Source organism: Juglans microcarpa x Juglans regia, chromosome 4S (genome assembly GCF_004785595.1).
Source record: "Juglans microcarpa x Juglans regia isolate MS1-56 chromosome 4S, Jm3101_v1.0, whole genome shotgun sequence".
NCBI lineage: Eukaryota > Viridiplantae > Streptophyta > Magnoliopsida > Fagales > Juglandaceae > Juglans > Juglans microcarpa x Juglans regia.
Window position 1 is genome coordinate 3,126,934 of NC_054601.1, and position 144,179 is coordinate 3,271,112.

At 35.8% G+C, this 144,179-nt stretch overlaps 9 protein-coding genes, 1 long non-coding RNA gene and 1 pseudogene across 28 annotated transcripts; 7 read left to right on the forward strand and 4 right to left on the reverse strand.

The window, feature by feature from the left end:
• Positions 1 to 9,562: 9,562 nt before the first annotated feature.
• Positions 9,563 to 28,714, reverse strand: LOC121263251. Its single transcript, XR_005940225.1, has 3 exons — positions 28,587 to 28,714; positions 11,646 to 11,656; positions 9,563 to 9,575 (listed from the first exon to the last, which is right to left on the reverse strand). It is a non-coding gene; the product is annotated as an uncharacterized LOC121263251 (long non-coding RNA).
• On the forward strand, positions 25,163 to 30,297 carry LOC121263101 (transcription factor bHLH35-like). The gene is made up of 5 exons (XM_041165893.1): positions 25,163 to 25,426; positions 25,535 to 25,697; positions 25,903 to 26,136; positions 26,282 to 26,452; positions 29,913 to 30,297. Exons 1-5 carry the CDS (start codon positions 25,344 to 25,346, stop codon positions 30,000 to 30,002), a joined length of 741 nt encoding a protein of 246 aa, XP_041021827.1. The 5' UTR covers positions 25,163 to 25,343; the 3' UTR covers positions 30,003 to 30,297.
• Positions 30,298 to 31,928: 1,631 nt separating this feature from the next.
• On the reverse strand, positions 31,929 to 53,900 carry LOC121262807 (DNA ligase 4). Of its 3 annotated transcripts, XM_041165414.1 has the most exons (28): positions 53,436 to 53,900; positions 53,261 to 53,352; positions 51,533 to 51,618; positions 51,300 to 51,436; positions 50,085 to 50,159; positions 49,773 to 49,864; positions 49,504 to 49,575; positions 48,620 to 48,699; positions 48,492 to 48,529; positions 48,380 to 48,386; positions 48,052 to 48,213; positions 39,054 to 39,129; positions 38,636 to 38,760; positions 38,513 to 38,547; positions 38,357 to 38,415; positions 37,896 to 37,979; positions 37,383 to 37,478; positions 37,235 to 37,283; positions 36,996 to 37,083; positions 36,654 to 36,854; positions 35,493 to 35,618; positions 35,263 to 35,362; positions 35,066 to 35,171; positions 34,706 to 34,836; positions 34,412 to 34,573; positions 33,530 to 33,685; positions 32,110 to 32,797; positions 31,929 to 32,005 (listed from the first exon to the last, which is right to left on the reverse strand). In XM_041165414.1, exons 1-28 carry the CDS (start codon positions 53,778 to 53,780, stop codon positions 31,940 to 31,942), a joined length of 3,534 nt encoding a protein of 1,177 aa, XP_041021348.1. In that variant the 5' UTR covers positions 53,781 to 53,900; the 3' UTR covers positions 31,929 to 31,939. The 3 variants fall into 3 exon arrangements, with proteins under 3 accessions (XP_041021348.1, XP_041021350.1, XP_041021351.1); XM_041165416.1 differs by lacking the exon at positions 36,654 to 36,854; XM_041165417.1 differs by lacking the exons at positions 53,261 to 53,352; positions 53,436 to 53,900 and having other exon boundaries at positions 51,300 to 51,441.
• A 1,710-nt stretch (positions 53,901 to 55,610) lies between these two features.
• LOC121262935 lies at positions 55,611 to 82,813 on the reverse strand (annotated as a pseudogene).
• On the forward strand, positions 69,823 to 77,826 carry LOC121262899. 10 transcript variants are annotated; one of them, XM_041165588.1, is made up of 9 exons: positions 69,825 to 70,022; positions 71,344 to 72,700; positions 72,832 to 72,892; positions 73,013 to 73,131; positions 74,238 to 74,328; positions 74,861 to 74,908; positions 75,603 to 75,714; positions 76,450 to 76,491; positions 77,618 to 77,826. In XM_041165588.1, exons 2-7 carry the CDS (start codon positions 71,499 to 71,501, stop codon positions 75,708 to 75,710), a joined length of 1,629 nt encoding a protein of 542 aa, XP_041021522.1. In that variant the 5' UTR covers positions 69,825 to 70,022; positions 71,344 to 71,498; the 3' UTR covers positions 75,711 to 75,714; positions 76,450 to 76,491; positions 77,618 to 77,826. The 10 variants fall into 10 exon arrangements, with proteins under 10 accessions (XP_041021523.1, XP_041021524.1, XP_041021525.1 ...); XM_041165589.1 differs by lacking the exon at positions 75,603 to 75,714 and having other exon boundaries at positions 69,823 to 70,022; positions 76,357 to 76,491; XM_041165585.1 differs by lacking the exon at positions 76,450 to 76,491 and having other exon boundaries at positions 69,826 to 70,022.
• Positions 79,889 to 88,535, reverse strand: LOC121262855 (pathogenesis-related homeodomain protein-like). 2 transcript variants are annotated; one of them, XM_041165514.1, is made up of 11 exons: positions 88,262 to 88,535; positions 86,601 to 87,148; positions 86,245 to 86,410; positions 85,163 to 85,286; positions 84,952 to 85,064; positions 84,516 to 84,863; positions 83,322 to 83,555; positions 83,121 to 83,210; positions 82,296 to 82,346; positions 81,718 to 81,948; positions 79,889 to 80,220 (listed from the first exon to the last, which is right to left on the reverse strand). In XM_041165514.1, the coding sequence occupies exons 2-11, from the start codon at positions 87,140 to 87,142 to the stop codon at positions 79,948 to 79,950; spliced, it is 2,172 nt and encodes a 723-aa protein (XP_041021448.1). In that variant the 5' UTR covers positions 87,143 to 87,148; positions 88,262 to 88,535; the 3' UTR covers positions 79,889 to 79,947. The 2 variants fall into 2 exon arrangements, with proteins under 2 accessions (XP_041021448.1, XP_041021449.1); XM_041165515.1 differs by lacking the exon at positions 82,296 to 82,346.
• A 6,982-nt stretch (positions 88,536 to 95,517) lies between these two features.
• Positions 95,518 to 98,857, forward strand: LOC121263143. The gene is made up of 3 exons (XM_041165951.1): positions 95,518 to 96,053; positions 98,227 to 98,389; positions 98,581 to 98,857. Exons 1-2 carry the CDS (start codon positions 95,618 to 95,620, stop codon positions 98,355 to 98,357), a joined length of 567 nt encoding a protein of 188 aa, XP_041021885.1. The 5' UTR covers positions 95,518 to 95,617; the 3' UTR covers positions 98,358 to 98,389; positions 98,581 to 98,857.
• Positions 98,858 to 100,957: 2,100 nt separating this feature from the next.
• LOC121263129 lies at positions 100,958 to 105,478 on the forward strand. 2 transcript variants are annotated; one of them, XM_041165931.1, is made up of 5 exons: positions 100,958 to 101,224; positions 102,469 to 102,687; positions 103,752 to 103,985; positions 104,373 to 104,524; positions 105,067 to 105,478. In XM_041165931.1, exons 2-5 carry the CDS (start codon positions 102,626 to 102,628, stop codon positions 105,255 to 105,257), a joined length of 639 nt encoding a protein of 212 aa, XP_041021865.1. In that variant the 5' UTR covers positions 100,958 to 101,224; positions 102,469 to 102,625; the 3' UTR covers positions 105,258 to 105,478. The 2 variants fall into 2 exon arrangements, with proteins under 2 accessions (XP_041021865.1, XP_041021864.1); XM_041165930.1 differs by having other exon boundaries at positions 100,977 to 101,224; positions 103,749 to 103,985.
• A 10,667-nt stretch (positions 105,479 to 116,145) lies between these two features.
• Positions 116,146 to 125,668, forward strand: LOC121262838 (subtilisin-like protease SBT2.6). Its single transcript, XM_041165473.1, is given in 12 exon segments — positions 116,146 to 116,391; positions 117,092 to 117,294; positions 118,938 to 119,082; positions 119,202 to 119,596; positions 120,483 to 120,578; positions 120,671 to 120,743; positions 121,327 to 121,612; positions 122,797 to 123,122; positions 123,689 to 123,890; positions 123,893 to 123,955; positions 124,302 to 124,583; positions 125,019 to 125,668. Coding segments are annotated over 11 exon segments (2,451 nt in total). The 5' UTR covers positions 116,146 to 116,391; positions 117,092 to 117,118; the 3' UTR covers positions 125,426 to 125,668.
• Positions 125,669 to 126,427: 759 nt separating this feature from the next.
• LOC121263160 lies at positions 126,428 to 131,771 on the forward strand. Of its 6 annotated transcripts, none has more exons than XM_041165982.1 (8): positions 126,428 to 126,581; positions 127,248 to 127,354; positions 129,834 to 129,926; positions 130,172 to 130,291; positions 130,372 to 130,450; positions 130,780 to 130,866; positions 131,049 to 131,111; positions 131,479 to 131,771. In XM_041165982.1, the coding sequence occupies exons 3-8, from the start codon at positions 129,871 to 129,873 to the stop codon at positions 131,554 to 131,556; spliced, it is 483 nt and encodes a 160-aa protein (XP_041021916.1). In that variant the 5' UTR covers positions 126,428 to 126,581; positions 127,248 to 127,354; positions 129,834 to 129,870; the 3' UTR covers positions 131,557 to 131,771. The 6 variants fall into 6 exon arrangements, with proteins under 6 accessions (XP_041021916.1, XP_041021913.1, XP_041021914.1 ...); XM_041165979.1 differs by having other exon boundaries at positions 126,429 to 126,581; positions 127,248 to 127,350; XM_041165980.1 differs by having other exon boundaries at positions 126,474 to 126,581; positions 127,229 to 127,350.
• A 3,484-nt stretch (positions 131,772 to 135,255) lies between these two features.
• LOC121263219 (oxysterol-binding protein-related protein 4B-like) lies at positions 135,256 to 139,181 on the forward strand. The gene is made up of 6 exons (XM_041166050.1): positions 135,256 to 136,128; positions 136,255 to 136,499; positions 136,809 to 136,905; positions 137,305 to 137,596; positions 137,930 to 138,032; positions 138,465 to 139,181. Exons 1-6 carry the CDS (start codon positions 135,957 to 135,959, stop codon positions 138,717 to 138,719), a joined length of 1,164 nt encoding a protein of 387 aa, XP_041021984.1. The 5' UTR covers positions 135,256 to 135,956; the 3' UTR covers positions 138,720 to 139,181.
• The last annotated feature ends 4,998 nt before the right edge of the window (positions 139,182 to 144,179 follow it).

Here is a 144,179-nt window from a genome sequence, read left to right on the forward strand (position 1 = left end):
ACGTTTCATTTGGTTTTTGGCTTGATGACAATTAAAATCTATAAAGGTTACTTTTAATAATCATTTTTTTTTTGGGACTTGCAAAAACCAATATTATTATATAGTAGAACCTCGACGATGGCATGATATTGCACCTATCAGATAAATTTTTCACCATGATGATGAAAAACTGAAAAAAGAAGATTTTGATCTATTGATCCTACACTTCTTTTAAGTCTTTAAGATGACCAAAACCAATATTTATTTTTATGCAAATGGGACCCTGAATTCAAAATATTTTCATTCCAGAGCGCGTCCCTCCTTTTCCACATCAACCTTTGAATTAATAGATCACAGACAAGGCCAGCAGAATTTCAAAAAAAAAAGTACTATTAATAAAGGGAAAAGGTAGAAATAAGCCAGAGTAGAGTGTGACAGTATGACGAGAGAAAAAATGTTCATTTTCTTAAATGATAAAAACAGGCGCGCGCACATATACATACATATATATATATATAAAGAAGGAAAATGTCAAAAGAAAATAAACATTTTTTCTCTCGTCATATTGTCACACTATTTTTATCTTTTTTTTTTTTTTTATTTTGATTATAGTAAGTAGTATGTAACTCATTCATCATTATTAAATATATAATAAAAAAATATATAATAAATAATTATTTAATAATAATAAATATGTTACATTATACTTAATGAAATAATAGAATTGTATATAAAATTTTACATATTTATATATTCATGTCCAATATTATTGGCAAAAAAAGAGCCTCTCTCTTCACACCAATCCTCGTAGACAGACAGAATTTTATTCGCAAAGTACCAAAAAGCAACCCTGATCTGTCGGCTATCCTGCATGGCATTATTGGCTCTCTCTCTCTATTTCTTACCTATTGTGACTTTTACATATATATATATATATATATATATATATATTTTATTGATATAATTTGTTAAAATAATTATTTTATATTTAAAGAAAATGATACAATTAATCATATTAATAGAATGCATAAAAAATATACAAAATTGACTGCTCATATATATATATATATATATATTATATATAAGAGATGTGGAGACTATAATATTGACCTAGATTTCCTCTTATAATCCCATCTGAATATCTTATTTCCAACCATCCACTTAATTATAAATATAACTTGTGATCTTTTGTTACGAATAAAGGAATTAAATTAAGCAGAAATCAAGCTAGCTATGACGTTCTAATGGACAAGGATTAATTGCGTTCGCATAACTGTTCCGGCTGTAAGATTTGTGTATCGTGGTTTATTATTTTTGTAGACCAGGAAACATATAATATGGTCGATCTACGTACGTACGTATACATGAGTCGACTAGTAAGGGTATGAGCAAGCTCATGTACGTAACTTTTTTTAACTCCGTGCAACTGGACTACCAAGCTTTAACCATGCACGCCCGTACCTTCATGTCCAGTACTAATTAATTGCCTTTAAATTATTTTGTGTTTTCTTATTGCCGTTTATACCTTCTCAGAATCTCAGCCCCAGTATTGCTATATAAGGACAAATTCAGCCTGTAAAACAGTACGGGTTAACTTCCGTACGTGTGATAAAGATTGATCTCTATGCATGGCATATCTCTGTACTAGCGCTGAAGCATTAATTATCCAAAAGCTATATAGCCACTGTAGACAAACGTCTTCATTATGGCGTCTGAAAAATCCCCAAACCAAACCCACCCTCCACGCCCCTCTTCCTTATTTATCTCATCTAGTCTCTATCGAATTCACCCATAAAAACTTTCTTATATGGCGAGCTCAGATGATCCCATACCTTAAAGGTTAGTGTCTCTTCCACTTTGTTGATGGGTTAGGTATCCCTCCTCCTTGCCTTCTTTTCGATAAAATCACACCAAACCCAGATTTCCTTACATGGATCGAAACTAACCAGCTCATTTTAAGTGCTCTTATCTCATCCTTATCCGATAATCTCATAGCACAGGTTGTTGGTTACACCACAGCCCGTGATGTTTGGCTCTCTCTGGAAAAACTCTTCACCTCTCAATCTCACTCTCGAGTCATTCAACAACGTTAACAGCTTGCCACAGTCTCAAAAGGCTCAAGCTCGGTCACTGACTATTTTCGAAAAGTCAAAACCCTTTCGGACACCATGAGCGCAGCTGGATCCCCTCTATCCTATGAGGAATTTCTATCCTATTTGCTTGCCAGACTTAACAGTGACTTCGATGCTCTTGTCACCTCTGTTACCGCCTGCATCGAGCCTTTTTCCCCTGAAGAGATATAAGGCCTGTTACTCACTCATGAAAGTCGTCTGGCTCACTCAAACCATCTGCCCACCCCCACAAACTTCTCTGCGAACTTCACCTCTTTGTCCTCTTCCCATGGCCGTGGTTTTCAACGAGGCAATTTTCATGGAAGCCACCGTGGTCGTGGCAGGGGTCGCTCAAACTCTTTTCAACCTCAGAACTCTTCTTATAATCCCTCCAAACCATCTCATTCTTCTCTTCCTCACTCAAAACCCACCTGCCAAGTCTATGGAAAAATTGGCCATGTTGCCCTACGTTGCTATCATCGTTTTGCTCATGCATATCAAAGTGACCCACCCAAATCTCTCACTGCAAATTATACAACCTCAGCTTCCAGTCCTGATCTTGCCTGGTACCCCGACACTGCGGCCACAAACCATCTCACCTCCAACCTTGCGAACCTGAACATGAACTCAGCTCCTTAAGGTGGTAATGATCAAATTCGAGTTGGGGATGGCTCGGCACTACAAATCTCTCACACTGGTGACTCTGTCTTTTCTACTCCTTCCCGTTCTTTCATTCTCAAAAATCTACTGCATGTGCCCCATATCACCAAAAACTTAGTCTCTGTAAGACAATTTCGTGTTGACAACTTTGTTTTCTTTGAATTTCACGGTTCTCATTTTATTATGAAGGATTCAAAGACAAGGACTCCCCTCCTTCGTGGTACCACCCGTGACGGGCTCTATTCCTTTTCAGCTTTGCCATCTCCACCTCAAGCTCTTGTCGGCGAGCGCACTTCATCCTCTCAGTGGCACTCACGACTTGGGCATCATTCTCTTCAAATTGTCCAGAAAATTATCTCAACTCACTCTCTACCAGTCTCCCATCGTGACCATTCATCAATCTGTCCAGCTTGTCGCCAAGCCAAAAGCTCCCAGTAACCCTTTTGTGATCTTCATCAACATTCCACCAAGCCTTTACACTTATTTACTCTGATGTATGGGGTCCTGCCCCTGTTAGTTCAAGAGATGGTTTTCGCTATTATGTAGCCTTTTTAGATGATTTCATTCGTTATACTTGGTGGTTTCCTTTAATAAAAAAATCCGATGTCATCTCTGTTTTCATTCAATTCCAAAAGCATGTTGAGTTATTTTTCAATTCCAAAATTTTATCCAATCAAAGTGACTGGGGCGGTGAATATCGTTCTCTTCAAAAATTTCTTCAATCGCAAGGTATCTCTAATCGTCTCTCATGCCCTCACACACACCAACAAAATGATGCTGTAGAACGAAAACATTGACACATAGTCAAAATGGGCCTAGCACTTATGGCCCACGCCTTGTTACCACAACTCTTTTGGGCAGATGCCTTCCATACTACCGTGTACTTAATAAATCATCTCCCCACTCCCACTTTCAATCTTCAATCACCATTTGAAAAACTTTTTTCCAAATCTCCAGATTATACCTTTCTCAAAGTTTTTGACGTTGCTTGTTGGCCTCATCTAAGACCATACAATTGTCATAAACTAGATTTACGTTCCACTTAATGTCTCTTTATCGGCTACAGTGATTCTCACAAAGGATATTGATGCTTACATATACCCACTGGCCGCCTGTATATTTCTCGTGACATCGTTTTTTACGAGCAGGTTTTTCCCTTCAAAAATAAATCCATCTCTTCACAATCGGATCCTAGCCAAAATTCGACACCTCTTCCATCAATTTTGGGCCCACTCCCCACCTCTCCTTCTACTTTTCAAAATCCACCCATCCCTTCTCATTTTCCAAATTTCTCAAGGCCATTAAATTCCCAAAGACCATCAACACTCTCATCTTCTCCCGAAAATATCCCTTCAAGGCCCCCGTCCCCACCAAGCCCACCTACCTCCCCTGCCTCTCTCGAAACTTCCCCTTCTTCATCTTCGTCTTCCTCTGCTTCTCAATCGCAGCAAATTTCTTCTTCTTCCGCACCAATAATCACTCGCTCAAAAACAAATTCCCTTCGACCTCGACAGTTCACCGACAGTACAGTGCTCTGGCCACCTCCCAAAAGTTATCTTACCATCACCAGCTCCATCCCTGATTCTCCCATTTCCTATACTGAGGCAGCAAAACACCATGTCTGGCGCCAAGCCATGTCTAATGAATTCCAAGCTCTTTTGCAGACAAATACGTGGACCTTAGTTCCCTCATCTGACATCAAAATTTTGGTTGGTTGCAAATGGGTCTTCCGCACCAAGAGACTCTCTGATGGCTCGGTTGATCAACACAAGGCCCGCTTGGTGGCCAAAGGTTTCCATCAACAGGCAGGTATTGATTTCTTTGAAACTTTTAGTCCAGTAGTTAAACCCACAACCATCCGCACCATCCTTTCCATAGCTGTCTCTGAACGATGGTCCTTTCGGCAGTTAGACATTAACAATGCCATTCTCCATGGGGATGTTCAAGAAACAGTGTACATGACTCAACCACTTGGCTTCATCAACCCAGATTACCCCTCCCATGTGTGTCGTCTGAACAAGGCCATCTATGGCCTCAAACAGGCACCCCGAGCGTGGTTCTCAAAATTGAGCACCCGACTTCTTGAACTTGGTTTCACCCCTTCCTTTGCTGATCCTTCCCTTTTTATTTACAATCATTCGTCTATTGTTTTATACTTCTTAGTTTACGTAGACGACATCATTCTTACTGGTTCTAGTTCAGATGATATCTCTTCAGTTATCATTACTCTAAATTCATCCTTTCCTATAAAAGACTTGGGGTCTCTACCTTTTTTTCTAGGCCTTGAAATAAATCCCCTCTCAGATGGTCTTCACTTATCTCAGACCAAATACATCTGTGATCTCCTCAAAAGAACCAACATGGAGTTAGCTAAACCTATAAAATCCCCTATGGCTACATCCACCCATCTTTCCCTCACTGATGACCCTGATTTTTTCGGCCCTACCCTATACAGAAGCACTGTGGGCAGCCTTCAATACTTGTCTCTTACACGGCCTGATGTTGCTTTTGCCGTAAATAAAGTTTGTCAGTTCATGCATGCTCCAAAACTCCCTCACTGGCAAGCTGTGAAGAGAATATTAAGATATCTCAAACACACAGCAAATTATGGATTACATATTCAGCCCTCACCATCCTACTCTCTGCATGCCTTTTCGGATGCGGATTGGGCGGGTTGTCCAGACGATCGACGCTCCACATGAGGCTACTGTGTTTTCCTTGGCTCTAACATTATTTCTTGGGGTTCCAAGAAGCAATAAACAGTTGCTCGTTCAAGTACCGAAGCTGAATACAAAGCCCTCTCCAGCACCACTGCTGAAATACTTTGGTTCCAGTCACTAAAGGAACTTGGAATTTTCTTATCACATCCACCTACTCTTTGGTGTGACAAATTGGGTGTCACCTATCTCTCAGCAAATCCAGTACTTCACTCAAGGACTAAACACATGGAAATTGACTTCCATTTTGTGCTTGATAGAGTTGCTTCAAAGACACTGCATGTTGCCTTCATTTCTTCTCTTGATCAACTAGCTTATGTGTTCACAAAACCTCTACTGTCATCTCGGCTTCTTGCTCTTCGAACGAGCCTCACCATAGTCCCCATGCTGGACTCGCGGAAGGGTAATAACGCTCAAACAAATCCCAGTCAAATTTCACCTCAGTCCAGCAATGCAAACGGCTCCAGCTCAGATGCACACAAGGATTCCAATCCTTCTCAGCAACCAAAATCTTCTAGATAATTCTTCTTGTGAAATCTGTTGTATTAAAAGCATCTTTTCTGTTACACACACACGGCACAGCTGGCTCCAGTACCAGCGCACCTTCTGTTTATTGTAATGCCATAACTATTTTCGGCATATTTCCTCTATAAATACTGCACTGTAAAACGATTCTACTCAATGAAGATGATTATTCAGAGCATCTATTTTATCATAAGTTCATAATTTTAAAAAGCAAATTATTTAATAATTATATATACTTATGTTTTAAGACTCTCATCACGTACATATAGTACTACTGCAAATTCAAGATAACTATATATTTCAAAAATTATTTAAGATGACAAGATCATTAAGAGATATTGGATTTAAGGCGCTACATGCAATAATGAACTAGCAGCTTATTGCTTGCATGCATGCCATGGATATCTCGACATAAAAACAAAAGAATTATATAGTTAATTGAGCTCAGCTGATCAACATAGTAATGATCAGAAGCAGTTTTGTAAACTATTATCATGATTGCATGTCTTGCTAGCTAGCTATCGTCCAAGTTAGTGATTAACACCGAAAAGACGTTGATTATTATTATTATTATTATTATTTTATAAAAATGATAATATCATTAATCAATAGAAAATGATTACAGACAATTATTCAAGCCCGGCTTTAGAAATACAGTCTGGAATGCAATTCCACCAAACATCAATATTTTATAGCTTGAATGCATATTTAGCCAACTTGTGTGCTACCATATTGCCTTCCCTATATGCATGTGAAAACAAACAATTCTCAAAACATCTTGCAAGTTTCTTTATCTCATGATATAACACCCCTAAAAAAGAGTTAGTCATGCTATCATCTATTAGAGCTTCAATGCTTAGCAAACTGTCACTCTCCACAATAATGTTTGAAAGACCCATAGTAGGACATTGTTGTAGACCCCTGAAAATGGCAAGCAACTCAGAGCCTTCGATATCTTCCATCGGTACCTCGGTCTTGCTAAGAGCCATTAGAACTCTTCCTGTTGCATCCCTCAGTACTGCTCCAACACCTGCTCTATCCCATTCAAGAAAAACTGAAGCATCCACATTTAATTTGAGCCACCCAGATTGAGGAGGCTGCCACTTGTAGTGTCGCATAAGTTGAGTTCTTGTCTTCTGCCTAACATGGTCATAACTGTGCAACATAATTGAAGCATTCTCTGCTACCATTTTAGGACTTAGTAGCTCTTGGTCATGCACATATTTATTCCTATGAAACCAAAATCCCCAGGCCAACACAAACAATACAGCTAACTACTCATACAATTTCCTATCACAGATCTGCATTGCCATCTCAATCAATGACATATTATTTTCAAGCAGTAAATCAGGTAAGAAAATCCGCCACATACCTCGGGGAGCAGGACAATTGACCACCGCATGAGTGATATCTTCCCTTGCTGCTAAACAGAATCTGCAAGTATCATCAGTAAGCACTTGTGTCTTCATCAAGTTTACAGTAGTAGGTAAACCATCTTTGTATGCACACCATGCAAAAATTCTAATCTTGTTTGGCACTTTCATCTTCCACATGAAATGCTTCTAAAAGACTTGTTGATTCTGCATGTTTGATGATTTAGCACACTGATGACCAGTCTGCATATGTATGAATCTGTAACAGCTTTGCACACTAAAAATTTTATTTCTTTCATGTCCCAAAGCAGGGATGGCGACTATCACATGATGAAGTACTAGGGATGGCGATTATCACAAGAGGGATGGGCATTTTTTTTAAACGTGCCCAATTAATCATTGGAACATTATATTTCAAAAGTTTATAAAGTGTGCAAGAGAATAGGGTTTCTCTACTTAGAAGTAAAGTATATATGATCCCTTTATGAATTGATATCTGCATGATCAGATCGTGCAGATTCATTAATGTGAAGAATGAATGCGTCATGCATCTCTCCGCCGAGTGAATGATTTAGTTTACATTTTGCCTAACAAATTTTCAACAAAGTGGGAAAGTGAAAAATCACGAGCTATATCATATATGTCATGTGTGTGTATACGGGACATGATAGTCACATAGGTACATACCCACAAAAAAAAAAGGCTAACTAGCTAGAGAAGTACTGCATAATGATGGATTTTATACGTACGTTGATAGTAATTATAATTTTGTTTAGCATGATATAATATGTACGTACGCGTTTTGGAAGTACACGAACTTGGTATTCGTGCATGCGTATTTTTTCCGAATCACCAGAGATCAGCTGGTGCATGAGTGACGTATATGACACGGGTAATGATACCTGCATGCAACCGGTTCACTACTCTTTTATTATTTATACTATATTTGAAATTTTTTATTTTTTTATCACTTTTTTAAAATATTTTTTAACATATTTAATCATTAAAAGAAATTAAAAATATATATATAATTTTACTAATAATTACTTCCTAATTAACCATTAAGTGAAATAAAAATTTTAAAAAATCAAATAAAAAAATAGTAAATAAATAATATGAGAGTAGTAATATTATCATTTTCCATATGACATATGGTTTACAGAGTATAGGTAATGACATGATCTAGAAGGCTAGCTTGATGTAAGCAACAATCACGTTTTCAAAGATCATTCCGCAGAGAATGAAATGCATGATTATCAAAAGTTGAAGCTCTTACCTTTTGGCCTTTGGGAGGGTGGGAATGCAAGGAAAAGAAAAATTAACAAAGGTTGCATGGGTCCTACGTTGAGAAGGACAGTGGCAGCTGGGGTCCCAGGCCATGAGTTGCAAAATTCCATCTAAAATCCCTCGATCGATCGTCTGCTCTCTGGTCTTCAAAAATACACAGCCACACCCGACTCAAAAAAAGTGGGATCAGGAACAAACAGATTTATGTTTTGGGGAGGTGAAAAGAAAGCATAGCGTGCAACTTTATACAATAAATGTCCCCAGACACGCATCCTTTCATATGATATGTTTTCTTTTTGGCTGCCTTTTCTTTTCCCAAATCCAATTCCCCAATATTCTTCCACCCCCCCCCCCCCCCCCCCCCCCCCCCCCCTCTCTCGGGGACTGCCGTTTCCTTCTTTTTCTTCTGCAACTTCTTGGTAATATGCTCGGTTTCTTCACCAGGGTTTCCCCTGCGCGTGCAGTACTGCACTTAGTTGAAAGCATGGGATATCTAACTAACTAGTTTTCGTTTTCTTCTGTATAAGCAATACAATATTCAGACTAGTTTGTTCCAAAATGAAGTGCTCATTATATATATAGCAGTATCTTTTAAGTACAACATCGATGATCGATAAGATTACATTGCATAATTGCTTGTGGGGTTGTGCAATATTTATTCTAACCTTTTCCCTTGTCTAAATGATTGGGTTACACTTCTTTATTGTGATGTGGGGGCGTTGCAATAATCAGCCTGGCCGCATGCATGCAAAAGAATCAGACTTCATCCAAATTTGCTTGCCTTCCATGCCTGCAAATTTTACTTTGAGTCATTTCCTCTTCCCAAGCCTAGAAATAAATAAATCGATGTACAAACAAGCTAAAATATAGTAAAAGAATAAGAGGGAATTAACAGTTTCGTGTTTCCATGGCATCCATGCATGCTAAGCCCTCGATGCTAGTCCGGAATTTGGAGGAAATATTTGGACGTACGGTTAAGTAAGTATTTATCTTTTAGAACTCTTAACATACAAACAAAACTCAATACCGAAATACTAATGGAATTAACAAAGCATTAAGCATGCATATTGTGTCAATCCAACTCTCACTATCTGCCATCATTTTGACTATTTATTAGCCTTGAACTTATTTTTGGCAGACACTCAATTAATTTTGGGTTTCCAATGCGTGTAGTTCCTTTTCTTGATTATATATATATATATATATATATGTAATATTCGTCTAGTCCAGTCAAAATCTTAATTCATGCATGCTTGGAATATATGCAGTAACGGTGGTAGACAGATCAAATGACAGTGTAAAGGCGGTAAAGGAAAAAGAGGGCGGAGGGGAGCTTTTGTTACTGAAATCTAAGAGTGTGATTAAAGTGGTCACCGCAAAGCAAAACAAAGTGAAACAAACAGGAAAAAGGAAAAGGTGCGAAAGCATATATGTTCCTTCTTTCGCTCTTTCCTATTACATGCAAAATGGTGACAACCTAACCCATCATTACTGCCACTGACTTTATTCTCTAATCCCCATGAGCATGAATCTCTTTTCCAATTTTATAAGAATATAAAGAAAAATCTCTTCTCGGAAAAATGAAAAAAAGGGTTCCAAAGAAATTAAGAATTCTGTATAATTAAGATCAGCTACTTGGAGGAGGATGAACATCTTTATACCTATGTTTGCGTCTATACATATATATATATATATATACATATACAAATTTTGTTATATATCGATTACTATTCACTCCATACTTTATATTATATATTTTTTTATAAGATATAAAGTATAAAATAATGAATAAGGACTGATAAAAAAAATTATTCATATATACATACATATATTACAATAATTGAATAGCTATATATCCCCTTTGTTTCAATTAGTTAGTGCTTTTTTTCATACTTATGAGACCTTAATTAAGTTAAATTTCCACTTTTAAAAAGTTAAAAAGTTGTCATTAATGTATACAAGTACTGATCAACATGATGAAGCTTCAGCAATAATAAATAACCAGAGACTAGCTAGCCGTTATCAATGATTTGTACGGAGGGGAAAAAGTTCACTGCGATAAAATGTAATTAGGATGGAAGATTTTCCATCTTTAATGGGTAGGGTACAGAGTTTTATTGATGACGTAATGTCTTCTAAAGCAACAATATATATTTACTAGGAATGCTATTGATCATTATTCCACTTTATTTATTTTAAAATTATTATTTTTTATTTTATTTTATTCTTCTTAAACTAATTAAATTGTTATAATTTTAATTTATTATTATTATTTTAAAAGGTCACGCTTGCTGCATTGTACCAATAAGTATAAGTAATTAATTATATGACGTGGGATGCATCTTATAGACTATATACCACATAGCATGTATTGCTCTCTTTACTTTTAACAGGGGAAGATACATTTTGTACTCCAAATTACAATTTTTTTTTTTCAATTTGCATCCCAAACTGCTTGTTTTGATAATTATATGTATTGGATTATATTGGAGCCTTGTTGTTTTGAGTCGAGAAGACGTTAAGCGAGAGTTTGCTAGACTCTCGCTCGACATTGCGCTTGAGCAAAACTTAAACAAAGAGTTCGCTTACACCGCTCGACAGTTAGCTTGAGCAGACCTCAAACAAATTGTACGCTTGCGGCATGCGCAATAGTGGGCTTTAGCAAAACTCAATCCTAAAACTCACTGGAGTGTCGCTCGATTGGCCACTCAAGCCAATGCTAGATAGGATGTTCACTCAAGGCGTGCTCAACACTTCGCTCTAGCAAATAACCCTATTTTACCGCCTTAGGGTTTCTAACGTCATGCACTATATATAGGTTATGTTATTTGTTTGAGATGTATCAGATTGAGAGAACAATGAGAGGCAAATGGTGTAAAGCACTCTTGAGAAAGAAAATGCCCTAAAGAGAGAGTTGAGATTTGTGTCAGTAAAGTGAAGCTCTTGTAACTCATTATGTGTGATTGTAATCTCCTGCAAGCATATTTTTGAACCACGTCAAATTCTATGTGTCGTGTGTGTGCTTGATTCCTGTATTTTTGTATTCCTGTATTTTTGTATTTATTTCATTGTCTATCTAGTTATCGTTGTGCGTAGATGTAGTGTTTTTTCACGACAATTTGTACACTCATCATGATCTGATCTTAAATATTGATGAACATTAATATGGCATATTTATGACACAAATTTTGAAGATGATAAAGATTTGAATCGAGAAGAAAATGATGGTTGTTTTGAGTTATAAATTAATGACTGCTTTTATAGGTAGGGTACATATCAATGAAAAAATAGTTGTAGTCTAATGTACTTTGTCCTGTTTTTTATATCAATTATTGTCCTTCTGATCATGATGTCTGTTTTATTCCTTTTCAGTCAATCGTTTCTTCCTGTTATATTCTGATCATGACGGAAAAGGAAGCATATTATTTATAGCACAAAAATGGTCATGATCATGCATGTTAATTAATTTATCTATGTCCGGATATGCAGCGAGCTGATAATTGATGGACAAAAAGCTCACACTGGGCTAGCTTGGTATTATTGATGACCACAGAAGCTAGGCTTTGCCCTCTATAATGACTCTGGGTTTTTGACAGAGAGAATCAGCATAGCATTTGAGAAACAAACAAAGGCTAATACCAGCTATGTTTAAACAAACAAACAAAGGCTATAACCAGCTATATATGTTGAAAGTCGAAACAAACAAACTAAACCCTGACTGCTGCTGGGTATTGTGTTGGGACCAAAATAGATCCCTCAAACCGTAAGAGTGATTGGTTTCATGAATAGTGTGTGTGTATATATATATATATATATATGTATGTATATAGACTGTTGGACAATATCTTTGAGTGCTGGTTTTGGAATAGACTTCTGCACAAGATTCATTGATCTTCTGATCACATGATGCTGCTTGAGAAACCGCGATCGAAATTGTCGCAGCTGCCGGCCTGTGGCTGTGCTGGTATTGCATGCAATTAATCAGACAGTAGTACTTTTGTGTCTCGCATGCATTACCCAGTCAAAAGATTAAGAACCATAGTATGAAACTTCTAACCAATTAGAGATCACATGAATTGAAGTGTAAGTTGATGCTTTCGTTGCTTCTGCACCACCTTGGATATGGTTTCGAAAATGCACACAGTATGTCTGACCCAAAATAAAGAAACGACATGATTCCGCACGTGAAATGCCAGTTGATTTTGCTCCAACAGCCTTAGGCATATCATGCAAACTTTATTTCTTCTCAATCTAAGAACTTAAAGGATAGGATCAGAAGAATTAAGTCAAGAGGTCGAGAAATTAAGCAATAGAGACAGACAGGAAATGAAATATTTAAGCAAACCTGAAAATATCCTATGGATTTTACATCAACGTCGTAATTTCAATCTCAGTTGGGAATGAAAATATATATGCATTTACAACGTAATTTTAATTGTTTGTAACGAAGAATCGGATCTATTATCTATCCTCGTATCCTATACATGTATATTAATGAAGTCCCCTGTCCCATGCATTTTAATGTACGTACTGATTTTACGAGAGAGAAGGATTAACGTACGATGTGAGACAATAACAGAGGAAAAAGATTATTATTATTCCTTGATCGGGAGTTTAGAACAGAGAGGAGAGACGTCTTTGCATATTGGCCGAGAGCTACCAGTACTTGCACATTTGCAATAACTTTGAGGAAAAAGCTTTGGAAGTCGCATTATTAATGTAGAGTTAAAAAAAGTTGTACCAAGTCATGTACACAGTACCACTATTATGGTCAAAAGTTTTCTTCACCTTTTAGCTTTTGCACCTTTTATGTGTATTCATTTATTCATGAGTGATTAAACTTGTTCATACACACATTTTAAAGACGCAATCGCACTTAAGTATTTTTCTTGGAAAATGCAATCTCTCTCAAGTATTGTTTGGATAGTGAGTTGAGATGAAATGAGTTGAAATTAAAATTAAATAAAATTTTATTATAATTTTATTTTTAATATTATTATTATTTTATAATTTAAAAAAATTGAATTATTTATTATATTTTATGTGAAAATTTAAAAAAAATAAAATGATGAGATCAAATGAATCAAGACGAGACACTTCTTGTATCCAAACTAGGCTAATTTTCAGCATGCATCCCCACTGCAGCTGAGAGCCACTACCACTCGATCCCCTGCTCCCTCTATCAACTGATCTGAAAGATTGATTAATGCTAAATACAAATTTAGGCATGCAAGTTATTATGAAAAACTATGGAGCCCTTTATAAATGAATAAGCAAGACTTGAGAATAGAACGTACGGCACTTGGGAAAACGCCAAAAGGGGAAGGAACCCAATGCCATGAAATTCCTTGGTGTCTGTCTGATATTGCAACAATCAAGTCCCTTGGAAGTTTGAATAACGCATGCCCTTTCAAGCTGACACCCGCATACACAAACAAAAACTCAACCATCTCTTTCATTCTCTTTCTTTTTGTGGCTCACCTTTTTAAGCTCCAACATGGATTCTTTTCGCCAGTCCAAAATCCATAACTTCTGTAAATAGAGATATCTCTAGATTCCATTTATCCATTCGATCATCATCTTTGAATACATACTAGCAGACACATGATTGAGAACGACTTGAAATATATTTATATATATTCACTTGTATATATTTTGCATTAGAATTTCAAGAAGTAGAGAAATTATCTCCTTTTTGGTACTCATTGTGGTTTTAAGCTTTTAAGACCCCACTACCACTCCCACAGGCATCATTGCAGCTGAGGTGGTGGGGATATGAGCTCCTTTTAACTTTGTTTATCCTTTTCTGGTAGGGTTGAAGGAATGTCTGTTCGCTTGAGATTGTGAATTCCACTTTTTTTTTCTTATCCTTTTGTTCCTCCACTGTCTTGGATTTGACTACCTTTTCTGTGTTAAATGAAAGAACATCCAATCACAACCTTTGTTTGTTAATAAATGCTTGCAAGTTCCCATGGCATGTCACTTCATTCCAAACAGACATAGATCTGGCTGATACTTTTACATGTGATACCATTGGCCACAAAAATATATTTTTTTTCAGTAATTAATTGAAATTGTGTTGATTTGAGAGAAGAAAACGAGGATGAATGCAATACAAAATTTAAGGTAATATAGATATTCAACAAAAGATGGAACCAAAACCCATCTAATAACTGCACACCATACGTATAAAGAAAGCAGGGAACGGACTTTTCAACACCATCAAAAGCAGAGTTATGTTCTCTCCAAGCTGTCAACTCAAGTCAAGGCAGAGAGAAGCGGCCTTCCAAATGAATTTCCTTTTAGGCTAACCAAACATCTCTTGCCAACTATAGTATAGATACACTCTCTTTCCCTTCATTGAAACCCAGGCCAAACAACTCACTGACTCAGGACCACCAGCAAATATTACAAAATTCTAAAGAAAACAGGACAATAATCATTTTCATTTCACTTGAAATTGAATACATTTAGTAGAAAACATTTGCAAACAAGAGCCATTCGCCACTGTGACCCAATTAGTTTGGGTGGTTTGGCATTCTCGAATCAGTTCCAGAAACTAAATTTTCAACTGCAATCGGAAATATTGGATCAAATTAGTGCCTATAGCTTATATATGTGAAAGAAACGAACTGATTTGTCTAGGAAGACAGGGTAACGGCTTGTTGATCCAACAAAGAACAGGAATCCGCATTCACACTTTTAGCGCCATTAGATTGAAGGATTTTCTTCTTAAATTATCCAAGTTGTATTGAGGGAAATTCTTTGTTGAGAGCCGGTGCATCCCTCGATTAGGCCGAGATGCAGTGCCAATCAAAAAGGTAAATCGTATTCTGACCAACCCTCTTTCGTACTAAGGAACCAATGTCTAAATTTGTGTTGTCCATCCAAGCTATAACTCTCATCGTGTTAAGTAATATTCTCATATTACCTGTGGATAAAGTCTTGGGTATGTTTATAAATAATAAATAATTTTCTCTTTTGTAAAACCGGTTTTATCAGATGAGTTAAACCTATGAATTTTTTTCATAGTATCAGAGCCTGCTATAGGACTAATGTGGGCTCACACTACTTATTCCGTGAGAATGACTAGGAAAAATACTTGCTTACACGTGAGGGAGGGTATTGAGGAATAATCACACATTATCTGTAGACAAGGTCTTGAGCATGTTTATAAAGAATGAACAATCATCTCTTATAGAACTGATTTTATAAGATGAGTTAACCGCATGAATTTCTTCACTTCGTAAGCATGTATTGTCATCTCTTTTGAGGTGAAAACAAGAGATAAAAGATACTCTAGTGTTTCTGCGGGAAAGAAGCTCTGCATTATATTGTCACTATAACCAGTAAACCAGAACAAAAAGGTTAGAAAATGCAATCTTATCTCAGTTAAAACCGCATAGAAGATATCATCCCATTATCAAAAGACTCTAAAGTTTTTCTATCCCTGCACAACTGCTTTTAATTGTTCCCATCCTCTGCAGTGTTTCATTGTAATGAGATTAGCTGGATACTCAGACCTCAGACTTGGCATCCAGGAATTTTCCAAAAACCATGCACAAAGCTGTTTCTCAACAAAAATAAATAAAAATCTCAAGATACCCGAAATAGCATCATAGGGGAGCATCATTATAATCAATGACACAATAATTCGTGCGGTAGATGAAAGGCATAAGTTCCTCCCGATACAATGTTGACTCTTGGTCATGCTTTCCTAAAACAGTCAGCACCGGATATTGCGTAGTAGGTGATAAAGATAGGTGGTATATGAGATTTATATTATTTAAAAATAAAAAATTTTTATTCTTTAATAGAATTTTAATTATATCATTAACTAATCATTTAAAAATATGTCCGACGCGATATTCGTCTCGAAAATGCAGTTTCACTCAATGACAAGGTTGGATATGGTACAGTTTTCAAGCAAGCATCGATGGACTGCAAAGGGTCTAGAAAAATTGCCACCCTACTATTCAGTGGACAACAAAGGGTTTGGGCCTTGGGGGACTTTTGGACAAAAATTCATAGAATCCCCTGACCATTGCAGACCGAATATTGGCCCGCAACAATATTCTTCTTTTAAGCTAAACAGTCCAAAGCAATGCAAACAAAGAACAATATAAATAAATATATATATATATATATATATAATATGATCAAGATAAATAAATTCCTAATCCCCTACGATAATTTGTCTGACCTTCCAATAAGATCTCATTGTCACAAAAACGTACAAAACAAATCCCAAAAATAAAGCCTCAAATCTTTCTCTGACGTTGACCAATCAGGTATTGCTGTTGAGCTAATTTGGAACGTACCCAGGTGATTAACCCCTGGCTCCCCAAATATTATTTATTAATTGATATTTTATTATTCTACTGATTCTTGCATATCTCTCGGGTTAGTGCATCATGTCATGATTAACCCCCGTTTTAAAGAAGAATGATATTTTTGCTTAAATTATTATGATGATTTAATTAAAGCTAGTTAATTAATTATGGTTTATAGAGTAGGTCAAACGTCACACATTCGTCCGTGTTCCAAATATATATTAATAACCTAATTAATTAATTTAAAGATCAGAAATGGTCATGCATATATATTGAAAAATGATTCTCTCACCAAAAAATAAAAATACAACAAAAAGTATGTACAGATAAATAAGTAGTACGTGAATAATATTGATAGATACGCTTTGGAGTTCTTCTGTTTGGAGGGTTCTTTGCTCTAGCTTAAGGCGAAAAAGTCAAGCTACAATTTATTGTCTATATTTATATGTTTTTATTAGAATAATAGATACAGTCTTAGAGTATTGTGCAAGTCTCGCGTCTGCATATTTTAAAAAAAGGTAGAGTTCATTATTATTTTAGAAAAAAGTAGAGTTCATCATTTAAAAAAAAAAAAAATCATATAGATCTAAGATTTATCTACTTTTTAAAATGAGTGCGTTGAGCTTACACACCCTAATATTGTAGATGCCATTTCTTTGTTCTTTTTAGTCTATAATTAATCACTGCACATAAAATACTATTTTAGCTCCAAACCTTAGTTACAAACTTAATCACAAAGATTAAGTACCGTTAAAGTTATATGTACTTACAATTTTATTTACAATAATCATTTTGTTAGGTTTTTTTTTTAAATTCCAATTTTGAATTTCAATTTTTATGGTTTTCATCGTATCAATAAATAACATGTGAAAAAATATGTTTTTCTTTAAATATATTTAACATTTTCCATTGTTATTATATAGACTCGTGTTGCACTCAATACCCAACGTACACTTCAATATATATATGGGTGGGGTTGGTGGTTTCCCTCCTGGAACCAACCCCCTCAAACGAGGGTTGGGGTACCCATTTTGGGTACAGATCAGGTGCAACGGCGGACACCCCATTTGTCTGCCTGCCCTCCCGCATAAATGGGCAAATGGGTCACAACACGTTTCTAGGTCCAAAATGGCCCAAAAACATATGTAATGGGTCAAAACTGGTCCAAAACTTATTTCTAGGTCATTTTGGACCCATAATTTAACTATAAAATATATAAAAATAAAAATAACAAAAAATAATTTAAAATAATATAAATTATTAATTCTATACTACTAACTTGTAACTAATAACTAATAATCATAACTAAGCTATTACAATGATACATATTAAGAGAAAACTATTACAAAATTACAAATTCATTTAAAAATATTACAAATTGTACTATTGTAACAACATTACAATTAACTAAATTAATAAAAGAATAAAATTTTAACAGAATTTGAGATGGCAATGGCAGTAAAAAAGTCAATGGGTTGTGTTAATTGTTGTGAAACTGTGAGAATCGAGATCGTAAATTAAAAGTTTTGGATTGGAACCGTAAACTAATTTAGAGTTTCAATTTAAAATCCTAAATAATTTCAAATTCACAATTTAAAAATTATAATCATAAAAATATATGCACAATTCAATCTTACACAATACACAATTTACAATCTCATCCTCCGACTACTCAATTTAATCTCATCCTCCATAATTTAAAAAAAAAAAAAAAAAAAACATATGTGCATCGGTGCATGTGAATGAGGAACGGGAAACTTACCTTCAGTGACAGACTAGGCATGCAATAGATTAATGGTGATGGGAAATGATCTGAGTCCTCACAGCGTACGACGTATCGACTACGGAGCGAGAGAGAGTGACGACTGTAAGGGTTAGATAGATAGATAGATAGATAGAGAGAGAGGAGATACTGAAGGGAAAGTGGGGGTCGCGAGAGGGGGGAAAGATGATCCTAACAGCTTTTAGGGACATCAAATGTGCACCAACCGCAACCACTTCCGTACCTGATATATAAACCCAAGTTCCCTCGTGCAGGTTTGCATTAATTAGCAATAAAATGATAAAATTACTCTCCATTTATTATTAATTTACTCTTTTTTTTATATTTGATTTTTTTTAATTTTTAATTTTATTTAATAATTAAGAAAATGACTATTAATAAAATTTTATATTTTTTTAATTTTTTCTTAATAATTAAATATGTTAACAAATACTTAAAAAAATTAAAATATAATATAAGTGGTAAAAGATGAATAAACCGATTGGACGGATATCATTACCTTTTATTGAAGTGGATCGAGAAACATCCAGCACCCAATTGAATCATGTCATTTTAATTATATTAAATGGTATTAGATATATTTGATGTCCCCAAAAGCTGTAAGGATTATCTTCGTACGTAGCATAATCCATGTACTGCTGGTCTGGCGGCCGTGTGTCTAGCTAGGTTTCGGTTCCACATGCATGTTCATATAACAGAAATGCTAAAGCTGCCGAAAGTTTGTCTCGAAAGTCTGTTTCAAAATTTTTTTAAAAAAATATTTTTTAATAATATTATAAATTTTTTATTTTTTTAAAAAATATTTATAATAATTAAAAAAATATATAAAAAAATGTAAAGAAAAATAAAAAAATAAAATGTGCAGTTCGAGACACTTTTCGGGACAAATCTTCAATGACTATAGCACCTCTCTTCATATAATTCTGTATAATTTCGAATGTTATCTTACGTAGATCAAATGATACAATATAAGTAAAAGTTCTTAAATTTATGAAAATATAGAACAGCATATAAGTTATCATGCTTGCATATCCACCATTTGAGTCTTCAATAATTATTTCAAATAAATGATAATTTAATGATGATAAATATGTCACATCATACTAATTAGTGAAATAAAAATTAGATGATAATATGGTGTATATATTTTTTTTGTAAAAATACATTAATAAAGATGTACTACCAAAGTGTATATATATATATATATATACACACACACACTCTATTATAATAAGTGGCTATCTAACTGTGAATAGTAATTTTTATTTTTTTCCATTAACTTTTCTTGTTTTTCTGTTAAGTTTTGTTTTACTAAAAGACCATTAAAACCCTTGACCATTTGACGTGTAACTTTCTTGTAGAATTTAATAAAAGAGCCTGTTTTACTAAAAGGTCCTTAAGACTCTTGACTATTTGATGTATAGCTCCCTTGTAGAATTTAATGAATGATCATGTTTTACCAAAAGGCCATCAATAGCCCCACGATTAGATATTTTGCTGAATTTTAGATTTTTTTTTTAATCTTGATTTTTTTATCTTTCTTTAACTTTGTATTTTCTTTTCCCAGACAAATAAGCTATTAACTTTTTCACTTTTTTTTATTTAAATCATTATGTCAGGTGCATCCAGGAGCTAACACACCCGGACCGTTCTCTAGTGTGTGTGTATATATATATATATTATATAGGTAGCAGTACTACTAGCTACAACAATATCATGTCTGGCCTCTATTTCCTTTTTTTGCTTTCATTTTTTGAAAACCAACGGTACTAATTACTTTCATGATTGTATCATCTTAATCCAATCATTTTTAGTGTTGAGATAAAATATGTAGGACTAAACACGTTATAACGACCCAATAAAGCTGGCATCGGCACTGGATTTTAGTGTTACATGATGTTCATAGGTTGGCTATGATATTAATTATTTATGAGCTCATTTGAATGGTGAGATGAGATGAGAAGATTTTAGATGAGTTAAATAAAATATTGTTAGAATATTATTTTTTAATATTATTATTATTTTAGAATTTGAAAATGTTGAATTATTAATTATTATATTTTGTGTAAAATTTTAAAAAGTTATAATAATAAGATAAGATGAAATGAGATGGGTTGAGAGTATTTCTATATCCAAACGAGGCCTAAAAGAAATATCAACTACTCTCATGTAAGCATGCAACTGATAGACATACTTTAAAATAATTAATCAATAATACCAGCTTTATATATAACTTCTGAAATAATTACAAATTAAAGCTCATTTTCAACCAAAAAAAAAATATATATATATATATATATATCGGTGTGAAACTTGATCTTTAATATATATTACACCTACTTAATTTCTCATTATCATTCATTTCTATCATTCTTAATGTGAAACTTAAACAAAATATCAAATCGGACACAAAAAACATATAAACATGGGGATGCATTCGCACACCATGGCCTCGGTACGTACGTACGTAGGTAGTTTGGTAACATTAATGGTACTTGTCGTTTAATTCCAAGATATTTTTAAAAAGAGTAATGATATACAAATAACACGTTACACAATATTATATTGTATAATAATATTATAAAATGAGGATATTTTTGTAAAATGATATTATTTTTATAAGATATTTTATAAAAATACCTCTTATTTAAAATATAATTATATAAAATATTATGCATAAATTATTTTCTTTTTAGAAATCGACTTGGTTTAATTATTTGTTCGCGAAATTAGTCAAAAATAAGAAGCAGATCAACGTACGCGGTACGGCCAACATCCAAGATTAAGGTTATAAATTACCAGTACGCCGTCATGCATGTTTTTCAAGAACGACTTTGAATATACGCACGGTCGTCGTTTCCGTGTTGTTCACGATTTGAAGTAAAAAAGCGGCAGCAACATGAACAAATTAGTGCACACCAGTACCGTTTAATTGAATTGAATTATTGACGAACACTGCTCATGTCCACTTTTCATGAGTACTAGATATCAAGCATGCATGCATGTTTACCATGATATTTATGCAACACACGACCACAACGCTTGATCCAAAACACGGTTTCTTAAATATATATATATAAGTTTAATCTTGGATTAACTAATATTATTAGGTCGGAAATTGTTCTTGACTTTTTTTAACCTTAAATGAACGCTCGGTCGTTGTAATTAAGCGCCTGCTGTCTGAAATATCATGAATATTAATGGATGGAGCACCTAAATTACATAAAGAATGACATGAATCACACGATGGATGAGATAAAGGATCGTATATATTCTCATCAACAGTACTCATGACATTACATAATAATTTTTTTTGTTAAAAAAAAAAAAGACTTCAGTCTGCTGGCTATACCTTCGACAAAAGAAAAATAAACACATTTTATATATTTAAAGTAATCTTAGATACAATTTTAAGATATGTAAATTTCGAATTGTATTAATGTCGTTTAATTGGCAGCTGTTTAGCAATTTAGTCCTCTAATGCGTGCTAGTTGTGTGATTACATTAGTTTAGTCAGACCAAAAATAATTGGGAAAAGGAAAAGACCAGAAAGGTTACGAGTCCGAGTCTTCCACCCAAAAAGAAAAAGAAAAAACTAAGGAATTCAGCAAATTAAAGATGATGACTCCAAGTAGGGGTCGGGCACCGTTTCTTGCCGCGTGGCAATCTCTTGTTTAGTGTGGACGGTAGACCCAAAAGCCAAGCCGCATTTAAAATATAAAATTAATAAAAAAAATTTATTCATTATTCTAACATCATACATTATATATAATTTTTATTTATTTATTTATTTTATTAAATATATAATATATGAATTATAAGTGGAATAGTTTAATTAATTTAAAAAAATAAATAAATATAATGCATAATATCCAAAAATGATGAATAATAAAACTAGGACCGACTAGATCAACAGCTTGATCTGCATGTTGCTGACTCATTGGTTAGGACGTCATCAGATACGCAACTGCTGACATACCTGAAAATGACAACGTTGTACCATTGGACAGTTGTCCTCATTTTGAATATGCATTCAATTGGGGTTGATGCTCCGTTGCTTCCTTCCCTTTTTCTATATGAGTACGCATTAAATGCCGTTCGTTAAAAATATAAAATGAATAATTAAATTTATTTATTTTTATTTAAATCTTTTAATTAAATAATAATTTTACATGATATTAAATTAGAGATTATGAATTTAAATTTTGACTCTATACTTTATTTATTTAATAAATATTTTATGTGTTGTGTTAGTCTCACTTATTTGGAATAATTTAGCCATATGCGATGTGAGTGTTAAGAATATAATATAAATAAATCTACACATTTTCATCCATTTAACCTCTATTCACAATGGTGATTTTATATTCTCACTATTACAATGAGTTATTCTATTTTTAAGTATGAATAACGATAGGGTTACTACCCTACTACTACTCATTTATTACTCTTTTTGTATTTGATTTTTATTTGATTTTTTTATTTTACTTAATGATTAAGGAAGTGATTATTAATAAATTTCTATATTTTTTTAATTTTTTCTTAGTGATTAAGGATGTTAAAAAAATACTTAAAAAAAATAATAAAAAAAAATTTTTGAAATGAACTTAGGTAATAGATGGATAGTAATAGAGTAGTAACTTGTAAAACATACATCCTCCTTACTGTTTACATAACAATATTTGATTTGCAAGATATTTTATTCTTAAACTTCTCTTACAAATCTTATCATGCCGAGTCAATGGCGGTAAGGGGGGTGCATCCTCCGCACCAATTTATAAATATAATTTTTTTCAACAATAATAGGTAAACGAAGTATTAACTTTTTAAAAAAATACGTATAATTGAGTTATTATATTTTTTTTAAAATAAAATTTCTTTTGTAAAGAGTAATAAACATTGAGTTTAGGAGTATTATTTTTAAGAATGTTTTCATCATGCTATGTTAATATGTTTTGCATGAATGCCTACTTAAGATTTATAAATCAACAAGAAGTATTAGCCGTCAATTAAATAAACTATTCAATAGAGTTCCTTTTTTTCCTCTTGACTTGTTATTGACATCCTTGTTATAACATATATATATATGTATGTATATATATATATATATATATATATATATGCTGCACCAAGTGTCCAGTGCCACATACTATTATTAGATTTAGGTTGATGTCATTTCTAACAATCCAAGAAAAAACTCAAGCCACAATTAATGGATTTATTATTTATATTTGTTGATTACAATCAAGTTCCTTGAAATATTTCTAAAACTCAATTCCACCGAATTATGAAGAACATATAACATATACGTGTGAAACTTGACATTTAATGTGCCTTTATACTATTCATTCTGTTTTACTATATATATATATATATTTTAATTTGGCTTATTTATTCACAATAATCTATCTTGCCTATTCATTTGCTTAGTAAAACACTTCAATTATTTTTTCATGGGATATAAAACAAAATCACACTTTCCTAATTAACCAATAATTAAGAATCTTAAATCAGGTTTGGAAAGTATAAATTTCTCAATTTTTTTAAACTATTAATCCAACCATCTTTTCACCAAAACAATCATAATTATAAAAAATGAGAACTGCTACAACCACAAAAATATCTCAGAAAAATAAATCTAAAACTGATATAATTTCATATGATTTGTTAGATCTAACGTATAACTTCAAACAACATCTTCAATTTATGAGTTTATTTTTGTTAGATGTTTTTGTGGTTAAGTTATTTATTTAAAAACATATATATTAACTTGGTTTTCATAACAAATAAAAATTTAAATAACTTTCACAAAACTCATATATATTAACTTGTTACATGGTCCCATCACTTCTCAAACAATTTCAACATTTATAGGGGAAAAAAAAAAAAAAAACTTAATCTATGCATACTTTCAATGGATCCCAACACTTCAGAAAAATTCAATGAAATCAATTTTTATGAATTTTCGAAAAAAATTTATAAATTTATTACAAATAACAAAAATCCAACATCCGATGGTTCCGATCCAAGCATCTCCTAGCGTTCGTGACAAATATGGAGTTAACCGAAGCCAGGGGGAGAAGAGAGAGAGCGAGTGTGACGCTCCCCTATATACGTGCAATATTACAATACCAGCTCTCTAACAACCAAAACCAATTTGATAGGATCGTAAAACACACGCACCATAATAGAACGTGAATATATATATATATAGCTGCTTCCCTGGTCAATGTATTATGTCCTCATACACGCGGCATCGTAGACCACATCTGGCATTCTCATCGGACGGTATGAAGGAGGATCTTTCTAGGAAGCACAATCAGGCGCAACACAGAACATGGGTCCCTTCTCCACGTGGCCTTAAAATCCCATCTCCATTGTACAATCGTCCATGTTTAAAAGGCCAGCCCCTTGTGAAAATGGAAATTCTCCGCTCTCTCCTCTCCCCTCCCCTTCCCCCTCTACTCTTCACAGTTCACACAAAATCTCCGTGACCGATCGTAGTATTTTAGTTTTCCTATTTAACTCTTTCTCTGTTTGTTTGCAACCACAACGACAAGAGTATATATTTAGCCATGGACAACATCGGCGAGGATTACAAACAGTACAAAAATTATTGGGAAACCAGCATGTTCTACCAAAGTGAAGAGTTTGATAGGTGTGTATATATATTTTTTTTTCTCGCACCGATTCTTCAAAATTTTATGGTTTTCTTTTTCTTTTTTTTTTCTTTATAAAAAAAAATCTGGGGGGCTCGTCATGGCAGTTGGGGATTGGACGAGGCGTTTTCTGGGTACTATGATTCGAGCTCGCCGGACGGGGCAGCATCGTCGGCGGCCTCGAAGAACATTGTCTCGGAGAGGAACAGAAGGAAGAAGCTGAACGATAGGCTGTTTGCACTTAGAGCAGTGGTCCCCAACATCAGCAAGGTGTGATGCACTAGTCTGAACTAACCGTTCGTTGCTCACTAGGAATATATAATTCAAACAGTAGTTAGTGATGATGTTCATCACTTTCGGCCGTTGAATTATACATAGCTAGGCTGGCTTAGTTCCTTGTTTTAAAAAACAAATCTGGGATTCCCTTTTTTTATGTGATAATTTGTTCCAACGTTCTTTTGTTTACGGTTATTAGATGGATAAGGCTTCAATAATCAAAGATGCTATTAAATACATCCAAGAGCTCCAGGAACAAGAAAGAAGAATCCAAGCCGAGATAAAGGAGCTTGAATCCTTGAAATCGAAGAAAAATCTGGGTTATGACTTCGAGGAAGAGCTACCCATCTTGTTGAAATCAAAGAAAAAGATCAGAACTGACCAATTTTATGATTCTGGGGGATCAAGAACTTCCCCTATTGAAGTCCTTGAAGTGAGCTTCTCTCTCTCTCTCTCTCTCTCATACACAGATAAAGATAAATACGATTTAAATAAAATATTCAACATTGCATTTATATGGTTTTGGTATTGAAATTAATATAGTTGAAATAATTGATGGGATGGGGGAGTGAGTGCAGCTTAGGGCGACTTACATGGGGGACAAAACTGTGGTGGTGAGTCTAGCATGCAGTAAAAGAACAGATACAATGGTGAAACTCTGCGAGGTCTTCGAATCTTTGAAGCTTAAAATCATTACGACGAACATCACCGCTTTTTCTGGGAGGCTTGTGAAAACAGTCGTCGTTGAGGTCAGTCCTCCTCCTTTTCCTTGCTTTTTTTTTTTTTTTTTACTCTGATCTTCCTATCAAAATCCCACTTTTCACAATTAATTTCTAAGCACATTATAACGTACACTACTCCGGCTTGATGATCAGTTGCTAATTAAGAACCAGCATGCACGCGCGTGACGTGCATATCTTATGTGTGTGTGTGTGTGTGTGTGTGCATGTATATGAATGTATGGCTAACATCATGTTAAATGTTCTAAAAGAATTAGGATGCAACCAATGGCTAGGGTTGAATTTGGGTTTGATTCTCTTTCGAATTTTTCTTGATCATAAACTATATGGACGGTTGGATATAAACACACACCAGCTTGGGGATCAAGGAATTAATATTATGGTTAAAAATTGAATGGGAGGGAGGGAGAAAAGGAAGAGAAACAGCTGGAATTGTGGGGCATCATGTACTAGGTATGAATATTGATAGATCAACTTTAATTAAAGTGGATCAGCAATAATGTGAGTTTGATATGGCATTTTTACGAGAATGATGAGTGGTCATGTAATCCAGAGTCCACACAGTCTTCGATCGAATATAACAATGAGTAGATGAGCAAAAGTGAGGAAAGCGCGGCGCCTGACCCCATCATCAGATTTCCACTTTGAACATAAATGAGTCTTTTGCGGCCCGCCTTCTTTCTTTGCTTTCTTTTTTTCTTCTTCTTTTTTTCTCAACAAGTTCTAATATTTAGGGTTTTTGCAACTATTCCTATTTTATTTGATTATATATATATATATATATATATGGGTCAATTTCATGTTTTTGAAAAAAATAGTTGAGATAAGGTTGGGAAATTAATTAGGTTTTAGATTCATATATATATATATATATATATATATATATATAAACAAGCGGCATGTTATCAATAGGAAATTTAATGTTTGCAAACTGAGGTATATATAAAGACGTAGTACGTACTCATTGAAAAGACAGATTCTTTTTCCTAATCTTTACAGTGGGATTTTCACAGCTAGCTCTGCAGAATCATGACACATTTTTTCCCCTAACTTCGAGACAAAGTGTATATATATATATTGATTGGTCCCTTTCTTTGAAAGCAATCGTTACATGATATGTTTGTGATCATCTTGTATATATATGTCCATATATACATACGCTCGATCCCATGCATCATGCAATAAGTACTATTGGTCCCGCGGGAGTGGTTACCATACATATTGTACATGCACCATTCTTTCTTAGTTTCTTGGACTGGTTAATTACTTAATTACATATATAAATATTCCATGATTTTTATAGTTCTTTTTTTAAAAAAATATATATATATTTACATTCGGTTTTGGATTAATTTATTGGTTAATTAATTTCTTTTTGGTAGTGAGGATTTTTTAATAAAACCCTTAGATCATCTGTTCATATTTTGGCTACTGGCTTAATGGGAGGTAGTTTTGCCATATAATGACAAATTATATATATCCCGCCATGCATGGATGCAGATCTATCACATCTAATTTAAATTTGATAGGTGACGTTCGTTTTCTTTTTAATTAACATGCAAACAGCCCACATGATGATGATGGCGTTTATATTGTAACTTCATTCCATATGAAATTGTGGCCATGTTGTATACAATCGTTGCATCATTTAAAATAATAAAATTATGAAAATTATTTAAAAGAAAAAAAAAAAAAAAAAACCTGATCTCCCTAATTATAAGTGAGAAATACTCAATGTACTTTCTCTAAGAGGTGGCCGCTTGCGGCCGGGTCTCACCACCATATAAGGGTGGCCGGGTCTCACACCAACCCTTAGCCATAGCGGAGTGAATTCGACCGGCCACCTTGATCGCTAGGGTGACTTCCATTAAGCACTACCTTTTAATTGGTGGTTCTGACAAATTTTATAGGGCTGGTGTGAAATCCAACCCTTTTTATGTGTATCAGGGCACCCGCCGACCAGCCCCTTGAGAGGTGACCTATTTTTAAGAGTGTTACTGATAATATTTCCTTCACATGATTTCTCATATGATGAGTGATAAATTATTTTCAAATTGTTTTGTTCTTTGATGAGTATTATTAATTTGCATGTGTTTTAAATGACATGGCGATTCTAAATCTATACATGTTAGAATGTCATGACTTGTAGATTTTAGATACTATTTTTGCAATTAATATTCCACTCGATCGATGGTGAATCTGAATAATTAAGCAAGCAAGAAACACACGCTTAATTCCCTTATGACTCATGAGACTTTTTGAAGAGAAGGCCAATTTGCCATTTTGCATTATTTAAGGAATGGAATAAATATTGGTCTGAATTAATTATATATATATATATATATATATTCAATTTGAGTATGAGTTCTAAAATGACATGATGAACTGGTAATTTTGTCATTCTCAAAAGGATGTGATCGATGTTTTCTTAGGTCTTATTTTTCAACGGCCAAATTTCTTTGACTTTTAATTTCTTGTTGCTGTCGTTTAAACGTTTAAAGCAATATTTTCCAGTGCATGGGGTCCAATTCAGGTAAAATAGTTCTTCTTCGACATTAATGGACGCTACCAAGAAGAAAAAATACTTTTCGATAGTTCGATACACGACACACAAGATTTAGATGGTCAAATGTTTGAAAAAAGTGTCGATGCATATGGGTAATTGTTAACGATTTTGGTCAGCATCTTGTTGCTATCCGATTTATCTTTGAAAATCTCCAATATTTTACTTAAAAAGATATCACAATATATAGAATATTATTGTTTCTTCATATAGAAATTAATTTCCAGTATAATTTATTTAAATCTGCGTTCAACTGGCTAGCTAGCTTGAGGGTGACTAGCTCCACAGCTATCCACCATTGATTGAAAAATCTAATCTCCAGTACTAGTACTCCTCCTCTATTTGTGGTTGAATTGGGAATTTTCCAAATAAGCTGAGATATCTTAAGAATTTTGTCAAAACTCCGATATTCAAAGTAATAAAAAGATGATAGACATACATAAAATAATAATAATAATAATAATAATTTTGTTCTCACTTGTGAATTTGCTCAAACAAATAGATGAAACGTTTTACTTCGTATTTCTGTCTTTTTTATACTTTATGATCTTAAAACTCAGATTGAAACTCTTAAATATTTTTGTTCTATAAAATGAAAGCATCACCAGATCATCAAAGAGAATATGAATTGAATGGACTAGGAAAAATAAAAAAAGAGGAAGAAAAGAGAGGAGATTGGCATTCTAATACTTACACTATAGTTCTTATGTAACAGTAACACTATACAGTGCTAGAAGATCAGAATTGAGAGCAAAGAAATATATATTCTCATAATTTGTACATTGCTGAAGGCACATAGATAGATCATTAGGGGAAGTTATTTAATAATGTTTTTTCTTTACATGATTTAACAGTAGAGAAGATAGGAGATCTGGTTTCAGAAACTCAGTTCTGTTTGTTGTGCAGGCAGAGGAAGAGGAGAAAGATCAGTTGAAGATAAATATAGAAACAGCCATTGCAGCTCTCAATGACCCACAAAGCCCTATGAGCATCTAATCAGAAGTAACATGAGATGAGACCCCAAGTTCGAGTCAGTCCTCTTTAATAAAGGGTGAGGATGTTTGGTCACTATATATGGCTTTTCATGTCTTGATCTGAGAGAAGTTCCTTTTCACTCTTTTGTTGGGGTTTTAATCAATGGTTTCCACGCAAGAGGGTCTCAATCTGGTGTTGCTTATTGGGAGGAGAGAGTCGCAGTTCTTTAGTACCCATCATGATATGTCATAGTTCAGTTTATAGTTTTATGCTGTTACCTGAACAACCTTCGTCTAATAAAACTTGCGTTTCATCGTATCTCTCTCTCTCTCTCTATCTAAGCTGTTTCATCATTCATGTAATAGTTTCAATCGACTTCTTTAATATAAATAAAAATAAAAAAACCTGGACAATGTAATCGGATGAAATCTTATTTCAAGCTCAATGAGACTGAAAATGTAATTTTTAATATGATTAGTTTACCATTTAGTATAAAAGAAGTTCTTTACCTTGATCGAGCACCATTAATTTAATTTAAAACATGATTTATTTCCCTTGATGGGGTTGAAGCAAATCTTTGTTTTTCCATTTCATCCAGTCTTCTCTGCAACTTCAATGGCGCAAGTGTCGGTTATGATTTAGGTATCGTTTGGATTCGAAGATGAGTTGTGAATAGTAATGAGATAGGTTGTAAATAGTAGTGAGATTTATGAGTTAAAGTTGTTGAATAATAGTGAATAGAAGTGAGATGAGTTGAGATGAATTGTGAATACAAACCGGGCCTTAAGCTCTTTCTCTGATTCTCTCTAATGCCTCTTCAAACGAAGGAGAAGAAGATGATACACGTGCGAATAATCAATCGGCTATTGATAAAAAAAATTAAAGCTACTGTGGAGGGTCAATCGCAAGATGCTACGAGTTGTGGAGAGAAATTGAGCTACGGGGATTATCAAAATTTTGGTAGGTATGGAGATTATAGGCAGTATGAGAGTAATTGGGGGATGGGTCCGTGCCGGAGATGCAGTAGAGGGATGAAAGTGGGGTTAGATGGACAGGAAAGAGTGGGAGAAATGAGATTCCGGCGGAAATAGTTTAGGTGAAGCAGGAGGGTTAATAAAGAATAGGCCGAGAGAGAGGACCAGGTCAAGTTAACGGGAATAGCTGCGCTTACAAGTTCGAGTAAAATTCGCGGTTGATACCTTAGACCTATTATTTTTACTACCTACTTTTTCTTTTCTTTTCTTTTTACTGTTTAAATCTGAATTAAAATTCTCAGAATGACTTTTTTGTATAATCTAAAAAAATTAACTAATGTAATCATATAATTTAATTAAAAATAAATTTATTTTTATAAAATTAAATTTATTTTTAATTAAATTATATGATTACATTGATTGAATTTATTCTTTTCTAAATTATGCAAGAAGGTCATGTTTTAGAAATTTTAATCCAAATGGCAGATTCAAATAGCAAAAAGAAAAAAAAAATAATTAAATAATAAAGCAGTAATAAAAGAGATATTAACAGAATAATACCCTACCAACTGATCTACAATTCCTTTACCAATGAACTGATATATAATAATAAAAAATAAAAAAAAAATGACAAAACTGTATTATAAAAATTATTTTATAATTTTAAAATGTATTTTTTATTTGCAAGTAGTAAACTGATGGTAAACCAGTTGACTGCTATCATTGAAGCAAACTCTACCTTGTTTTTTGTGATAATTTGTTTCTTGAGAAGCATTTCTATTTCGATGCAATCTTTTCCAAGCTCGTTATGACAAAATTGCTAGCGGGATCCCATACTTTGTTTTTTTGCCACTTTGGTTCTAAATCAATTGGATGGGAATGACGTGGGGTTGTTTTCTGCTGCCACGTAAGCAGAGATACGGGGAAAGAGAATGTCAAGCCACTGCAGAATACCGTGGACACAGCGAGGTTTCCCCATTCCGTTCACTTCTTATACCGTATCCAGCAAAACTTCAGGTACAATATACAGACTGCCAGTTCTTTCAGATACTATACAACGGGCAATAAAATTTAAATTATATAACTTAAAAGCCAACGCAGCTATCATATTACCAATCCTTGAGCAACTCACCAGCAACATCCTTGTAGCTTACCTTCTTTTTCTTCTTAGGCTCTGCATTGGGATCCAAGGGCTGTGTCTCACCATCAGTGACAGTAATCGTATCTTTAGCCCTGACTGCCGTCACTCCGAGACTTTGAATCATGTCCAATAACATGGCTTGAACCGGATCAGTCATAACTTCCAACTTCTCGGGCCTCTCACTGTGTTGGCTACTTAGGGTTGTAGTCAATCCCACTTCAGGAACATCCTTTTCAACCTCTTGCTCAGCCACCTTGCCCCTAGGTGATGATTCAAATGCTTCTACCATTTCAGTCTCTTCGATTTCTGAGCTTCCATTGCCTGCCATTTCATGATTTCCTTCCATCATTTCATGATTTCCTTCCATCATTTTGATCTCTTTCCCGTGCGTCTTCTCATCATGAGATCCACTTTCGTCTGATTCATTATCAGATATTTTAGCAGGCCTCTTTCCAATACGTGCCCGTGTTCTCCGAGCTTGAACCATGGTTGTTTTTCCTTTAAATTTCCTGCTTGTACCAGCAGGTCTTCCTCGTTTCCTTTTCCCCACCCCCTCGTATGAGGCCAAAATTTTAGGTTTCGCTAAAGGAGCTTCCTCTCTTCCCTGTTTCCTTGCATCAGGAGAAGAGTGCATATTCTGTTTTTCTTCATTATCCGATCCAGAAAGAGCTCCTAAATCCAGGTCATGTTTATCATGTTTGCTGGGAAAATAGTAACAGAGCAAAAACAGCTATATCAATTGGAACATCTAGCAAAGAAGAAAAAGAACATGGTAGACAGCATCTGTATCGAGCAATAAATATGGCTGTACATTCCGGCTAAAATTTTAGTAGTTAAATTTGATTATGATGTCTTGTCTCTTAATATTCCAAATACGGATGTTTAGACACTCCCAATCTTCTTCAGTAAAAACTCGGTCCTTCCAAATGGAAAGTTAGAACAAATTTATACGGCAACCAAGATGAAAATCAATGTTGCAATGGACTAGAAAGAAGTTACATGCTGGAGTATAGGGGCCATAATCTGATTAGAGTCATTGGACCAGTGTATTCAAAGTTAGATTATGCTGCAGGGCAAAACAGATTGTCTATTGTCCAAGGCCAAGGCTGGCTACACCAAAGGATGCTCAAACGCTATAGAATTACATAATGAGTCTAACATGACCCTATAACCTACTTCCTTATGACGCAGGATTTTTGCATATAAATTTGTGACTGATTATTTAATTATTTATTTTCACTTTCTAGAAGAACATTGTTGATTAGATCCACAATCTCCACAAGTTATCAATCTCCCAAAGTCAAAAAATAATATGGCAAAGTCGGGGGATTCTCCCTGCTGACTATTTGAATGAGTCCGACTGCTAAACTTACAACTATTACAACCATGCAACGAGATGCCTTATTCTATAAGCTAAAGACATTGGAACTCACCACTCTACAGTGTTTGAATTGTGCACCCCAATCACCTTCAAGCTATATGTTTCTTCTGGCAATCTTTGGTCCCTCTCCAAGCAGTCTTCCAACCATTGAGATTTCACAACATGCAACACCTTGTTCCATAATAGATGCTTCTCCGACAGAGATAAACTATCAAAAAAGGGAAAGAAGAAACAAGGATACTCATTTTAAGCTCTTCACATACGGAGACAGCAGTTGCAATGAATAAAAGAAAGCCCTTGGGCCTTGGGTCTTGTGGACAAGGGGTCAGTACGTCTTATAGGTCAAATGTTAGTAAGTGGAGGAAAAATAATAGATACAAATAGAAAAGGCAGAACAATGGAAAGAAAAAAAAAAAAAAAACACAATTTTAACATGCATAGTAATAGTTGTGGTAGTCATGTTACTGCCAGTTAATTTAGACTGTACATTTCACTTTTAACAAATCCGTGATTCACTTGTCCTTTCTAACTACTCAATTATAACAAAAACCACGTATTAGAATATCGTCAAAGCTCAGAGACAAATCACAAACTTAGGTTATCACAACAGCCTTATCTTGATAAGCAAGCAGCAATGCATTCTTAAAACCACTTCCTTGAATGGAAATCAAAGAATTATCCTGAATAACTAAGTTCTCAGCAAAATGTTGCAAATCAAGCCACATCAGATAACATAGGCACACGACTGTCAATTTCATTCAACTGGTGAAATAGATGAATTGACTCAATATCTTGTCAAGTTTATTTAAGTGCAGCTAATGCCATGCCCTATGCTATGATTTAGCGCATGTCGTCGTCATCTGACTATAACGGAAGTGACTACAACCTAAATAAGTAAATATCCTTGATCGATCACAGAGGACCATAAACATACCCTTTTGATATGGTTCCAAAGTCCACATCAAGACCTGGTACAGAAAAGACTACCAAATGGGTAGCAAGAGCAAGACTGCTGCTGACTTTTCCACCAGCCATGGAAACCTCAAGCTTCAACCTCCTTAATGCAAGTCTCCACAGAACTTCCCAATCTGGATTCCTTCAAACAAAAAGTTCAAAACAATTGAACAACTGTTTGGGTGAACAAACTATCCAGAACACCAAGTATATAAGTTTATTATTTGAGAACTAGAAAAGCATAACATATATAGTAATTGTCGACAACTCTTACAAGGATGATATTGAAGAGTGGAAGTAAACACAGCAGCCATGAAAGAGAGACCATTTCTTCTTTGGACAGTACTTCTTCTTATAGTAGTCGATAGTTTTCATATCCTCAGATCTGTTCACATTACTTAATAGCTGGAAAGAATGAAACTATATAAATCATATCATTTTTTTCAAAATATTGATCGGTGTTTCTTCATGAGCACTCGTAAGTATTCCAAAGGCAAAATGGATGCACCAGAATTTCATACCAATGCTTCTTCTCCTCTTTTCCATATTTTTTTTATTGTTTCCATTCATGGTATAGCCATTTCATGCACAAAATAGTACGAACTTAAAAGTATGAAGAAATGTTCAGATCTACCTGTTTGATGTCCAGAAGATCAAGATCCTGATAGTATGAGTCAGAAAATTCATCAATGTCTTCTTGTAACTTCTTCTTTGATGATTCAGAAAGGAAAAGGAAGTACCTGCAAGAGAAAGAGTAAGAAAATTGTAGTACTGTAATATGTGGGTATAAGGGCTTCCATAAATAAGTTAAGATTAAAAAGCATGACTAACTTTGGCTGTAAATGGAGAAGCTTCTTTTCTGAGCAGCAATCCAATACCCAAGAACAATGAATAATATCACCACGAAGTTTTGCTGCCTGATACTTAATCCCTGCCAGATTTTCCTTTTCTTTATGCATTCCAACCAGTAAAAGATTTGCATTTGTAAATGCATATATGTGCGTGCTTGTGTGAGTGGTTGGCAGAGAGAGAGAGAGAGAGAGAGAGAGAGAGAGAGAGACCCTTGCTATCAGCTGCAACACAATGGGTAACTGATTTATTCAAATTCATCGAGAAAGTCCCTCCATTCTCAGCAACCATTTTGTGCAAAGAATCAAGAGAGACGGTTGATGGAACATTAACAAAGTCTAGATGTCAAGGAAGATTAAAACACCATCAAAAGGATTAACAACTGGGCAGATACCAACCACAATGAAAGCAGAACAGTGCATTTTAATTGCAGTTAAATTGTCTCCATCATTATCAAGCTAGAAAAAAGAAGACATGCCAACCAGATACGAAATCAGAATTTGCCTAAAAGTATTTACATTTCTTCGCCTTCTCTTTTCTCCCTCTTATTGGACCAAACAAAATGTGTTTCCCGGACATTAGTATTCAAACACAATATGCAGCATGTCATAGTCACAACTATATACTTATTTATGTGAGCACAGATAATCACATGGCTTGTGCATGACCAGATTTTGTGAGGGGAGTGTGGATTAAGACAACTTCAGATCCAGCTGGGACTGATTCACTTAGAAGAACTGAGTCTTCCCTATCTTTTGTTTTCTTAGCCTCAAAGCTATATTAACAGGCAAGAAAAATTATATTTGCTTACCAATGAGAAGAACAGACACTCCACACTACTGACATGGCACGATTTAATTTTTAGCTGTGTTAGCTGTGTGTGAGAGAATTTATTTTTAACCTTCTCTTGCAAATAATCTTGCCATGTTAGCTGTGTGTTAGCTGTGTGGAGGGTATGTCCACGTCGGCTTGGAAGTAGGGCTCAAAAGGCAATGTGTTGGAGCAGAGAGAGGGAGAGAGAGATCACCAGGAAGGTCTTGAGGAAACATGTAAAATGAAAAGACTTCTTTGGCCTTGCCCCAATCTTTGAAGGGGTTTATGAACAAGCAAATTCAAAATGCTTCAACTTTTTCTAAGCAGTTATGGCATCCATTCCCCTCCCACCCCCCCACCCCCCCCCCCCCCCCAAAAAAAAAAAAAAGTATTTGTTAGAATATATATTAAATAATAAAATTTAAATATTTCCATAAGCTTAAGCTCTTGGGGATATTTAACAGTATTCTATGCAAAAAATAAAGCATCAAAGGTCAGATCTTTTGTCAATCCCGTGAAGGACATGAAGTTGTAAGTCTGAAAAATTCTCAAGAGGATACAAAACATCATATTCGAAAATATTGAGGAGCCCCCTTTAATGTCAGAAACATCAGTCTTTAGCAAATGAGAAGGTACAACAGAGACATTCTTTTTCGCTCCCTTAGAGGATTTCAAGCGTTTTGGTTTGCTTTCCTGGAGGCCACCATAATTTGTCCCCATTTGTGTAGTACCATTGCTTGAATGTACGAGTTCTACAAAAGCTGCAATCAAACAACATTTTATGGCACACTAATGCCTACCTCTGTTAAAGCTGAAGTCAAAGAAATATATTAGGAACGAAAATGAACGCCGAGTGAAATTGAAAACCTAGAGAAGCATTAGAACATGCGTAATCCACCTACATTGCAAATCGAGGCATTCGTGCCAAGGTTTGTCATATCTGACTCGGTCAATACGTGGAAATCTCAGGCTATATGGTGCAGCAAATACCTGCAAGAATGAACAGACCAATTATATAGTGACAGGTCATAGATAAGGTATGAGGCAATTAACTTTAGTAACAAACAGCCACCTTCCAAGTACAAAGTTGTAATAATGTTTCCTGTAAACCGAAAGAAATATTACAGTTTTGAGGACGCACCTCAGACCTTATAGTTCGGATATCACTAGTAATGGAAAGAATTATTGATCTGAAACAAGGAAGAACAAAAGCTCGTAACTAATAAGTTCATGTAAGAAAAAAAGAAAAGGAAAGCATCTTTCATCAGACATAATATAATAATACTAACTTCTCAGGGCTGTCAATCCACACATCCGGTCTTTCTTTTGAGTTATTCGTTACTTGATAAAAAGTTGGTGGCCCATTCCTTGGGTATTCATATTTCCTGAGAAATCAGAGTGAATAAAACACAATATCCCCAGCAGATAGTATATCAAAAAACCTAAAATCTTCTTGATGCCTATTAGCTTTGGCGGGCCAGCCTAGGCAGGCATATCTTGCCTACTCCTAATATTTACCATAAACAGCAACCCTGAATGTCAGAATAAACTACCATCTCAATCGCACTTATCTCAGTGATCTAATAATGAAACTAAAGTTGGACCTGATCTGGCCCAAACCACTGAAAATCACAAATGAGGTTAATTTTAAGTCAAAAATCACAAGCCGAGCGATCGGAAGGCAAACAACACAACCAAAGCTGTTTTGGTTACTTTGCCACTAGTTCATGTAGCTTGTGTACATTTTAACCAATAAAGTGGATCAAACACATTTGTCTAACATCATGTTATCCAAGCCGTACCTAAAATGAGGCTTCAATTTGGTTGCAACAGCATCCAGCTCCTCATCAGAAAGTCCAGTACCCACTCTACAGAAAGAAATAAATCTGCAGAACAAAATCTAATTAGAACCATTCATGGAATTACTGTGCATGAACTTTTTTTAAATATGCCGTAGGAATTTATTAGAAAAAGGGGAAACCTCATCTACACAGAATGAGTACATAGATCTCTTAAATAATTACAATTGAAAAGGATTGGAATCTATCTTTTCCTTTTCTAAAAATGCCGTGTTAACATGTTGATGAGGCATCTCTCATGAAGATTACTATTTTCTTTCGAAGAGAAGGGAGTTGTAAAAATAATGATAACGGTAAATCTGCCACAGTAAGATCATATACCATTACCAAGTTGTTGCTTTAGTATTTTACTGGTAAAAAGCTAATCAACATTCAGAGTAAAGCTAATTGTTAGAAAGTATTACCGCCTAGGGTATGTATTTGGTGCAGGACGCTCTGCAAGGCCCACCAAGAATTGAGCTACCTACACTATTTAGTAGGTCCATAAATAGTTTTTCTCATGAAACCCATATCAGGGCTGGGAAAATATTATAATAGATCAGAAAGGATGGCAAACTGACCTCCCCACCATGACGTCCAGAGCCATAGTATCCTCCTATCAAAATTGTACGGAAGAAAAGGTAGCTACAATACTGATTTGAAGTAAAAAATATGAAAAAGAAATAAATAAATAAATTACAGACCTATAATAAGAACATCCAGATCAGAGCCAGCACGAATATAGTCAGGCTTCAATTTCAACCACTTTCCACTCCGATCACTAGGTTCCCATTTGGAACCAAGGTCCTTTAACACAATCCCTTCATCTCTGAAAATTAAAGCTAATTAATGCTTAGAATCACTCAAAAGTAATAGTATGGTGTACATCATTGTTTCCTTGTTCTTTTACTATTCAATGGATGCTCAAACCCATATGAAGGGTGTATGTCACTTATATAAGTACAAACCCAAAAGAGGGAACATCAGGCATAATGCAGCTGAATAGGCAAGATAAGGCATTTTTCATGTTCGTTATTGCAAGTTAACAACACAAAGTATAAGTCCCCTAAGCCCAAGATAGGCTATACCATGAAGAAAACCTGATAAAAGAATAAAGCCGACCTATTCTCAATGGTTTCTTTGAAGAACCTCTCAACATCATCCACATTATGAGCAATAAGTGACCAACAAGGTTCCCCTGCACGAGCACAAATAAGACACCACAAATGCATTATCATACAAAATCTGAGAAAATTCAAGATTAGAGTAACAAATTTCTTTCTTTGACTGAATACCTCCTCCTATTCCTTCTCATTCATTAAGTAGTCAAAAATAGATTACACCAAATCAGCCATTCGAAATCTGACTTTCCATCCTATAGGGATTCAAATCTTCAATAAGATATGTTTCCCATACTTATCTACTTGATCTAAATATTCAACTTACAAATCATATAAATCCTATACAGCTGTACAAATATATCTATACCCGAAATACATAGATAACATAGGAATTAATTCAAATAAATATAATCCACTAATATCCCCCCTCAAATTGATGTCGGTGTATCTACTAGCATCAATTTGCTAACTAGGAATTGATGCCGCTGTCTTGTCATCGCTTTTGTGAATATATCAGCTACTTGAAGATCCGTAGAGATATGAGGAAGAATAATAGACATAGCCTCATAGGCTTGACAAATATGATGACAATCTACTTCAATATGTTTGGTACACTCGTGAAATACTGGATTGGCAGCAATTTGAATGGCACTAGTATTGTCACCATGAAGAGGAGTTGGCTTGTCTTGCGAAAAACCAATCTCTTGAAGAATGCCCCACAACCACATCACCTCAGAGCACGCTGCTGACATAGCTCTATATTCAGCTTCAGTAGAGGATTTAGAAACACACTCTTGCTTCTTGCATTTCCAGGAGATGAGTGAATCTCCAAGAAAGATGCACCACCCAGTTGTAGAACGCCTAGAATCTGGGCAACCAGCCCAATCGGCATCACTATAAGCCATAAGTTGTAGAGAAGTGCCAGCAGGAAAAAATAACCCGCGGTTAGGAGTCCCAATCAAGTATCTGATAATACAACGAACATCCACTAAATGCAAGTGTATAGGAGTGTCCATAAATTTACTGACAATATAGACAACATATGAGATATCCAGACGTGTGATAGTGAGGTAGATTAGACTCCCAACAAGCTTCCTATATAATGTAGGATCAGAAATTAAATCACCTTCATCCTTCTGATACTTCACATTGACTTCCATAGGAGTATCAACTGAAGTAGTCTCCCCCAACCCAGCCAACTGAACAAGGTCCTGGGTGTATTTATGTTGATTAATAAATAACCCATGTGGCTGATTGTGAACTTCCAGCCCCAAGAAATAAGTCAATAGTCCCAAATCTTTCATATGAAAGACCCTATGAAGATGTATCTAAACCCTTTGAATAAATTCAATATCGGATCCAATAATAATGATATCGTCCACATAGACCAACAGAAAAACAAAACCAAAATCACTCTTATGAAGGAACAAAGAAGCATCATACGCACTCTGAGTGAATTGAAACTCAAGTAAGATATTGCGGAACTTCTCAAACCAAGCTCTGGGAGCTTGTTTTAGACCATACAATGACCTTTTCAGCTTACAAACATCATTAGCTGAGGAAAGGGGCATACCAGAAGGAAGTTTCATGTAAATATCTTCTTTTAAATCACCATGAAGGAAAGCATTCTTCACATCCATCTGATGCAATTGCCAAGACTGAGTAGCGGCAATGGCAAGAAGGAGACGAACAGTCTCGTCATAATCAATCCCATATTCTTGTCTATTTCCCAAAGCTACCAAACGAGATTTATATCTGTCAAGGGACCCCATCTGATCTAAGCTTCATAGAATACACCCACTAACTACCAATAGGTGTCACAGAAAAAGGACAAGACACAATATCCAAGTGTCATTGACTGCTAGTGCATCCATTTCTACTTGCATGGCATGCCTCCAACACTCATGTTCCATAGCCTGCTTATAAGAGGAGGGAATAGCAATAGAAGAAAGTGTAGCAGACATAGAAGAATTAGATGAAAAACCATACCGATCCGGGGGTTTGGAGACTCTAGAAGTATGCCAACAAGGTGGTGGATCATCCGGGGGTTTGGAGACTCTAGAAGTATGCCAACAAGGTGGTGGATCATAAGATGTGTCAAGGGATTGATCAGGAGGCACGGGCGGATGCTTAGGAGGGGCAAAAAGAGCGGTCAGATCTTCTGGATGAGATGGTTTACACCTAGTGTAAACACGACCAGGTTTAAACCGAGCGGACGATGGTGTAGAAGTTGTATCTTCATCTGAAAAATTTGGCAAAACACAAACTAGGAGGAATAGGGTCTAGATGAGTATGAAAAAATTGTTGTTTGTCAAAGAACACCACATTGCGAGAAACTCGAATGCGTTTAGCCTGAGGATCATAACAAACAAAACCCTTCTAAAAAGAATTATACCCTAAAAAGGCACATTTGACTAATTGAGCAGAAAGTTTGTGTCTTTCGTGTGATGGAAGATGTACAAAACAAACACAACCAAATGAGTGCAATTGAGAATAGTCTGGGGAGTGCCCAAATAGCAAAGAATAAGGAGGAACATTGTCTAATACTGGAGTAGGTAATCTATTAATTAAATACACAGTAGTAGACAAAGTTTCACACCAAAAACGAGAGGGCACACCCGAATCAATTAGGAGAGCCCGGACCATATCAAGAAGATGACGATTCTTTCTTTCAGCTACTCCATTTTGTTGTGGAGTATATGGACAAGAACGTTGAGAAATAATTCCTTGATCTTGAAGGAACATTTGAAACTCAGTAGATATATATTCTCCTCCTGAATCGGAGCAAAAAAACCTTAATAGAGGTAGATAATTGATTAGTGAGATAAGCCAAGAAACACTTGAATACCGGAAATACGTCATTCTTAGTGCGAAGAAAGTAAATTCACGTAAAACGAGTATAATCATCAATAAAAGTCACAAAATATTTATAACGATCATGAGATTCTATCAGGGCAATACCCCACACATCACTATGAATAACATCAAAGGCACGAGTGGCATGAGATCCTTTTGAAGGAAAAAGCAAAACTTTACTTTTAGCTAACTTGCATGTATCACAATCAAAATTTAATTGATCAAGAGAATAGAAATCTTTATTGCCTATTAAACCTGAAGATGACAACTTATGAAGTATGTGAGAATTGGGATGGCCAACCGCCTATTTCAATCCTTCACACTCAAAGTACCAACATTACAAGAAAACGAAAATAAAGACTTTGACTCAACAGATTTTGAATCTAAACATAAAGGAAACAGCCGACCCTCTTTAGGACCCCTCGATCATCTTCCCGGACACCTGATCCTGTACAAGACAACCAGAAGAAGTGAATGACACTCTACAATTGCTGTCAACTAATTGTCCAATAGAAATCAGATTGGTATTTAATGAAGAAGACACCAAAACATTATTTAAGGAAGGAGAAATGTCACCTACGACAATGATAGGTAGGGAACTACCATCTGCCGTGCGAATTTTAAGTGGACCAGCATACTGTGAGACATTAACAAGAGAGTGAGAGGTACTTGCCATATGATTGGTGGCACTGGAATCAAAATACCAAGGTTTAGAGGCAGATTTGGTTTTACCAGAAATACCAAAAGCTGAAAGAGCTAAGATGAACATTTGTTGGACCATTTTTGGTGTAATAGGAGTGGAATTTTGAGAAGTGGAAGCTGGAACATGAGAGGAAGTGGCCAAGGTAGAACTGGCAGCACTAGTAGCCTCAGCAGCAGCTGAATAGGCAGTTGCTTGGCGACGTGGAGGACATATTGGACAATCCTTGATAATATGTCCTTGCTTCTTGCAATAGTTGCAAGTTTTCTTAGAACAATTTGCAGCAAGATGCCCATAACCTTTGCAACTATAGCATTGAGTAGTGCTCAAATCCCTCCCTTTGGTTTTTCCTTGAGCTGCATATGCCACAGGAGCTGGAGTAGCTTGTTCCATGGTTGTTTGAGTCATCAATCTTTGCTCCTCTCGAAATATCTCTCCCAAACACATATCAAGTGGAGGCACAGGATCTCGGTTCATCAGATTAGCACGAATAAATTCAATTCCGGCCTTAGTTTCATAAGAAACTGTGCCCACATACTTGCTTCATGAACAGCTTGAATATCGGCCAAACTTGTTGCTGGAATTGAAGTGTATACAATATCTGTATACTCAGCCCACAAATTACAAAAACTAGAATAAAACTCCTCCACAGAGAGAGCTCCTTGAGAGAAATTCGACATCTCTAGTTCAAGTTGAAATCTCCTAGCTGCATTATTCTGAGTATACAGCCGCTTGAGATGATTCCACATATCACGAGCATTCTTGAATGAGCATAAATTCAAGATAATATGGGGATCAACAGATCCAAGAATCCAAGACATGACTCGGGCATCCTTGCTTTCCCAAGAAGCCCGCTGATCTTTGTCTTCTAGTGCCCACTACTCCCATCAATATGACCCCAAAGTTCCTTTCCTTTCACCAAAAGTTGAAACTGAAAAGACCATGCAGCATAATTCTTTCCATTGAATCGAACTAGAAGAGAATCTCTAATTTCAGAAGACATAATAGACAAGAAACCCTAGCCACAACAAACCTCGCCAAGGAGCACCAAGCTGCTCCAGACAATGCCGATAGTCTAAGAAATTATCACCCACACGCAATACAACATATCGCAGCCCAAAAATCACTCACAGAATGTGCCGATAACCTCAGAAATCCACAATACACTCTCTGAAACAAAGTGCCGATAATCACCTCTACAGACAAAAAAAAAAATTCGAAACAGACGCCAAAAATCGACGCAGACAGCGCCGATAATGCACAAGAAACACTCAAGAGGTTGCCGAAAGTCACAAGGAACCCCAGCCTTCAACTCAGACAACGCCAATAGTCACACGAGAGGCCAAGAACAAACAATGAAGGCACCGAGAAGCACACGGAAGGCCAAACATGAACTCAGCCAGCGCCGAGAATGAAGAACCCACAAAGAAGCCCCGAGAAAGGAAAAAAAATTCGTAGAAATAGAAAAAAAAAAATTATGAACCTGCTCTTGATACCATAACAAATTTCTTTCTTTGACTGAATACCTCCTCCTATTCCTTCTCATTCATTAAGTAGTCAAAAATAGATTACACCAAATCAGCCATTCGAAATCTGACTTCCTATCCTATAGGGATTCAAATCTTGGATAAGATATGTTTCCCATACTTATCTACTTAATCTAAATATTCAACTTACAAATCATATAAATCCTATACAGCTGTACAAATATATCTATACCCGAAATACATAGATAACATAGGAATTAATTCAAATAAATATAATCCACTAATATAGAGATCCAATGGGGCAGGTTATGGGGAAGGATGTTGATTTTTGTGAAAAAAAAACATTAAAAACAAAACAACTTTTAGAAAAGGGATGGATGCTGGGCAAGGTGATGACAAGGATGACTTGAGCAATCTGGGAAAACCTCCCGGCTCTCACAAAACCCAAAACAAAACACATTAAAATATTTTTATCTAAAGAATTATTCATTCTAACTACCCAATTTCACAATTAGAAACAATCGTGCTTCTTTTTCTTTCCCTTTAGTAAGTTACATAGACACCCTGTAACACCCCCTTCCCGTAGGCTAGGAGTGTCACGTACTTTTCATAAAAATAAAATCCGGCAAGAGATCTCAAATTTCATAAATGAAATCAGCAATTTATTTTGTAGAAAATGTCTAATAAAAAGTCTTTCAAAAACATTAAATGAAATAAACTGAACAAAACTCATGTCATAAAAACATGTTTTATTTTAGAAAGTCTGAACAAAAATTTAATGCTCCTTCTACTCCTAGCCTGTCTGCTCGTAATCATCATCATCACCTGGGTGGTTTAAAACATGAAAATAAACAAAAATGAGTCGAAGACTCAGCAAGGAATCCATCACAACGTAAATATACTAAATATAAGGTTTTCATAAAAACTTTCATGCTGAGAGTTTAAAATCATGACTATTCATACTGATGCTTGTGCTATGCATGACTGTTTAACTGAATTAACTGACTGATCTGATTTTATTTAACTGATCTGATTTATCTGACTGGCCAACACACTTAACCTTATGTGCGAAGTTGTGCACCAGCCCCACATCCTGCGGCCACAAGGGGAGCCGCTGATAGTATTCTGGCATACTATGGTGGACTAAGATTGAGTTCGTGGCTTGCACATCCACCCTGAAACTGAACTGCATTGGTACCATGCATCTGAATGGTCATCTTATTAACTGATCTGATCTTATCTTTCACTTGGATTTAAGATGGCTTACGTGTCTTATACACATGAGATGCATGACATACTACATACATAATCATAATTTCTGAATTTAAACATGATGCGGAATGACAAAATAGTATGCTATGCTGGATGACATGTTTGCATATGACATGAGTGGTGCATAAATAATTGGCTCTAAATGAACTGGATTGAATACTTAATTATCTATAAACTGAACTGTGATAATCCTAAACTTGTGATCAAATTACTTACCTCGCTGCGTGTCTTCTTGAATAACACTTCGTAACTTGAGACCTATATGAAATAATAACTATCACTAAATTGGTTTGGAAACACATAAGTACTAATATCTTACTTAATTAAATCCACAATCTAAAAGATAGTGTTAAACATATCAATAAATCCTAGTGTCTAAATTACTTAAAATACTTATTCATAATTTAGATGAATACTCGAACTATTTTAAAATAATTCATAAACTTAAATTCTTAAACTAAGTTTTATTTAATTAAATTCAAATCGTAGAACATAATCAAATAAATATTCTGTTTATCACTAAATCAATGAATATTGATATCTTAAATTATTTACAATACCAATAGAATATTCTTACTTTCAAAATATAACTTAGTATAATACTTGAGATATAATCAATTCTATTAAAAATAAGTCATAAAAACTTAAATTCTTAAAATAGGTTTCCTTTCTTATAATTAACATAATTAAACAAGAAATCAAATAAATAATAATATCATTAAATATTCTTAACATATTTCTTTATTTCTATTTAAAATATAACTTAATAATTTTATTAAAATCTGGCTAAATAGACAAAGGAGAATATTAACTAAAATAATAGGCTCAATAGTACACTTTAAAATACATTTCAAATTCTTTAAGCATTTTCTAATAAAAATGAACTTGTGACTAATATATTTATTTAATAAAATTAAACTCAACTTAAAATATAAGTCCATTTAAACATAACTAAAATAGTTTCTGTAAAAGTGTAACCTGACCCGTAATACTATTTAAAACATAAAATCCACTTAAAAATAAGCCTAGCATACTAGTCTCAGGAAAAGCACTGGCCGAATGGGCTTAGGGCCCAAGGCCCGTTATGAAACAAACAATCTAGAGATTTAGGACCCATGGAAACCAAACAAAAGAAACAGGCTGTGCGATAATAGAGGAGCTCACCGAGAGAGGGAGAAGGCCACTGCGATGGTGGTCTGGGTGGCTAGCGGCGTGACTGGGTTCCTGGGCAGGGGCTTACCGTGATCAACAACTAGCGACGGCTCGTGGCTGGGTGCGGTGGCAACTCCGGCCAATGGGCCACTATGCAATTGAGAGAGAGAGAGAGAGAGAGAGGGTAAACCGAAAACTACCGAAAATAACCGAGAAGGAGAGGAGACTGGCAGCGGTCGTGGGCTTACCGGAAGGGAGTGGGCTCGACGGGGCTGCGCTAGTCGGTGGTTTATGAGTCATCGGAGAGGTGGTTCGGCGCCTCTTGAAGTGGCTACCGTGGAGGAGAGCGACGGCCCTGTTTTCAAACGTGGAAACAGAGGTTCACTAATACGGTTCCGTGAAGAAGGTGGCGCATGGCGAGGCTCACTGTGTTTGGGGGCTCTTGGCCTTGCACGGTGGTTGAGAGAGGGGAAGGGCGGCTATTCTGGTGGCTAGTTACGTCTCACGGAGGCTGCGTCGAGGGGCTCATCTAAGGGTACTGCAAGAGGCCGCAGTGTGGTGTACGTGACAGCGCTCAGAGGTCCTTCATGGTCATGCATGGTCTACGCAGTGGGGTTGCCGCGGTGGTTCCGTCGTCGAGTCGTGGCCCTAACGGTGCTCTGTTCAATGGGTGCAAGACAGGGCTGTGTTGGTCATCCCTGAGGTGGTCAAAGGTGGCGTCAGCATACTCTGGGCAGGGGCTGAGTGCGGCTGGGCAGAGGCTAGAAATAGTTCTCAGTTTGCGGCATGAGGTTTTCTTCATGCAAAAGATCTAGCATATAAACATATATATATATATAGGTGGTAGATAACACCATAAAAATAAACCCTAGGGAAAGAGACTTGCGGAGTGGAGAAACTGCTCGTCGACTGAGTAAGCGGCTATTGCACAAAATCGGGTGATACATAAAATATCATAACAATATAATAATAATCATATTAAAATTAATAAATGTAAAACCTAATAATAATAATAATAATAATAATAATAATAATAATATTTATAGCTATATAAAAAAATTACAAAAAACTTACTTATAGCCTAAACTTAGGATCGGGTTGTTACACACTCACTGAATCTAGAACCCACAACCTCATCTTCCTTCTTTTTCTCACAATTAGAGAAGGAGTACCATATGAGCTAAAGCTCTCCAAAATTACGAAAAACATTATAAATAGTAGCCTAAAACCAACTGAAAATAAGCTCCTAAAAACGGTTCACTTCTTAAAGTAGAGATGGGTTTCACCTACAACACAACCCATCGAAACCTAACTTGTACTAGATAACATTGGATCATATAAATATTATTTACTAAGAACACAAAAACAATAAATCTACCTAATTAGAAAAATATAATTATCAATAATAAATAAATATTCATGTGTGAGAAAGAAAAAAGCTTTCTACTATATTTAGTGTGATCTAAACTCATACATCAATTTTTACCAACTTTCTAATTTAGTGTGATCTAATCTCATGTACCAATTTTTACCAGAAGGGCGGAGAATATTAAGACCAAGTCCAACATTAGGTACTAAGATTTCCAAACGACCCTTCAGAGGCTTCACAACTTTCTGCAGGAGCTCGTGCCGTTCCTTCAAGCTTTGGTGAATTACACTGGTATCCCCAACATAAAGAATGTCAAATGCAACATCTAGCCAATTTCATGTTAAGATACAACAAAGCAACTTTAACTAATGGCAATTTTCATCTCCAAATAAACAGAACCGCTCATAAAAAGATTTTTTTCCTAAAAAGAAAATCGTATCAGAGTGCTAAACTAAATGCTGGACCTTGAAAGCACAGCACATAAAGGATACAGCACAACTGCACAAAATGGGGGGGAAAAGAAAGAAGAAAGAAAAAGCAAACATCAGCATCCTTGTCTAAAGATCCACATAGAAACATAATATGTGTTAAAAAAAAAAGGACCTGTCTATCACTGTCCAGTCCATCCTTCGCGGCCTTGGCTGTACAAAAAAGGATAAAATTATTTTCAATGCAAATGCTACAAGAAATGAGGAGAAAAATGAAGCTATTGAGTCAAAAGGTCAAAAAACCTATTTCCTGATTTGAACCAAACTCAGCAAAACGATTCAAAGATGTGTCCCAGACCAACATTTCACCATCAAGTATACATCTAAAAACATTACAAGGAGAAAAATTAGCCATTGTAAGAGATTCAAAATATTCAATGCATCACATTCTGTATTAAGAGAAGAGAAAGTTCAGGTAGATCAATTGGCCAACATTCACTCAACCTTCCCTAAGAACCATATCCTTGATTCCTTTTAGTGGTTTCGCCATGTTAATTAAAAGAATAGTAAAGAATATAGATTGACAAATGTAAGGACCTACAGCCATTTTCCATTCAATCATAAAACGAATTGAAAGTTGCAAAACATGCATGTCATGGACAAAGAAGACCACCACCAGAGTTTCTTTTTCTGAATGGAGGGAGGTTGGCCGTTTTAAAGTCCATCCATTGAGAAAATCTCATGAAAGCTGGTCATAGTAAATCATCTTTCAAAAAAAGAATCCCTGTGGCTATTTGGAGTAAGGTATGACTAGACACAAGACAGAAGTAGGCATGATACTTAGAATGGCTCTTTCATTTCTCTACAAGGCATTCATTCCCCAATCAGACAACTTGAAAGATACAAAGGTGTTCATTCCCAAATCAGACAAGTTTAGCGATACCAGGAAGCTCAGTTCCATATCTCAAGGTGGCTAGCCTCTTATCTAAGAACCTACATTGCCGGTGGGACAGATCGTGCCTCTTCTCCGGTTCAATTATAAGAGGTGAAACAACAAATAAGATAACTAGAGCTCACCCAGTGCAGGTTGTATGTAAGACTTAGATCACAAACATGCGAAAATGCAGAAAAATCAGCCAGAAATAACATAAAAGAATTTCAAATAACAACTTGACATGAATGCGTACCTATCGACCAGAACATTTTGTATAATAACATCCAACATCCCATGCACGTATTCAGAGTGATCAAGAAAGTTCCTGCCGAAGAGAAAAAAAACTTATGGATCATGCAAGACCACGTAAGCAAAGTTTACAAAAATTCAGAAACTTCAAAATTGTGAAACCACTTGTATAATAATCGCCCAGGCATTACATAATTGCATGTTCAAAAGATTGAAAGCATAAAACTTAATCAACTATGAAAAATGGGTGATAAGGAATAAGTGTGGACCTACCTTGAGAAGAAGTGTATCTCAGTTCCATTCTTATGAATTTGAATGCGATCACCATCAAATTTGCATTCAGCAACCACTTCCTTCCCATTAAGCTAAATAGAGGGGACAAGGATGTCAAACTATAGTGCAGGGTTAAGACATATGATTGATGAAGAAAACCATGTAATAATGTGCTTTTGTTTGGGGTTGGGAAACAAAATTTCAAATGGACAATATTGACAATGAGCTCAGTAAGATATAATCCAGCCTTTTCAAATGTCAAGGTCCTGAAAATATGTGATCAAGATAGTTAAGTCTTTGCTGACCCAACACCTTTTTCCATGCAGCTGTAGCATCAGCAACTCTCATAGCTAGTTGTGGGCGCACAGCTTTTCCAACTTCAATATCCTGAAAATATACACAAATGTCATAATTATCAGCAACACCATGTAGTAAGCACATAGAAGGCTATTAAAGAAGTTCAACAATAGGGGACAAATTATTAATGGTTTAAACCACCTATGAACAGAGGGCTACAAGCAATAGTTCTTGTTATGCACCGACTGCACTGAATCTAAATGCAACTCTTTCTGCCTAAACAAAAAATGTATAATCCAATAACCTTTTTACCAGTTCCAGCTTGTAACTTAAATTCAATCCAACTCCTACTTGAGTTTTGATCTTAAAAAATCTTGCCACGAGTCTCACTTGGCATATTACCCTAATTTTTCTCAACCCAGAATAATCATAAAGAGCAGCATTTATTATTGGACCTTTTCCTTTGCATCTGTAAGCGGTTGAGTACAGAAGTAGGTGAAAACGTGGGTTGGGGGAGCAGGGGGGATACTTTAAAATAACAAGCAAATCATTTCCACAGAAAGCCATATCTTGTGTGAAAATTAGGAGCTTAGAAAACACCTTACATAACAGTAGTTCTTTTGCAGGTGGTGCAATTAAATTGGCTTTGAACACAATACATAGCATGGCTTTGAGCTTACCGTCATATTACAACTCAAACAACTGCACATCCCACATATGAGTGCGAGGGCCTATGTGTGATTCTCCTAGTTCTCAGTTATTTATTTTTTAAAAAAAAAAAGCAACATAAATCCCACTCATGGAATCAGAGCTCCTGCCATTTTGTCACATACATCCTCCATGCCTGTTGTCATCCGGTGTACTTGGGTTGCACCTTTTCACGCTTTCTAATAAATTTTTAGTTATCAAAAAAATGTCTGTTGTACTTCCTTAGGAAGAGACATTTATGGCTCTTCATATATACAATAAAAACTTACAACCTACATAAGCAAGAAGCTTACCAAATTTTATCAACTAGAGAACTCCTTATACTAGCTTTTCTACATGCACTTTTTAAGTCAAACCCTAAATACTAGCTTCATTAGATAACTTGTTACATTTCAACAATGTGGTATAAATTCATGTCCCAAATAACAAACCCCAAAAAGCACTAGCAAAAATAAACAAGATTTAGGTTTCTATAACATAACATACGAAAAAGAGATTAAAGGGCATTGAAATGCAATGGACCTGGCGTTTATGCCTTTGTCTTCGACTCCTTAGCCTTTCACAAACCAATTTTAGGTCACATGTCACATTAAACAAGTCTTCAGCATCAGGATGGAACTCATGAAAAATGCTCTTTTCACTAACCCCCAGCTTCAAATCTGTTCTAAAAAAAAAAAGATAGATAACCATCGTAGTTTAAGCCCACAGAGATGAAGAAGATAATTCCACAAACTATAGATGTCAATAAAAAACACCTTTAAGAATAATCATGATAATCCACTTCATTTCCTGAGCATTTGTCTTGTTTATCAGAGTAGAAAGAACCGATGTCTTCTCAGCCCTGTTGCCATGTTTGTGAAAATAAAAAACCAAAATGAAAACAGAAAGATCAATATCACATAATGAGACAAAGAATAGACAATGATGAAGAAGGAACTGAGTCAAGTAATACATATCACATAATGGCACAAAGAATACACAATGATCAAGCAGGAACTGAGCCAAACAATCTACTACAACAGATTTGCCATTAAATGAGCATGAAGAAAAATAAATGAAAGGTAGCGGTCTCTGAACAAAATGTTTGCTAAATAAACATAGATAAAACAGGGGTGACCAACTATAGATCTAATAAATGATGTAGAAGTGAGGATGAGGACACTTAACGACAAACCTAATCAAGGTAAAGTTTTCTTCTCTCTACTTTTGACAAACATTTTTAAATAAAAGTAAATACATTGTAGACCTGACATGTGTAGGGGTGGGCTGTGGGCACCGCCCCCGCCACCCTGTGTCCACCGCCCCAGCCCCGCCTAGGCGGTGCTGGCAAACTCGCAGCCTGCCCCCCTCTGCACCCCAGGCTGGGCTTAAGCCCAACCCAAAATATATATATATATATATTTATACATACATATATTTTTAAACAAATATTCGTCGTTTTGGTAACAAATATTTATAAACAAAAAAAAATGCCAAAACAGTCTCTTTCCCTCTCGTAGTCGCTGCGGTGGCGCAGCCTGCATCCTCTTCTTCTCATCTTCCTCATCTCCTCATCTTCTCAGTCTCTCAGAACCTTTCGCAATCAATGTTTATTGTGTTTAGGTTTTTGTTTTTGCTAGTTTAGGTTTTTTTTTTTCTTGTTGTTTCCGTCGTTCTGATTCAATGAGTATTGTTGTGGATTTTATTTGTATTTTGTAAATTTGCTCATTGTTGTGTTGTGGTATTTTGTAACTTTGTTGGTTTGTTCATTGTTTCCGATTTGATGGTATTTGTTGTGGTATTTTGTAACTTTGTTCATTTCCACAGTGTTCGAATTTTTTTTGTATTTTTTCTCGGGACAGCCCTAGGTGGGTGGTAGGCAGTGGACAGACAGACTATGGGTCCACCCCCACACCCCGGCCCACTGACAGGGGACCCTACCCCGAGATGAGGTGGCCGATTCCGAGGGGCAAAACTCCCCAACCCCCAGCCCATGCGGAGGTGGGGTGCGGGCAACCCCGCCGGTAGAGTGCGGGCAACCCCGCCCGGTAGAGTGCGGGTAGCACCTGTAGACATGTGCGCCATTTCCACATAAATATCAGGATTGCACATCTTTTAGGTTTTTTTCCTTTCTATGTTAATAACGAAATTTGTTTAAGGTGATGATATTGTTCTAAGGTTGCGTTTGGACGTTGAACTGAGTTAAATTGAGTTGAGTTTAGTTGAGATGATAAAATATTGTTAGAATATTATTTTTTAATATTATTATTATTTTGAGATTTAAAAAAGTTAAATTGTTTATTATATTTTGTGTTGAAATTTGAAAAAGTTACAATGATGAGTTGAAATGGGTTGATGAACCAAACGTATCCAATTTTAGGCAATAACGAACGGCGCACCTTATTTTCCTCATGAAGATCCAGGCATGCACATTACACATATCTGAACAATGCACATTTGCCCTGTAAGAGCTATAAAGTAGAAACGGAAATCAAATGGTGTACCTATTTTCAGAAGAAGCCAAGCGATCAAGCAAATCGTTCACGTCCTGGATTGTTAGTCCACCGGAAGCCATCCCTTGCCTTCGCTGCAATACCTGTTTCCACGAAGAAAATTCCAAAGACTTAGTACCAAACGCCAGTAAAAATAACAGTATTAATAAATCTAAGAGGGGGGAACCTCAGCTGCGACGAGGGAGAAGTTGCCGGCATTGGAGCCGGAGCGGGCACCGCCTTTGCGCCAATTGAAGAGGCGGAGGGCATCGTGGGAGTCGCGGGACATGCCGAGGGCGTCGATGAGGCAGGTGGCGAGGACGGACTCCTTAAGACCATAGTTGCCGCGCTCTCGGTCGAGGTTTGGAAGGATCAGGCGGATGGGACAGAAGTAGTTGCCAGGATCGCAGAAGGCGTCGAGGAACTTGCGGAACTTGGAACGCTTCTTGGCGGACGACTTGCTCCGCTGCATCCAAGTGAAGAGACTGCAGAGCACGCTGAACTTGGTGTTGGTCCCTGTCCGGTCTGTCATTCCACCAGAAGGATCTTCGGAACTCTCCGGCTCGTGAGTGCAGTGCTGTCTGTCTCCTTTGAAGTGAGAGTCAAACACATAAAAGTGCGACTTTGATGCGATTCAACTTCAAGCGGAAGGAGAAATTGGTACTTTTCAGCACGCTGAGTCAAACCGCCCCACCGTTTTGTGCTTTTCCCGAAGCTTGCTCGCCAAGGAAGGGGGAGGTTAAATTGGTACTTTTCTGTACGAAGTAAATCACATTATTTTCTTTTTGTTTTTAATAAGAACCGAAATTTTTAAATATCTTTTGGTGACACGTGAGATGATGGATAAAAATTTAAAATTAAATAAAATATTTTTAAAATATTTTTCTAATATTATATTTATTTTAAAATTTAAAAAAATTAAATTATTTATTATATTTTATATAAAATTTTAAAAAATTTATAATAATTAAATTAAATGAGATGAAATAATTTGTATAAGCAAACAAAGTTGAATAATATACACATTTTGTTTATAGTTTTATTTTAAATAGAGAGCAATATGTGAGATTAAAAACGCATGTCAAATGTTTTTAAATATTTTTTATAAAATGACACCATCACATTAAGAAGATTGTAAAATAAATTGTAAAAAATATTAATGAATACCAAGAATAATGATTTTTATACGTGTGTGGCCCTGCGTGTTTCAGACAGGGGATGCAAAACTTCAGTCTTAAAAACCATGTACATGCAAGACAAAAAATGGCATCAATGTGACAATCGATATACTTATAGCATAGGTATATATAAGGAACCTCTCTCTCTCTCTCTAGAAAAAAAGCTCTCCCTTCTCCCTAAACCTTCACTAAAGATCTGGCTAGAGGGCATGGGAGCTTCGGCTCCCTTCCCCCTCCCTCCCCCTCCGTGTAGTGTTCCGTTTAGTTTTTTTGTCTTCTTTTTGTGTTTTTTAGGCCAGATAAAGAAGAATCGCATATTTGGAACTTCCGGCATTCATTGATCTGCACGCGCCCCTCCACGGTGTAACCCAGCCGCCAATCTTCAAGTCCACCCAATGCGGTGCCAAACGGAGCGACGAGTAGCCCGCACGTGTGGGACAAAATTCCTGGAGACGTTCGATGCATGGCTCTCACACGCCACCAAGAAGCCCTCTGCTGACTATACACATGGCATTTCTGGAGCATTTGAGTCTAGGACTTCCAAGATCGACAGTCGATTTTCCTTCCAAAGTGGCACGTGTATTGCATGGGCCACAACAGCCTCTTGGAGCACTGTTTTTCCTTTTTCACAGTGTTTTCCCATTGTATTTTATTTTGTGTCCTGTATTTTCTTTTTAAAAAAATAAAAATCCAAAAAATAATGCCTTAGACCTTAATCCGAAAGGAGTGGTCCCCCCCTCCGCTTAGGCCGTGCTTAAGGTGGGATTGGTGCACCTTACTCCGCTTAGGCGGGATATGGGGTTTTGTCACCCGGTTACTGTTAATTCTATCATAGACAGAGTTATGCTATCTCTTAAACTTATATATTTAGAGATCTACCGTCTAGATTGGACCATGTCAATCACATAAGTGTGTTGGAAAGTTATTAATGTTTGTAACTGGCTTGCTTTTAAGTCAATTTTGTATATCTCTTTTATGAATGAAAATTGGTCCGTTATTATTAAAAAAAAAAAATCCATTTACAAAATTAATGACCCAATAGAAAATTAATACTACCCATTACATTTAGGACTCGTTTGATAGTGAGATGAGATGAGATGAGATGATTTTATATGAGTAAAATAAAATATTATTAGAATATTAATTTTTAATATTATTATTGTTTTGAAATTTGAAAAAAAATGAATTATTTATTATATTTTATGTGAAAATTTGATAAAGTTATAATGATAAGATGAGATGAGATGATTTTTCTATCCAAACAAGCCCTTATTGTCACTCTTTACAAGCTTAGCCACCACAGAATATGGTGTACGACATAACCAACGTAGGAACCATTTTCAGTGGCTTTACTGTTGATTCATTTGGAATGAAGCCTTCTCTAAGCTTACACAATTCCAATGAAATCAATCCACATGTAGAAATTAGCCAATAGTCCCTCAACATCCCCCTTCAAAGCTTGAAAGTATTGTAGTCTCCTAAACTTGAAGATTCATACCCTCTGAATGATTGCAAGGAGAATGAAGATGCCGGGAAAGATGTAGCGCCTGAGTAGGGATACCTCAAACCATCACCCATCTCACCGTAGCTTCTTGTAATTGGTTCGTTGTCATTGTGAGTATTTATAGCTTCATGCATAGATAGAAATAGCATCAAGTTTTTGAATTATCATTCCCCTCCATAACCAAATCCATCAATGCTATTGCTATACCACTCTAAAATCAATCATTTCAAATATTGCCCAAAAGAAATCAGAATAATAGCACTCATCAATTTTCATTGCCACCAACATCCCCAAATATAAATCAACTTTCACACTTAAATAACAATGAAGAAGTTCCCACTTGAACCATGTGCTGAGCTAACTGAACCTGTGATGAGGTGCCTTTAATTTCCACAATGAATTCATCGGGTTGTCCTCTGCTCTCTTGCATGATTAAGATTGCTCCACTACTTCGACGAATGAGAGCGATATTAGACCCTTTAGGTCCAAGGATAGCCTCAGCATAAGACAGTGGGATTTGCATTGTTTGTGTAATCTGATTAGACGAAGCAATACACAATTATGGTAACAGAATTAGTAACCACAAAGTATCAAAGAGTGCAAGACCAAATAAGTCTATGAGCCATAAATTAAACAAATACATAAAATGCATAGCCCTATTATCCACCTTGTAAGGGGATTTTCCCCCACCAAGCCTAATAAGCCTGTGCATAAAAAAGAAGCAAGATAAAAAGCCTAGCCCAGGATAAATAGTCCCTAACCCGGCCCACGGAAAAGCTCCTCTGAACACAACCTCTAGGAAGAGTGGTGCTGCAAGGGATGAGACTCGTTGGTCTGAGGACCTCTCGAGCAGTGTCCAGCCCTCAAGTACCTACCCGCACAGCAGGCAGAATATACGAGGAACCATTGATCTACTGACAGAGAAGACATGAATGGACTAGAGGTGAGACAGACTGAGAGAATGAGGTCAAAGAACCACGCCGCATTTAGAACTCCACCACTCGGGCAATCATGCCACATTAATGGCGTCATCGTAGAGTCACGCTGCATTTAAAGGTTCTGACACAAGGAACAGTATGGGAAATGTGAACTTCATGGAAACAGGCACGATCTGCTCCCCAGATATATAGTATAAATAGCAGATCTCAAGTACGAGAATATCTCTTTGATCCCTAAACTCTCTTACTTATTTACAAGCTTCTAATAATATTTACTAACTTTGGCATCGGAGGTTACCCGGCCCCAAGGCCGCCCTCTCCAAGTTGTCTTTCTCTCCATCTTTTGCAGGCCTATTTTTTAAGACTTGAGTTGTCGGAGCTTGGCCCAAAGGTGTGCGAAACACGACATTAACACACCTTTTATACCCAGCATTCAGTGCAAACAATTTTTTTTTTTTATAAGAAAATTGATAAGTGAGCAAACATTAGAAGACAAGGTACAATAGTGCTGCATTCTGGTTGGAATATAAAGCAAATTATTTATGTAATTGCAGAAGGCTTGGCACAAGTTCATTTGGTATAAACTTTATACTTTTTCAAGTAACAGTAAATTGTGTTCCCACATCAATGCATTAAGTCTTTCAGGCTTATGACCCAGACTTTGAAGCTTGAGCTTGAAGGTGCAACGTCCATGAATCAATGTTTATTGGTGTCCACAAAAGATAAAAGTTAGGGACTAGCCAAAACAATTATAAAACCCCCACCCAGTTGGCCTACCGTGGCCTAAAGTACACACCAAAGCAATTGTTTGGACATAAATGAGCTGGCTTATCGCAGAAAACTTAAGACTCAAATAATATCAAGAAAAAAAAATCTATTCATCATCCCAACTCTCATCATCCTCCCATCATCCCATGATGTGGCATTAGATAATTGTACTTGTAAATCTATCATCTAATGCCACATCATGGGATGATGGGAGGATGATGAGAGTTGGGATGATAAATAGCATTATTCTATCAAGAATAATCAGCATATCGACCTGTGTGACAATAGGAGCACCAGCACGATCACTTCCTGAAGAATGTATTCCAGAAAATCTAGGATCTTGTCCGTAGAGTGACCTGGCTGAGGATGGGAGTTGAGACTCCAAGAGAGGTTCAAGGTCATAGAATACAGAATCCCTATTTGCATAGACAGAGAGAGGATAATCAGTGGTAATTGCAGTTTGAGAAGCAGCATGAAGTGATGACTGGTCAAACCAGACATCTACTCCACAATCTTGTGAGATAGGCGCGACATACTGAAAACAAATATTGCAATATAATTACCGCACCAAACTGCAAAAAACGATATATCACTATAGGAAACAAGCTTACATTCTTTTCAAAAAGAGGAAGAACACTGTGATCAACCACAAACTTCCTCAGGTGACCCACTACCGCTTCTAGACCTTTGAGAACCTTAAAAGTTTCTCCCTGCAATTCCACAATCCTCTCATCTACGGCAACATAGAGCGGCTCCTCATCTGCCAACAAACAAATTAGCATAACGTGCCTTGTTTAGAGATGCAAGAATAATTATTAGCATGTGGAAATTAGAAAGAAGAAAAAAAAAAAAAAAAAAAAGGGGCCAGAAACAAATAAACTCTTGGGGGTCCATAGAAGATAACAAAACTCCATGATTCTTGAAAGGTTAGTAGAGGATAGAAAGATGCTTATAAAAAACGGATGATAGAAAGATCAGGCAACTAAAGTTTATGCTTGTTTTCTAGAATTTACACAGACAGACATTTCTTATAGGTCCCTCCATATAATTGTAAAGAAATGGAAATAGTTAGTTATATATAACTGTAACACCTCGTTCCCATAGGATAGAGATGTTACTAACATTCATAACATAATGCCTGGTAAAGAGATTCATATCTTGAATATACCTCATTTATTGAAAAGTGATAAAATATTAAAAACTGATTTGAACATAATCGTCTCAAAAACTGAACGTAAAGTAAAAGAACATAAATTAATCCTAGGAATGACGTAAAAGACGTCTTATTCTTGTGTGAAGTATCATATATTCCTTCCTAATCCTTTGTACTAAATCTACTCCTGGCCATCCAGCTCTGCATCGTCATAAACATCATCTGTAACAATTAGACATGAAAGAAACAAGAAGACAAACAAGAATGAGTCGAATACTCAGTAAATAACACATTATACTGTAAAACATAATCTGGCCTAGCATGGATTTAGTTTCTGAAGACTCTTAACAACATATATACACATATCATCATATATTCACATAGCACATATCTATCCATCATCATGAGCGATAGCATACATAATATGTAACGTGAATGTATAATAACTTGTTTATCTTGTTTAACATGGAGTGAAACACGCTTGAGTCCGTGTTTCACTTAATTGGCATAACATGGAGTGAAACACGCTTGGGTCCGTGTTTTACTTAACTGAGTAACATGGAGTGAAACACGCTTGGGTCCGTGTTTCACTTAACTGAGTCATGGAGTGAAACACGCTTGGGTCCGTGTTTCACTTAACTGAGTAACATGAAGTAAAACACGCTTGGGTCCGTATTTCACTTAACTGAGTAACATGAAGTGAACCACGCTTGGGTCCGTGTTTCACTTAACTGAGTCATGGAGTGAAACACGCTTAGGTCCGTCTTAACTGAGTAACATGGAGTAAAACACGCTTGGGTCCGTATTTCACTTAACTAAATATCATGGAGTGAAACACGCTTGGGTCCGTATTTCACTTTACTTGAGTAACATGGAGTGAAACACGCTTGAGTCCGTGTTTCACTTAACTGAATAACATGGAGTGAAACACGCTTGGGTCCGTGTTTCACTTTACTTGTGGTTAACCGCGCTTGAGTCCGTGGTACTGTATTAAAATTTCTTATCTTTCTTAATGCATGAGAATTCATTAGGCTTCATGAACTTTCTTAACATGGCATATTCTTGTACATGGCATAACATAACATGACATAGCATAACATAACTAGAACTGAACATTTTATGACATTCCATGGCATACATGATCTAAGTATTACATGAGCATGGCATACATGATTACGTGCTACATGAACATGGCATACATGATCTAATTATCATATGAACATGGCTTGCATAATTTGACTATTCTATTACATGGCATATTTGACTTGAATTACTACATGAACATCTCATGGCTTTCATATGATTTTAGTAACATTCAATCAATCAAATAACAAATTCATTCATTCAAGCATAATCTCATATTTCATCAAAGATCGTGAAAGGAATCTAACGTTGACTTGTCTTATAGCGTAGCATAGATAATCATCATAAGGACATCATATTTTCATACATAACAATAATATTCACAGTACGCATGCATTCATATGATCATACTATTTACCTCTTAGCGTTGCTTCCTGACTTCCAACTTGTAGCGCGTTACCTATAGGAGGTACTAGACGTTACTAATTTCCTAGAAAAATGTGTCGTACTATTCCATGTAATTAAATACATATAAAGGAACTTAACTAAAATAATAGGCTTCATAGCATACTTTTTTTTTTAAAACATATTTTAAAATCCCTTCAGACTTTCTGCTGTAAAATGGTTTATAACTTCTCCCTGATTAACGAAATGTGGACTCTTAGAGCAATTACTCCTACAACACAGCCCACACTTAGAGCAAATTCAATTTAAAATCACATGTTTAAATTGAATTCACCCAGCCCATATAGGAAATCAGTCCACATAATGCACAGATTTAAAACATGAAATTTCCCATAGACACTGTAAGCTACACTGTAATTAAAAGGAAAATCTCATCAATGAGATTTACGGAGGCCTAGAACAAGAGTTATAAAGGGTATTTTGGGAATTCATCTTAAAGGTCATGGTTATTATGGGGAAAACTGATTATTAGGAAGAAAAACTATAGGCTTACGGGGGAAAAACTTTCATCGTGTACAGAGGGCTGAACTAAAACAAAGAAGTGGTTGTGCGATGCTCACCGAGAGAAAAAGGCTGAGGCGACGGCGGCTCTGGGGTGGTTGGAAGTGACCGGCGACGCGACTGGATCCTCTGGGCAGTGGTGCGATGCAAGAGAGAGAGAGAGAGAAGGGGAGAGAGAGAGAGTTAGACCGAGATGGAGGAAAATCACGGGAAGTGAAAAATCTCGTCGGGAACTTACCGGAAATGATTAGGTTCAACGGGGTTGAGTTGGCCGGAGTTTTCTGGCACCGTGGGTGGTGCTCCGACGTCCTAGGGTGGTCGGCGGTGGCTAGGCAGAAATAAGGCTTGTGCGAAATTGTTGGTTCTCTGGGTATTTCGATGTTTAAAACAGAGGATTTGCGGTTTCTTATAGGCGATGGGAGGGAAACCTTCAGGAGATTGGCTGAAATTCGAAAATGCCTAGTCTTTAGGAACCTGTTCTTACGAGGATATAGATTTTGAGAGGATTTGAAAAGTTTGAGTTGGAGTTAAACTCAAACTGGAAACCGAAACTAGTACGGGAACTTAATGGATAAGAATACGAAGATTTTGGATAGGGAAAATCACTAATTTAAATCTATCTATTAGCACACTTTCTAAAATGAAAAAAAAAAAACAATATAATATAAATAAAATCTAAAATAAATAACAAATAAATAAAATACTAGTGTTTAAGCCCTAAATTTGGATCCGTATGCTACAATAACTGTATAAGAAATAGCTAATTCTTTTTGAACTGAAAAAGGCTACTTTGCTCAACTCTGGAGACATCTCTCCACTAACCTTCATTGCAAAACTCCCTTCTTCTAGGTTATACTGGATATCCTAAACCACATATAAGCTAATACTCTAAAAGGATTAGTCAAGTTACAATTAAAGCATCCTTGACATCATTATAAATGCCAATAACTTTTTAATTTAACATCTCATTCACCAAGCTTGAATTCATCACCCTCCCATATATATGGGGTTTTACAATATCTCCCACTCATAGGTCCAATGTACTAGTCACACCATTCTATTGTGGCAAAGCTCAAGACTTGAAACAAATCAAATTGCAAACTTCTAGCTAAGTTAGACTTTAATACCATTTACAACAAATCAAGGAAAGCCCAAGCCACGCCTGAGTTTATATTCCAAAAAGATTAGTCAAGGTTAGTAGGTTACAATTGGAGCTTCCTTAGAATCATTATAAATGAAAAAACTTCTACCTCTCTAGTAATGTAGGATCTCATATAAATGCGGAGTGTTACAATGGGACAGTTCATGTGGAATGGAAAACAAAACATGATAAAGAAGTTAGTTAGCATAAACAAATCACTCCTTCAACAAATAATCACTAAATGTGTGAAAGTAATGTCAATGCCATGGAAAATACACGTGGGACATCAAAAGCATACCTCCTGACAATACTCTGATAGAGGCACCAGTATGCTCCAATAGATTTGATTAATGAGCCTTGTTTTCCAATTAAATTAAGGCTTGTGTAGATGCCACTAACATCCGGAATGAGGAAAATGCAACACCAGGGGCTCCAGATATTTTATCTTGGCCCTCAGATAGTCCAGAGACGCGTTTGAAAACTCGTATTACAGCATCCATTGCAGGGGATAGAGGTGACTCTGGCTCTTCCTTTCCTGATATCAGAACCTAAGAAAGGTACAGTCGGATATCACCATGAAATATGTGGTTGAAGATACATTTGTGTGTGTATCAAGAAGACACTATGACATTAAAATCCAATTTTGTTTACCTTGCATAAAAGCTTCCGAGTACACTACCAACAAAATTGCTACGAATTTATGGTATAAAACATATTCACACAAATAGTCAATTGTCAAGCTCGCATTTGAAGCGCTCATCTTCAGCGAAAAAATTTAATCCTAAAAGGGAAGCTAGAATAAGCTGTTTAGTTTTACTTTCGCATTCCCTTCTAACATTTTCTCAGCAACAAAACAGAATTCAAATGAAGATATGAGAATCATATACTTTTTAATTATTAGACCCAAGTACTTGTTGGGTTTGCTCCTTTAGAGTCCCATATCGGTGGGAGAGAATTGAGGAGCATGCCTCAAGGCCTATAAATAGGGTGCTTGGCCTCTTAGTTAATTACATCAAGTCATAAGCTTAATTAGTAACTTGTGACTCTAAGAAAAGTCCTCTATTAGCCTTTTCTTGAAAAAAAGAAAGAGGTGAGAGTTAAAGTTTTACTAGTGGAAAAGCTTTGTGGGTGTCATTTGGGTGAGGAGAAAAATTGTGTGATTGTAATAATTTTTCACATAGTGTATTTTCTTCTCTGGGTCTGGTGGTTTTTCTCCTGTTTTTGGAAGTTTCCACATAAATTCTTGTGTTGTTATTATTTCTCTGGTTTTCTTCATATTTCACCAAAAAGTGGATCCTGAGAGTGAATTTGATAGGTCCAAATTCCTAACAAGTGGTATCAGAGCTACTAGGTTCTTTTTGGTGGGTGGAGCTTTGGTGTGGTAGTGCGAATACGTACAGTCTAAGGAGGTTCTGTCTAGGAGATTGGTATTTAAGTGGTCCAGTGTGACCCTCCAATCTTTCCTGAGAACCTTGAAGTTCTGTCTAGGAAAGAATAATCTTTCCTGGGAACTTACTTAGTGAGTACTATTCATTTCTACGGTAAAAATTCATCGAAGCAATGTCAGGAAGTAAGGCTTCAAATTCTATTAGATATGAGGTGGAGAAATTTGATGGAAGAATCAATTTTGGCTTGTGGCAAGTTCAAGTCAAGGATATTTTGATTCAATCAGGATTACACAAGGCGTTGAAGGGCAGACCAATCCCTGAAGTCAGCAGTGATACTAGCGTGACTGATGAAACAAAGAGCAGATCTGTAATGAGCGATGAAGATTGGGAGGATCTGGATTTGAGAGCAGCAAGTGCGATACGTCTGTGTCTGGCCAAGAATGTTCTTACAAATGTGCATGGAATATCTACGGCAAAAGAACTCTGGGAAAAGCTCGAAGAGTTGTATCAGACGAAGGGCGTCTCAAATCGGGTGTACCTGAAGGAGCAGTTTCATACACTGCATATGAGTGAAGGTACAACTATTTCAGATCATTTAAGTGTTCTCAATGGCATTGTTTCTGAGCTAGAATCTATTGGAGTTAAAATTGATGATGAGGATCAAGCCTTGAGACTCATCTGGTCTCTTCCACCTTCCTATGAGCATATGAAGCCTATTTTGATACATGGGAAGGAGAAAATAATTTTTTTCAGAGGTTACCAGTAAACTCTTTTCTGAAGAGAGAAGACTAGGTGGTGGAAGAAATGGTCCACCTGGGAACTTAGCATTGGTAGTAGCTGGTAATGGGAAAAAGAAGAACTCCATGAAAATGAAAGTAGTCTGTTGGGGGTGTGGACAATCTGGACACGTCAAGAAAAATTGTCCAAGAGCAGGAGCAAGTTCGGCAAGTGGCTACAAGTCAGTAAATGGAGATACTGGTAATGAAACTAATGTTGTGTCTCTCTCCATGGAAGACGATGTCTGTTAAAGGGACATGTACATCCTCGTGGCATGCCGCTAATTCTCAAAATTGCTATGATAGAGGATGTGTTAATGTTAGTGGGTCCACAAGTTTGCACACAGGCATTGGTTTGGCATTAATGCAGAGTGTGTGGTGGAAATTTATGTCGTTGGCTGATGAACTTCCAGGAAAGCCAAAGGTAGAAGTTGCACCATAATTTTTCAGCAAGGTTATTTTCGACATGGGCCGAAATTGAAATGCTTGAAATTGGTTTATTCTGAGTGGGTATGCTTTTATGGTAGAGCATGATAGCAGAAGCTATGAATATCTTCATTGTAGTAGAGCGTGGTTGTGGGACCAGCCAAAGTCGCAAGGTGGAGATTGTTGGGTTTGCTCCTTTGGAGTCCCACATCGGTGGGAGAGAATTGAGGAGCAGGCCTCAAGGCCTATAAATAGGATGCTTGGCCTCTTAGTTAATTACACCAAGTCATAAGCTTAATTAGTAACTTGTGACTCTAAGAAAAGTCCTCTATTAGCCTTTTCTTGAAAAAAAGAAAGAGCTGAGAGTTAAAGTTTTACTAGTGGGAAAGCTTTGTGGGTGTCATTTGGGTGAGGAGAAAAATTGTGTGATTGTAATAATTTTTCACATAGTGTATTTTCTTCTCTGGGTCTGGTGGTTTTTCTCCTGTTTTTAGAAGTTTTCACGTAAATTCTTGTGTTGTTATTATTTCTCTGGTTTTCTTCATATTTCACCAAAAAGTGAATCCTAGGGGTGAATTTGATAGGTCCAAATTCCTAACAGTACTCATAAAAAAAAAAAAAATCAGACCCAAGCAGAGGAGTTTTCTACCCTTTATAGCCACTATTATTTATTTATTTATTTTTGTAAGTTATAGCCACTATTAAATGGCTAAAGTTCATTACTTTGTGCTTTTTATTAAGTTTTCTCAGCAAACTTGCACAGTTTTGAGGAAACCTGAGAGAGAGAGAGAGAGAACTCACAACTCGATCGAGAGTTCCGACGGCGCCGTCGAGAACGCGGATGCGGGCACGAGTCTCCTCTCACATCTTCTTGATGAGATCCCCCTTGCATCCGATAATGCTACCGACCTTGAGAACCAGCACGATGATCCGGAACACACAGTCTCCGGGCCATCCCGACCATCCCTTATCGACTGAGACCGCGGCGGCGGCGGCTGTGGTAGCTACCGGAGCCGGATGGTCGTATGCAGGAGCTGAATCGGACTCGGGGTTCTGACTGGGAGGATCGGACTCTGTTGGGCCGGTAGCCTGTGTTTCCGTAGTTGTGGTGGGAGGGAATTCCGTTCTAGTAGTGGAGGTGATGTCAGTTTCGGACACTGGGGCGTTGGAGTTCTCGTTTTCTTCAGTAGTCGTCATGAGAGAGCTAGGTACCAAGAAAACGATAAACTGATGGACTTGATTTTTGTAGGTTTAGGTTAGAGTGGGCGGCAATACCAATAGTCGTTAATTCAATACGAACACGATACGATAAAAATATATTAGGATTTAGTTTTAGCGAGTTCAAATTAAAACGAGTTTAGTCGTTAAGACATGATTGCTTAATAGGTCATAACGGATCAAACTCGTTATGACCCTTTAAAAAAATTAAAATTAAAATTATATTCTTATATCTAAAAATAAGATTATTAAGATTTTAATTTCGATATTTTTATTATTTGGATTATAATTTTAGACTTGTAATTAATTTTATATATTTATTTTTTGTAATCTGAGTTTCTCATTGTTAGGAAAGATACAAGAAAAAGTAAAATAAAAAAGTGAAATCAATCACACACAACTTAAAATTTATGTAGTTTAACTACGTGTTTACTTTCACAAAGTTGTAAAAGATTTTATTCAGATAAAAATAAAAAATACAAAGCGGCGATCATACAATAGCTTAAGTGAGGGTGAAAGGAGTTTCTCCTATTGGTGTCTTGTCGACGACACGAAAGTTCGAAATAGGTGCAGTGCACTTTGCCTATAGGACCATGCATCGTCCCGCTCCCCCTTGAGCCTAGCAGGGCGAGTTCTAGACTAAGGCTTGTTAGGGCTCCTTAAGTGGTGCATGCCCTACTCTCTCCTAGAAGTGTCATTCGGGGTGACCCCACCATCTTCCTGCTTCAGTTTTTAGACGTAATATTCTCTCGTCAGGACTTGTTCGCCTCAGATTTCTCCCACTACATGGTGGGAATCCTGAACTTCGGTAGTAAGGGCACGACCATCACTTCTTCTGTGTAGGGTAGACCGGTGCTTGTGATCAGTTGGTCCATCGACGATGATGTGCCTACTTTCTTTGCAATCTCTTCGTGTTTCCCTTTGAGATTACGGATTTTGTCTTGCATGTTTTTTATTTTCTCCTCCACATTCGCTCCAACTCCCGCATTTCAGGACTCCATGTGCTCGCTATTTTTGCGCTCCGCCTCTTCATTTTGTTCTTGTTAAGGTTTCCTGAGCTCATCATTCTCATTGTAAAGTTTTCGCATTTTGCCTGTCAACTTTGTTACCTAGTCTTTCATAGCTTTTAGTCTCGCCTCTATGGCAACTTCCTCTATGTCCCTCCTGAGTTGTTTGGAACGGGTTGTCGCGGACATTTGGAGTACACACAAGATCTACAAGGATCCCACAAACGGCGTCACTGTTAACGACATGTTTCGTACGACTTTAGATCAGGTTCTAGCAACTCAGTTCTTCAGAATTGGGCCTGCAAAAATGAAAAATAAAGTAACTAGGAGAGGGCAACCTTGGGGTCGGGGAGTTTCCGATGCCAAAGTCAGTAAAATATTTTTGAAGTTTGTAAATAATGAGAGTCCAAAGATAAGAGAGCCGAAAACCTTTTTCGTACCTGAAAATTTTTATTTTTACTGGAAGTCTGGAGGGGACAGATCGTGCCTACCCTTGTGAAGCCAATGTCCTTTTTACTGTTCTTTTGTCATGGTCCTTTAAATGCAGCGTGCCTCTGTGACGGTGCCATTAATATGACGTATTGCTCGAATAGTGATGATATTAATACAGCGTGATTCTCCGATTTGTTTTACTATACTGGGGTCTTTGGTAGTCCGTCGATATTCCAATGTCAAAATATCAAAGGTATCCGTCTTTTCCGTTCTACCATGTACGAGTTTCCATGAGCGAAGTGTGGTCGAGCGGCGTCAGGCCTGTCCGTCCCATCATCCATCATTATTTACTTTTCCTTGCAGGTGAGTTACTTCGAGGGCAAGTTTGGACCCTAGGACTAGGTATCAAGGCGAAAACCATTACTCTCGGCCAAGCACTCAATAGGCTCATGAGTGAAGGGAAAATCCCCTTACAAAGGTAATTTGCAAACAACTATTATTTAGATCGATAATACATAATTTATACAAATGGAAATGAATGAGTTGTTAAATAATGTTGCTCTCTCCTTATCTTTGATCTATATTGTTTGGGACTTTGCATGGGCATTTTATTAGGAGGTCGAATTCAATCACAAATAGCCAAACTTGAGAATAAAAAAAAACAAAAAACAAAAATATGACTTTTGGATTTTTATCACCGCCCTTTAGTTTTGGGTTATTCTGCTGTATGTCGTAATGATGAGCACTGAAAATGAAGACTATTGTTTGACAGTGAAATGAGATAAGATAAATTATTTTAAATGAATTAAATAAAATATTATTATAATATTTTTTTTAATATTTTTTTTATTTTGAAATTTGAAAAAATTAAATTATTTATTTTATTTTGTGTAAAATTTTAAAAAAATTATAATTATGAGATGAATTGTTTCCCTATTTAAGATTCTAAACAAGGCATAACAGCACATAAGTGAAAGGCAAAAATTTTATTGGATTCAAGGTTACAAAGTCAAATACATTGTATATTTTTGTTTTAATAGTTTAAGCGCACAGGTTTTGCAAAATATATTAAATGGCAATAATAAGTGACATTTCTTTGGAAATAAAATTCTGTCTATTTCAAATGACAAGAATAATAATTTTTCTTGGTTCAAGCCTCTGACAGAGAGAACTATTTCTCAACTCTTTTTCTCAGCCGTTAACTGTCAACTGCGATCCAATTTATTTACAGGAATGAGACTCCATTCCTAGAGTAGTAAAGTCTCCAGTAGAACTCCATAAGTTTTGTGTCCTTTTGCTGTTCATTTGTTATAATACTTCTAGAGCAACGTGTGATTAGCTTTGCATGTTCAATACAAAGCTCTTTTGGGATTATCATCAGTAACAACCATTAAGGGAAAATTGCAAGTTGAATTTTAATAAGTTATTTAAGGATTTGAGTTCCAACTTACCCAATAATCCGCATATTCCTAACTAGTTCGGTCCGGTCCCGGGAGGTTTTGTAGATCGGACCGAACCTAATCGGTTCAAGATTTTCCCACCTTGGACCGGACCGAACAGCCTAAGGATCGGTCCGGTCTGGTCGGCCCGTTCGGTCCAACCTTTTTTTTTAATCAATTAATAAAAAAATTTATTAAAAATATTAAATTAAAATTAAGTGACTTATTAGATGAAAATTACATAATAAATTGTACAATTATTAATATATACTAGTATTATATATTATAGTTATACATTAAAGAATATAATAATACATTGATCTAAATATATATAATTATAGACTTAGTACCAATAGTATAACTAATAACTATACTAGTAGTATTACTAATATACTATATGTTAGTGATAAGTTGGTAATACACTACTAATACTATATTAAATAATACCTTATGCAGTTATAGTGATTTAATATTAACATATTAAGTTAATTATACTAATACTATTATAAATTTATACATATACTATAATTTATACTACAACTCTTATAATATGTTAATATATTAATATATACTAATACTATATATTATAGTTATACATTAAAGAATATAATATTTATGTAATATTGTGATATTTTAATAATTAATTATATACAATTATTTATATAAATAATAAAATATATTTATATTTTTCTTAAGTTTCGTTCGGTCTGGTCTGGTTCGGTCCGGGGGGAAAAACCCTTGGACCGGGGACCAGATCGAATTCATTCGATCTAGGATTGGTCCGGTTTGGTCCAAAAGTAGCCGGTTTGGTCGGTTTCTCAGGTCCGGACCGGCTGAATCTCACCCCTATTCCTAACCAAGAATATAAGTAATGTGAAATCAGATAAATGATATTTGCAGTTATAGATTACATAAACGTCATACTTTTTTTTTTTTAAAGTAAGTAAATATAAGATTCAAGTGAAAAAAATTAATTTTTTAATGTTATATTAACTTTTTTTAAAAAAGAATATACAACGGTCATAAAATCTATAACTGTATCTAACATTACTTAATTTTATTTTTTATTTTTTTTGGTCCTATCTAATCTTTTTCATTCTTTTTGGATAGTTGTCTGGCCTTACCATGATATAATTACCTTCCAAGTAAAAACAATCGCTTTGGTTGGGCACTTAAGAAATTAAGAATACCTGAATGCACGTCTTACGATGGTTCTAAAGAGCGTCTTTCTGCTAAACTACCATTTGGGATATGGAAGAGAGAGAGAGGGAGAGAGAGTCTGTACTGCTTTGAGCCTCTGAAGAGGTTTCACTGCAAGCCCGTCGCTTATTCTCAGACTATGCGTTATTTCGATCAGGTATACTTCTGTTGGCAGTTGCGATTTTTTTTTTTCAATTGTATAATCATATTGTTCAATTTATCATACTTGTCTTAGTAGACCATATTGAACTATGTATTTTTATTCCGCAATTTATCGTTTTTATTGTATGTTCTTGCTCTTTTGGGTGTTGATATGTAGGAAACTTTTTATTGCCTTTGATTGTACCAGATTAAGACACAGATGGAACACTATTTTAGACATATGCATTGATTATTGAAACCCTATATTGATTAACCTAAAGTAACAAAGTTAACAGGCGTTTATGTGCATGGAACTTTAAAGAACGATTGAATGTGGGTTTCAAGTATTGAACTATTGCCAACAATTAAAAGAAAGATATTAAACTATTTAGGTGCTTATGATCTCATGCATAAATAGAAGGGTGTTGTATCTGTAGGGCTTTGTCTCAGATCTCTGGGAAGATGAACAAAAGGAAACTGCTCAATGATGCGTTGGCTGGGTGGGTTAGGTTTGGTTTCAGGGGCCAAGGAAGTGTTTGCCTGACTTCAAATCCTACTTTGCCTCTGGTGACCACCACTCTAGGATCTTATCTAATTAATTACCTGGTGGATGACCAGGCACTACGTGTCCGAGGATTTGTAGGTGGTGAAAGAGTGTCTAACACCTTGTGACAGAGGTAGCCATGGTTAAACCTTTTCCTTCTGCTTTCCCTTGAACCTTTTCAAGATTCAGTCCCTTGATCTACGTTTTTTGTTTCGGTGTATCTTTTGTGCACTACCTGTGTACTTGGATTACACCACGTTGTTCTTTAATGAAATCCACTTTACATATCAAAGAAAAATGTTAGTTTTAAGATGGTCCAGTTGGGAGTCTGATGATACATTGAATGGCTTTGATTTTGGGTTAAGATCTAAGTTTCTTGGAGGAAAACAAAGAAAACCCACTTCAGGGTGCTGAAAAAGTAACACCCTAGAATTCATAAAAGAACTAATAGGCATGGAGAATTTCATCGATTACAATTATTCATACTTTCTAGAACCACCCTTATTGAATTGGCATTTAATTCTAGTCTACCTCACAAAGGAAAAAATAGTTTAGGGAAGTCATATACTGTGTTTATTAATTTTGAAAAGGATACATCTATTATGGATATTCCAAAAGAAAAGAGGGACAAACAAAATGGGATGGACTACAGTATGCCGAGATATATTGCCTTTTTTGGTTCAATCATGTATGTATGCGACTTCAACGAAGAATTTATTAGGTAGGCAAAGTTTTATGCTCTCATTTATTCTGGCATCTTGACCTTGTATGCCTTTTTTGGAATGCTGGCCAGGAAGAATGATGCTGTAAATGGAGGATATGTTGAGGCTTCTTTTTATGTTGGATACACAATTTATTTTTGAAACATAGAGCGGGGTTTATCATTGTCTTCATTTGCGAGTTCAAAAGCAACATATACCAGATACTAGTAAAGTTTTCTCAGGTGAAATGTTGATGCAGAGTTCCCTTCCTAGTTCAAATGGCGCTGCTCTGCATTTTTCATCCGATCATGGGAAAGAAGATACCTTATGTGATTGGAGGCCAGGCACTGAAATTTGGCAGATGTATTCTAATTGTGATAAATACCCTCATGGTCATTGCAAAAAGGCCAAACCAATAATAGAGGAAAAGGAGAATGCTAATACTCCAAGCTTCTTAAATTTTCCAAGAAGTTATGCCCAGCCACCAAATCTTAGCACAATATCTGAAAGTTGTATTCCTAATTTTGTTTATAGGCGAAGGAAGTTACGGGGAAACTTACTCACCAGTTTTTCATCACAATCCCCAGCTAATGCAAAGAAAAGTGCTGATAGCCGTTCATTCACAAGTTTTGATGCACCTTCTGTGGCAGCCAAGGAGCAACGTGTGGTGTTTCAAGTTGAGCATGAATCTCATACAGTTGGAGCACCCATCAAGGCTTCTCTTTCATGCATAAAAGAACCTTGTATTTTAAAGTCACAGTCTATCAATGGATGTTCAGTTGGGGAAGGGCATGTTTCTGGTGCTGCAATAAAAAATGGTAGGCGAAAGATTTTAGAGGTTGATAGTGCAAATGACAGTTGCTCATCATCAGAATCAAATATGGAACGTGTTTCAGCTTCCATGGTGACGGAAGTGGATGACACTGGTGAGTGCTCCTCATCTAGTGTGATGGTTATGGAGGTCAGGGGGGAGGATCTCTCAGAAAACGATCTATGCATTTCTATACTTAGATGCCAGGGGTTGGTTGAAGTTTTGCCTACCAAGAATGATGATTCCGCTGAAGATGCTGGTCCTAGTAGTGGAAGTAGCTGTTCCCGGTCATGCAAGATTTGTGGTCATACAGATACTACACTGAAAATGCTTATTTGTGACAATTGTGAAGATGCATTTCATGTTTCTTGCCTCAATCCCCGTATGAAGGAGATACCAGATGATGAATGGTTTTGTTATTCTTGTTTGAAAAAGAAATGTAAAATTCCAATGGAAACAGGTACCAGAAGATCACTAAGCATTGCTTGTGAAATGGGCAGATGCAGAAGTACATTGCTGAAGGGTGACTTGAATCCAATAGCATCGATGTTGAGAGACACTGAACCATATACAATGGGAGTTCGGGTTGGTAAAGGTTTTCAGGCAGAAGTTCCAGACTGGTCAGGTCCAATGATAAAGTATGTTCTTTCACTAATCTTTACATTCTCAACTTTTTGAAGTAGACAGCTTTCTGGAATCAGTAATTTCATCGGGCATATATTCTTCACTGAACCATATATTCCTGACTTGTTATTTTGATGTGATGCAGTGATGTTGATGCCATAGGTGAACCAGTTGAAATGAATCCTTCAGAGTGTGTTACTTCACATGTAAAGCTCAATTTCACACTTTACCCATAATTTCTATCTGATTTTGGGGAGAAATGAAACATCTTGTCTTTAGCTTCTTTTTTTATCCTTTTTATTTGGACTTTTCCCCCACTTTTGTAGGAGTCGAACTTCAACAAGCCATATACACCTAACTCTATAGGTAATTGGGTTCAGTGCCGAGAGGTTATTGATGGCATAGGAGAAGGTATAAATGGAACTATATGTGGAAAGTGGCGCAGGTAAACCAAATAACATTCTTCTATGTGAGTGATCCTATTGAAAGTGTTGCTTTTTAGTGTTCATAGTGTTTGATGAACACCCAATGAAATTTGTTAGGGTTATGCATTTTGATTTATCTGGAAGCTTTTCGTAGGAAAATCTGCCAATAATTTAATTTGTATTGAAATTATTATGCAGAACTTAAATACAAGCACGTGTGGTTTGGAACTTTTTGTGTTTATGTTTTTCCCGCTTTTAAGGTTATTTGAGAAGTTTTTTTTTTTTTTTTGATAAGTTAGAACTTTATTAAGCACAATGAAATAGGCGAAGCCCGAGTACACAGGAAGTATACACAAGAAACACCTAGTTACATTCTAAAACTTAGAAAAACAAGGTTATTTGAGAAGTTACTCATGCATGGCAGCCCCATAACACTTTCTTCTTAAAAATGGGCAGTTCAATTTTATTTGCTTTATTTGGCAAAGAAGTCGTGAATTTGAGTAGACTTAAGTCATTAGAAATAGGTTTAATGACTTTTCCAAAAAAAAAGGTTTAACTGAAATCCTCAACCTGTAGATGTCGGATAGGTTACTCAAATTGTGATATTAGTTTTCAAGGCTTGAAAAAGTGAAAAGAAAGGCAAAGGAGATTCACTAAGATTTCCATACATGTTATTAATGCAAATGCATCATGCATATTTACATAGGTATCTGCCATATGTTTCTAATTCTATAACTGAATTGCTAAATGGACCTTGAATATGGAATTAGCTACGAGGGATTCTAGGATGATTATGATATTACTATATAAAATGCTTTAATTGTTGTGAATAAGGTAAATATTAAGGATGATTAATCCAGACTTAGATGTAAGTGGTGGCCGGTTCATGTGAATTTGTTGTTGAGTAGATCTTTCTTGATAGACTTTTTTATGGTTGTACTTCTTGGTCACTTGAAAGTGGCTTTATAAGTCTTAAATTATATATTGGTTTGTTTCTTGATTTTTCTTTGATAAATTATATAGATTTGTTTCTTGTTATGCAATGTCAGATAAATTTTATACCCCGCATGCTAATATCATGTTGTAATGCTTAAGATGCTTAATACACTAAAATTCTTAAAATTAGGGCTCCTCTTTGTGAAGTCCAAACTGATGACTGGGACTGCTTTCGCTCCGTCCTTTGGGATCCATTCCATGCTGATTGTGCTGTACCTCAGGTGAAATAACCGTCATTTTTCAGATATGTTTTATACGTTTTTTGTATTTATTATAAAGGCACTTTTTGGGAGTAAGATTAATTGCAAGAAGAAATCAGTTACGCCTAAAGAGTTATAAAAGGCCAATTTTTAATGGATGTGACATTCTTTCTACCTTGGAGCATTAAAAGATTTTTTTTTTTTTCAAAAATTAACATAAATTTTCAGACATTAGATCAGGTCATAACATATTGTTCTATTCTGGCGATTTTTCTTCTAAAACAAAATCTTAGTTTGGATTCATCACTGAATTGACTTTTATAGATTTTAGAATCAAAGGTGGCCCTTTTTTATGCAGCCAACTGAAAAACTAGTTGAGCCAAATAATGGTTCAAAAAGAAATGATGCTAAATATTGAAAAAGGAAATCAAAGTGCATGTTTAATCAAAATGTATTGATCACTCTTCTTTTACCATGTTTGTTCTGTGCCATACGTGTGTATATATATATATATATGTATTAGTTTAGTCTCATTTTCATCTGTTTGCTTCAGGAGCTAGAAACAGATCAAGTTCTAAAGCAACTAAAGTATGTTCAGATGGTACGTCTTAGCACTTTTTAATTACTTATGTACTTTAGATCATACTCACCCATGATTAAATCTTCGAGAGTTCATCCACTTATTCATGTCATAACTTATTCCTAACAATGAAACATTGACTATTTTCCTAGGACTGGAAGCAATCATGATTTTTCAGGAGTTAATAATATTTAATTTGTTTAGGAATTAAAGTATAAGCCAACTTTGTTGAACAAGCAGCATTAGAAAATGCCCTAACATCTCTCTCTCTAACATAGGCAAAGTTAAGAACGGAAAAAAGTCATAAACCAGTTACTTACCCCCCCCCCCCCCCCCCCCCCCCCCCCCCCCCCCCCCCCCCCCCCCCCCCCCCCCCCCCCCCAAAAAAAAAAAAAAAAAAAAAAACCAGCCATGTGACAATGAAGTCAATGTATATTGAACTTCAATTTATATGTGCGAGCACTTCTTAAAACTTTAGGAACATTTTGAAGAAAAAGACGTCAGAAGTAAAAATGCAAGCAACTGCGAGTATATTATATTAGTTCAAGAAATTCTAATTCAATTGTACCGTGCTAATTACATAGGTTTGGGTTGCACAATCAGACACTTGATGCTGTAAAATGTTTATTTGCTGTGTTTATTTGCTGTGCTTCCATTTATTTGTGATTCTGGTTAAACACATTTCCGGGTGCTTAATGTTTCATATTACTTGTAGCTGAGACCCCAGCTAGCTGCCAAACGGCGAAAATCAGACGATAGAAAAAAAAGTGATGGCGATTCACAAAAACGTACAGTTGATAAATCAAACACACAGATTCCGTAACATGGTGAGAAATGCTTGATAATTTTGTGTAGAGCGTCCATACAACTTGCCTTGTCTGTCTTGTACATTCTGGTCATAGAAATCCAAAGTTAGTCGAGTATTCTACATCACAGTTGTTTAGCTCTATAATTGATACAGAAGGATGAACCAGAATATAGATGTTTTGCCCACTTGCTATTGTCCTTCCTGCTGCTATGTTCAATCCAATTTTACCTTTCATGTTAATTTGGCGAATTTATTATTGTTTTCTTTTTGTTTACTAGAAGGAAATTTTGGGAATATTGAACTGGAAAAAAAGTAATAAATCCTACCATTCGAAAGAATGGTGAACAATAATGAGCCTGTTTAAACATATTTTGGGGTTCCTACATTGTTAACAGTTTGATACGTGGCTAGGATTCTTTTTACCTTTTTTTTTCCATCTCTTGGACATGTGGAAGTATGAGTGGACGGACGTATAAAATTGTATGCATGATTGGCTTTCGATTAAAAACTTCAGGAAAAGGCTTGGCAATGGGTTTAAGTAATTCCCAAAGAGACATTTATTTTCTTAATGAAGTTGTCGACTTTGTTTCGATAATAAAACTCTCATGCTTCGATTATTATGCATGTATATTTATTGATATGGCAAGAGATAACTAGACAGAATCACGGTGGTTTTGTGGACGATCCAGATCCTTGTCATAGCAGCCTCTGGGCTGACACAGATGTTAACATTTATGCATTTCTTCCATATTAGGGAGACGGATATGAGGCTTCTTCGAAATGAAGCTTGGGAATGGGATGAAACGATGGTTACCACTGTACAAAGATTGTGTAATTACTCCTGCTTAGTTCCTAATGGTGTGGCTATTTTCAATTATGACTTCAGCTTCATAAAACATTCTGGTTTGCATCGAAGCAAACTGTCGTTTCTGAATAAACCTCAAGCAAATTAATGAGATAATAAATAGTAGAGAAAAGCTTCAAACTCTTTTTGTAAGTGTGAGACACGTAATAATTAAGACACGTAATGAGATTATTACGTGTCGTAATTTCATTTTACACCATCCAATAAAATTAAGACACATAATAATCTTATGAGACTTACTGTAAGTGTGAGTCCAATGGAAATCCCGAAAATCTCCCATTCTCAGACCTAGCTTCCTCTCTTTCTTCTCTCCCAAATCTCCATCTTTTCAATTCTAAAAATCTCCCTCTTCTCAACCCCGAAAATCTCCCTTTTCTTAATCCATTGTCTCAACCCGTCGAAAGCTCTGTCCCTCTCCATCGTTCTATGCATTGTCTCAACTCTGAAAATGTCCCTCTTCTCAACCCATCGTCTTAACCCAGTGGTCTCAATCCGTTGAAAACCCCTCTGGAGCTCTGTCGAACCCATCCCATCTTTGTCGAAAACCTCCATCCGTTGAACCCATCTTTGGAACCCACTGCCCAGTCGAACCCACTAAACCACCTGAACTCGTAAGTCTCTTTTTCCTATTGCAATCTTCATGTGATAATATTGTCTGCTAAGATTAGTATTTGTATTATTTAGCATATATGTAAAGCTTGGTCAGTATTGAATAATCTTATGGTATTGATGGAGTAAATTAGTAGATATGACATTTTTGTAGGAGTTGGTTCTGGTTATGTCTTTTTTTTTTTTTGTTCGTTGGTCTCTATTGGTCCCTTAAAACTTAGGTTAATTATTTTAAAGATCATGGTCAATATGCACAATTTAATTGTGTCATTTGGACCTATTTTCATTAGTTTTCACCAAATTAAGGAGCTCTCTTCGTTGTTTAATATTTGAATTACCTAACATAAGCATCTCTCTCTTTTAAAACTGAGCTTATTTGATCTGATTAGATAAAACTGATCTTACCTGACCAACAGTAGTTGATGGAGTATTTTCTTTTTCTTTGCAGCAATATGGAAAGTAGTGGAGGAGACACCATTTCTAGCTTACGGGTAGGAGATGAGGTGATCTCGGGACGAAGGCCACTATGAAATTTTTGGTCAGCAGTTTTTCAATTGTCCATATTATAAGGTTAAAAAACAGTGTGGTTTTTTCGAATGGGTTGATCTTGAAATAGAACAACCAGATTGTTGTAAGCGAATCTTGGAATTAGCACAATGAAGAAATGAAAGGATTGCATCTGAACGTGCAAGAATTGAACACGCAAAATTCCAATCAATGAAGAAGAAATACATAAGTGTCTTGATTGCATCTTGAGTTGTATTTATTGCATATTTGCTTTGCTTACTCAGAAATTTTATGAAGTCAATCAAAATGTAAATCACTTAATGCTTTATTAAGATGTACAAGGCTTATCGGAACAAGTTGTATTTATTTTCAGGATCAGTTTATGTGGATTGTTGCAATTGTGGTATTTATTTTCCGGATTAGTTTATGTACTTGGCTAATGGTTGTTGTCTACAAAGTTATGTATTTGGATAAAATGGTATTTCTGGATGGATTGATTGCTCGCCAAAACAAAGCATACATGCTTCTCGAGAGACTTGTGATGCTTATAAATAAAATAGCAAAAGCAATTCCCCATCGACCTATCTGCATTGACTTGAATCAAATATACGAAGTCTAGATTATTACGTTCGCTCTCCAAAAAGTAAGCGTATAAGCTTTTTGCATCTCCCTCTCCAAGAAGTTGTCTCATTCGATTGCCCAAGTAATTCTGAATGTCTTTACCCATGCAACCAACATTATAATCACCACTCAACTCCTTACTCAACACGGACATTATTTTCCATATTGGTATCCCCGACTCATTTAACGTCTCTATTAATTTTTTTTGCCTTGTTGTAACCCGTTTATGTCCATGAAGTAAACTTGTACTCCTAGATGTCAGAAGTTTATGATTATATTAGAGTACAAACTTAGACAATCCATTTTTGTCAATCCTTCTTTATTGACATTATCGCCTTACACCCCATTTTTGTCTATGTAGCCTCAGGTCTTGCTCTTTCTTTAAGTTTAGAATTCTGGTGACGAAATCATTCTCTTGAACACACATATTCTATCCCAATTAATTATTTGTCTACGTTTGACAACCAGGTATGATTAGTTTGAATGCTAAAACTATTTCGTCTGGAGAAGGCTTTATAGCAACTATGTGCATCTTCTATATTGTCAAATTCTAGCCCCACATATGGCTCCACATATGAAGATGACATCGTCTTATTTACCTCGGGCATGTTCTTGTCTTGTTCAACCTCACCATCCTCTCCAATCATCTCAACTTCGTCGGCACTAGAATTATCAGAATCTAAAATCTCAATACCATTTCTGAAAGTACTCATCATTCACTCAACCCGATATTACTCAACCAGAATTAGATCAAACAAAACAAAATAACTCATAAAATGCAAAAGCTTATTTACTCTTTTTGCTCAATGAAAAAAAAAAAAGATATTGAGATGTTGAACAATACAACTGCAAAATATGGAAGTCGAAGTAATGCAAATAGGGTCAATCTGGTAAAACTATTGGACATAAATGCAAATATGATTAATTTCTCTATTTTTTTTTCTGAATATCATTTCTGTAAATACAGAGCAAATACACCCACATATGCAAATATAGAGCAAATACACCCACGTTGGCATCAACTACAGCCCTAGCTCCTGCCATTACAGAGCAACAAATACACCCAGCCCAACCCCTAAAATCATCATAACCATGCAATATTTTCATTACTTATAGAAATTATGTGAGACGACGAGCGACGATGAGCGGCAAGGGAGGGGTGGGGGGAGATCGGGTTTTTTTTTGGGGGGAAGGGCTACAGTGAATCGGGTTCTTTTTGGGGGGAAGATGACCATAACGAATGGAATACTCTACATGCACTCCTATTCTTTGACTTAGTGAACTTCCTATGTGTCAAATTTTTATTAGTGAGTGTAAAACTAAAACCCTCACCCGACTGGCCTGTAGCTGCTCCCTAAATAGTAGCATCTTCAATAAACCATGCCAAGTAGTAGGCTGCGTAACCTAAAATAAGCAAAATGACACCACTTGAGATGAGGATTCAGTCAAGCATTGAATAGCGGCGGTTGTTTTAGGTAAATAACGTTTCTTTTTATAAAAAACTAAAAATAAAAATAAAAAAAATAAAAATCTTATTTTGACCTAGTAACTCCAAAGAGAGCCAGCTCTAATCAAGTTTCACTTTGAAATCTAATGTAAAGGAAGTATTTATTTGTGAACCAAAAGACATGGAAACACCATCGTATAGGATCAAACTTTTTCCCTAAGCTCTGCTATGGGAACATAAATCACAGACCGTTGAAACAAATGGGATTTATTTGAATGTTTAGCTTTGTCATTTTTAAGTCTTGGCATTTTCTGTTTTATGCTCTCTAATCTACCCATGATTTTGCAAAGTCTTTCCATTTCCATCTCTGCTGCTTGACATTCATCTCCAGCCACGACATTGACCCTCTTCCTCTCCCTAGTCCTTGCTTCCAAAAGTTTCTTCAAGCTCACATCGTCACTGAACTCCACTGTATCCTGAATGCAACAAATAAAATAATATCAAAAAGGTTAGTCGGATCTCTGTTAAAACCAAACTAGTTGTGAGCAACACATTCCCTGATCCCAAGACGTACACTTATGCTCTCTCTACTGCAGTGAGAGAGGGAGAGATTAGACCTAGGCTTCGATATGCCTTACTCGATCGACCTGGAAGGCTACTAACAATCTTCTTGATGAACCTAAAAGGTTATGGAGTAGGTAAAGAATACTGCTTTGACATGTCAACAAGCTTTAATAGCTAATATATTGACAAGTAATTTTGACAGTTCAAAAGCCTTCACATAATGTACAGCAAATACCTAATGGGCAGGATAGAAGATCTATTTATTGTAGGGGTGAAAACCGATAGCTACGGTTCCATTTCGGTCCAACCAAAACCGAACCGATAACGTGTAAACATGTCTAAAACCGGCCGGTGAAGGGAGAGAAACCTGGTGATGTCGGTCTCGGTGAAAATTTGGTCGGTTCACCGGTATCCCGTTAGTGGCATGATGAGAGAGAGAATGGAGAGAATCAGAGAACGTACTAAGAAGTGAGAACGTCGTGCTGAGAGAGAGAAGAGATATGGGAGGTGCGATGAGAGAGAGAGAGAGAGAGAGAGAGAGAGAGGAATGAGAAACTGAGAAAGTGAGGAGTGAAAAAGTGAAGAGAGAAATGAGATCGGGAGAAGGAGGGGGAGAGCAGGGGCAGGGGTATTCAAACCCTAATTCAAAATGATGCCACTTGGTTTGTCGTTTCATTTAATTTAATTTTTTCTAAAACGTTGTGTAAAACAACGGTGTCGTTTTACTTAAAATATATAAAATATATATATATATATTATATTAGCCGGTTCAACGGTTTGAGCCTGGTTCAAACAGGGACATAATCGACCAACGTCGGTTTCATCAAATGTCCACCGCCTACTGACCGGTTCTCTACCAGTTTCGGCAGGTTCCTGACTTAGGCAGCCGGTTCCCATTGGTGCCGGCCGGTTCTATCGGTTCCTATATACCCCTAATTTATTGGCTGGAAATCGTTGAGGGAAGAGATAGTACTGGTAAGTGACTTCACTGGAGTTGAAGATACAGAATAGGGAAGGTTAGCGTATTATAACAAGTTAGATAAATGGAAAAAGTCTATGCACAAAGGGCTTCTGACCAAGTTTAGAACTCCCTCCATGGAATTATTGTTAAAACAATCTCACAAACTGACATGGCTTTATCTGATCCGTTAGATCTACTTTATAATAAAAGTAACTTTACAATCTGACGAACCACATCAAGCCACGTTACTTTGTAAAATTACTTTTGTATAATCGTTTTGTGGTTAGAGTATTTTCCATATTGTAATTATTTTGAATAGATACAGCAGAAAATATGCAATTTCTCAAATATGCAAACGTTATCAGAGCTGCTCTTAATCTTCAGTATGATAGAGAATCAAGAAGAAAAACATAAAGCAAATAAATAAAAAAACCTTAGCCACGGGTACCTTTTTGCTATTAGCAGGTGCCGTGAGTGAAGATCTTTTCTGTTGCTTTTTCTTTAAAACACTGCCTACTGACTTCTGATGCCTTCTCTGGAAAACCCTTTTAACATTCCTTGGGGCATGGACCATAATCTCTGCAGAGGTACCCTTAGATGCCACAACATCGGCAGCGTTTTTCTTCACATTTTCTAATCTGGAATCCTTAAAACTATGAAGTTGCTTTCCTATCTCTACCTGTTGCAGGAAAGAATCAATCGATGTTAGATAAAAGGCCATACACTCAATTAATCATATAAATTCTTTTAAAAAAAATATTATTTTTAACTCCATAATCAACATCTTGAAGATAGAACATAGTGGACAAGTCTCTTGAAGAATTTATCTTCTACTTCATCAGCTCCAAATGTATGATAGTACTTGGACAAGAAGGAAGCTAATTTAGCATCAAAAGGCTAAACAGGGTGTAAGACGTTTGAGAAATGGATGACAGTCCAAGGTGGATGGTGCTGAGTAACATATGAACAAAGGGAATAAGAGAATTGAATGTTGGCATTTGGAAAATAGATGGAGTGTCAACTAACCTTTCTGGATTTAAGCGCTAAGTAACGTGCATTTTTGAACCATTTGCTAACCTGAAAGGATTGTGTGTTGTGTTATAACTGCACTGGGGTGGAAAAAAAAGAAAAGAAAAGCTTCAAGCTGTAAAACAGTAGCTTCCACCAGTTATGTTTGCTATTCCCCAGTCATTATGAGCCTCAAATTTGACAGAGAATATCCAATTCATCAGGCATCGGATCACTGTAGATGCATCTTTATGAAGCCCCTAATGCTACGCTGATAATGCATTAAAATGAAAAATAGGCAGTATAAAGCTTGCCTTACAACATACAGAGTACCACTTGGATGGCATGTGGAATCAGGTTTGAGATCTAATGATTCTGATATTGTGCAAAAATTGTATCATTTCGCCTGCAAACCTCTTTTCAACTGTTCGTACTTTATAGATGATTTTCTCCTTTTTCCTTCTAGATAGGCAGATCTATCATCTCTTGTATGCAAATTCTATGCTTGGGTAACGCCTTTAGCACCTTTTTATGAACTCTATATGCTCATTTTTATGGGTAAAAATAACTCTATTAATGTGAATGAAGTAGGCGTTGCCCACATAAACAGGGAGTATACAAAATAAAACACCTAAATACATTCTAGGAACCTGAACTCTTGATACTCATCAAACTATAACTTCTATCTTTTGAATATCTATAACCCATTGCTTTTGGTGAAGCATCCAATTTGCCCGTGCACCAAATTTAATGGCGGATTACCATTTTTCAGAGTCCTTCCAGTATTAAAATCAATCTGAAAGCTTTACTTAAAAAAATCAATCTGAAAGCTTAAATAATTACCTTCTCTGGATCAAGGCCCAACTCCTTTGAAAGATTCTCCTTGACAGCTCTAGAGGGAAGTTCATTCTCATCAAAAACTTGACGAAGCTTCTGGTACGGTACATGAGAAGCAAAGGACACATTTCTTGCAGTAAATATCAGATTAAAATAATGCTTGATTGGGAAGCTGTGTGAAAAAACAGAAGGGAGAATTTCAACAACCTCAGCTGCAATGCGGGGCATTCTCAAAAATGGCCTTCTAGTTGGTGTTTCTAGGAGGGATTTCTTTTTCAATTCTTTGGTGTCAGAATCTGGACACTTCTTCTCACTTTCATATAGTGTCATTAGGGTGCTGGCTGCAACAGACTCCTTCTCTCTCCGCTTTCTTTTAGCAGGACCCCAGTCTTCATCCTCACTCGCTTGTTCATAAGCTGGAGGATCCTTTCCAAACATTTCCTATTAGGGTAAAATATAATCACATCAAATCATATAATGATAATCTGTAAAAAAAATTCTGCTCCATCAACAGAGTAAAAACTGTATGCCATAATTTTCCACGAGACCGAAATTTACTATACCATCTGAATTGAATGATTGCTTTATTAGGAGAAATGTAAATGCAACGGCTACTTATGTGGGTTAGGTGTACACATTATAGGCATCAAGCCAAGGAAAGAAGTCTCTGAATTTAAGCCTCCAACCTGAAAAGTGTTATCATAATTCACTATTACCCTATCAAACTCTTGTATATGTCCTGTGTACTTGACTATGCCTTTTGTGATTTTTATTAATAAAATTTCCTGTTACTTAAAAAAACCTGTTACCCTGGAAAACTGCTTTTGCATTCCTTATCTGGCAATCCAAAATATAGTGAAATATCCATCCCACCCAATTTGTTGATCCTAAAATTTTTTCATTATAGCTTTTATTTACCTTTTATGGTAATCAAATGAAGAATATACAGTTTTCAGTCAAAAGGAGGCTACACAAACCTAAGAATACTTTCTTAAGCTTTAATGTCTGGTAATCTAGTGTAAGTAATCACAAGCAACCCATGTAGAACTACCATCTAATACCACACTCCAGGTAGACAACATGCCACCTTCACAGTCCATCAGATAACACACAATCAAGCTAACACCACAGGTCATAACTGTGGCTTCAGAAATAAAATATGTGCCATCTTGATTTTCTTACCTGGCCTACTTATCAAGAAATAAATAATTCTTCCCTTTTCTTCTTCCCCCTTCTTGGGGGAAAGAATAACTACGGAGGATAAGGGAACACTATAGCTTCACCTTTGGGTTCATTAGTTTTTCCTCAAACAATTTATGTGATACTCACATCATATAATTTCTTATCACAACTTCATCTCTGGAAGCTTCAACATCACCATAAGAGTTTTGTGATACTCACATCATATAACTTCTTATAGTCAACAGCTCTTCGTTGCCTAGGGCCACATATAATTTCTCCGTCTGTGGATTCATCAGAATCTAAACTGGTATTAGCAAAATGGTTTCCACACCCCATGCCTTCCTTTCCAGAAAAAAGTTCACCATCTAAAGACCAACTCAGGCTAGTAGAAATGCTAATGTCATCAGACACATTGTCATCAGTTTCTGCCCCACTGATCATAGAACTGTTTTCCCTCCTGTCAGGATTATAATCACCATCGTCAGAATCATCAGAAGGCCATTCTTCCTCTGGATCTAATATTGTATTCCCACCATCAGGAAAAGCAGCGGCTTCTTTGAAAACATCCTATTCCACATAGGAGTAACTTCATTAATCTACTCAAAGCAGCCCGAAAACAGAAATAGATATCCCATGAGATTTTCAAGTATCTAACCTGCCAGTCACAATCCATGGAGAAGTGGGTCCCAAGATGGGCATTCATTGCTTCTAAAATTTCCATCTTACACTCGCAAAGTTTGCAAAACCAGCCTTGATCCCCTGGAGGAACTGTATATGATCAATTAAGCTACAAATCAGTTTCTTAAAGAAGCCATCTGATCCATCAGCCGCTAAACATTCATCAGAAAGAAGTGAGAAGAACATACTATTGTCACTGTCCAATGGAGGGTCTAGGCATTTTTGGTGGAAAGCACAGTTACATGTCCCGTCACATAGTATAATATCATTATCTGGGAAAGTTTCACGTAACTTGCACTTTGCACAGAATATCTACACAACAAAATATTAGAAACATAAATATACAAGTCATAACAATATGTAATCATTCACAAAAAAAAAAAAAATGTAACTAGACGTAATCTGAAAGCTATTACCCAGGGAGATCCTAGCTGTATACAACAATGCTAATAGGCTAAATGAAAAGCCTAGTTGGTAAGTCTAATTGGTTAGGTACCAGACCAAGGGCTGAGGTTCAAAACCCATATCTAATTGTACTAATGTCTAACCTACCCAGTGAAAGGAAAGGACAAGACTACTATAAACTGGGATCTATATATGTTTCAAATATCAGGATCTGACCAAGCTTTGAGAAAACCATTGGCTCATTTACTTCAAGATTGCTGTCCAAAATCTCAAACCGTATAAAAAAAACGTTTGTTGGCTGCTCAGATCAAGAGAACATGCTCATTCTAAAGCATAATCAGATGAATTTAAGAAACCCCGAACAGCCCCTTTCAGTACCCAACTCTGAAAGCTAAGAACAAAAGGCTTCTTAATTTTTTAGTTACGTTTTTTTATTAGAGTTAGCTTGGGTTATGCCCGCTACAATGGTTGCACTTTTGGCCAGCTGGACAAATTTAAGAGGCATTCAACAAATCAAAGCTTTGTGAAAGATGATCTCTATCTGTATTCTGTGGTGTTTATGGCAAGAGCGTAATGACCGGACGTTCGAAGACAAGGAGCGCACAGTAGAGGAACTAAGCGCTTTTTTTATTTTATTAAAACTCTATGTACATCGGCCATAGATGTAGACTTTAATGGCCTCGATTTACATGATTTTCTTGTCTCTATTGCGTTCACATAGATAGGGCATACCTTTGTATATCTTCTTGTGTACTTGGGCTATGCCTATCATTATTTAATAAATTGTTTACTTATCAAAAAAGTTATGTTTTTTAAAATATATATTTCACTAATATTTAGTAGACTGTGGAGATGTGTGTAATACATGTTCATGGTGTACAGATCCATCCGGAGCAATGACAGAGTCTTCGATGCATCCTTCTGAACTAAGTGAATCCAAATGGTGAATTGCATCACGTATTCCAAGCTTACACTTCAATATCTGTTTCTTGGCCCGTTGTAGTTCCTTTTCTGGCTTAATCTTTTCCCGACTGAAATAAACATTAAGAAAACAAAAGGGATAAACAAACTGTAAAAATCTCATAATTAACTTGTGACCTTCACTTTTTTCTTGGGGAGAAGGGGGTGTTCATGCAGGAGCAGTTATTATTGACATAATCATGTAACCGATTTAAGGATAAATGAGCAAGTACGGGAAGATATATGATAAGGTTTTAATACCTCTGACCTTTCCAACCTTCTCCAGAGTAAGCATCAATAAGGTTCTGCTCCAGCTTCATTTTAATCATAAGATACCTTGTTCTCCTCTGCAAACGGGATGCTTCATCGAGCTCCAGAGCATCCTTTTGCCTTCGCTTCTTCTTCCTCTTCTTCAGATTTGTATTTTTGACCTCCCCATCAACATTTGTTCCATTTCTCTTGGAGCTATTAGGCAAGGCCTTACCTTGAAGCCCCAACGGAGACGTCTTCCTTGAAGACTTTGTATCAATTGCTTTATTTAGAATTTTCCTGCTGACAATTTTTCTACTTTTGGAATCGTTCCTGGGCTCCCTGCTTGCAGGATCAGTAACTGGCCTCTTTGAAATCATTGAACCAATTGTCTTTACATGAGATTTTGATTTTGAGTTGAGTTTCTTGCAACAGGATATATTCCTACCCTTTTTTAACTTCAATGATGTAATCAACTTGGACCCAGATTCCGCCTTCGAATAGCAAGATTTTCCAGATTCTTGGAACATTAATTTCTTTCCAGTACCACGCATATTGATCTGCATTGTATGAGCACCAAAAAAATTTTTTGATAAGTAAATGAACACCGGAAGCTTAAGCCTAAAGGTATAACGACCTCAAAAGTATCCGTCAAAATGAAAATATAGTCTAGATAGGACTTCACTGCATAAACGTGGACATAGTAAGTGTACAGAAAAGAAGCTCATGGATACCAGATTACGGCAGAAATTCCAAAACTTATTCTTCTACTCCTGACTACAGGTATCACGAACACTACCTAATGCTCTCAAACTTAATTTCCTGTAAGTTAAAATTCCTCTAAGCACTGAGAAATGGAGTTGAATAGGCTGCATTTTCGTCCAGACATTAAAGTCAAGTGCCTGATGGCGTTTTTCAAATTAACATTAAATAAATAACTTATATCGCAATGTGGTTCCATCTAGCATGCCATTGAGGTCTAAGGATATTAAGGCTCAAAGGTGAGCAGTAGAACCACCTCCATCCATAACAGAAAGTAGATACCCAAGATAGATGCAGTACAACCTAGATAATACATAACAAATATATATATATATATATATGAACATATAAGAAGGCATAAGGAAGAAATTATCTTATTCATTACAATCTGTACGATGGTTAAAATAGAAGTTCGTGGATAAGACACAGATGTGGAAGTATTTTGCCTCTGGGGCTCTCATTTTGAGGCTAAAACTTTAACAAATTAGAGAAGCACACCATTCGGCATACTACCAAACCAAAAGCCGAACAGAGTCCAAGGTAAAGCCTTGAACACATTCAAAGTAAACTCTGATGAAGAACATAGTGATTGATCCTATAGTTCATTATAACAGCATTCAACTATTACAATGAGATTGGGATAGAAAAGAACTTGATAGTCATGGGTGGTATTCACCCATGATCTCAGAAAAGCAAATAAACCGCTGCCAACATCCATGATAGAGAAACGCACGACCAACAAAGAGACAACTCATTAAATAGCCAAAAGGCAATTGCGCCAAAAGTACTAAGAGAGCTAGACAAAAGAATGAATCCACACGTAAAAGACAGTGAACATTAAGATGGAATGAACAAAACATGGAAGCAGATGAGGTAAACTGATTGCTTTCGACGAAAAGTAAAAACCTAACCTGAGAGATAAGAAGTTTGTTGAGGAAGATTACAGCTTGAAGAGCTCAAATGCCACCATTCATATACGTATTTGAGAGAACGAGAGGGAGATCATGAAATTGAACAAGAGGCTTTGATTATTGATTTGGTTTAAACTGAAGAATTTGAATATATTTTGGGTTTTGGGCTTCGTATGAAGCTTTCGTCGAAGGCCGTCGCCGGCTCGGTAGGTCATCCCGAAGCATCACCAACGGTCAGACCTCCCTCTTTATTCGTTGTCCCTTTTTTTTTAACCTTTTTCTTTGACGCTAGAGGATCAAGTTGCTTCAACTTTTGCCAAAATTTAAGGGCATATAGATTGTGCGAGAAATAGACACGTCGTTTACTATTTAGTATATGCAATATTTATTACGATAAATGATATATAGAAGATTTAAATGCACAAGTCATATAAGTTTTTTTTTTTTAAAGTAGATTTTACGATAAAAAAAAGTGTGAAAATTTTGGGCCCTATAATTTTATAAAATATTTGTACGTTTAAGACTTGTAACTAACATTACTCATTTATTATTTATTGCTCCACTGTGAAAATATTATATGCATAAGTTAAAAGAGAAAAATTATTTTCAAGTCTGCGTGTAAAATATATCAAAAAAAATATTTATATAATATAATTTGATTTAATAGATAAATTTTAAAATTTAAATACTATAAATTAAATTTTACAATTTAAGTGATATGAATGACTTATACTATATACTAATTTGAAAATATAATAACTCTAAATTAATACACCTATCTTCTGAATAATTTCTTCGTGCCAAAGCTTCGATATATTGACACTCTTGTAATATTTGCAGTCTCAAGAAAAATATGATATGGCTAGAGTATATAGCTTGACACATACGAAGACCTAAGTTTGGATTCGAAACTCACATCAACTTATCTCATCTCATCATTACAATTTTTCTAAATTTTTACACAAAATATAATAAACAATTCAAATCCTAAAACAATAATTATATTAAAAATAATATTCTAACAATATTTTACTCAACTCATCTAAAATCATCTCAACTCATTTCTAAATCCAAACAGGAAAATTGTAACAAAATAATAAACGTTTAACTCTTTTTAAATTTCATTTCACTGTCCCTTTTATTTGAAGAAAATTTTACTTATCATCTTACACTATACACTAATATGTGATTTGTCATTTATATTTTTTTATTTAAATATATATATATTGATGTGTAAATACATGTGTTTAAATAAAATGATAAAAATGATAAATTATATATTAGTATGTGGTGTTAGATATGATAAATAGCATTTCTCTTATTTGAAACTCCCACAAATTTTTGGCACCTCTTGGTTATGGCTTCAAATGTGTTGAGGAGCTCATTGCTCTTTCTTATCCCATGCTACGGAAGCATTTCAAAACGAGGGATCTATAAAGAAAAAAATAGAAGGAAGAGATTTTGTAAATAAATGATTTTATTTTTGTTGATGGCAACATGAAAAAAAGGCGATACAAAAGACATGTATTTAAACATGAATACATCAGATAAAGATGGAAACAAAAAAATAATAAAATCTCATCAAATATGTCGACTGATATGCTCCTCATAAATCTGGACAACGGCTTATGTGCATTCCTTATCTATTAGATCACATTATCTTGGTTTGAATTAGTTGTCGTTAGAGCTCCAATATCTCTCAACGTCTCTCCACTGATTGAGGTAAAATTATGAGAGTTTCCAGGCTTATTGCTCCGAGAATCATGAGTTTCCAACCTTATTGCTTTGAGAATCTTGTACATCATTATCTCTCAATTGACTCTCACAATTGCCAAGTTTGCCGAGCTGTTGTGTGCTAATACCCTCCCGCAAATTGTGTCGGGGTCGGAGGCAAAGTTTGGTTCAAAAATAATGAAGGGCTGTCTTTGACATTGGCTTAGTGAAGAGGTCTGCAATTTGGTTATCAGTGGAGATATGTCGAGTGATAAGCAGTCCAAGTGTAACACGTTCGTGCACAAAATAGTAATCCAACTCGATGTGTTTACTTTAAGCATGGAATACAGGATTAACTGTCATATAAAGAGTACTAAGATTGTCGCAGTAGAGTATGAGAGGAGATTCCATTAGAATGCGAAGATATTTGAGAATGAAGGTCATCCATGTTAGTTCAGTTGCACTGTTAGCCATCGCTCAGTGCTATGCTTCTGTGCTTGATTGGGAAATTGTATGTTTTTTCTTCGCACACCAAGAGATGAGGTTTCCTCCAAGGTAGGTGCAGTAGCCAGTAGTGGAGCGTCTAGTAGTGGGACACTCTGCCCAATCTGCATCTGGAAAAGCAGACAGATCAAGTGTAGTGTTTGAAAAAAAATGTAACCCTATGTCAATAGTTCCTTTGATGTATCGTAAGATACGCTGAACCATTTTCAAATGAGTCATGGTGGGAGCATGCATGAATTGAGACATATAGTTAACACTAAATGAAATATCAGGGCATGTGAGTGTGAGGTACTATAAAGCTCCAACAAGTCCTCGATAGTAACTGGGATCTTCCATGAGAGTAACATTTGAAGAGGTTTTTGTCTTAGCTTTGAGAGGTGTACTCATGGACTTGCAATCTACCATGTTGGATCGTTCAAGTATTGTAAGAGTGTAGTGTGATTGGGATAGATGAAGACCATCGGGTGTTGAAGAGATTTCAATGCCAAGAAAGTGATGAATTGGTCCCAAGTCTTTCATTACGAATTCACGGCTCAACAGTTGAATAAAATTTGTAACAAGTGTTGGAGTAGATCATGTGAGTAGTATATCATCTACATAAAGAAGCAAAATTAGTGAGCCATAATCAGAGTGAAAAATAAATACGGAAGGATCTGCTAAGCTGCAAAAGAAATCGTATTTTAGGAGAAAGGTATTGAATTGATCAAACCAAGCACGTGGTGCTTGTTTTAAACCATAGAGAGCTTTTTAGAGTTTGCAAACATGTGTTGGGTGTTGAGGATCCGCCATTCCTGGGGCTTGCTGCATATATATATCTTTAGAAATGAGACCATGCAGAAAGGCATTCTTTACGTCGAGCTGACGAATAGGCCATTGCTGAACAAGTGTTATAGTAATGATCATGCGAATGGTTCCTGGTTTGATAGCTGGAGAATATGTTTCTGTGTAGTCCACTCCATCAATTTGAAGATAGCCATTTGCAATAAGAAGTGCCTTGAGTCGATCTAGACAATTGTAGGGTTTGAGTTTTGATTTGAATACCCATTTAGATCCAATGACGTGCATGTTAGATGTGCGAGGAACAAGGTTCCATGTTTGATTTTGATGTAGTGGCGCAAGTTCCTTGTCCATGGCAGCTTTCCAACCAGGATGTGCCAAGGCAGATCTAATATTGTGTGGCTCACGAGGTACATCGACATATGTGGTAGCAATAAAAGCATACTTTGAGTTGGGTTTTACTACTCCTAGTTTAGACTGAGTCGTCATAGAATGGAGTAGTGGTGCTGAGGAATTTGGAGTAGGATGGGATGACTCCAATTGTTCAGGTGCAAGCTGTGAAAGTGATGCGGGTTGAGACGGTTCCAAAAGCTCAGACTCATTTGGTGGGGGGGTTTCAAGCTGTGCTGGGCTGTGAGACTCGGATAAGGAGGATGGAATATCTAATAGGTTGGTGGAACTAGGATGGTGGGATGGTGAGATTGGTGTATGGATGTCTGTTGCCGGTAAGGGACTCAAACAAGGTGGTGTTGAAGATTGCAAAGAAGGCCTTGCAGAGGAGCTAATGTCAGTGTGTAGTAACCAAGAATCAAAGATGCTAATGACCTGTGGCTTAGTAGGTGTGATGCGGGAAGTGTTGGCAGTCTTATAAGAAAATACTAACTCATAAAAAACAACATGCCATGAGATAAAAAAAAAAAATTGCTCGAAGGATGAAAGCACTTGTATCCTCTGTGTTTATCACTGTAGCCTACAAAAATTTGTGTTTTTGGATTAAATCTGTGACTTCGTGTGTCCCAAGTGTAAGGAAATCATTTAGAGGCAAAGGCACGAAGTGAAGAGTAAACAGGATGGGCTCCATGCATCACAAAATATGGTGTTTCAAAATTAAGAGCAGATGAGGGTAGTCGATTAATAAGGTAGACAACTGTAGTGAAAGCTTCTACCCATAAAAATAAAGGAGTACCACAGTGAAACAACATAGTCATGCTTAGTTTTCTTATAGTCCTGTGATGTCTTTCTACCATACCAGTCTGTTCAGGAGTATATAAGGAAGATACCTGATGAATAGTACCTATGGAAAAAAAGTGAGATGAAAGTTTAGAGTTAATGAACTCATCGCCTCCATCTGAAGGGAAAATTTTAATGTGTTTGTTGAACTGTCTGGCAACGTATTTTTCAAATGCTAAGTATACATTTAAAAAAATCAGATTTATGATATAAGGGAATAACCCATGTATATTTAGAGAAGTCATCTACCAAACAAGTATAGTTCTAAATTTTGCAATAGATTAAATAAGAGCGGGTCCCCACAAATCACAATGAATTTTTTCAAAAATACTAAAACTTGAATGTTCAGAACAAAAGAAAGGTAACTGACTAAGCTTACCTAATTGACAACTATCACAAAGATATTGAGATTTTGTTGCCCCTACGACATCAATTAGCCCCTTATTTTTTAGTAACTGTAAAGCTGAAGATTGAGGATGGCCTAAGTGTTGGTGCCAAACTTATGTAGTGTTGGATTTGAAACGATGAGAAAAATGTAGTTCCAACGAAGTGGGTAGAACGTAAAGATCACACATGCGTCTCCCTGTTATCATTGGTTGTCCTATTTCCTGTTCCTTAACACAAAAATCAACATTAGAAAATTCACAGTTGACAGGAAATTGAGTAGTTAACTGGCTCACAGAGCGTAAATTTTTTGTTAAATCTGGAACTAGCAAAACATCATGAAGAGGTAAGACAACTTTCTTTTGCTTTATGCAAGAATCACCAATTCCAAGAATTGGCAAGAAAGATCTATCGCCAATTAAAACTATGTCACTATCAGAATATTTACGAATATTTTTTAACATACCTGGCTTACCTGTCATGTGGTTGGAAGCTCCAATGTCTATTGTCCATTCTGTGTCTGCGATGGTGTTGTCTAAGGTAAGTGTTGCAAGTGCTTGTGGAATTTCATCATGAAGAGTAGACTTGTTGGGCACCCATCGCAGATCTTGGCAATATGACCCGTCATCCCACAGTATTGACACTATTGACCATGGTATTTGTCTCTCTCTGCAGGAGTCATGCAACGCTCACCTGGTGGTGGAGGATGGCGTTATGAGTTGGCAGAAGAAGAGCTATTGTTGTAGCTTCGATTGAAATCCTTGGGTTGTTGTGCCTGGAGTCCATGCCCATTGTATGTGAATTTATGTGAGGTTCCACGATTTCCTGAGGAAGTTTGTTGGGAGCATTGCTGCTGCTGGCCATAAAATGCCAGTTGATGGGTGAGTGACGAAACTGGTACATATGTATGACTAGAGAACTAGTTACGCCTTTGATCAAAATTTTGGAGTTGAGAAACCAACTCAGAGTATGAAGGTTGTGGGGGCTTCAACATGGTAGTTGTGAAGGTTTTATATTGAGGACCAAGACTGGTAAGAAGACAAAAAAAATTTTCTTGGTCAGGAATAGGTTCCCCAATGGCTGCTAAACTGTCACATAGACCTTTAAAGGTACAAATATATTTTGCAATAATTTTGTCATCTTCTTTTCGAAGATAACTTACCTGTTGACGTAGTGTAAATTCGCGTTCTTGCGATTCTTGGTCATATGCATTTTTTAGTGCTTCCCATACTGCATAAGCTGTGTTGAGGCCAACAACAAGTCCGAGAGTTTCCTCTGAGAGTGTACTGATGATCCACCCATGAATGAGACGTTTAGACTTTCGCCAGGCGATGTATGCATTTGTGAAAAAAATATTTCAGCATCTGTTGAATTATTTGGATTTGGTCTGGCGTATTTTGTGGGAATGAGATCTTCATTTGTAAGATGGCCGACCAATTCTTGACTCTCTGCAAGAGCCAAGGCTTGTTCACGCCATAAGGGATAATTAGTGGGGGTGAGTCTCAGTGTGATGAAGTTGCCAACATTGAGAGGTAGAGTAGCCATGGAGGAAGAAGAGAGCGAATGATAAAAGAAAATAAAGATATTTAGAAATGATGATGTGCAAATGATTAAAGTTGCAGTTGGTGAAAGTAGAACTATGATGCCTCAGTGTTCACAATGACTTTTGATACCTGAAAGAAAAAGATAAGAAGTAAGAGATTTTGTAAATAAATGATTTTATTTCTGTTGATGGCAATAAGAACAAGAGGCGATACAAAAGACATGTATTTAAACATGAATACATTAGATAAAGATGGAAACAATAAAATCCCATCAAATCTGCCGACTAGTATGCTTCTCATAAATCTGGTTGATAGCTTATGTGCACTCCTTATCTGTTGGATTATTATATTGGTTTGAATTAGTTGCTGTTAGAGCTCCAAAATCTCTCAACGTCTCTCCACTGATTGAGGTAAAATTATGAGAGTTTTCAGCCTTATTGCTCCAAGAATCATGGGAGTTTCCAACCTTGTTGCTTTGAGAATCTTGTCCATCCTTATCTTTCCATTGACTCTCACAATTACCAAGCTTGCCTAGCTGTTGTGTGCCAATAATCTATTGTTTTAAAAAATTAAGAAAAAAAAAAAAATATATATATATATATCAATTTGTACTCAATACTCTTTTGTTTTATTTACTTATTTTACAAAGAATAATAGTCTTCAAGTTATTTTTCTTTATAATTATTAAAAACAAAATAAAATAATTTTAAGGTCGTTTATGGTAGGTTTGAATAGTGAATTGAGATGAGGTAAATATTAAAAATTAAATAAAATATTATTATAATATTATTTTTTAATATTATTATTATTTTAAAATTTGAAAAAGTTGAATTATTTATTGTATTTTGTGTGAATTTTTTTTAAAAAATATAATAATTAAATGGAATGAGATGAAATAAAATATTTTTTATATCCAAACATTAGAAATATAGATATCTTTCGAAACATCTATTCAAATATATAAACCTCTATTCAAATATAGAAATATAATCAAATTAAAACTCTTTTATAATTATATTATAATATTATATATTTTATTTTTTAAAATTAAATAGACAATAAAGGAAGAAAGAAAAACTCCACCGTCCAACCACGTGCCAGTCTGGTGTCTCCACAATCGCCAACCATATATAATCCGTACACTTCCTCCAAACCTCTGATCTTCTTCCCTTCTCCCTTTTCAATTGCCTCCGACTCGTCTCCGATGGCCAGAATCCTCGCACAAACCCCGCTCCGCCTCTCCCTTCTCAGATCCGCGCCGTTCAGAGCACAACCGGTGATCTGGCCCTGTGCCCACCGTTCCTTTTTTAGCGGCCATGGTCGGCTGATCGAGATCGACCTGGACTCCACCTCTTCCGGCTCCTCTTCGTCGTCGTCTTCCTCTTTATCGGAAGATGAGGGTAGATTGGAGGCCTTGGCTATGAAGAAGCTGGACGACTTGATCCACCGGATCATCGTGCAGAAGTCAACCCCGGATTGGCTGCCGTTCGTGCCGGGGTCCTCCTTCTGGGTCCCACCGCGGCCCGGGACCTCTAAGGTGATCGATTTGGTGGGAAAGCTGGCCGACCAGCTGAACCAGGAGGAGCCCCTTTCCATCACCTCCTTGCGTGGATGGCCCTGCTCTTCTTTCTTTCTCAACGGTATTGTTGTCTTTTCATATTAGGATAAATATTTTCTGCTGGGCTTCGTAGAAATTTTAGAGGACTGCTGGATAATCTTTTTTGTAGATTGCTTTAGGTCAATTGTGATAATTCTTTAAGTCAACTTTGTTTACGTTCTTTCGGAGCGCTACCTTTGTTTGCTTATAATTGCGTAGACTCTGCTTGGTTGTCCAGAAAGCTCAAGCAGACGTATTAAAGTTATAATTTTTTTATGACAGTATATACTACGAGGGTCTTGATGCATACACACTGTCATCCCACTAGATAAATGTGTCCCCTTGGATCAAACCTTTTTTTAAAAGAAAAATTCAGAGTTTGATAGGGCAATCATCATCATAGTGGGATAAAAATGGAATGGGAGTGTAATATCTAGAATCTTCCAATAGAAGGAGGGAGGAAGCGACAGAGGGTAGATGGTTGAAGAAAAGGAAAGCGTGGATACTATTTTGTGTACTACGTTTTGGCAGTGGGAAAGAAGTTATCACACTCATCCCTAGGGGTTGGCTCAAGTGGTAAAGGCCTTGGGCTTGGGGGTATTACTATGCTCTCCCTAGGTCTAGGGTTCAAATCCCGTTGGGTGCAAACAATTTCTATGGGCCATCGGACTGGGGGATTTTCCCCTTGAATTACCCGAGGTCCACTTGCGGGAAACTCCTTGCCGAGGGCCTGTGCACCCCGGGGATAAGTCAGGACGCTGTTCCGGACACCTAGTGCCAATAAAAAAAAAAAAAAGAAGTTATCACACTGATAACTGCTGATTATAAACAAAGGTAGCAATTCGATGTGGATTGAAGAATTCTTAACCTTGCATTGATTGATTTGGATCCTGCCGGATTGATTGCAAGTGATATGAGGAAGTTCTGGCAGACAATAAACACTAATTGTGAGATGATTATCATGAAGAATTCTTTAATACACATTAGATGCTGGAGGCATCAATGCATATAAAATCTTGTGAGAAAGACATTTGGAGGAAAATTTTCCTGATTGCATTTAAACGATTAATATCTATCGACAGTTCTAAATGTAGAGATGACCGGTTTGAAAGTATTGTGGCGGAAATGTTGGCAATATCTATTTGATGTCAAGCATTGGAGTTGATGTACAAGTTTTGGAGTTTATGGGATAGATGATTTAAACATGTTAAGATCTAAGCAGTAAGTATAAGTTTGTTTAAATTAGCGAAAATGTATTTAAGCAAACACATCCCTATTCCAAAATGTATATAAAGAACCAGAGCAATACTTAGGTTCAGAACTTTCACTTGTCAAAGTAAAAGAACTAGATTCAGAAACACAAGATAAGACCAAGAGAGAAAGGCAATTTTGTGTAAGTTCTTAAGAGCACTAGGGAATGGGATTACACTACTTGTAACAAAAAAAAAATTGGTGCACTGAACCAAATAATTGTTCTCACTATTATTCATTTTATTTTCTTTATGTTTAGTTTGTCAATACTTAGAATTTTCTCGATGGAATGATATCTTGGGGTCTACAGTAATAATACTTGGATGATACAGATTCAAGCACTATTTATAAGTAAGCAGTTTTTTTGAGTGTTGGATGGACTGTTTAGGCCTGAGACTCCTCTCTCTCTCTCTCTCTCTCCCTCCCTCCCTTTTTGTTTTTTTTTTTTTTTTTTTTGGGGGGGGGGGGGGGGGGGGGGGGTTGGTTCAACTACTATGAACTTCAAACCTACCTTTTTTAAAATTTTGTAAATCCTGCATTCTGGTTGGAACTTATGTCATTAACGAGTCCCTATTATGTGGAGATGCTTCTCTGGCCATGACAATCAGGTCCCAACTGGAAGGAAAATATACCTGAATCACTAAGCATCTTCCCTGTAATTTTCGGGAACTAATATTTGGTGAACCATGAGAATAAAACCTGTAAAGTATCATCATTACTACTTAGTCTGGTTTGCAAGTTTAAGATGTCATTATTTGAACTATAAGTATAAAACATTTAAAGTGCCATCATTTCTCTTTTATCTGGTTTGAAAATTCAAGATGCCAACAGATCTATCATGTGTTCTAGCTTATTCTATTTTAATGCTGGTAGAGAACATTTCCAATTGATCAGTGAAGTTGTATGATACAAGCTTTGCACTCTGAAAAATGTGTATTCCTTTTTTCTTTTTTTGATCGATGTAGGCAATGGGTCTATGAGTTCAAGAAATGTGGATTCAAAGGACAAGGGGTCAGGAGAGGCGGAGGCGGAGGTGAAGTTGAAGGTTCTGAAAAATTCAGTGGACACATCAGGATCTGAGGATGAGGAAGGATAAGCAGAGCATCTTTAGACAGAATGGTGACTATGGTAAGTGCATCCCTTGCACTAAATCAAATCTACATTCTTTGTTTACAATTGGGTTTGTAGTTTGTACACGTGTGTTCCGGTCTTTTGCTTGCATGCCTTTTGGAGTGAAATTTATTCTTTCAAGGGGTTTGTACTATTTCTTTTGCGAATGTGGCCCCTTCATTTAACTAATGAGTAATTGGAACTTGCAGGGCTGCTAACCATTGTAGATTTAGAGGAAGGAGCAGTTTGGGTGACAAAAGGTTAGCATGTAAATGGAATGTTGTACAGAGGTAATTATGGTAGTACCTATAAAAAAAAAGATGTAATTATGGTAGTTTTGGGGTGGGGATTTGCTCTTATGCTCCAGTGCTGAAACAAACCTTATGCAGTTATGCTTACTTAAATCTTCAATTTTTTTTTTTTTGAAGTGTTGTTTATGGTTGGTTGATGACGAAATCAATGTATCTTGAATACATTTTTTTCCAAGATGGATTTCTCTTCTAATCACCATTCTTCCCAAATGATTTGTGCTTGTAAAGGAATCTCTCTCTCTCTCTCTCTCTCTCTCTGTGGGAAACCATATTTATGGAATTGAGCAAGTAAAAGAAGTTTTTTTATACCACTTTGACGTGTTGGAAGATAAGAAGGAAGGAAACTTGGGAGCCAATGGGAGGGAAGAAATCAAATAAGTGGAGAAAAGGGCGAGAGGGAATGAAATAGAGTTGTATTATTGTATATCTTTTCAAGAGAGTTAACACATAAATTTATAATTGAAGCAATTTTATAATTTAATTAATTTATAAATTTATTTTTATAAAAATCTTTTGGGAGTATTTCTCTTAACAGTGTTGGATGCTGAGAATTTAAGAGCAGCTAGACAACTTCGGTTCAAACAACAGATACCAGAGCATCTACATCCGGATGAGCAACTTGTTTTACTAAATTTTAGCTAAAATTTATATTTCTCTATTTTTTAAAAAAAAAATTTCATCTTCTTAAAAGAAAAGTCTTTTTGCAAGCGAGTTTACGTATCAAATCGTGCACTAATGCTATCATGTAAGACATCCATTTAATAAAACGATACAAATTGAAAATGGAAATAATTTTTATGAGAAAATGATATTTTCTTCTCTCAAATTTCTTTCTATAATTTTCTTTTCAATAAAAAAAATAATTAGCATTGGTATGTGGTTTGGTGTAAAAGAAAGAGTACGAATAAAAAATATATCTAGATAAATATAAATTCAGAATAAAAAAATATAAAAAATATTTAGGCTGGCTACAATTGCTCCCTAAATTTAGAGAGCAAGGAAATGGGAAGTAACTAATTTTCATTTTTTTTTTCTAAAATTAGACTAATAATTGGATGCTGATGCTCTCATCGCAACTAGATGCTACCTGTCGGTCAATTATCTTTCAGTTGCTACCTGTCGGTCAATTATCTTTCAGATTCGTTTGTTTTTTCAAAAACTTCTAAATTCATTTTATTTAATTTTTATTTTTAAATTTTTATATAAAATAAAATAAATAATTTAATTTTTTTAAATTTTAAAATAAAAATAATATTTAAAAAATATATTCTAATAATATTTTATATAATTTTTAATTTTTATTTTAACTTATCTTATTTCATTTTATTTTATCTTATTTGTAAAAATAAATGAGACAGAAAATCATTCTCCTTGAGACGTGGCATATCCCTATTAGCGAAGGTTGACGAAATTCCACGCTTTGTGTCGGAGATAATTTAAAAAGAAAAAAATTAAGTAAAAAGTAGAAAAGAAGAAAGTTTCAATTTCAGCAATCCATGCTATAGTGTCATGATCATTTTTTCCTTTCCACGTTAAATAAACAAAAATAGTCATAAATTTTTTAGATGATTATCTTATTTTTTAACTTTATCAATTTTCTTTTGTATTTATAACTTTTTCAATAGAAATTTTCTATTGAATTTTGTTATTTATTATCTTTACAACACATTACACTCATTTTTATTTTATTTATTTTAGTTTGTTTTATTCTTTATAAATTAATTAATTTTTTTTATTCATCATTCATACATAATATATTTGATAAGAGAAAAAAAATTATATATAATATGTAGTATAAAAATGATGAATAAAAATTTTCTTTTCGATTAGAATTTTAATTTGCCACGGCATATTACTAAAAAATAATAAGAATTTAAAATACAATACAAAATGGTAAATAAATCAAAACCTAAAAATGATGTCTAAAAACTGAAAAACCAAAACTTCAAAAAAATATTATTTATATTTATAATTTTTTTACTTAATCATACACTAGTTATTAAAAATTATGAAAATTTTAGAATTTGAACTTAAAATTTAAATTAATAAAATGAGACATAAAATTATACGGCGTTAGAAAAATTTTATACATTATACTATTATTTTATTTTCATTCTACTAAGTAAGATGTAACATATTTATCACTATTAAATGATTATTTATTATCTATTTTTTTATCATTTAATAGTAATAAATGTATTATATATCACTTAATATGATTAAAATAAAATGAGAATAGTGTATAATATTACTGTACTATTATAAATAAAATCTAAAATTTTAAGAAAAAAATGGCCATGGGAATATTTGGGTTATCCACGACCCAAGTGATATTTGGGAGGCACAACTAAGGACGAACATAGCGACGTCTGGAGCCTGAAATCGACCGCTGCTGAAACACGACTCTCGGATAATGGCTGAAGAGACCGAAACTATGTCGTCACACACTCATCAGCCTCCTCCTTCTTCCTCTTCTGAATCGACTACTACTACTACATCCACCCAGAAATCTCACTCCGAAGGCATTCCCACCCAATCGCAGGTTCCCTAATTTAATTTTTGCCCCTCCACCAATTTCTCTAACTTCAATTGCAACCTCTAGGTCTTTACGTTTTTTTTTTTATAATTTCTAAAATCTGGGATTAAATTAAAGAAGGTCTTGAATGCACTTTTATATTGCATCACTCACTAGGACTTTTCGATTTACGTTAATTCTTCAATGGATATTGATTGATTAAACAAAGTATGTAAAACTTTTTGGGGTTTTAGTCATTCGAAATTTCAAATCTCAAGGTGCGATTTTTCTCTTAAAAAAGTTGTAGGGTATTCTTATATTGATGTTTCTTATTAAGGGGCTCCAATTATGCGGGATAGCTGGGTTTTTTGATTTCTATTCTCAAGAACTTACTGGAGATTTAGAAAATTCTAATATAGTGAGTCGGGATCATTCATTTTTTTGATAGGTGGGGTAGGTTGGGTTTGGTTTGGTTTGAATTATGCACTTTGCTATTGATTTTGAACCTGTTCTTCACCTAGCTTTCTTTCCTAAACAAACTATTCTCTTTTTTTTTTTTTTTCCTGTTGACTAATTAGAATTCCAATATGGGTGCGGCAAGAAAACATTCTGTCATTCCCTACCACCAGCCCTGTGTGTTTGTACTTCTGTTTCTTCGGACTTGAACCTTGAGGAACTGGTTATGACAATTGACTGACTTGCTTGCTTCTAACTCCTACAATTTTAGTTATTGAGTGATGCCAGTTTGAAGCCTGCTTATCTTGCAGAGTTTAGAAGTAGCTTCCTTAAAAGATACTGATGGTCACTTGGATTTGAGCTTCTAATGATAGCTTACATAGGCCAGCCCATTTTTCAGAAACAAGGTCATGGGAGAGGGGAATCTGGATACTGCTCCTAATCTTCAGCATATTTGCATGAAGTAAATGAGAGAGCTACAATGGGAAGAAATTGTTATGTTATTATAATGGAAAATGTTTAAACTATGTGGTGCACCCCATCCATGTGTTATGAATAAAGCGAGGGCGGGGGGGGGGGGGGGGGGGGGGGGAAATCGTTAGTATAAATTTTGAAGTCTTTGTTACATATTAAGAAACTATGTTTGAGTGGGATGGCAGAAGGTCTTTATTTTGAATATTCAATGGAAAATATTTTTATGAATGCGTGTTTGCTGTGTTTGGAACACTTGTTCTGCAATATTTGTCTTCATGCTTTTGATTTGTGGCTTTTTTTCAGCTTCTGTCTTAATCACTTTGTAGTTTTGTTATTCTCAGGTTCCAGTATTTTCTGGTTTTCCAGCTTCCCAAATGGTGATTTTCAGATGTTCCCAGTCATGTGTACCCTGCACTTGTACCAGGCTTTAATACTTTGCAAAATCAGGAACAGATTAATCGTGGGGCCGGCATTTATGCTGTTCCTGTTTTCCCATATATGGTGCCTGTTGCTGGACTTCCATCAAACACTCTTATTCCTCTGACCTACAACATACCCACGTAAGCTTAACTATGGTAGTTTGTTTATGTTGAGGGCCAATATCTGTGACTAACTATTAGCATTACTAGTGTCCTGATCCTTATGAAGCATGGATATGGATATGGATATGGATATGGGATATATAAGGATACTAGGTATTGGTTTATAGGGAGAGAACCAGGATTTTTTTGGTCAAAACATGAATGAGAAGATAGATTTTTTATGGGGTCTTACCATTCTTTTATTGTTGTTATGCTTCTCAATTATTTAAATGGGTTGAAGATTATAGATGCAAACGAGGTTGTGTTAATTCTTAGTGGCCAAGCCTAATCTTAATAGGGGCCACACTTAATTATATATTAGCTTATATATGGTGATATTAATTAGAAAAAAATCAAAACCACTTGCTTCTCCGGCTTGTATGATACTATGTGTGATACCCCATATGATAAAGATAAGGGTAAATGATGTATGATATCCCACATTGCTTGGGAATGAGAAGTTCTTGTTCTTTATAAGGTTCTAATGGGGCTCCAATTGTATCATTGACTAGTCATTTTGGAGTATAAGCGATATGGTTTGGGTCTTCCATTGGGACGTTATAAATGGTATCAGAGCCTATCCCAATAAAAAAAGTGGAACTTAAGCCGTGCCACCTACGATAGACTGGCCCAACGAGGACGTCGGAAATTTAAGGGCGGTAGATTGTGATACCCCATATGATAAGAATAAGGGTAGGTTGTGTATGAGATCTCACATTGCTTGGGAATGAGAAGTTCTTGCTTTTTATAAGGTTCTAGTGGGGCTTCAATCGTATCATTAACTAGTCCTTTTGGAGTATAGGCCATGTGGTTTGGGCCTTCCATTGGGGCGTTACACTATGGTTTGTCACATGCAAGTAATTTAAATTCATCTATGGACAACATTGATGATCTCTGTGGCAAGTTTGTTTTAGTCAAATTTAAATTCATCTATGGACAACATTGATGATCTCTGTGGCAAGTTTGTTTTAGTCAAAATGTTTTATGTGCTGGCTGATTACCTCTTTTTATTATCATGGTTGGATGGGTGCCCTCAACAGTAGACAAAGTCCTGAAGCTAGGGCTTTGGGAGAAGAGCATGGGCAGGTGGGGCAGCAGCAGCACCAACAGCAGCAGCATGCACCTCAAAGACAAGTCGTTGTTAGAAGATTTCAAATAGCTTTTCAGCTTGATTTGTTGCTTATTGTAAAGCTGGCAGCAGTAATCTTTTTATTCAATCAAGATGGATCGAAACAGAGGCTTGTTGCCCTTTTGTTTTTTGCTTCACTTATCTACTTGTAAGTTGTTTTTTTTTTTTTTTTTTTTTTTTTTTTTTACCTATAATGCAATATTGTTCACCATTCAAATATAAGCAAATATTTTAATAACTTGGCTCTAATACTTCACGTGAAATCTAAAATATTACATTCTTTGTTATTTGTAGATCCATGTAAATAGTTTGGCTTGATAAGCAAGCGGACAAACAAGTGTAAAAATGATTGATTCCCCATCAATCTTGATGGAACACTACCCTATTGTCGTGTATCCCTATATTTAGGCATGCTTGTGCGCGCACACACACACTCTTTACATATTATGGTTAATATGACAGTCAATTTTAGGTATACATAAACATGTTAAGTTGTAGAGCAAAAGCTGAAATTTGTAGATGTGGGATGTGACAGGTACCAAACTGGAGCTCTGACGCCGATAGTTAGATGGCTTTCACAAGGCATGCAGAGGGCAGCTGCCCCTCCCCATCAACCAAGACCTGCTGTCAGGGCTGAGAATGTTCCGGCTCCTGCAAGACAGGGAGTTGAGAATGCTGCTGTAGCAGGTATTTTGAGTGCATAAAATGCATTTTTCAAGAACTTTTTTCAGCAGATAGGTCACACATTTATTCACGTGTAGAAAGAAGTAGCAGGTACATATGGATATTTGCGGAACTAGTGGGGTTACAAATCAGCTGGTGAATCTGAACTTTTGGCTGATCTGACTTTGCCCAGTCAGGATGGACACTGTTTGAGCTCATAAATCCCACGCAATTCTGCCACGTGACTATTTACATCCTTATAACAACCTCATGTACTATGAATTTTTAGTTCATGTTGATAATATAAATAACCATCAGCATTTTAATATTTTCTAAAGGTGGATGTCTGGATTTGAACCTAGTTGAGGCAACAGTGCTAATCATTGGTGTGCCATAGCACCGCTGTACCGTGTCAAACTCCGCAACACGTTTTTTTCCATTAGTAGGATAGGCTTTGGATTCTTTGTAGAAAATAAGTATCAATTAGAATTTGGGATGAAACAACTTATGATTAGTGGCATGAGTGGTTACTTAATAAATATAGTTTGTTTCATCAAAATATGCAGAAGGTCAACCTGGAGATCATGTGGTGCATCAGCCTGCAAATGATGGGAATCAAGCAGTCGAGAATGAGAATGTGGCAGAACCTGGTGGCGGTGATCGAGCTAATAATTGGTGGGGGATTGTGAAGGAGATCCAGATGATTGTCTTCGGTTTTATTACTTCCCTTCTCCCAGGCTTCCACAACATAGATTAACTCAATACTTTGCTGGTGAGTAACCCCTTATAATCAGTTCAGAAGCTAGAAACATAACAAATAAGTGTAAAGTATTTATCTTTCGCATGGCTATAACTTGAAGCAGTGACCGGTGTGGTGTGGTGTGGTGTGGTGTGCAATTATAGCACCATTTTGGATGGAGTAGTTTTTGTCATGTTTAACATAGATGGTATCAATATATTTTTGTTTTATAAATCTTATTACATTACTTGTGGAGGATTATCAGAAAGTAGTTCTCAATATTTGTGCAGAATAATGAAATCATTTAAATGGCATAAGATCTTCACTGAGATTAATTTCAGTGCGAAACATTTGACCCCCTACTACAATCAATCCATTTATTGTGGTAGTAGAATGCTCCGTAAAAAACTACTCTACAGAGTAGTTAATTGAAAAAGAGAAAAGATATTTACAATCGTGAATTGTGCAACCGCCGTGTAACCGTTTTGAAAAAAATGAATAAAACATGGGTTTTTTAATAGTGGACTCTTCTATTTTTCAAAGCGATTACGCGACATTTACGCACTTTACGGTTGTATGTAGAATTATTCTAACTTGTTGCTCAACCGAGAAAATTAGACTCTTAGAGCTTGTTTCAATCCATATATTGCCTTGTGTAATTTGTAGACATAGTTAGGAAACTGAGGGTGTCCGTAGCGTGGGGGTTGAGCCATATATACTTCCTCTGTTAAAGTACCATATAGCATTTTATACATCTATTTGCCTTATAGGCCAACCACAAGATACATTAAAAGAGAGTATTAATTGTATCGTGGTGGGCTTTATTTTCGAGTTGTAGGTTTCAGAGTAGTCAATGTCAGACTGTTGTAGGAAACCCTTGGTCACCAACCGTGCTTTGTACCGCTTGATATCATTGTTGGCCTTTCTTTTGATTTTAAACACCCACTTAAAACCAATGATGTGATGGGCAGAGGAATGTGGAACTAATGACCAAGTTCCGTTCTTCAATAAGGCATCGAAATCGAGATTCATGGAAGCATGCTACTCGGGTGATTTAGCTGAATTGGAATAGCAACTGGGTTGAGTGACAGAGGGATTGAGCTCAACGGTGAGGGCTTTAGGAAGAGGATATCGTATGAAGCAGTCGGTGTTGGTCTTGGGTTAGAAGGTTGTTTCGAGATCTGGTGACCATGGGGTGCTGATTGGCAGTCGGTGCCACCATGGCAGGTGAGACTGTGCGTGATGACAGGAAGGTGTCAGGACTAGAGTTTGGGTTTTGAGCAGAGGTTTGAGGTGAGGGGGATGAGAGATCGGGGTTAAGGAAGATGTCTGGGTATGTTGGGCTCTCGGTGGGTTGGGATGACTGACGGGGCCTACTAATGTTGAGTTGAGTTGGAGGCAGTGAAGTGACCGATGGTTGGACCTGCATGGGTTTAGCTTCTGCACGGTCTAAGAGTGGGCTGCTGGGCCGTACTAGAGGGACTATGAGAGGAGATGGATTCGAACATGCATGTGAGTGAGTTTGTGACAGACTTTGGAAAGGGAATACCGACTCTTAAAAAACCACATCACGGGAGATAATGATTTTCTTGGTTAGTGGGTTGTAACATTTGTAGCCCTTGTGTTTGCGACTATAACCAAGAAATATAGAATGTGTAGAGCATGGTTGCAACTTGTGTTTATTATAGGGGCAAAGATTGGGCCAACAGGCACAACCAAAAACTTTCAAAATTATTGGGACAAGACAAAATAATTTAGATCAATTTATTCTTCAATAATTTCAAAACATTGTTGGACTAGGAATCTATGAATTACAACAGCTTAGAGAAGTAGTTTGGCTAGGAATCATAAGAAGTAGTTGGACTAGGAATCATAAGCATCATATTACACTCAATGCCTTTTATAGATGAGAGTCTGCTTCTTATCTTGTTAATTGTGTTTGACTGTGTTTGTACTTCTTGTGGCTTATCTTGATCACTTTGAGAGATTATTTTGTGTTTAATTATGGATTTCTTAACAAATAGAGGCTTGTGTCTTAGTTTGGGGAGATCAGAAGAAGAATTAGAAACTCTCCGTTGTCGTAAACTCTTCTTCTTTTTTTTAAGCATGTCTTTTTGTTCAAACTTCAGGGGGAAAAGTGATGGAGATAGAGATAGGGAGGTAGAGGAGGATACAGAAAAAAATGTGGGGTTCTTGAGTGCGTACTTGACCTTCCTGTTGCCTGACCTTCCTGTTGCCTCTTGGGTCTTGCTGCAGAGTGCACCAAGCTGAGGCCAGGTGACCTTTCCAATTACACATTATCTAATCTAATTACTCTCATCATTATACACACCTTTTATCCAACATAATTAATTAATCGATAACTCATTATTAGTCATAATCTCTTTGGTGCAATATATTTTTAGTGCAGGAATTTCATACAAATAAATTTATAAATTTATGTAATTTAATGTAATTTATATGATTTATTTTAGTATAAAATAATTTTATAATGTGACGGATGAAATTAAGATACATTCAATTTGTAAATTTATTTATTTGAAATATTTCTTTTTTTCAAATCATATCTTAACATACGCGGAGATTTAATAAAAACTAAAAAATAGATTATTATGGAATATATAATAAATTTTCTTGCAAATCATATCATAACATGTCAACAGTATGATTATCCTATTTCACAAGATGGAGAAAATGCTAAAAACAGAATTGTTTAATTGTTGATAAGCTTCGCATGGAAAATGAGAAAGCATGTATGTAGGTTTTTTTAGAGTTGTGCTAGGTTGCTTCCCAGCTTTGACCGCTGGGCGTGCCTAGCACAAATGTATGTTTTTATTTTTTTTTTTCATTTTTTTTAATATATTTAAATATTTTTAAAAAATAAAAAAAAAAGTACTAATACACTAAAAATTATTTTCTTAATCATTAAATAAAAAAATTAAATAAAAAAATTAAATACACAAGAGGTGAAAGTGAAGGGGTAAAGTGAGAGGGCAAACTAGCATTTTTTTTTTTATACGTGAGGAAGGGGGATTCGATCCGTGATTCTCTTAATGAGAAACCAACGTATTGCCAACTGATTTAAAGGATCTTGGCAAGCATGTATGTAGTTAGATGAAGTTTACGTAGTTTTGGAGCATATAATATGATCTTATACTAAAGTTTTGAATTTCGTACTGTACCGGCCGGTACGGTCGAAATATATTGTTTTGATGGTATAGCTGATACAGAAAAAGGGTATAGTTTTGTATCGGTCAGAATTTCGGTTGTTTCGGCCCGTATCGGCCTTTACTCTTTTTTTTATTTATTCATTTCTTCAAACTACAAGCTTATTTTTTGACCTCACAATTCATACCAGACTATTTATAATTTATATATATACTTATATATAATTTATTCATATATAGACTATTATTTTAGAATATAATTTATATATATAATTTATTCATATGTAGACTATTTTAAAACGGTACCGGTATCGAAATATCTCGTTTCAATGTCTCGACCAAAACGGTCTCCAGTACAACATTCAAAACATTGTTTTATACGCTTCGGCAATATTTAGGGAATCATTGTCACAGTTTTTCATGATATATTAAGATACTATACTATGATAAATATCACTTTGATAATAGGAACATGAGTAGTTGAAAAAAAAGTATACACCACACTCTCATCATTATATTTTGATCATACTAAGTGGTATGTAGCACATTCATCACTATTAAATGATAAAAAATATGTAATAAATGATCATTTAATAGTAATAAATGTACTACATCATATTTAATGAGATGAAAATAAGATGATAATATAGTATATAAAATTTTCCTATTCATCAAGGTTTGCAATAAATGGGGTTACAAGCTAATTTAATTTCTGTGAGGGGGTCTTTGTCGTGGCCAATTATTTTATTTTTTGTTTTTCAAAAAGGGATTGATTAGCTAAGAAGAATTTTGTGAAATCGGCCTCTTGTAGATAACCAAGTTTTATTATGTCTTGGTACACGTGGCACTTAAAGCAATTTCACTTTCAATATTGCAAAGCTACAAATTATGTTGGATGAGGATTAGTTGGGTCCAAGGATCCTCTTCCACTGTTGTCCAATTAGAGTTAATTTCAACTCATCTTATTTAATCATTATAATTTTTTTATTTCATAAAAATTATTTTCATATTCAATTCGCATCATTTTATTAAATAGATGCCTTACATGTCAGCATCGGTGTACGGTTTGGTACGCGAACTCACTTGTAAGAAGACTTTTACAAAATATAATAAATAATTCAACTTTTTTTAATCTTAAAATAATAATATTATTAAAAAATAAAATATTTTATTAAACTTTTAATTTTCACCTCAATTCAATATATACATCGTACAAGAGGCAGGGAGTAGAAAGATTTTTTTAAAAACAAATATATTTTCTTGAATCTTTGATATATAAATGATGAATGCACGTGTGACTGCAATTTTGAAGAAGAGGGAAACTCTATCACGTACGAGATCTTTGATAACAAGAAATGTCAAACCGGAAACCAAAAAAAAAAACAAAAAAAAGCTTAGAAAATGGATTTTTAATCAACTCGTGTCCTGAATTTCCCCATGCTTTCTTGGACGTTTCCTATACCCATTTAATATGCATATTTGTATAGACTTGTACACATGATGCTTCCTTCTCAAACATGCTATTGATGAAAGATGCAACAAAGTCTACACCACATTAAAGTGTGAGGGGGGAGGTTTTCATTTACAGGGATGATTTCTTAGAAGGGCGATTTCTTAGAAGGGCAATGTTAGGGATCCCGCTCAAACATTCCGTTACTTTTTTTTTAGTTTTTTTTATATAGTGATTAAAAAAATATTGTTTACTAATATTGTAAATTTTTTTTCTTTTTTTTTTTAAATATTTAAAAGTGTTAAAAAATGTAAAAAAAAAAAAAAAAAAAAAAAAAAACAATTTTAAATATTTTTTCACATAATTTTTCAACACTTTTAAATTTAAAAAAAAAAAGAAAAAAAAATTACAATATTATTAATCAACATTTTCTTAATCATTACATAAAAAAAACTAAAAAATAAAAAAAATTGAAACTGAACAAATGAACGGGAACCCAGCAAGATCCCTATAATTTTCCTTCTTAGAAATTGGTTTAAAGAAATGTTGGCTTTTGTCTTAACTTTTTTTTATTTGTTTCATTTTAAGCAACCGATTTATGAAAATAAATCGAAATATGTCAGATCAGACAGTGTGATTGCGTACTAAATCAAGCAATATTCATCATATTTAATTATTGACTTCTATTATTTTCATTCTATAGGATCGATGGATGCTTGAATCTGACTCAAGAACTTAGCCTGACCTTTACCCGGAATCAGTTTTCTGGCAGATTTTAGAACAACCCAAATATATATATTTAAAAAAAAACCCACATCCAGCCCAAGTGGATTCAAGAGGGCTGAAATTATGAAGTAGTCAGACTGCAAGAGAGTGGATATCCAGCCAATACAGGCTTAATAGAGAACAAGCCCAAGTACGAGGTTAGCACACCACTAATCTGTAATCCAACCATTCAATTTTCCATTCTGGGTCACTTTGATAATGATCTTAAATGGGCAATATAGAGGCCTTTAAGCAGCGGGCTTTATTTATTTATTTATTTTGCAAAAGGAAAAAACTAAAATTACATTCATAATAGTTTCCATAATAGCAAACCATCCCACCCCAAAAGCGAAAACTATATGAAAATACTTAAAAGAAAAAGAAAAAAATAGGCTTCAACAAAAACGATTGGTTAATAAATTAATAAATAAGTTTACAAATATAAATTTTCCAACCCTTGTTTTATGTACGAGAAATGCTTTAACTACAAAGAGATCTTACAAAAATAAATCTAAAAACTGACGTGATTTGATTTTATATGTTAGATTATAAAGCTACTTTTATTGTAAAGTAAATCTAGCATATTATATAAAGTTATATCCATTTATAGATTTATTTTTATATAATCTCTTTGTGACTGTAACACTTATTTTAAAATTAAGAATAAACTAGATTAGAGCTTATCTCAACCATATGACCCTACTTTTAGCACTCGACCTTGTTTTCCACCCACAGCGCTGGCAAAACAATAGGACAAATGGGATCCATACGAGACCAAGCATGCATCAATATTCATCCTGCGGCCATGTTCTAATCAACAACATAGTCACGAGCAAGCAAAACAGCAGCAATTTCAAGGACGCGATCATGAACATGATACTACAAATCCTAAAAAGGGGATAGGAAAGAACAAAAAGGTGAGATTATTGAAGATGATTTGTTTTTGTTTTTGTTTTTTTTTTTAACCAGGTTCAAAAAAGTCCATGAACTTTTGTCACATTGACAACTACCTTTAATTTGTCCCCTTCTCTAGCAGTAATGTAAGTGCAAGTCGTTTTCACCAACCTCTCCTTGTAAGAGTGTGTCCTATTCCAATTTCATAAACAAGTTAGGGAGTGAGAGGGAAAGAGATCTGAATTCATCACCAACCTTAATGGTTAATGCCCTTTTCAATAACTTGCAACCAACTTCATGATTGCATAACTTTGAATTCTAACCCCTCATAATTCAACCTTTCCATTTTCTTTACTAGACAACTAGCATCAACTTGGTGAAACTTGAAGATGGGTTTCTCCTATTTCTTTATGCTTTTAACATAGAACATCGGCATCTAGATAAATTAAAAGTTTTTCTACTTCGAAATTAATATCTAAACATATAATTTGTCATGAGATCCATTTTAATAAACACGAATATTTGTTTGTACTTTGTACCGACTAATGCGGTATACTTTCATATCAGTGATGTGTTTAATATACCAATAAGCGAGTTTGTAAATATATCATTACAAGAAAACTGTTTATTTATGACTAGTTATTTTTAGTAAAAATAAGTCTATTTTTATCATAAATAATCGTTATTATCATAAATATTTATTTTTCTTATAGTTAATATAATTTTTTATTAGCTCATTATCACAAGATCACCTTTGAATCAAACCCTCTTGGATGAGTTTAGAAGGTTGTAGAAGCTAAATTGGACACATGGACTCGTGCATTTGGTTTATTTTAGGAGGTATATGGATAAATATATATTATTTCACATCTTGGAATCTTTTAGTTCATTTTCTGCCACTGGAACGGTCTTACTGATCGAGTCACATGTGGTGTACAAACGTAACGACAAGTTCGGTGGGGTGCAACCCACATGTGATGAGAAAGCTACCCAATAGAAAAATCTATTTGTCTAATCCAAAAACAGAGTGCACGATTTAGAAGAGAACAGATCATAAAAGAATACTTAATACATCTTTGTTTTTTTTTTTTTCTCTAAATCCAAGCAATAATATTGTGGATGTGAAATGACTTTAGATAATGTTATATGCATGAAAATGACTTTAGACTAGTGTTCCTTTCCTTAACTTCTATTTGTATTAATGTTAGAGCTATCTAATAACATTCTTTAAATATATACAATCACTTACAAGAGAACTGTTACAACCACATAAAAAAATACATAAAAGAAAACTCACAAATTGATATAGTTTCATCATGTATATTGTAATTACTAATTCGTTAAATTTACTTTACAATAAAAATAACTTTATAATTTGACATACTACATCTAGTATTTATTTTTATATTTTTGGCTCTCTGAATTGCTGATTTGAATTTGATGGTGAAGTTAATGCATTAAATAGTATAGACGATGAGTTGCCCTCTGTGATCGGAATGAGATCCACTCATTCGAGATAGATAGTATTAATTTGATGTGAATTATAGAATATTTTAATCATTCATATCAATTATGAAAAATGTACAATATTTTGCAGAAACTGCTTAATTCTATAATTAAGGGCAAAGTTCTGATATAAGTTGCAGCAGCTCAGCTGTGCCTTTTGTTTGATGCTCCAAGCTTTCTGGGTACCATAGTTTGATGGTAGGGAGCCATGTAGCCAACGAACTTTGCCACAACTGTCAACCACCTCTTACCTTATATATATATATTTATGATCAATCAGCAATTTATCCATCTAACAAAAATAGCAACACATGACTCCCATTCGTAGGGTTACCCTTTAATTCTAGGGCCACGTTAATGTGGTGATGACGTGTGTTTTTATAATGAACCATCTACATTCTACCCTTCACATTAATTTTTTTTTTTTATCTATAATTATTATTTTGAAATTTGAAAAAATTGAATTGTTTATTATATTTTGTATGAGAATTTGAGAGAGTAGTAATAATAAGATGATATGTGTTAGAGTGTTTATGTATCTAAACTAGAGGTGAAAACCGACGTCGTCGGCGCGGTTTTTGGGCAAAACCAACTCCGACTGACGTTTGAGAAAACGGAAGAGGAGGAAACTGATCGAGGAGGTTCTCGGTCGCCGTCAGTTCTACTGAGAGAATAATGAGAGAGACTGAGAGAGAGAGAGAGAGTTGCATAGGAGAGAGAGAGAGAGTTGCGGAGATCGGATTCGGGAGAAGAAGGGGCTGGGGAAGAAGAAGACTCATCTTGAAACGATGTCGTTCCACTTAAATTTATGTGGAACGGCGTCGTTTCAAACTTATTTTTTTTTCTTAAGTCCTTAATAAAACGATGCCGTTTGGTTTAATTCCAAACGGCGTTGTTTCCATTATCTGTTATAATACTTATTAACATAAACGACGTCGTTCCACTTAAACTTAAGTGGAACGATGTCATTTCGATAAGGGTATATTAAAAAAAAAGATTTTATTATATCGGTCGGTTCAGCGGTCCGGTCCAGCTTCAAATCGGGACCGAACCGTTGAACGTCGGTTTCTTCAAATTTCCACCGCACGTCGATCGGTTCTGACCGGTTCCTGACGCGGTCTACGATTCGAGTCGGTGGCGTTAGTTTCTATACAACCCTAATCCAAACGGGACCTTTGTCTGACGGGACGATTAATTGTCAAAAAATAATCTGATAAGCAAGACAATATTATTTTATGCAAGGTATGCATGCATAATATTTTTGGATTTATATTTAAACTTTATGATTTAGAGTGAAAGAACAGATAAAATGGTTATGTAACATTAATCGCGATCCACCTCATGCGTCTAGCTCTATCCCATTATAGACGGTAGAGTTTGAATAGAAAATTAAGAGATCCAGCTCATTCAAAGAATCTCAAAGTATAATTATACTTGCATAATCTGTGATTGGTCAAACAAATGTGTAAATAATTTCTTGTTTGACCATAATTGATCGTTTGATCAATTAATTAATGTAGTGAGAATTAAGATCCAACTTTAATCTTGTGGTCTACACTTACCTTTTGACTCTCCTATAATTCAATTAAGAAAAAAATGTGGGCCTTCTAAGAAGCCGAAAGTTAGTGAAAGCATTAGATTATTGCATCAAATCAATATATATAATATCATTTCACCTAATTAATGGGTCCAATATGATTTGGCTTATAAAGAAAGAGGCTTTAGTTATAAAAGAATCTCACAAAAATAACTACCGAGACTTGATGTGGTCAATTAGATTGTAAAATTATTTTTATTATAAAATATATCAAACGTATCATATAAAAATATGTCAGTTTATAAATTTACTTTTATACAAATCTTTATAATTACTTATTTCTCGTAAATATAAAGATACTTGTTGATAAATAGTAGGACTATTGCCTAAAGAGTGACTAACAACCATGGTTTTTAATTTTGGAAAATGCTATATTGAAAAAAATGCATTGTAGTTTTATTGTAGATCTACTTTTATTATAAAATAAATTTAATATATCATATAAAAACATATTAATTTATGAGTTTATTTTTATAGAATTTCTTTATCGTTGCGTCTCCCTCATAAATATAAAAATAGTTGTTGAGAAATAGTAGATTATTGTCTAAAGAGTGACTCACAACCATGGTTTTAATTTTAGAAAATGCTATATTGAAAAAAATACAAATACACTAACGATCATTGGCATGGGTCAAATGCAACTGTCCCTATAGCATGACCCTTTAATTTTTGTCCAAGTATTGTGTAATATCTCGTTATATTTATAACGGTATGGAAAATGAGATTAAAATCTTACAAAATATATAAAAAAAATCAATTTTTTAATTGAGTCTTTTTTTTGTAAAAAATTGAAGTATTTTCTGTTTACAAATTGACAAAGAGAATAATTTTATTAACTTTAATTAGGAGAAAATAAATCTTGGTACAAAAGCGTTTCCTCTTCTGAGTCTTCTCAAAGGACTACCCTTTCCCTCTCTCTCTCTCTTTCTCAGGTGCCCTCCGCCAACATAACCAAACTACAAAGGGTCAATATTGACATTTCGCACTAACCGGCCGACAGCCTGCGCGCGAATGTCCCCCTTGCCCTCGCAAACTTCCTGCTTCGAAAAGGCAAAAAGAAAAGAAAAGAAATGAAAAATGAATTACGATATTCGTTAATTAAATGCGTAATTAATAAACTAATAAATGGTTCGCTATATGATTCCCTTCCTCCATCATCTTCGCCTTCCTGTCTGTAAATCACAAAACCCTAACTAACTCTCTCTCTCACACACATACACTCACTCTAAGTACTCTCTCCTTCTCTTGCTCTGACTTCTATGCGCTGACCCCCTACTTCCGTCTCCAAATGCGGGCCGCCAGATCTCTCATCAGAGCTAGCAATGTGATCAATAATCTCTGATCCATCCGTTCATAGCCGTCCATTTCTATCTCTCTTTCATTCTCACAGAGGCAGTGGCGTGTATGTGAATCTCTTGCTAAAGCTAAATCTAGCTTCTTGCTCCAGCTGGTTTCGTGGTTCGCTGTTAGCTGCAAAACCTTTGCTTTTGTTTTTTTGCACCTTTTTTCATCTTTGCATTGACGGGGATCTTCTTTGGTGGCCGACTATCTTTTTCGGGTGCTCAATTAATATTCTTTGCTTGGATCGCCGACTAAACTTAAAGTCATCGATTCTCCTTCTTATGAATTTTTTATTTAGATAGAGCTGGATCGGATTGGACAGTCTCTTTTTGTGAAATGTGGTTTGATTTCTGCTAGTATGTGTCGATGCAAATATTGAACCAACGCTTTGGCTGATTGAAGCTATTCTTTTGGTGATCAAAGTTGCTTTCTCCTAGTATTCATTCTTGGTCATTCTTTTTGTTGTTCTATGATCAGAATAAATGCCGCCTCTGGTTTTGTTTAACTACTTCAGCAATCTGGTTTTCTCTGAAATGAGCCTGTTTTTGGGGCCTCTGAAGTGAGCTGTTTTTATTTTTTCTTTTTTGTTTCTACTTATAAAAAAAAAAAAAAAAAATTCTTTGTTGTTTTGGGTTTGACTTTTTGACCCAGATTATTTTTGTTATTATGATTATTATTTTTTCCTCTTCTTTTTCCTTTATGGCTTCAAAGCTGTCAAGGTCGGAACGTTTAGATTTTCTAGTTCCTCGTGTTGGTCGGTGATGTAATTGGGGAAAGGAAAAATATATTTGAGAATTTCGATGGAGGGTTTCACAATAAAAAACGATGATATCGTCTCAGCTACTCATACAAGTGGTATATTCCGGTTAGGTGGAGGTTATTATTATTATTTTTTTGTGTGTGTAAGTAGGTGGAGTTTTCTCGTAATCGACATTAATTTTTATTTAAAAAATTTTCTTCCATTCTTGACAGGAGCAAAATGCTCAAGTTGTTCATCCTTATTATCACTGCATCTATTTATGGTCGTTATCATCATCTTTATTCGTTTATCTTGCTATAATTTCTACGAAAATCTGAATATTGTTAAATTTCTACGGGATCCTCAATATAAACTCTGTTTTCTGATGATCAGATATTGTGGGCTACTTAATCATTGAAAATGTGGGTATCGGAGCTTGGGTGCGCTGTCCTAGTGCTATGTACTGTCTTGACTATTGGGAAGGCGGAGATTTACATAGCCACAATCGAAGGAGAGCCTATCATAAGTTACAAAGGCGGGGTTGACGGTTTTGAAGCCATAGCTGTGGAATCCGATGAGAAGATTGACACCACCAGGTATCTTCAAATTATTCTCAAAATTTTTATCTGTTATGAAACATTTAGGGAGTTCCAAATCTTGAACGAGACTATTTTCCTAGTGTCATACAATGCTTGCCAGCTTGACATGCCTTGACCATGCTAATGCCGTATGGAATTTTTGAAGTTGTTGGTGAGGATCTTTTCTTAGTGGGGTCTTGGCTTTTGAGATATCGTTGTTGGATTGTGGACTTTTGTTTGAATAGACTTTGCAAATAGAAGTGTATTGTCAAACCCATGCGTGAGCAAGCATTTGATTGTGCCTAGGTATATGATCCAATTTACCTGAATAAAAAATTTAAAATGCATTTGAATAGTTGTCATATTCTGAACGTTATCTTTTTGGGTATAAATATCAGCTTATATTATCAGGTTAATAACATGCTGCCTTGGCCTGACCTGATCCATTATCATCCTTTTCATGTAGTACCAGAATGGGTGCTCCTTTAGTTTTTTACTGTTTACAGCTCCTTTTGGCAATATCGGCAGCCAGATTTACATTCATGAGAATGACTTAAGGAAACAAAGGGTATGTTTGGATGTAAGACTTTATTGAAAATTTCTGAAATTCCTTAGAAAACTTTTGGAGAGGAGTTTTTGGGGATTTGTGAATATGGTGGGACCCATTAAAAATATGTTTTAGTGTGAAAGTTTTTTGAGAGGTATCGTGGTCTATTTCATTATGTAAATCGAGGTTAAGATGTTTGATGAAAATGATTTTTGGGATTGTTTTGGTGTAAAGATGTTTGGATTGACTCGATTGAGAGTAAAAAAAAAAAAAAAGAGAGAATTTTAAAAAATTCTCATTTGCCAGCAAGTCTTTGGGATCAAATCAGAGCTGATTTTATTTTATTTTATTATTTTTTTTAGTTTTTTCCTGATCAAAAGCGCTGAATTTTTATGCTATTGATTGGAAACACCTGTTAGGAGTAGTAGAATAGAGATAAAGGCTTAACGATTAGAAACACCTGTTAGGAGGAGTAGAACAGAAACACCTGTTATTGTGTATATTTTTATAAATTGCTCTGGTGGTGCCGCTTTGAGCCATCATGTTTTTTGTGGGCTAAGACTGATTCTGGGATGGTAAAGGAAATCTTAAGCAGTTGTTGCTTATCCTACATAAGTTATAGTAATGTATTGGTTAGTTGTAATTATTCCTTATCTAAATAATGGAAATTATTTGTGCATTTTTGTACATCCTGTGTCTGTATTATTCTGTTTGGAAAAAGATTGTGTACTAACATCATTTAATCAAAAGACTGTAAAATGGTTTTTAGAATCCTGAGCATCAGTCATTGTTTGTAGTGGGGACATCCTTCATAATTTGCTTGTATCCATCATTGGTGCCTAGTGGTTATTAGGTGTATTTTGTGTATACTTCTTATGTGCTTGGGCTATACCTTTATATTAATAAAGTTTTACTTTTACACACACACACACACAAAGCATTTGGGGGGATATGATCCTTATTCTTCCAAAGGAAAGTTGTCATGCTATTATGTGAACTATATACTGGTTTTGACTGCCTTAAGTCTCTCTGTATGCTTGAATCCAGATGGATACCGTGAGATGTAGGAATTTCTTTATTATTATTTTTCTTGATGCCATGGGTCTTCTTACAGTGAAATGGTTACATCCTACGCACGTCACCTTGAAAAGAAACATGATATGCTTCTTGGGATGCTGTTTGAGCATGGGACCTACAAGAAGCTTTATAGCTATCGACATCTCATAAATGGTTTTGCAGTTCACATTTCCCCTGAGCAGGTAAAAACGTGGGCAAGTCTTATTTTAGGACTTATCACTTTCTAAATCTTTTAATTTTCTTTTTCATATACATTCCTCCTCTTGCATTCTCATTCTTACGATATCACTTGTATTACTAGGCAGAAATCCTGAGACGTGCACCTGGTGTGAGATCTGTGGAGAGAGATTGGAAGGTGAGGAAACTTACAATACATACGCCACAGTTTTTGGGGCTTCCGACTGGAGTATGGCCAACGGGCGGTGGATTTGATAAGGCTGGAGAAAACATTGTAATTGGATTTGTGGACTCAGGGATCTATCCCCACCATCCAAGCTTTGCGACCTATAATACTGAGCCATATGGACCTGTGCCAAAGTACAGAGGAAAATGTGAACTTGATCCTGACACTAAGAGGGATTTCTGCAATGGGAAGATTATTGGAGCACAGCATTTTGCTGAAGCTGCCATAGCTGCAGGGCAATTTAACCCTTCTGTTGATTTTGCTTCTCCTATGGATGGTGATGGACATGGAAGGTTAGGCCTCCTATGACTTCTAGAATTTTGAAGGAAAATCCTGCTCTACCGTATATTCATTTTACATCAGTGTTGCATTACATGAAGGGATATGTAATAGCTGCAGAAAACAAAAGATTGACAAGCTAAAGCTGTGCCACTGAATTTTATAAACAGAGAATTATTCCTCTTCATCATAATTAAAAACATAAAAATTAATTTTTAAGTTGTAGACTCCACACATGTTGGTGATATTGTGAAAACATTTTGGCATGATCTAAAAGCAATTTTAAGATTCATAAATCTTCATACCTTTTAATTCTCTGGTTCCACATTATCAACCCTTATAGATTACTCACTCATGAATAGATCATGCAGTAATAAATCTTACCGCATGAATAAATCTTGACAAAAAATAAATCTTGACAATGACAAAGAAAGCCAGCTTCAGAAAATGAATAAAAAATAACATTGCCCACTTAACGTGCAGCATTCCTCTAGCCCCTTCAAAAATTGGAGAAGTAGCTCAGTCAAGCTCTGATACTTGGCATTTTCCTCCTGAATCTTATCTCACTGTAGTGTGATGACCTGTTTCTATGGCTAGTTTAAATTATCAGCTTCTGATAGAAGGGAGACATTCTTTTAGACCAGTATGTGCTTATGGATTTAATTGTTAAAAACATGGAATCTTGCCAGGGTTCTGTGAATAGAAGGAAACTATACACATGAAAAATACTCATCCCAACTAGTTGGAGTTGACAACATTGCCACTCCTGCCCAGAGAAATCTATTATTAATTTTCTTTGTTTATTAATTTGTTTATTTTAAAAAAATTCTCTGATATTGGACAAGATCATTATGGTGTCTGATGCAATTTTCCTTCTTTGTTTGTGTTATTGGCTGCCAGTCACACAGCAGCTATTGCTGCTGGAAATAATGGAATACCTGTTAGAATGCATGGCCATGAATTTGGGAAGGCAAGTGGAATGGCTCCCCGTGCCAGGTGAGGAACAATAGTCTTCACTGGTGATAGGGCATTCAAAGTATTAAATCAGTATCCTTTCTTTGACAATAGATACTGAAAATTGTGTCCAGGATTGCTGTGTACAAGGCACTCTACAGGTATTTTGGAGGGTATGTTGCGGATGTAGTTGCTGCAATTGATCAGGTTTGCCCCTAATAAAATGCCTGACGTAATATACTGGCAGTGTTGCTTTTTTTTTTTTTTTGGTGGGGTGGGGGCATTTGACCTGGGGTTTCAGGTAGTATAGCTTACCACATTGACTGATGATGGTTATGTTTATGCTCCCTTCTTGTTGACATTTGAGCAAAACATTTTTTTTTCATGTTCTTCTTGTAGTACTTTCATAAAAATGCATTCTTGTGCATGCTTTGTATTTGACTCTAGAGCCTCCTTGACACACTTGTTTCTACTTGGTCATTTGTTGAAAAGAAGGGAAAAAGGCAAACAGTTTTCAGTTAATTTTGTATGAAGACCTGCATTCTCTGAATAGATCTTGTGCATGCTTTGTATTTGACTCTAGAGCCTCCTTGACACACTTGTCTCTACTTGGTCATTTGTTGAAAAGAGGGGAAAAAGGCAAACAGTTTTCAGTTAATTTTGTATGAAGACCTGCATTCTCTGAATAGATTTTAGATTTTAGATTATTTTTTGCCAAGAGGATGACTTAAATTGGTACATTTGTACTGGTAAAAAAGTATGTTAAATTTGAGACAACTTTTGTGAACAGGCTGTTTATGATGGGGTGGATATACTCAACCTCTCAGTAGGGCCAAACAGTCCTCCAGCAGATACCAAGATCACATTTTTAAATCCTTTTGATGCTACACTTCTTTCAGCTGTCAAAGCTGGTGTATTTGTGGCACAGGCAGCCGGAAATGGAGGCCCTTTTTCTAAAACTTTGGTTTCTTACAGCCCATGGATAGCATCTGTGGCAGCTGCAATTGATGATCGCAGATACAAAAACCATTTAACTCTTGGAAATGGAAAAATTCTAGCTGGGATTGGGTTGTCTCGTAAGTTTTATCAACCCCTGTAGTTATTTTTTAATCTGTCGGCCTCTGGAAAGAAAAACTAGTTAACTTGTTTGACATTTCTGTTTGATCATTGATATTGAAGGTTGATATGGTAAATTTATGTGGAATATATTGCACTGTGTAAAGTTATTGTCGTTGGGGTCTGGAAAGGTTGTAAATTTTCTAGTAATTGTACAATCAATTGTAATTGGTTTCTGCTTCACTTACATTGGGTTCTTCTGTTCCTTCTACACTTTTTTTTGTTCCTTCTATACCTCATTCTTTATATTCTTTTGATTTTGCTCAGCCTACATGGGAAGTTCGCAATAGTTGTGTAAATAGTGTTATATATGCGCATTAGTAGACACAGGCACACATACATTTCATGACTTCGATTGCAAATGTGTGTCACTGTTAAAACATACTTCCATAGAGTGAGGACAATATGTGAAATGTGGACTGCTTTTGCCATTTCATGGTGACTTTGAACAGCCACTGTTAGTGATGTTGCACTCATGTGAGGCTGTTTGGTTGTGCGTTATTAAAGCTGATCTTTTCATGTCATGCTCTTAGTTCCAAAATCCCCAATTTTCATTTTATGTTCTCTTTGACGATTCACATCCATAAACTATCTATTTCAATAGAGAATTGAAATATTGTTGAAATTTTGTATTTTTTTAAAGTTAGATATTTTTGCATGGTTCCTGGGCATGGTGAGCACCATATTAGAGTGCGAATGAAGATGTGGCTTCTTCGTTCAAGAAAATGCTTAAAATTATGTCATTTCCTTTCCTCCAAGGATTAAGTTCAAATTTTATTTTCAAATTTTATTAAAATTTGGTGAAATTGGGAATAAATGCCAAAAAGTTAAAATAAATACAATCGAAACATGTCCTCTCTGCGCCTTTGTTGAATTGAAACTGAGTGGTGTAATTTCTTGGGGATCCTGTTACACGTTTTATGGTTTTGGCTCTTAAAAAATCACCTTATTTGCAGGTTTTTATTTATTTTTTATTTTATATATATATATATATATAATTCTTATCAGTATATTTAGCTCACTTTACTTCATAAACTCACAGGCTCAAACACATTGTAATTAGAATTGCTTAGCTTCCAGTTGATTGCCAGTTTCTTTTTATGTCATTTTCCTTTATAAAGCTGAAGTATGTGTTCTCATGCAGCTGCTACGGATCCTAAACAATCATTTACCTTGGTTGCTGCAAATGATGTACTTTTGGATTCTTCAGTAATGAAGTACAGCCCCGCAGACTGCCAGAGACCTGAGGTCCTAAACAAGAACTTGGTTCGGGGGAATATTCTTCTTTGTGGCTATTCCTTTAACTTTGTTGTTGGCAGTGCATCGGTCAAGAAAGTCGCAGAAACAGCCAAGAGCCTTGGTGCCATTGGCTTTGTTTTAGCCGTGGAAAATGTTTCTCCAGGGACAAAATTTGATCCTGTTCCCATTGGCATTCCTGGGATTCTTATCACAGATGTTAGCAAGTCATTGGTAATTATCCCTACTCTTCTCCTTCTGTGATATGGCTTTTCCCAAAGTTTACTGCTGTCCCATGATGGGGCTGATACATAACCTAAAAATAAATTGTTGGTAACTTTTGCTGAGTGTTTGACACTTACATGGGTGCATCCATATCTTCAGTATTATATGAAGATTATATTGTGCATTTTTGGTTCCATATAGTTCCTCCTGAATTGTGAGCAGCCGGACTATAAGCTTGTTATGTGACAAAATAAGATCAACCTTGGAGAAGAAAGTTAAGGAAAAAAGTAAAAAAGAAAGTATTAGGTGCTATGAACTTCGTATAATTCTTACCCATAAAAAAACTTTATAATTCTTTATGTGAACCCCGATTGGGAGGGAGGCTGTAACACTAGTGCCATTCTCTCCAGATTTCACTTTTGGCATCTTTAATAAAATTTATTAATTTTGATAATTATTATGGCTAATTTTGGTCATCCCCGCCCCCATTTTTCTTTATTTTGTTCTCGCTGGTGCATGGTCCTTATAATTATGTGATTTGTGATTTGGTGCTTGCACATCACTGCTATATCTAGGATCTTATAGACTATTACAACATCTCTACTCCAAGAGATTGGACTGGAAGAGTGAGGAGCTTCAAAGCCACTGGTAGCATTGGGGATGGGCTGATGCCTATACTCCATAAATCCGCACCCCAGGTGGCATTATTTTCTGCTCGAGGGCCCAACATAAAAGATTTCAGCTTCCAAGATGCAGATCTTCTCAAACCAGACATCCTAGCCCTGGTTCTCTTATTTGGGCTGCTTGGTCTCCAAATGGCACGGATGAGCCTAACTATGTTGGTAAGGAGTTAATAGATCCATTCAATTCTCTATTATTTTTTGATGTTCCAGCTGATGCTCCAATCATGTGGACTCGGTCAAACTTAGTCACTTTAGACTACTAAATGGAAATTTATCTGATTCAAAAGAAAATTATTAGCAATAGACATTTCAGTTCAACGTCGGTGCCAACTCTATTAACTTTCATAAGCATATATTTGAAATTTCTGCCAATATTTTATCCATTTTGATTTTCCTTGCCTTCGTGGCCATAAAACTAAGAAGAGAAAATAAAAGGATGATTAGAAAAAAATACCGCGAATGAAAAAAAGAAACCTCATTTTAAGCAATTATTTGCTTTGCACAGGAGAGGGATTTGCCTTGATATCTGGAACTAGCATGGCTGCACCACATATAGCAGGAATAGCTGCTCTTGTAAAGCAGAAGCACCCTCATTGGAGCCCTGCTGCCATCAAGTCAGCCTTGATGACAACTTCAACAACGTTGGACAGAGCAGGAAGACCTCTCCAAGCACAGCAAAATTCTGATAAAGAAGTCATGACGTTTGTCACTGCTACACCTTTTGATTATGGCAGTGGCCATGTCAATCCAAGAGCTGCTCTCAACCCTGGACTTATTTTTGATGCAGGTTTGTTTTGATCTGCCTCTTCATATATACAACTTTTTGTTTGATAATTTGGCACTACAGTACACGGATTTGTTTTGAACATTGAAGTCAAATGGAAAAAATTTATTGTCTGTCTTGTCTGGTACACCCTCGTTGTAATAGGAGGCCAAGACAAATAGAAAACTAGAAACATAGTGGAAACTGGGAGAGAAATACGGGGACACACTTTATCTGACACAAATAGCCAGCACAAAAACATATAAGGGAAAATTTAATTTTATCATATCATACTGAATGTTAGTTTTATAATATCTGAGACAAAAACATTTTGGAGCTTGTTTGTCTGGACCCTGCAGATGTTTCCTCTTAAGGTCAGACAAAAGTTGGTAATCATAGTAGGCACATTCAGTGAAATTGGAAATTTATTACTAATTTTTGTTAGTTGTTTTTTTGAAGGATATGAGGATTACTTAGGGTTCCTATGCACGACCCCCGGAATTGATGCTCACGAGATAAAGAACTACACAAGCTCGCCCTGCAACTACACCATGGGCCACCCATGGAACCTCAACACTCCATCAATCACAGTCTCCCATCTTGTTAGAACTCAAACTGTTACTCGCACAGTGACGAATGTAGCTGAGGAAGAAACCTATGTAATCAGAACCAGAATGGCACCAGCCATTGCCATTGAAGCCAGCCCTCGAGCAATGACTCTGCTTCCCGGTGCATCACGAAAATTCTCTGTGACTCTCACTGTCAGGTCAGTGACTGGAACATACAGTTTCGGAGAGGTTTTAATGCAAGGCAGCCGAGGGCACAAGGTGAGGATCCCAGTGGTAGCTATGGGATACCGAAGGTAGTCGACTTGGGGGATCATATATTGGATTGGTCAATCAGAAAATTATGGGTTGTGGTGGTAATATTCTTTGTAATATGTGGGAATAAGAGGCTAGATATATTTTCTGGAATATACATATATATATTGGATCGCTGTAAAGATAACTGGTATAAAGGGGGAGACTTCTTCCAAGTTTCTTCCACTGATAAGTTTTGCTAAATTGTTAGTGATTTGGTGGAATGCTTCCTCACCTTCTATTTTGATATTTTCTTTCTTTAGTGATACATCCTTGTGATTCTTATTAATCCGAATATCACGTTGAATTTAATTTTTGTTTATTATATAGAGATAAAATAAATCGTAGCGATACTTTATCTTAAGTCTTCCATTTCCTCAAAATACTTGAAATTTCTGTTACATGTGACCTACAAAAAGAAATATAGTATATTGAGCATTTAATGATGTCTCCGATACTCACTTGGACTGATATAAATATTGTGAACTCTTAGAGCTCGTTGATGAGATGAGATAGGATGATTTTAGATGAGTTGAATAAAATATTATTAGAATATTATTTTTTTAATATTATTATTGTTTTAGAATTTGAAAAAAATGAATTGTCAATTATATTTTGTGTGTGAATTGAGAAAATTTGTAATGATGAGATGAGATGAGGTAGTTTCTGTATTTAAAATAGTTGAATTGTTCATCTCTTTTTTCTCTAGGTCTCTCTTTTCTCTAGTGTCTATATTCAAACTTGCATACCAACTTTCACAAACTCAAATATAGAGATTATTTCTTTATTAAAGTTGATATACCTATAAAAAAAAAGGTCTTAGTAGAAATTTATATTTCTTAAATTTCCAAATAGAAACTATTGACTGAAGGCATAATAAATTGAGTCAGCAATGATAATTAAATTTGTCGTTTTAAGAGTTTTTTTTTTGGGGGGCATTGTCTTTTAAGATTTAATCTAGAATAAAAATTTCAGATTTAATAGATAATAATCTTAGAATTATTATTTTTTAATTCGAAATAATTTTAGATGTCAAACAAAATGGTACTTTATAGACGTTGCTCGTTCATTTATCCCAAACACTGTCTATCTCATTCAAGAGTGGCAGTGACAGTGACGGAGCGATTGCTAAGTTTGCTCGACGTTTACAGGCATCGAACAGGTTCGATTCGACATGCTTTATTCTTGCTTCTGGGCTGCACACTCCTGTATTTCTTTTTTCTTTTTTCGAACACCTGTTGTTTGGTTGCTCCCAGAAACCTAAATAACAGAAGGGAAAGGACAACAAAATTGCATTTTACAATACCCGAAATTTCAGTTCTTTACATTTCCTTCGTTATCTTCGAGACCAAACAGATTATAATTTCTGCGCGCCAAAATTATTTGCTTAGGTTTTCATGTTACTATTGTTTTTATTATTTGTTTGCGCTCTACGAAGTTTTATACGTATGGGAAATAACTCTCTACGTTAGTTACTTGTTGGAAGTTTTTGTCAGAAGCATGGAACATGTTTGATAGAATGTTTCAGAAAAATGTTTTCGAATGCGTGTATCCATAATACATTCACTTAGAGCATTAGTCAAATTTAGCTAATATCATCTACATTTGACCCACGTTGAATAATGAATTAGTCAAATTCATTTCATCTAAAATATGAGCTACAGTAATTATATGTTTCTTTTCACATTTGAAATGCACTGTAGCAAGTCTAAATGTCTTTATATTTCGGTTCCCTCTTTCTCTCCCGCGTCTCTTCTTCTTCCCTCTCTCCCGCGCTCTTCTTGTTCCCTCTTTCGCTCATTTTCACAGGGTTCCGTCTCTCTCTCAGATCCTGAAATCGGCTGCACTTCTCCGCTACGCAGTCCCAACTCCATCGTCAGATTGGCCAGAAGCTGCCCACTCCTCGGCGTCGAATCGTGCCTCTAGGTGTGGTAGGTACACCACCGCATATCCATATATCTCTTTCCCAAACTTGTTCTGGGTATTTGTGCACCGCATGAAAAGAACATTGTGTGTATTTGTTCTGGGTATTTTATGCTTCAATGGTTTACACGGTTCTGGGTAATAGGTATTCGTTGCTTAGTCTCTTTGGTTTACACGGTTTAGATTGTGTGTTGATTTGAAATTTTGTGATTTGAAATACATTGGTTCAATCGAGTTTGAGCTTGGTAAAAAATAAAAATAAAAATCTGACTGAGATTCTAGCTCTTAAACAGTACAGTTGAGTCGAGTTCAAGCACCCATGCTTAAATTCCAACTGGTTTACAACTCGGTGCACCTGTTCCATGAGCTCAGAGCACAACAAACTCTCAGACATTCAAAGTCCATCCCAGTCAATCCAATATTATATTTCTACCATCCATCTACGTCCTGGGAAGGAATCTTTTGAAAGATAATGATTTTTTATCAGGGCAAAATGGAAAAATATAAATGAATATGTCAAAGCTTTAAAAGATTTACAATAGTGTTTCAGTGGGCTGAGATGGGGCTGGCTATCATGCAAAGTCATTGGATGCTTGTTACACTAAATAGTTTTCCTTTGATCTTTATGTGCTTTGGAAAGCCTTTTCTCTGAGAATTGATAGCAAAGTTTTCTGGTTTCACTATTATAGAGCTGTTAAATTGCATTTGCATATGGAAGTCTATAAAGAAGTATCATATCTGATAAATACTTCACAACCAGCCTTGTAGGAACCATCACACACATTTGCTGCTATTAGAATGACAGTCTCTTGCAAATGGAATCGTAAACAACTTCTAGCATACTTTTAGCGGCAGCATCCTCCTTGGATGTTTTGGCTTCTGGTGCCTATAATATTCTTGATCCTCCCTTACTTCATGTCCGAGCTCTGGTTTACAAAGCTTTGATGTTTTAGCTTCTGGGTTTTTGCTCATTTTCATCTAATGCTCTCTCTTCTCCCTCTCTCTGGATCCTGAATAAGGATGCCCTATTCCATATTAAAGCCATTAGAACAGTTTTGATTGGATCAGGTAGAGATTTTAGCATTCACATCATCACAATTCCTTGTAGGGCTGTTGGGCTGTCATTTTGTTATATGCTTGTGATGATGTGATTTTTCTCATATGTTATTTTGTTATATTTTGAGATTATTATATTATAGATATGGGATTTTTATGGATTGTATATATGAGATTTTTATTTACATATAAGATAATGCACAAATATGTACATATGAGATTATTATATTATAGATTGTTGGATTGTGAAAATGAAAATGAATATGATTGTTGGAGTTATTGAAGATTATGAAAATAAAATTAAAAAGTAATTAAAAAATAAAAATTAATTAAAGAAATATAAATAATAAAAAATAATAATATTTTATTATTATAGAGAATGTGATGGCTAATCGAATGTAGATTTTAAGTGTTAAGTGATTAGCTAAAAGTTAAAAAGTTACATATTCTTCAAATTTTGAAGATTAGAATGACCAATCCAATGCCAATGCTCTTAGACCCCTGTTGTGTAATGCTTGAACTGAAATTCTTTGGTGAAATATTGGAGAGGAGAAGTAAATTGAAAGCAATTGGTTACCATATTATTTTCTTGGGCAGTTAAGTGAGGTAACCGAGCTATTGGTGAGCATTTCTAGATTGGCTTGTTTATAAGTAACGTTAATGTGTGAGAAGATAGAAACTCAGACCCATTTTGTCAGCAAGCTGTGATTAAGCAACACCAGGCATGCTTCTGTTTGACAGTGGACAAGTGGGTGGCTCTAATGAAGAGTTCTCTTCCCCCTCCTTCCCTTTTGTCTGAGCAGAATGAATTCTTGAGTTCTGATAGCATCTGCAATTTTTAAAGCAATGAATGATGATGATTTAATTGAGCAGGCATACACACTAAACAGGTTTCTTTTATGTATGCCATGTTCAGGTGGTAAAAGTCTCACCTAGAATATCTTCTTGAAATTTGCACTTGAATAACTTGATGTTAACATCAAACGAGATAGTTTCCCTTAAGACAGTATATAGTTCTTTGTTCTTTCTGAATGAAGTTGAAATAACAGAGCACCATTATGCTTTGTAAGTGTACTCTGTAACACACCACCTAGCATCATCACACACTTTCAAATAGGATCTTTGGGACTGAGTTTCAGCCACTCAAATGGTTCATAAGATCCCTTTTTTGGTTATAGAGGGCAAATTCTTTAACCTACAAGATTATATAAGCAGTGTTTGATGCGTATTTTTTCTATTGGCTTGTCGATGTCAAGTGCAAGTTGAATTTACGTATTCATGTATTGGTGTTGTTGGATCCGTACTCAAAATATAGATTACATTACCTGAAGCCGAAGGATTTGAATGGGAACATGGCTTGCGTTTAAGTGTGTTAGCAATTCCTGTGAAAACCAGTTATGTTACTTACCACATATATGATGAATTTAAATTGCAGGATATTGAAAAGGGGCTCCAGTGTGTCAATAGACAAAATGGGAGATCCTTCATTTTTTGATCGAATGATCAGCAATCTCCGCACAACGTGCAAGTATGAGCATAATTAATTTATCAAGTACTTTTGTGTTTTAATATACGAACTTTGTGGGTACTGCAGTAAAATGAGTGCTAAATGTATTTGAGAGTTGGATTGTTGTGGTGAGAGAGATGCACCCATGCTACACATGGGCTTTCCTCACACATTGGCTTACAGGACTCTTATCTTCCAGTTGTTTGTTATGCCAGAGCTTCCCCCTCTTCTCCTTTTCTAATGCTATACTTTATAAAAAATTTAAGGTACTATACTGGTTATCCAAAGGATCTTGGGCCATCACGGGTCATTCATTTTACGTCAGAACGTGAGTTTGTTCAGCTGCTTCATGAAGGTCATCCTGTTGTTGTTGCTTTTACCATCAGGTTACTGGGAGTTCATGCCCATCTTGTTAGTACCTGTTGATCATTTCACTTGATTCTTAACTACTTACCCGATGATGCAGGGGTAATTACACAAAACATCTCGACAAAGTACTAGAAGAAGCTGCAGCCAAGTTTTATCCAAATGTTAAATTTATGCGCGTAAGTTATTTGTGAATGAGTTTCTCTACCGCACATTTTGTTGTTGCTTTCTCTACCGCACATTTTGTTTTTCTAAATAATAAAGTTCTTCATAACCTTTTGCATAACATCTTTTCTGAAAGATGAAATGTTAACACTACTACAGCCATGTCCAGTAGGCCCATGCATTAAAGGTCATAAGTTCAAGAAATGATTGATGGCTAATCCTTTATTTTGGGATTTCTGAAAAAAAAAAAAAATCAAATGTTCTTATGGTTCTCAACTTCCCTTCCCTTGCCTTTCATAACATTTGCTTCCACTTTTTTGTTTCTTGCGCTGGTGTTTTTTAGGTTGAGTGTCCAAAATATCCTGGGTTCTGCATAACGCGGCAGAGGACGGAATATCCATTTATTGAGATTTTTCATAGTCCAGAACAGGTAGAAGTATCCTTTATCCTGTAATATATATCGTAATGGCTGTCTTTCCCTGGCATGGAAAATAAACATGCACTGATTGTTGAGCTCTATCAAATGCTAGCTTTTGCTCTGATACAATTTGTATGCACACAAGGCTGCCTGTGAATAGTTACAATTCAGTAGTTTGCGACTTTGTGATACAGGCATCTAACCAGGGGAGGGCTGCTGATCCAAATATTACAAAATACTCAGTGAAGGTTCTTCCTGTAAGTTTTAACGTCTGTTTTCTGTTTACCATGTTGTCATAACAAGGTTGCTTCTCTTTGACATATTAGAACTTGAATAACACCTTTTCTATCTACTCCAGTCAATATTCCAGGCAGACTTATGAGTCACAATTTTCTTTTTATACTAGTTTTGGAAATTTATGTTTCTGAATTATATCTAGGTGTATCACTCAAAGTTTGATCAACGAAAAAGAACGCATGCATAAATTCTGAATCTGTGCGTAAGCAACAAGAGCAATGAAACTTTATAAAGAAATCATGTGATACACAATTTTTGTCTATTTTCTCGTAAATTTTCAAAATCCAAAATATTGTCTGATTTATTATTTGTTGTGCCCATATCCAGTTCAATTACGACCCCAGTGCCTACGGATTCAGAGAATTCTTCAAGCGCCATGGAATACGGGCATCAGAGGTGAAATAAAAGCCAGGTGGGAAAATGTATAATCTTTAATAATCAGGTGGGAAAATGTTTAAATTTACTATCTTAAGAGCCACTTCCCATAGGTTTTCCAGCATAATTTCTTTCTGTAATAGATTCCGCACTGAAGTGTTTTACCTTCAGGACTTTAAAACCGATATTGTTTTGGATCATATCATTTTGTTTTTCTTGTTTCGGGAGAGCATTTTTCTTTGGATCAAAGAAGTTTCAAACCCCTTTGCATCTATCATACTGATCTCCTCCCCCTTATCTGTCATCTATCATCGATACTGACGAAGTGCCACTTGTCTCATTTATCAAGTTATGGGGCGTACGTGGTGCAAAAAAAGTAAAAAATAAAAACAGAAAATAAAAAGAAAAAGACAAAGGAAAAACAAAAAAAACCATGGGATATAGAGATTTTGAGATGGTACTCATGCATGCATGCATGCATGTCTTGTTGGAATATGGGTTAATGAATGTTGGTGACGGCTATTGAACTGCCCATCGACAACTTTGCAGGTTTCACTCTTCGGTGTCAAGGAAAAAATTATCTGAAGGATTTTAATTCTCACGAAATCTTCCGCTCATTCTACTTTTGTGAGTAGTAGAGCTGGAATTATAGATCGATTTATTCTCCGATATAATTAATTAGAGATTTACTATTCATCATTCTTAAACATCACACACTATATTTAATTTTTATTAATTTTTAATTATTTGTTTTATTATTCTTAAACTAATTGAATTCTTCTACTTATCATTCATATAGCATACATTTGATAAGGAAAAAAAATAAAATAAAAAATAAGCGTGATGTGTGGAGATGAATAGAATTTTTCAATTAATTAATTTCACTCTGATATCATTCAACGAGGTGCATGATTCTAGAGATATCATCAACTTTAAATTATATTTAAAGAAAAAATTTAATTATAAGCGATTTTGTGTACTAATATACGTACTTATTCAATATAATTGAACAGAAAGTAAATTTTATTAAAAATAATATTAATTTAAATTTAGAATATAAAGATAATAATATTAATATACAGATTGATATGCAAACTTATTTATATATAGTAAAATTCATATTAAAATTCCTGCCTAAACCTTAAAACATAACACAAATAGACATGATATCGCAAGGACCACTTTATGTCGGGGTGGATTTATGAGTGCAATCAATGAGTCTACCCTGCACCCCCCAACCCCCTCAATTGGCTTAGATATATAAGAAGAATGTTATTTTGGACTTGGGAGAATGTAATTTTGGATTGAGGGCCGGGGGTTTCATCATTCCCCATGCATGTGTTGGTTGTAGCAATAAATGGTAAGGATATCATCAAATTCATGAAAACGTAAATTAAAAAAAAAGTAGTGATAAACATATAATATTTTACATAATATTTTTTTATAATATATTATAAAATAAATGTATTTTTATAAAATGATGTTAATTTTATAAGGTATTTTATAAAAATATCCTTCATTTTAAAATATTATTGTATAAAATATTGTATATTTATCATTTTTCAAAAAATAAACTCAGAGTTTCGCACGTTCGATTCTTTTTTTTGGAGATTCTCAAAGATAACAAGTATATCAAAAATTGATATTTTATATTTGAATATTATTTTGAATTGAATACAAGAAGAACCTTATTTTGGATTTGGATGAATGTAATATTAGATTGGAATAATTCTACATATAATTATGAAGTGCGTAATCATCACGTAATCGTTTTGAAAAAAAGTGAATCTACTATTAAAAAATTAAATTTTTTTATATGAATATCATACTTTATTCAATTTTCTTAAAATAATTACGCGATAATTACACAATTTATGGTTGTAAATATCTTTTTTCAGAATTTCCATCCATCCTCTAGCAATAAATGGAAATGGATATTATCAAATACACCCCCCCCCCCCCCCCCCCCCCCCCCCCCCCCCCCCCCCCCCCCCCCCCCCCACCTTCTTTTTTGGGATTATTGTATGCGAAAAAGTATATTGAAAAATTAATTTTGGCAGACCAAACAAACACAAAATTCAAACATCACAGCTAAAGATTCTAGTATATGAATAAGACATAAAGAAGTCTGAACGAAGTTAAACAAAATTGCTCTCTCCGTACCCTATAAAGATTTCCATTTGACCTCACAGCAAAACCACACAGAAATTGTCCTCCCAAGTTTTCCAAAGGCGCGAAGTTCTCTGAAAGAAGAGCCTCTTCAGTGCAGTTTCCTCTACGTACCATCGGCCAAGTCTCTTCAAATGGTATGCCTTCTTCCCCTCCTTCCCCACCTGCCCTCTCTCTCTCTCTCTTTCTCAAATTGTATATATATATATATATATGATCGAAAACCAAGCTTCTGGTTTTGTGTTCTTTAAGAAGAGTTCCACTTATGTTTCGATCCAGGGTGGCTGTTTACCGGCGCGTAAAAAAAGTGGTTTCCACCGGCAAAAGCAGTTTGCCGGCGGGCTGGCCATTGCTTCTTATTGTTGTTGTCATATTGGAAACTTTAGATATTTTACGCATTGTTTTTTGTGAAAGCGGAGAAGGAAATGGAATATACAAAGTATATATATTAAGAGAATAATTTAAATAAATTTATATAATGTTTTTGCGTACATTAGCTGGCCGTCCACTACTAATTTCTTAATTATGATCTAATTAATTAATTTCCATTGTCTTATTTTAAGCGTAAACTCGTGAACGCTAAGATAGCCTGGACAACTTGCACGGGTTCGTAGATTTGCGTATTAATTAAGCTATCTATCAAACACGAAATCACGTACGGAAACCACCACGTAATTATTATTATTATTATTTATTTTATTTTTTTAAGGCGGAAACCACAACGTAGTTGACAGAGCATCATCGTTTCCAAGTTTTCAAATTTATATAATCATATTTTAAAACAACGGTATTTATACATGGTAACGTTATTTTTATAAGTTATTTTAAAAGAATACTCATTATTTAAAATATAATTGTACAAAAATTTGTAAAAAGTGTTGTATGTCTATCACTTTCTTTCCAAATATATCAGTAAAAAAAGAAAGAGAAAATACTACCAGAATTGAAGACAGCTTTAGATATTTATGTATATATTATATTATATGATTTGGAGGTTGAGTGTCTTCCAAGTTTTGATTATTGTTATTTACGCAAATTGTCTAATTTCTTCTTTATGTTTAGCATTAAGCAAAGTTGAAGTATGTATAAAGAGTATGGTGTGGTGATGAGTGAAGGCTAGAAATTAATGAAAAACCAGATAGAGTAAGTAATTGATTTTGACATGCATATTATCTCTATATATATATGCATCTTGTCATGAAGTAGTAGTATATAGATATAGACATGATACTTATTTTGCCACAATTTCAAAGACTTGTATATCTCTACCTATGATATTGTCAATTGTCCTTCAATCGGTGCATTTGTCTTGACTTTCAGACTGAATTCGCTGGTCAATTCATAAAGATATATATATATATATATATATTATTTTGAAAAATATTTTAGCACATCTATCTTAAATCAATAAATTGACGTGATTTAATATAATATATTAGATTGTAAAATTATTTTTATTATAAAATAGATTTTAAGGTATCATACAAAATAAAAGGAATTTATTTTAATAAAATTCTTTTACCGAGATAGTATTTCTCGATTTGTTTTTCTCTAGTAATTGGTCGGAATACTTTTTGTTATCTTTAGTCCCCAAGTGCATGTATATATATATATATATATATATGTTAGAAGTCGACAATACATACTAGCCCATAGAAATTAAGGGTAGTTTTAACAACGAGATTCTTTTATATAATATGAAAACGATGAGAGATCTGATATAGGAGGACACACCAACACCCTTCTTGGAGGCTGCAAGTACGAGAGATCGATTCTTCATTATCAGAGTCTCTACCGAATCGGAAAAGGGCGAAAAAGGAAAACACAACTACCTTAAAAGACAAAAATTGCCGAGAAAAGAGGAAAAAGACAACAACTTTACGAAGAATGAAAGAGACTACGCGTCGTTTCATGCACAAGAAAGAAGGAGCGCATCAGGGCAGGATGCTAGGGCGGATCTAGCAATGCAAAAGTTTTAAGTTATGATTTGAGATAGCTAAGATTATACGAAAATCTCTATATTTTTTATTTTTTATATTTTTATCCACAAAATTAGATTTTCTGATTCCACCCATAAAAGGATGGAATGGAATGGAAGCCCGCAGACGAACTTTGTATGCGTGCTTTGAGAGAGAGAGAGAGAGAGAGAGGCGGTCGGGCCGGGGTTTAAATTGTAGCCAAAGCTGGGTGCTTACAAGATAGAGAGGTGGTTTTTTCCTCCTCTTAGTGCATGACAGTTGGGAAACATTATATATTATAATATGATGCAGGTCACCGGAGCTGGGAATGATGAGAGCCGGATTGTTCTGACAAAACCAGTGACATTGGAGGGGGAATCAGATATTGATTACACAGCTCCTAATCCTCTCCAGCTCGTTTTGAGTCTCTTCAAAAATGTCATGCCAGGATCAGATCTCTCTCGCTTTCAGGCAAGTCAAAAACTCTTTCTAGTCACCACATATATTTATAATTTTCAAAGTACTTGGACTTATAGGCCTGACTCTTATAACTAGCATTATTCGAATAGTTTTGACAAATACTATTTCTTGTTTCATTCAGCTGCCCCTATCTTCAACATTCCAAAGTCACAGCTTCAGTGTTTTGGTGAATCGGTGTATTGCATTGCTACTGATATGTTGAGCAGGTGCAACGGCGGCAAGAGTCCCCATGACAGATTCATAGCCGTTACAGCCTGGAGTATTTCCACTCTGCGTCCTGTGATATTCGGTGTGGCTCCTTATAATCCCGTTCTTGGAGAGACGCACCATGTTTCAAGTGGGAATCTCAATGTTCTTCTTGAACAGGTATTTGCTTTTTCTCTTATGAATTTCCAATTAACTATCCATCACTCTTAAGTTGGAAGAGTGGAAAGGTAAATACCTTCAGGAGAAGGCTCATTTATCACACGCCTGCCTGTGTCAAGATTGCCATATTTATGTTAGGCAAGGGCTTGGACATGCCCAAATTTAGTCTCTTAAGAAACTTGAGGTCAAACATGTTTGGCAAACTAGCTTGATCTTGATACAAGGAACAGCTTTCCGGCCCAGTTTGAACTGAAGATTTATTTGTTTTCTTCCTTACGTTGGCTACGCTCCTCTTTATCCTGTCTGCAGGTTTCACACCACCCACCAGTATCTGCACTCCACGCAACCGATGAGAAAGAAAATGTTGAATTGATTTGGTGTCATCATCCTTCTCCCAAATTCCATGGTATATGAATTTTAGCAAAGTGATTATTATGAGTTTTCTTTTTATGCTAGCTGGGTGCTGTTTATTGAGATTGATATGTGCACGTTGGGCCCTCGAGTTTCAAATGCACTTTGTCCTGAACATTCTTCAATTAGTATCCACTGGCTTAACATTCCTATAAACATCTATAACTCCAGTTGTAATACTTTCAATTACTTTAGCTACCAATGATGAAATTTTGTTCAACAATTATCTTTCAACATTTATAAAGCTACATCTATATGGTTTCATGACTAGTGTTTACAGATATCCAACAAGGCAAATAACATTTGAATCTACATACTCCTTTGGCTTTAGTATATTTTTCACTTCTCTTGTTTTATACTATATGCACTTGACGTTTTTTAAAAACCAATATAGGTACTTCAGTGGAAGCCGAGGTGCTGGGCAAAAGGCAGCTGAAGCTACTAAATCATGGAGAAACCTATGTAATGAACTCACTGAATCTATTGATCAGATTCCTTCCAGGTCCTGGGACAGATTGGGTTGGTAAGGTCAAAATCCAGTGTCAAGAAACTGGGCTGGAAGCTGAGTTATGTTTTAGGAGCAATTCTTTTCTATGGCGCAGAGGAAATCATCGATCTGTTAAGGGGAAGATATTTGACTCATCATCCTTGCAGACTCTTTATGAGATTGATGGTCACTGGGATAGGTATAAGTGTCTTTGCAATATCATTCCTTCTCCATTCTGCAATGATCTCTACTAGTACATTAGCATGGTATGCGTTTCCCTTCTCTGATGTTTTTTGGTTGGAAAATGAGGATCTTAGGCAAAATTAATTTCCAGGCTCTTGGTTACTTGTCTTGTCTGTGACGGGAAAGGAATTCCTGTTTCATTCTGCTTTTAATTGAAATAAATAGTTATGAACAATAGCTTTGATTGTACATGAGTTATTGTTTAATATCAAAGAATATGTTTGATGGTTATAAAAGAACCTGTGTTATTTGTTTAATAAATTGCTAGTTTTTTTATTTCCTACCACAGAACTGTCGGAGTGAAGGACATCAGTAATGGAAAATTAACAATTATATACAATGCAAAAGAAGTCATTTCAGGATTGAATGCTCCAATTGTCAAGGATCCAAAGGTAATTCACCTGTAATCCTCATCTATCCCTCCTTTCCCTGTTTTTACTTATAGCATCTATGTACACTTTTCATAAAGTATGATGGGAAATAATGGGTACCCATTTAAATCCAAGCCCATTGATTCTGTGACTAAATTTTACAATGTTAACATGACTACAACGTGAATAAAATTACTACAACGTGAATACATACAGTTCAAATAGAAAGCAAAGGATGGAACTTTTTTTCTCAAACGATATGACAAGAACCAAACTTATTCATTGCTACATAGTTTTGTTAATCGAATGCTTAGGTACATGGTTTTGTTTAACAATTGGGGGCGATTGAAAATACATGTTACAGATGTGTCTGCAAAAATAGACGTCTTTTACATTTGCAAGGGTGTCTTTGTGTGTACCTGATTATGATATGCGATTCTCTTATGCCAACAGGAAGTGTGGCCAAGTGAATCAGCCATGGTGTGGAGTGATGTGAGCCAGAGCATCCTGAGCAAAGACTGGGAGAAAGCAAGAGAAGCAAAGAAGGTGGTTGAGGAGAAACAGAGGGAGCTATTGAGAGAGAGAGATTCAAGAGGGGAAACTTGGATACCTAAGCATTTTACAGTTTCTCATAGCAAGGAAGGTGGGTGGGACTGCTCACCTATTCAAAAGTGGGTCCCACCAGCACCCATAGTCGTGCCCCTTTGATTCATTGATTGTATAGAATCGTATCAAATCAGTTTCTTGCAAACTTTATTAGAATTGTTAGTGGCTGGATCAACCAACCCTGTAAACAACAAAGCGTCACCTGTTTTCTGCATCAAGTTCCCAAGTACTAATAGGTACAGAAGTCAGCTAGAAACATTGGGGGGATGACTACAGAATGCTCAAAACAAGTGGCTGGACTTTCACTCTATGCTGAAATTCACGTGAAACAACTTTATTTGCCTTGTTAAATATCTGCCCCACTTATACCTAATGATAAGGAGTTCATCGCCTTTTTCGTTGGCCAAGTCAAATGAATGTAGTTCTTTTCCAAGAACTGCCTAGCCAGGCTATCTGGATCTTCTTCTTTTTAATCAAGTAGTTGAAGTGGGGATCCTTAATTCGTTGCAGTGGTCTGCTTGTGGACATTACCAAGTTCTTTATACTTAGACAAACATTAAATCACATTTATACTTGTATTGCAAAGATGCCATGCATATTCAAACTTGGATTTGTAGAGCAAGGTATCTACAAACCTATAATGTAATGCCCCAATGGTAGGCCCAAACCACATGGGTTAGACTGCGCAAAGATGACACGCACAAATGTAGGGGTGCTACCCGCGGGGTAGCCCCCGCCCTGCCCCCGCATGGGCGGAGTGATGAGTTTCGACCCCGTCCCGAATAACGGAGTGCGGGGGTGGGGTCCCCCCTACTTGGCCAAAGGCCCATAAGCGGTTGTTGGGCCCATAAGAATCGAATTTCTTTTAAAGAGTTAAAAAAAGAAAAAAAAGTTAGGTGGATAAAAATAATATATACATAATACAAATTTATATAATTAAGACTCTAATGAAGTACTACTATACACTATAAGTCTACTACTTCATAAACTAATAAATAATAATAATAACTAAGCTATTACAAAAATAAAATGGAAAGTCTAAACAATTACAAAATTACAAAGAAAAAAGTGTCCAAGAGACATTGTATCAACATTACAAAATTACAAATCAAATACATAATACGTACAAATGATTCAAATTTCAATATTCTAAAAAATTAAGAATCTAAAAATATAGCAAGCTGTTTGGGTCTTTAACTATGACATTTGGGGCAGCCGGATGGGTAATCTTTTGAGGCTTGAGCACAGAGCACATATTCATATTGCAGTGGAGGTAGACATCGTCCGAGTCGTCTCATGTGTTGCTACAACAATCAATACTAAAATTAATACTGATGAAAATGAAATGAATATAAATAAATCAAAATAATAAAATAAAAGCAACAATTACCAGATGGTTCATATCCAGACTAATCACCACCCTCTTCGTCGGTCTCTTTAAAATCCAAAACATCCGAAACATAAATATCATTTCCCATCGTCCAACTCTGTGTGCATGTCAATACCTCCACAGTTATAGCAGATAATGAATTAAGGAAAGGATCCAATATGCGCCCTCCGGTACTAAAGGTAGACTCCGAGGCAACGATGCTAATAGGGATGACCAACATACAACGGGCAATCTCAGAAAGGATGAGATATTTCTTTGATGCCGCCTTCCACCATCCTAATATATCGAAATCATTATCATCTTGAATAAGATCCCCTGATAAATAATTGTCTAACTCTAAAACCACCTCCGTAGATTGATGGACTAGTGTGTGATTATGTGCGAGGGTTTTAGTCCATGCCAATCTACTCTTCTTTATTGCCCTGGTGTTTGGAGGAAGTGTTGAGGTAGGCGTAGGTGTAGTAGATGCAGTATCACCCTTAATTGCATTAAACTCATCATATAATTTATAAAGGGTATCTTGGGCCATTTCACCAATAAGATCAATCCATGCTTAATCGTGCGCAAGTCCCAAACCATATAACATGCCTGAAATTTTCAGATGGGGATAAAGAATAACAACCATATATAACAAAATATTTAGTCTAGTCAAATCTCTCCAATACTTGTCATATTTGACTCTCATGGTCAATGTCATCCCCCCATCCTTAGATTGGAACCTCTACACATGTCGTCTAATTCTTCTTTCACTCTACATATTTGTTGATAAAATTCATGGGATGTAGGGTGCAAAGAAGTAGATAACTTCAATGTGACATCGTAAAAAAGTTCAAGAAAATCAACAAAAGTTGAAACTACCTCCCAATCATCATCATTAGGCTTTCCTAAACTCTCATGCTCATTAAAGTATTTGACATATTGAATGTCTTCATCACCCAATAATTGAAAGGTTGCCTTATATTCTTGGGCTGCCTCCAACATCAAGAAGGTTGAGTGCCATCTAGTAGGAACATCAGTACAAAGACCCTTCTTTGATGCTATGCCCACAGTCTTCGCAGCAATCTTGAATTTCTCCAATCTAGAAGGAGAAGACCTCACAAATTTCACAGCCAGTCTAATTCGTGCAATCGAGTCATCAACATCGTTCAACCACTCAGTCACAATTAGATTCAAGATATGTGCAGAACATCTAACATGCAAATATTCACTACCCAAGAGTGTCTTATTTGCCTCTCTAAGATAAGTTTTCAGATATCCCAAGGTGACATCAATAGACGAGGCATTGTCAACTGAAACTGTCAAAACTCATGTCAACCCCCACTCCTTTATTGAGGCCTCCAAGACCTTCCCAATCGTTTCACCTTTGTGATAAGTTATTTGACAAAACTTAATAATCTTTTTACGAAGAATTCAATTAGAATCAATGAAATGAACAATCAAAGACATATAATTGAAATTTTGGACAGAAGTCAAAGTATCGGTAGTGAGGCAAACTACCAAACCCGCCAATTGACCCCTCAAAACATCTTTATATTTCCAGTACATATTTTTAATATCATTTGCCACAGTGTTGCAAGAAGGAAGCGTAAATCTAGGTTCTAATTCTTGGACAAATTCTTGGAACCCTTTCCCATTCACAAATTGAAAATATAGCTCATCTATGATAATCATACGAGCTAACTTCCTTCTTCACTCATCAGAATTATACTTCGTATACCCATTCAACGTTGGACCCCCACTACTCCCATCTGTCATTTTTTTTTTGTTCAATTTCTAGTCTAGATTGACTCTTCTTGTAATACCCTGTATTTTAGTGTATTTTTACTGAAGGATTATTTTTGATTGTTCAAAAATTTATCCTCTTATTTTAAAATTGGTTGGATTTTTAGTAAGTTTATTTCTATGAATTTTAATTTGGTGAAAATTAATTTTATGTGCTTTCCAAATATTTATTTATTGTTATGCATTTAAATTACTTTTAATATTTAAATTAATTACTGTGGGATTTAATTATTTCAATTTGACTTTACCATTACGTTTAAATTATTTTATTTAACTTATGGTTTTAAAATCATCTCCGTTGGATCATTTTTATGACCCAAGTTATGAGGATTGGACCTCATTTCTTTTCTCTCCATTTTTCTTCCTCTCCTTTTCTTTTCTTTCTTTTCTTTTTTCTTCCTTATTTTCTCCCCTCCCCGTGCGCGCGACCCAACCCTCTCCCTCTCTCTTCCGTCCGTCACCTTCAACTAGCCCGCCGCCGTGCGCCGGTAGTGGTCGACACCGCCCGGCCGACCAGCTCCCCCTCCCTCCGGCGACCTCAACCCCAAAATCCCAACCCCTACCTCGCCGCCGTTAACCACCACCAGCTCTTCAAAACCGCGGGCCACTTTCACGCCAGCGCCGTCGTGAGCCAGCGGTGGCCTTCACCGCCCACCCCATTGTGTTCCCCTGCCGCCGGCGACCTCACCCCACCAACCTCACCTCCATTCGCGCCGCCGTTAACCACCAGTAGCCCTTCAAGCCGCGGCTTCACTTTCGTTCCAGCGCCGCCGTCGCGCCACCTCCGGCCACCATCTTCACACCACATCATCCTCGACCTCTTGGCAACCCATTGGACCCAACCCCAGCTCCGATCCGCCACCGGTGAAGCTCCACCATCTACATTTTCGATTTGGGTATTTTGGTCTTCTACCGCCCATTCCGCCGCCACCCACGGCAAACCACCACCACCATTGGCTTCACCGACCTCCCTAGGCCCTACCCTATCAATCTTGGGTCTTTGTTTGCCTCCGTTTTGAAAGTTGGTATTTGTGACCCACGACCACAGTGTATTTTACACTGTGGTGTTGCTCAAACGTTGCCTTTTTCAACGGAGTATTGCACTGTAAGTATTTTCCTTAAAGAACTTTCGTAATTTAAATATATTTTTGCACTAACACATATTATCTGTGAATTGGTTTGTTTTGCCGGACTGAGTCCGAGGAGTTTCGGGGGTCGGATGGATTGTGGACGGAGTTGTTGTGTGTTTGTTTGCATTGTGAATTGTGGTTGTTGGTTATGGCTTGTTCATGTACATCGCATATTGCATGCATGATCATGTTTGTAAAGAAAACTGAGTTTTCGCATGATTGCATACATGTTTATGTGTTTATTAAAAATTGGATTCTCATGTGAGTAAAAGGAAAAGAGATTGTAGGGATGGTGGTAAGCAGGGATGGTGGTAGAGTCCCGCCTGTGATTCCCGCCTACAGTGCTCTATTAAGTATTCATTGTGTGTAAAGGAACTGTAGGGATGGTGGTAAGCAGGGATGGTGGTAGAGTCCCGCCTGCGATTCCCGCCTACGGTGCACGCGATAGGGATGGTGGTAAGCAGGGATGGTGGTTGTGTCCCGCCTGTGATTCCCGCCTACGGTGCACGCGGTAGGGATGGTGGTAAGCAGGGACGGTGGTAGAGTCCCGCCTACGATTCCCGTCTACAGTGTCTGATAAATGAGATGTTTGTGTGAATCATTTTCTGGGAAATTGACAAACTATATTTTTGGGCCAAAATGAGATTTTTGGCGTGTGCTGGAAATAATCATTTTTCAGGAAAAAATGGTATTTTATGACTAAATGTATTTTGTCATGTTGTTGGTAGCATTAATGTATTTTTATCCCGAGAGTTGTTTGGTTTATACTTACCTGTGGTACCATTTTATGGTATCGCAGATTTTGATGCAGATGATGATGACGAGCCTTAGCTTGGCTCCGTTGGTGGAGTGATCTGGGATTGCTCCTGTTTAGTGAGTTATGTTTTTATCAATTTATGTATTTACCTTTTGTATTATATTTGGGATGCCTGTATAACTTTTAAACATAAATTGTGTTGAATATTTGTATTTAAATTTCTGGTACTTAGTTGACTTATTTATATTATCCGCTGTGACTTTTATTGTGCACCTTTGCATGTTGCACACACACTTGAGCACATTTCGTTGGGATGCGTGACCATGTTGTCACCATCCTGACGTCACGATTCCCTTGTTTTTGTACGTGGGAGTCGGGGCGTCATCTTCTCCAGTAAGGATCTTAATATTGGACTCTTCTTGCATTGTTCCTCTAGATGGACCTTTAACTGGGATGTACCATGTTTCCTATAGTGATATCCATATATGTTCCCACAATAATTA

Coding starts and splice junctions, on each gene's coding strand:
- LOC121263101 (XM_041165893.1), top strand. CDS start 25,344: ATGGACAACATCGGCGAGGATTACAAACAGTACAAAAATTATTGGGAA. Junction 25,427..25,534: donor CAAAGTGAAGAGTTTGATAG/GTGTGTATATAT, acceptor TCGTCATGGCAG/TTGGGGATTGGACGAGGCGT. Junction 26,137..26,281: donor CCCCTATTGAAGTCCTTGAA/GTGAGCTTCTCT, acceptor GAGTGAGTGCAG/CTTAGGGCGACTTACATGGG.
- LOC121262807 (XM_041165414.1), bottom strand. CDS start 53,780: ATGACAGACCGGACAGGGACCAACACCAAGTTCAGCGTGCTCTGCAGT. Junction 49,865..50,084: donor CTACAGCTGCATGGAAAAAG/GTGTTGGGTCAG, acceptor CCCTCTATTTAG/CTTAATGGGAAGGAAGTGGT. Junction 49,576..49,772: donor GAGATACACTTCTTCTCAAG/GTAGGTCCACAC, acceptor TCTCTTCGGCAG/GAACTTTCTTGATCACTCTG.
- LOC121262899 (XM_041165588.1), top strand. CDS start 71,499: ATGTTGATGCAGAGTTCCCTTCCTAGTTCAAATGGCGCTGCTCTGCAT. Junction 72,893..73,012: donor CAGAGTGTGTTACTTCACAT/GTAAAGCTCAAT, acceptor CCACTTTTGTAG/GAGTCGAACTTCAACAAGCC. Junction 74,329..74,860: donor CTGATTGTGCTGTACCTCAG/GTGAAATAACCG, acceptor TGTTTGCTTCAG/GAGCTAGAAACAGATCAAGT.
- LOC121262855 (XM_041165514.1), bottom strand. CDS start 87,142: ATGCGTGGTACTGGAAAGAAATTAATGTTCCAAGAATCTGGAAAATCT. Junction 85,065..85,162: donor TCCATTGGACAGTGACAATA/GTATGTTCTTCT, acceptor GATCATATACAG/TTCCTCCAGGGGATCAAGGC. Junction 84,864..84,951: donor CCATGGATTGTGACTGGCAG/GTTAGATACTTG, acceptor TATGTGGAATAG/GATGTTTTCAAAGAAGCCGC.
- LOC121263143 (XM_041165951.1), top strand. CDS start 95,618: ATGGCCAGAATCCTCGCACAAACCCCGCTCCGCCTCTCCCTTCTCAGA. Junction 96,054..98,226: donor CTCTTCTTTCTTTCTCAACG/GTATTGTTGTCT, acceptor TGATCGATGTAG/GCAATGGGTCTATGAGTTCA.
- LOC121263129 (XM_041165930.1), top strand. CDS start 102,626: ATGGTGCCTGTTGCTGGACTTCCATCAAACACTCTTATTCCTCTGACC. Junction 102,688..103,748: donor CTGACCTACAACATACCCAC/GTAAGCTTAACT, acceptor TGCCCTCAACAG/TAGACAAAGTCCTGAAGCTA. Junction 104,525..105,066: donor TGAGAATGCTGCTGTAGCAG/GTATTTTGAGTG, acceptor CAAAATATGCAG/AAGGTCAACCTGGAGATCAT.
- LOC121263160 (XM_041165982.1), top strand. CDS start 129,871: ATGGGAGATCCTTCATTTTTTGATCGAATGATCAGCAATCTCCGCACA. Junction 130,451..130,779: donor CAAATGTTAAATTTATGCGC/GTAAGTTATTTG, acceptor GGTGTTTTTTAG/GTTGAGTGTCCAAAATATCC. Junction 130,867..131,048: donor TTTTTCATAGTCCAGAACAG/GTAGAAGTATCC, acceptor TTTGTGATACAG/GCATCTAACCAGGGGAGGGC.
- LOC121263219 (XM_041166050.1), top strand. CDS start 135,957: ATGATGCAGGTCACCGGAGCTGGGAATGATGAGAGCCGGATTGTTCTG. Junction 136,129..136,254: donor TCTCTCTCGCTTTCAGGCAA/GTCAAAAACTCT, acceptor TGTTTCATTCAG/CTGCCCCTATCTTCAACATT. Junction 136,906..137,304: donor TCCTTCTCCCAAATTCCATG/GTATATGAATTT, acceptor AAACCAATATAG/GTACTTCAGTGGAAGCCGAG.